The 108,472-nt window shown below is 41.3% G+C and overlaps 6 protein-coding genes and 2 non-coding genes across 19 annotated transcripts; 1 reads left to right on the top strand and 7 right to left on the bottom strand.

Moving 5' to 3' along the window:
• Positions 1-7,794: 7,794 nt before the first annotated feature.
• LOC138202958 (solute carrier family 12 member 9-like) lies at positions 7,795-17,945 on the bottom strand. The gene is given in 18 exon segments (XM_069157356.1): positions 7,795-10,074; positions 10,076-10,228; positions 10,362-10,503; positions 10,915-11,086; positions 11,262-11,454; positions 11,572-11,716; positions 12,800-12,886; positions 13,444-13,501; positions 13,504-13,569; positions 13,572-13,620; positions 13,855-13,966; positions 14,249-14,356; positions 14,617-14,818; positions 16,018-16,131; positions 16,377-16,541; positions 16,686-16,772; positions 16,933-17,057; positions 17,159-17,945. Coding segments are annotated over 18 exon segments (2,787 nt in total). The 5' UTR covers positions 17,172-17,945; the 3' UTR covers positions 7,795-9,278.
• Positions 17,946-18,012: 67 nt separating this feature from the next.
• Positions 18,013-63,982, top strand: LOC138202955 (chloride channel protein 2-like). 7 transcript variants are annotated; one of them, XM_069157349.1, is made up of 26 exons: positions 18,013-18,120; positions 18,412-19,047; positions 35,813-35,981; positions 41,905-42,036; positions 42,600-42,728; positions 43,087-43,220; positions 43,562-43,642; positions 45,913-45,936; positions 46,470-46,548; positions 49,135-49,260; positions 49,524-49,608; positions 50,088-50,189; positions 51,055-51,157; positions 53,412-53,567; positions 53,981-54,050; positions 54,146-54,256; positions 54,643-54,856; positions 55,034-55,167; positions 55,840-56,084; positions 56,530-56,641; positions 56,765-56,811; positions 58,673-58,741; positions 59,278-59,316; positions 59,406-59,510; positions 60,542-60,628; positions 60,738-63,982. In XM_069157349.1, exons 3-26 carry the CDS (start codon positions 35,813-35,815, stop codon positions 61,251-61,253), a joined length of 3,069 nt encoding a protein of 1,022 aa, XP_069013450.1. In that variant the 5' UTR covers positions 18,013-18,120; positions 18,412-19,047; the 3' UTR covers positions 61,254-63,982. The 7 variants fall into 7 exon arrangements, with proteins under 7 accessions (XP_069013450.1, XP_069013453.1, XP_069013454.1 ...); XM_069157352.1 differs by lacking the exon at positions 18,013-18,120 and adding an exon at positions 23,846-23,931 and having other exon boundaries at positions 18,473-19,047; XM_069157351.1 differs by lacking the exons at positions 18,013-18,120; positions 18,412-19,047 and adding exons at positions 22,888-23,199; positions 23,846-23,931.
• On the bottom strand, positions 32,444-35,332 carry LOC138202956 (zona pellucida sperm-binding protein 4-like). The gene is made up of 8 exons (XM_069157354.1): positions 35,062-35,332; positions 34,776-34,963; positions 34,360-34,457; positions 33,576-33,733; positions 33,319-33,490; positions 33,065-33,212; positions 32,897-32,972; positions 32,444-32,553 (listed from the first exon to the last, which is right to left on the bottom strand). The coding sequence occupies exons 1-8, from the start codon at positions 35,330-35,332 to the stop codon at positions 32,444-32,446; spliced, it is 1,221 nt and encodes a 406-aa protein (XP_069013455.1).
• A 54-nt stretch (positions 63,983-64,036) lies between the features above and the next one.
• On the bottom strand, positions 64,037-69,642 carry fam131aa (family with sequence similarity 131 member Aa). The gene is made up of 5 exons (XM_069157355.1): positions 69,362-69,642; positions 66,758-66,869; positions 66,485-66,667; positions 65,170-65,307; positions 64,037-65,020 (listed from the first exon to the last, which is right to left on the bottom strand). Exons 2-5 carry the CDS (start codon positions 66,846-66,848, stop codon positions 64,476-64,478), a joined length of 957 nt encoding a protein of 318 aa, XP_069013456.1. The 5' UTR covers positions 66,849-66,869; positions 69,362-69,642; the 3' UTR covers positions 64,037-64,475.
• An 891-nt stretch (positions 69,643-70,533) lies between these two features.
• On the bottom strand, positions 70,534-91,650 carry eif4g1a (eukaryotic translation initiation factor 4 gamma, 1a). Of its 6 annotated transcripts, XM_069157339.1 has the most exons (34): positions 91,179-91,650; positions 88,783-88,909; positions 88,606-88,692; positions 88,360-88,392; positions 87,529-87,567; positions 86,919-86,939; positions 86,416-86,595; positions 85,712-85,811; positions 84,659-84,769; positions 82,624-82,775; positions 82,286-82,378; positions 81,433-81,508; positions 80,246-81,343; positions 80,065-80,153; positions 79,704-79,887; positions 78,912-79,045; positions 78,618-78,737; positions 78,065-78,457; positions 77,674-77,820; positions 77,319-77,555; positions 77,002-77,106; positions 76,539-76,841; positions 76,256-76,373; positions 76,064-76,166; positions 75,213-75,538; positions 74,965-75,083; positions 74,697-74,869; positions 74,444-74,569; positions 73,624-73,705; positions 73,393-73,491; positions 73,074-73,217; positions 72,874-72,955; positions 72,522-72,662; positions 70,534-72,054 (listed from the first exon to the last, which is right to left on the bottom strand). In XM_069157339.1, exons 2-34 carry the CDS (start codon positions 88,855-88,857, stop codon positions 71,873-71,875), a joined length of 5,472 nt encoding a protein of 1,823 aa, XP_069013440.1. In that variant the 5' UTR covers positions 88,858-88,909; positions 91,179-91,650; the 3' UTR covers positions 70,534-71,872. The 6 variants fall into 6 exon arrangements, with proteins under 6 accessions (XP_069013440.1, XP_069013445.1, XP_069013442.1 ...); XM_069157344.1 differs by lacking the exon at positions 84,659-84,769; XM_069157341.1 differs by lacking the exon at positions 87,529-87,567.
• LOC138203302 (small nucleolar RNA SNORD66) lies at positions 77,195-77,254 on the bottom strand. Its single transcript, XR_011178707.1, has one exon. It is a non-coding gene; the product is annotated as a small nucleolar RNA SNORD66 (small nucleolar RNA).
• Positions 77,940-78,019, bottom strand: LOC138203301 (small nucleolar RNA SNORD66). Its single transcript, XR_011178706.1, has one exon. It is a non-coding gene; the product is annotated as a small nucleolar RNA SNORD66 (small nucleolar RNA).
• A 1,504-nt stretch (positions 91,651-93,154) lies between the features above and the next one.
• Positions 93,155-101,721, bottom strand: tfa (transferrin-a). Its single transcript, XM_069157338.1, has 17 exons — positions 101,620-101,721; positions 101,378-101,526; positions 100,474-100,579; positions 100,181-100,372; positions 99,455-99,584; positions 99,256-99,311; positions 97,982-98,145; positions 97,643-97,796; positions 97,385-97,539; positions 97,173-97,269; positions 97,054-97,074; positions 96,347-96,511; positions 95,890-96,040; positions 95,299-95,366; positions 95,017-95,198; positions 93,634-93,826; positions 93,155-93,506 (listed from the first exon to the last, which is right to left on the bottom strand). The coding sequence occupies exons 1-17, from the start codon at positions 101,660-101,662 to the stop codon at positions 93,463-93,465; spliced, it is 2,070 nt and encodes a 689-aa protein (XP_069013439.1). The 5' UTR covers positions 101,663-101,721; the 3' UTR covers positions 93,155-93,462.
• Between the last annotated feature and the right edge of the window lie 6,751 nt (positions 101,722-108,472).

Raw genomic sequence — 108,472 nt, 5'->3', positions numbered from 1 at the left:
CCATAGCCAACTATCTCTGGCAGAACGCCTTGTTCTGCTTGTGTCTTAAAATAGTTCTTTATGACTCTGGCTTCATGTGTGTCATTGTTAGAACTAATTTGGGAACAATCATGTACCTCCTGATGGTACTGAGTCATGGACACAAATCTAAATATCCACCAACAATGTGTAATTAAAGTTAAACTGCAAGCAGTGATATGCGGGCCCTCGCATGCTGCACGTTGGGGATCCAGCGGGTCGGGGCCGCCGGCTCCCCGACCTGCAGCACATGAGGGTCCGCATATCGATCTCGTTCCTTATTCTTCTTTAAAAAAAAAAAAAAAAGGGCCTTTTTTGGCGGCTTTAACATCTTCAAAAACTCATGAAAGTTGGTGCCTGACGCATGTGCAAAGTTTTGTAAGGTTTGGAGAATCGTTTGACCTTAAACATCAACTTCCTGTGTCATTGTGAAGCATCAAATTTAGCCGCTGGCTATTCAAAATACTATATACTATTTATGTTTTTTAATCACTTTTTGGATGCTACAGTATGGTTTTTTTTTATCACTGTTTGGAAAATGAACTTTTTCTGAACTGACTTGCATGCCTTAAGTGGGGATTGAACCCAGTTACTTCTCACTGAGGTAACTGCTCTAATCACTGCACCACTGTCATCCGAAATATGAAAAAAAGTCATACTTACATAATGGGATTTTGGGGGATATAGTTTGTGGTAGTTCAGACAGAAATCAAAGAAGATTTAGACACACCCTTTATTTTTTTTATTTTAGTTTTGTTTTAGGTTTTATTTTGTACTGTTGTTGACCTTTGGTATGACTGCGTTTACAACGCAAACCCACAACCGTGTGGCTCACCCTTAGGGGGACTAGCTATCCATGAACAGTATGGCTTACCCTTAAGGGGACTCACCCTCCGTGAACTGTTTGAATTACCTTGAGCAGGGCTCGAACCCGTGTCTCCATGAGGTTGTCTCTAGCTCTGAAGCGGCGTTGTAGACCGTTGAAGTCGCATTTGAAGGAATATTTGTGGATGGTGGAGTTATAGGTTGCAGTCACAATGCAGACTATGTCCTAGGAAGATTGGTGGTGCAGTGGATAGCACTGTTGCCTCTCAGCAAGAAGGTTTGGGGGTTTCGAGCACCCCCTTTGTAATATCTTTAAAAAAAAAAAAAAAATCACACTGTTGCAAAATGTGACCCAAAAGTCAGTTTTGGGTCACTTTTTGGACGACATGCTATATTATGACCTTTTTTTCACATTTTGGCCGCAACGCCACAGGCACACCGATCGACAAAAACAAATTCTTTTGATAACTTTTACCTTGTTAAACGTGCACAGACTAAATTTCAAGTCGGTCTGACAAAATCTGTAGGAGGAGTTCATTAAAGTACGTGTGAATCGCCAAAAATGGCGACTAAATTTGAAATGCCGGACTTCCTTTTGAGTTGACGTAATGGTGCATTGGAACATGTAGGTAAATGTAGCTGCCGGGGCATCTGTGTAGGGGGCGCTAGCGAGCCATTTGGCCACGCCCACTCGCGATTCCACTAAAATACGACATTTTTCGCCGGGAGAGACACGTGTACCAACTTTCATACATTTTTGAATATGATAAAGCCTCCAAAAATGCAGTTGTTTACGGAGAATAATAATAATGCGGAATAATAATTCCTTGAAGAACAATAGGACTTTCGCAACAATTTTATCATCACAGAAGCATGAGACATGTCTAAATTCTCTTCTGAGGAGTCAGCCAAAAGTCAAAGTGTCCCCCGAGTGGCTGGATTTGGACTCATGTCAGTGTTAAATGTACGTGTTAAATTTATGTCTTGCCTCTGGCCCTAAAGGTTTGGTGATCACTGCCACCACCCATTATCCCAATTACAGTCTGAGATTAATACATTTAACATAATTACATTTACCAGATTTTGTGGTTGTGTTTATACTTGCATTATGACATTATTTTCTCCTGTCCTATGTTTGTAGTAATGTAGAAAATGCTGCCTGGGGATCAGTGGCAAGTCTGAAAAGTGTGGCACTGGAGCATTTGCTGCGCAAAGCACATTATTTTGTTCTGATTGACATTAAGCGGTGTGTGTTCACTTAACTAAAGCCAAGAAACATTTTCACTTTGTAGCTTGCCACATATTAATTTGTGGGGGCTTGTTGACTTACTGAAAGCTGTTTGTTCACACTAACTCTGTATGTGGATGCCTAAAATGGAACAAATATAATATATAAATATATAACTTAATGATGCCTATTTATAACTTTTGCAGTGTGGATCTCTGTGTGATACTTATGTAAAATAACAATTCTAATAACAATATTAGTGCTTCATAAAACTGCTTCAATGCATTAAAGTAAAACCAGCAGATATCTTTCATCTTATCCATAATATTTTTCCAAACCCACTCATGCCGTTAAGAGTTGCGAGAAGCTGAAGCACACCACAATTCACCCTGGACAGGTTGCTGGTTGATCAAACACATACGACAGACCACCACATTACACTTACACCTACAGACAATTTGGATTCTCCAATTATCCTCTATTTCTGGACTGCGTGAGGAAACAGGAACAGCAGATGGAAACCCACACAGATGCAAGGAGCCATCAGAGAAGCCTGTCTGGCGAGCTGGCTTCAAATCAAGGAGCCACTGATAACCACTGAGCCACCATGTAGCCCTCCCTAATGTTCCTGTCATGATAAGAATAACAACATCATCCATCATCCACTCTGACAAACTAAAAATGTGACAAACATGTCTCACACACTATACGGACTTCTGATCTCAGATTTAGAGAGCTGCTGCGACACTGTTTTGCCATCTGCCCTCGGCAGAGACATCTTGTATCAACTAAATATCAAGAGGAAATGAGAAATGGAAAAGAATCAGCTGTAAGAAATTATCACTTCACAGTGATCACGAGATGCAAATTTTACTTCATTTGCACTGATCTGTAAATGTGATGAGTTCCCATGCAGCTACAACTGGAAAAAGTCATTGAGAAAGTTATGATATATAAACACTGATGGTTTCAAAATCGGTGAAAATGTATTGATTGGTGAACAAAACTTCAAATTAAAACAACATACTGTATCCATATGAAGTAATACTCTTGAAGTAGTGTGGTTCTTTATCGCTGAAAACAGTACTCATAGAAAATAAGCAAAACCAAATGGTTGTTGTTTTGATTCTCTAATAATTGAGTTCAACATTATTAGGCCCCACAGAGTTTAAGCTGTACTTGCACAGAAAAACAAATTTCCATCTAAGGAACAGAGCACCAGATGGCAGAAAGGACTAGTCAGTCTTGACTGGTGCAGGTTGCCTCATGCTCTGCGTCAGGCTGAACCGGTAAAAAGGAGAAGGTGAGAAAGCAGCGGAACATGCCAAACATGCGTAGCCCCAAAAACGAGACAGGTGCACGTATGTTTCACCTCCCACACGCGAGTCGCCTCCTCTTCCACTCCCACATTCATTTACGATGAATATAGATGGGGTCACTAAATTAACAAAACAAGATATATAGTGAGCCAGGGTTACAGGCAAGATGTATGGATCTATAAACAGATGTATGGATGTATAGAGAAATTGATTTTGCCATTGCTCTTAAACTAGGCTATACACTCAAAGTATTCCCATTTAACACATATAAACTACTGTTTCTGAAGTAAGGGAAAATATTCAGTGCCTCATTTAGATGTTTGTTTTCAAATGAAAGTGAGGTTGTGTCAATAGCATAGAGAAAAGGCATACCCATTTCAGTTTAATTAAATGACATTCATTAAAAGTGACATGCAGTGCGAAAGGTTGCTTTTGCTTCACATACTAAAGTATATCGACATTTTAATGGGGGTGATGAAATCTTATCGAACTAGAAATACTAAACACGCTGATGTATGAAAAAGGCTCCTTTTGGTGAGTACACCATTTGACACACGTAAACCTCAAGTAAACCATGTGATACTGTCAATAGAATACAAAAAAAAGTGCATTGTGTCAATACTCTGAAGTATTTTTTCCAACTACAATCAAAAGCCTGACCCAAAACCAGCCATCAGCCTTTAACAAAAACAAAACATGGAACAAATCAGTCAAAAACACTTGTTTCGAGAGCCACAGGAAACAAGCTGCAGAACTACAAAGCTACAGCCATTCAACACCTACACAGTCAGTGACGCAGACATCCCAATATGTCACTGGACTAGGATTAATAATATCCATCGATGGCTGACAAACATGATGAGACATCGTGATGCAATATAAGCATATTCCTTGTTTGGTGACAGTATAAGTGTGAGAGTGACGCAAATCCGCTGAGTATTCCATGTTGTTGTCAAGGCCTCCATGAAGAAAAGGGCATCCCCGGTGTGAGTGGGAGTGAAATAGTTACCATATATGAACATTACTCAGACAGCATGCTCAGGCCAATTCACAGACAGTCGATTGGGGTCATACAAATTGGACCGTGTCATAATCATGTGGTCAAATTGACAGACACAAAAGAGATTTAAAGGCTTTAAAAATATGGAAAACAATGTCAGACAATGAAGCTCAGTGAAGGTCCATGAGTCACATCAGTTGTAGCCGTGGAGGGTACTAAGCCTCAGGGTCATGCATGTTGAAAAATATATATGCGGTATTCTTCAATCAGTTGGCAGTTTATTTAAAACATTCAATTTCATTGAAACGTTCTGCTATTTACAGGACACACAAAAAAATGTCTTCCTAATCACCTAATTTCACGTGCATTTTTGAGAATAGAAGCAAAGTCACGTTTCGTTTTCCATGCAGAATATAAATTATATGTTGGGCACTGAAATCTTAAAATTGATTACATGGTTTGTGGTAAAAACGTGTTATGATTTTTTTCCACAAATATATCAAGGCTGAGCATGCGGTAGGAGAAAGACGCATACAATCCCCCAGGATAAAACAATCTGCAGTCCTCCTCCCACTCTGATGAAGTGATGCTATTTCCACAGTAACAGCAGTTTAAACTACGTCACAAGCACAGATCCAGGGAGCAGAGGCAGAAGATGTGGGATAACTTTCCTTCAGGTTACATTCAGAACTCAAGCAGTGCCATGGGATGGACTGCTGCCAGCTCCCACTCTTTCTATTTTTTGTTTCAATGGTCCTCACACTTGAGGAAGAAAGCAACTGACAGTTAATCAGAAACTGTCTTTTCAGAACTACAGAAAAGCTGACAGACAGAAGATTTGAGAAAGCGTATTGCTATTCAGTTTGATGGCACTAAAAAAAAAAAAATCATGATTAAAACAGTAAAGACAGAACAGAAAACTTTTGAATGTTAAAAACTCAGGAAATTGAGCCAACAGGGAGACTGACTATCTCAAATCCAAAACAACAGACTTCAGATGAGAAAATGTCAAAAGATCTCATCATCCCAGCAAAAACATATGAGCAGCTTTGAGTACGTTTTCCAACACGAATGTTACTTTCTACGATCTTCTTAGCGTTTCTGTAATTTTGATTTAGTTAAGTTTGTTTTTGTCATTTCATTTCATTTAAATTGAATTTCTCTGAAGACCGCGTCCAAGTGATCATAATATGCTTAGTTTGTCTAAATTTATTTGAAATATATTTTTTAGTGTAGATGCTGTGAATTAGAGGCCTGGAAAGACAAAAATGTATCTTGAATTTCAAAATAAAGTCTCAGGTTTGTGACAACCTGAAAATGTGTCCACATGTTTCAGGTGTCCGTTTTGCTTCCGACGTCTCTTCAAACAAATGTGACCAAACAGATGCGAAAGAGCTATAATGTGTGCAACACAATATTTCTGACATTTTAAATCCATCAGAGCAGCTGAAGCCTGTAGGATACATGGCACCACAGCTGCCTCTGAATGAGAACTGTCCATTTCATTGAGGATAAAAGAACATCAAGTGGACACTAATGCATCCCTCCACAAACTAACTGTCGACACTGTTTTGTAAAACGCACGGACAGTTTCTTTTTCTTTTTATGTTTTTTCTTTACACTTTTTAAATATCAGCAACCCAATCCAATCGGAAGTGATTCAGTTCCTTCATCCTGTGGGCATGGAGGAATCTCCCTTAAACCCGACTCCTATTTCTGCAGAGAAAACATGAGCAGATTTGTTTTGTGTTTACAAAACAAATTTGCTTCGTAGGAAGTATTTGGGACTGTATGTCGCATTCAGTCCAATACAGTTAAACAAGAGTAAGAGTTACTTTTTGGACAGTGAACATGGTAGCTAGCCCCTTATAGAGCTTGGAGCCCAGGCTGCCTCCGTCTGTGAACACACTCCCTCCCACATGCAGCTTGTCACTGTGTAGGCGGGTGTCGATACATTTATATAGAAAATATGGAATTCTATCGCAAGTGTGACGTTTCTCACAGATGGCACCGTCTCTCCGTCACAAGATGCATTCTAACTGTTTCCCAGCGCAACTAAATTTGCCTACCAATGAGAAGCATCAGCCAAACTAAACCAGGTGACAGCTGATACATCAGACTGTAAAAATGGACTGTGGAAGTATAAGAGCTGGTACGAGGAGTACAACTCGCCATCATTTTGTCAGTGACGGAGAGCGAGAAAATCCAAATCTGGGCAAAGGTGGTGGTTCTGGGTGGTGGTCACATGGTTGGATGGCAAATGAAAAACTACAACTGAAAGAGTCAGTATCAACACTGTGCCAAAAATTAGGAGTCGGTAAATTAGTAGCTGATACCTTGATCGTTTATTGGGAAATGTAAAGTGTAAAAGACATTCAGGAGAGAATCTGGGGATTTTCAGTTAATTATGACTAAAACCTAAAGCTGTATTTTAAGACATTTACACATTGGTTTCAAGAGGCAGCTCTGGTGGTTGCTGGTTGGCTAAGTTAAATATAAATAAAATATTCCTCTTTACATTACAAAGCACTTTTCTCAAATGAACGGTCAAGTTTAGAAATTCTGAAGATAAATGAGGAGATCTTTTGTGCAAAAGTGTGCTGAAAATAATGAGTCCTCCATCAAGGCTGTCTGATTTCCAAAACAATTTATACCTTAGAAAAGGTCACCAGTTCAGAACAGTATTTTATTATATTCTTAATCCGAGTGATGTTATGAGACCAAGCAGGAACATTTCCACTGTTCACATTCATTTTCTAAACCAGTGATGAGTTATCATTTTTTGTTATGCTTTTTTAGTCCCAAAAAAATTCCCCTCTGTGCTTCTTACAGGATCCTGCTCAGAGCCTGGCTTCTCAAAAGGTCACATTTCCTGCATGAGACTCATTCACATATGGTGGCAAGATAAATGACAGGATGCCTCCTTTCTGGCTCAGTTCCTCTCTTTGATCACTTCAGGCCAAGTAAAAATATTTCCATATCTACATCCTGTAAGGGATTCTACTCAAAATATGGTGGAAATTTAAGATATCAGTCAGCCGGCTACAATCACCACTTCACACCTTGAACTATTCAGCCCCTCTTCTGTTACAAAAAAGAATGCATGCGCACCATTTCTATGTACTTCTAAATGAAGTAGTATGGTGAATTAATGTCATCAAATGTTAAATTGAGTTTTTTTTTTTTTTTATTAGGTCTTAACAGCTGTTGAATGATTAATGATAAACTAAAGATAAATACACAGTTTCAATATATTTGATACGGCCAACAGTTTCCACCACATCTAAATTGATAGAGGAGGAAATTGTTTTCTTTGGCACATGGAAAACACTTTTTAGTCAGCTACATAGAGAGCTAAATTATATTCACAAGTTATTAGCTTGCTTTTTTTGAAAATGGACAAATGCAACCTGTATTTAGAAAGTAACTAACACAAGTACCAACGCAAAGGGCCAAAGTGTTTTTATTATTCACAGTTATGTTTTGCCTGCAGCAATTCCTGTTCTCGCCCATCAATCACAAACCAACCAGTCCTTCTATCTTTCCACTCGTGGGCTTGCACATAAGAGATGGATAACACTCAACACGCACCCAAACTATCAGAACAGTCACTATTGCTTCTTTGTGATTTTTAGATGTAATCTGTAGAAATGTGTAGAACAAAAAAACAAAAAAACAGACGCAGTCCCTTAAATCCTAGAGGCCCATGTTTCTTGGATGGAGCCAAATCTGCCCGCATCTGTATTTCCCTCCCACATGCCGTTTGCCAGTAATGTGTAGGCAGGTGTCAGCACTCCTCTGTACAAACTCATGGAATTTTCTCTGACCAAACATAACATATGCCCCGAATGGTGCCAACTCCTCATCAACAGGTATAGTCTCACAGTTACCACCTTTCCTGTGCCAGAAGATATTTTTGCATCATTCGGATACTTTTCACTGCATTATTACTAATAAGTTGCAATGATGCAACAGGTCAGAGATTTATCAAATGGAAAACCACGTTCTATTGTTCTTTTAAAACAATTTGTGGCATTCGCAGCTCACAAACACTTGTGAAACAATGAGCTTGTTCAGGTGTCCCTGGTGATCCGTTCTCAAGTGGACAGCTCTGAGTACAAGTAAGCAGATAAGTCTGCGCTATCCTACTTGTGCCCAAAGTACAGATTTAAATCCAATGCAGTTATTAATGCAGACAATACACCATGAGCCCTGTCGAGGCAAACTTTGTACAGCCACTACCACCATAACCATGATATCGGGGATATAGCGCCCTCTGCAGGTTCAACAAGCAACATTAAAGTTTACTTAAGCCTTGCTATAGATATACCAAACTGGATAGATGGATACAAGAATTACTTTATAAATTACAAGTGTCTGATGATTAGTTAGTTATCAGCAATAGGCCTTTGAGGTAGTACAACAATTAATACAGTTTTTGATGAACAAGTTAAAAAAAAAAAAAAGAACAAAGTGCAGAATATTCAAGAGGACAACTGTGATCACAGCACTTTTACAAATACATGACAAGTTAAGCAAGAGCACAGGCCAGATACTAATGAAGAGGAAACCGAGGAACTTTTTTCCTTTCACTCCACTAAATGTGCAAATGAAACATTGCATGTCACGATAGCCCGATCTCCACGTGATGACTCAACACCTTAAAAACACTCACTTTCCCAAAAGTCTTAATAAGAAAAACATGAACTGTGTAAACGCAAAGTTTGGGTTTAATTCAAGTATAAATCTGGGGTTTTGCAGTATCAGTGTTATACTGTGATTGACAGTTGAAAGGTTCGGTGAATAAATGGGTGGCAACGGGCACAGTTGCATTGATCAGCAATAATAGATTATGGTTGTTGATGGATTAGGAGGTAGGAGTAATATTTTAGAGGTCTGTAGTGACCACAGGAGTGACGCCATGAACGAGCAATGTCGGTCCAAGGTCTCGACTCAACAGTTCCACCTGATGCAGGTAGGCACGGTAACAGCTCGCGTCTGCTGGAGGGTGCGGCAAATACAGGAAACGCACAGCTGGCTGAGGGGCACCATGTCGGCAAATCAGCTTGTTGACAGCACAAATATATTCATCGGTCAGTTTAGAAGCATTATTGGGGAATGTTTGGATGCCATCTTCCTTCTCGTCTTCTCGTGTCCTCTTCTCCTCATTCTCTACAGACTCCACCAGATTTCCTCTCCCCCGGCCTCCTTGTCTCTGCCAGTGCAGCGTCACCACCTGGTCCCATGTCACCGTCCGCACCTGAGCTGAGATCCTCAGTTTCTTCAGCATCAACTGGAGCTGCTTCTTCTCCTCCTCCTCCTCCTCTTCCTGCAGACTGCAATCAGCCTCCACACACAGAAAGAGGCGGAGTCTCGTCTGGTTCCAGGCCCGGGTCTCTTGAACCACGCAGGCCAGCTGCAGCAGGAACAAAGAGCAGATGTCGACATAACCGCTGCTGTCTGGTTGAAGTAGATTCAGGGGCCACACCTCCACAAACGGCCCCGTCCCACTACCCTTGCAACCAATTTTTCTTCCTAACCCCAAGACTTCCTCCCGGTTAAACTGGTTGAAGTAACGAGCCAGTGTTACATTCTTTCCCATTTCCACAGCATCAGTTATAATGGACACATATTCCTCCTCTTGAAGGTCTTTTGGTACTTCAGCACCCCGCACACTGGGAAAGAAGGGGGGAAATTTCCTCCCTCAGGTCTTTGGTTGTCCCGAATGCATCCAAGCCATGGCTCCTAGACAGGAGAATTTGACCTTGGAGGTGGTCTTGAGGGGTGCAGTCATCATAGAAATCCAAGACAACTGTGTTTGGCCTCATTCCACCTAGATGCAAACGGATGCATGATGCGTCAGATTTGGATAAGAACAGCAATAAGAATTGTAAGATCTGTAACTGGGATTTGTTCAATGATAGAAAACTGATGTAATCGTGCAGCAATAAGGTAATCTTGCCTCCCAAAACCTGAGATGAAAAGCAGACTTTGAACTCCGTGTCTGACAGAGTCAGCCAGGGTAAGGTTGACGAATGCTTTAATTTTTAGATGATCCACTAAAGATAGCCAGGAGTCATAACAGCTCTGCAAAGGATCAAAGGGCAACTCATCTGCAGAATAACACACAGACACAGAAAGTTATGTGCGTAATAAGGGACATTAGACCTCCATTTGGAAATGAGAACCATCTCCTTCCTTCAGGGACCGCATGTGTTTGTTTCCAGTAACAAATGTAATTAGCAGGGTGCAGTGTTACTGGGTGTATTTTGGTACATTCACACACCCAACTAGGCATGAAAGAAACAGCCTTGTAAATATGCCTTAGCAGCCCTGCACACACCATGCATATTTTAGGCCTTGAAAAAAGTATATATATTTGAACTCAAACATACAATAGCTGCAGTTCTTGTCAACAGCTATAACTACCAAATTTTAAACATCCAACTCTTAATCCCTTAATGGCTGAGTATTTGATATCAAACTAAAAAAAAAAATCTGTGTCCTGCATGGACTTATCTTACCCAGCAAACCCAGCTTTACATGTCCCAGCACATAGAGGCCACTCTTCTTCAGATCATTAATGAAAGTCAGGAGACCTGTACAGCTGCGAGGGTTTGTAACCATCAATAGCACCTGGGGCCTCCAGAACTTCACATGGTCCTTACGCCCATCCAACATCAAGTACTTGCGCACCTGAGTGAATGAAAGATGAGGTGAATGAGATAAAAGTACTAAATATAATTCATGCACAGTTATGCCACATTGGTGACGTGTGTGTGTGTGTGTGTGTGTGTGTGTGTGTGTGTGTGTGTGTGTATGTGTGTGTGTGTGTGTGTGTGTGTGTGTGTGTGTGTGTGTGTGTGTGGACCTGGTGGAAGATGAGAGCCTGGCTGATGTAGCCCCAGTTGCTGATGGGGCCCAGGTAGTGGATAAGCATCAGAAGGAGAAGCATACAGGCAATGCTGGCAAAGACATGAATGGCACTGATCAAGAACATCATGACCAGGCAACCAAGGACGCCTAGAGTGCAAGTGTGCCATGTAAAATAACGGAATGAGGGTCTAAATAAAAAAAAATTAAAAAAAGAATAAAAAAGAGAACATAATGACGGAATATTGAAGGAAAATGACCTTTTCAATAATGATTGTTTGGATAAAATCAAAACAAGAAAGCTTAACTCACTGCCATGGCCTGCACTATATCTGAAATTTGGTGCAGAAGCCCATTCAAGAGCCAAGCAGGCCAAGTTCATGGCAGTATAGACCAACAAGAAGAAGATAGTTACAATACCAGCAATGGTGTTCAATTTACCAGCAAACAGCATCACCCAGTGGAAGAAATACAAAATAAAATGTAAGAGTAGCAGAATAATAAACTAGAAATTCTCAAACTGTGATATGCCAAATAAAACTTAGGAATACAGAAGAATTACAAATATATAAACACTTTACTGTAACTGAGAACAATGAATAAAAAAAAACAGAGCTCTCTCTAACCAGAGAGACCCTGGACCCTGACTGACCTTCAACACAAACCACAAGGATGAACACCTCATCAGGTTTAAATTACAGCTACACAATAAAGAATGTGCCCACGACTTTCACATTTGAAGAAATGTTAAATGTAATAAACATTGTTATCTAGCTAATATGCAGATGGTAAGTAACAGGACAATATTCTGCTCTCCCTGGAAAAACCTTTAAAGCTTTTAGTCCTCTTCATCTGACAGATTCTCAGACAATCTGAAGCTGAGCAAAATGATGCACTAAATACTTTGCATTGCCGGGTGGTGGGTGAAGGAGGAGTCGATCTAATATATTTACAAGGCCTGCAGCTAATTTATTGATCCGGGAGGTTTTGTTTTTCTTTACTTCAAGACACAACTGCATTCTTTCCCACCAAAAAAAAAAAATAAATAAACAGTGGCAATATACAGCGCAATGCCATTGGTGAATTGGTGACTTCAGCACTTTTGTCCACTTCATCTTTCTCTTTACCAACTGGACAACTGTTACCTTCACACGTTAGAGACAAATTGCCAAAGGGAAATGTAAAGATAAACTATTTGGGTATGCAAGGCTAGAGTTCTTCAGTTTTGTCGTTTAAAATTAGTTTGATGTTGTATTACTGCCCTTTACGGTTACATTTTCTTATTCTCAAAAGTGGTTACGATTAACTGTCAAGGTGCAATAATGACAAATATCTGTTTGACGGGTGGCTAAACAGTTGTTTTAGAACTGGGTCACTAATTTTACATGTGAAAGTACAATGCCAACAGGAAAGGGCTGACAGCAAGAGCAAGAGGAGTTACTTTGTTTTTGCGAAAAGATCAAGCAGAAACCTAAACTAAAGCTTAAACTTTACACACAGACACTCACAAACACTCTTTGTAAATATTAAAATATCCTACCTGTACAAGCAACCAAGAGACCAACACTGAGACCCAGGGGTTCCCACTCCGAGATGTTTTCCTCACCACAGCCAGGACACCACCTGTAGAGATTCATGACATTAACAAAACATAGTCTCTCTGTCTGTTATTGCTCATCATCCCATATTAGATAAACAACTGAGTCATCCTGCACTCATTAAGCCAAAACCACAATGAGAGGATCTTTTTCTTCAGAGAAAGTCAACATTGCAAGCCATCTGTTGTCAAAAGATCCTTTCCAGATTAACATGTCTCCACTAGGAAAATGAGACATGATGAAATTAATAACGAGTCCATTTTCTCACATTTGAGATGAAGGCCCATTTCAACAGATGGCTGATTATTAAACTGTTGACTCAACTTTAGAGGACCAGCTGTGTTGGATATGCTATCTTATACACTGGATCGACTATTTAGCCCTGATCATAACCTAAACAATCAAGATTGGTAATAAAATCCTTTTGCCTCCAGGAATGCTTCAAACTCACATCAATTAAAATCCCACTCTGGCAGTAAACAAACTGCTGCTCGTTGGTATGCAATTCTTAATGTTTGGGACTACAAATACTAATACAAATTACAAGCAGTTGACAGCAGGACAAACGCTGATGAATCTTACCAAATGGGCTGTCTTTGGACAGGGCATACAAGATCCTGGAGGCTCTGATAAGGTGATAAGGTTACTCATTGCAGCAGACATGGCAGAAGAGTAGATACCAAGTGTCACGAGGGGGGAGGGGGGGGGGGGCATATGTTGATGTCTCCCAGGAAATTGTAGTCTCTTTGGAGAAGGTAACTAGAGGTGATTGAGAAAATGTATGCATGAAATTAGTCCAAAAATAAAAAAGTAATTGCTTCACTTCAGCACAAACTGTTGAGTGTACAGTGACCTGTTTTTTTGCAGATTAAACTTTGAAACAAGTGACTGTCATAATCAAACTGTGGCACCTACAGATTTTTTTTTTTGCTTTTCATTTTAGCTTACTTGTAATATGTCAATATCTAAGTGTGTTTGTGTTGCGTTTCTAACCAGTCACAGGACAACGCAGCCATCAGGCTGAGCAGATTATACATGATGAAAGTTATAACAATAGCTCCAAGCGTTCCTCTTGGGATGGGAGAACTGGGGGTTTTCAGATCACCTGGAAAACACAAGTCAAAACTTCCCTCTTCAACAAAATCAAATATACTGACATCTTATTGAAGTCCTGTCAAACTGTGTCCTAAAATCAAGGGCTGAATCCAACAAAAATGTACATCTCTAGACATGCCTTTAAGGATCCACTTTCATAAGCTTCATGTTTTGAGCAAGTTATAAGATTTAGCCCCTGAATTAGAACAGTTATTGGTTTCTTGAAGTGGCACCTAGTTAGAAAAATGCCCAACTCTCTGCTCTTTAACAAATTTATTTAATTAAGTTATACCTGACATGTTGGAGCCGGCCATAATTCCAGTGCAGCCGTTGAACATGACAGCAAACACCTTGGTAAAACCCATCATGGAACCAGTAGTGTAGTCTACTGTGTAATTGGCTTGAGGGAGGAAGAGGAGGTTTGATCATTTATACAAGTCAAAGATCACAACAAGGGTGTTTGAAATGTTAGGTTAATAATTCTATTGTGTGTCTACTTCTTATGTAAACAGATCATAGTCCTGAATTAACAAATCAGATCTGTTACTACAATGATTTTTTTTTTCCCCCTATGGGTCACACTTTAATTATACAGGTTTAAGATTATCAAAGCCTTTGCAATGCTTGCAAATCACATCTGACAACACGCCCACCACTTACCGAATAGGTTGCCTTCCAATGTGCGGAGCCAGAATCCAGTATAATTGGCAGTATGCATGCTGGTATTGGTCAGTAGATAGGGATCTGGCAGACTCACAGCAATGGGCCCCACAAAGAAAAAACTAATGAAGATTGAAGCCAGGGCTGCCATAACTATGATGAAGATGATAAAGGCGGCTTTGGCATAGATGTGGGCTCCAACCTGTAATGAAAGGCCAGTAAAATGTAGTACTACTGCTGTCTGTCCACAGTATATATTTAAAACACACCTTTCCTTCAGCGTTTATTTTTACAATAACTGTGAAAACCCATTAATTAGAGTTGATTATATCCAACACTAACACTGTGCAGTCATCAATAAGCCTCTACAGGCTGCCAACAAGGCTTTAGACTTTTGATTCCTTTAAAAAAAAAAAAACAATAATAATAATAATATGTCTATGGGTAATACCAGTCTGTTAATTGAAAAAAAAATGACGTTGCTTCCTGTAATTGTTTTGTCCAATCAGGTACAGTTCACCGGGTAGTTTACTTAGTTTGCTAGTCAAACTAAAGGCACTCTTTGCCCAGCTGTGACTAGCAAACCAATTATATAAACAAGCAATCAAATAATGCGGGTAAAGACTCAGGCAGTTTATTGCATAGAAGCTATTGCATAAAGAAAAAGTTATATTTTACAGATTTATAAATTAAAGTAGTGTTTCATAAAATATCCTTTTAAATGCCAAATCTGGGCATTTACATACAGAAAATAAAGAAAAACTAATATAGTAGAATGCACACATCTAATAGGCCTACTTTTTAAAACAAAAATTTTAACAGAAATCATTTCTAAAAGCGCAGTGACAATAAACAAAATCTGCTCACAATTCACACCAGAAAGTTAGTGCAATATGTTGCAATTGTCTCCATTATTCTTTGTCTTTAACATAATGACTACTTTGCAATACCATTACCAGAAGCTGCCTGGAGGCTACATAAGAAAAGCTACATGCCTTTTGACAGATTGTAGGTGTTACAGCCCTACAATGACATTTAAAAAAAAAAAACCTACACTTCCATCTAGAATGATGCAGAAGATGCCTTACTTATATTTTTATTTATCTGTGACGCTCATCGTGGCAGACATATCGCTGTCTTTAATTTCCCTCTACTTTATCTATAGTTGAGTTGTATTTTTGCTTTTGTGTGAACCTATACATCACACTGTATAAAAGCCGACTTTCCACAAAGGAGAATTTTGAGGAAATATTTTAAGGAAATCTAGATCCATCCTGCTGTTTTGCTTTGATGGGCTTCTTCTTATATTGACCTGGGGCTCCAGTAGTGATGACCATAACCCCCCATTTGTGAATAATTGTTCTGTAGTCACTGGGAAGTGTATCTGTCTTCCAGGTTTACCATGAACCGCTCCAGTTTGACTGAGATCAGATGGTTGTAGCTCTGCAGGACAGTTCTCAGACTCTGGGTGCTGTGACTAACACAAGACAATAACGGAATCACCAGTGGCCCCTGCTGGTCCAAACAGAGAACACATGTTACATTAAGAATATGAAGTGAGAAAACAAAGCTGGAAATTTAACCACAAAGGAGGGTGACGTAAAACCTAACAAAAATATAAAAACTGGCAGAAATCAAAAAATTATACCACCAAATTTTATTAAATTATTACTCCATGACATCTTGCACTTGTGAATGTGTTGGCTGATAGTTTTTGTGAGCGTTCTTGAACAGAATTTCTCACTATGTCTGGTTCTTACACTAAGCTGGAGGCGTGTGAGTATAAGCAGGTAATTGTTGATGTTGCTCTCCAGTCGCTGCAGCAGCAACACTCCACATTCTGCCTGTTCTCGGGCCTTTACAACCTTCACACCCTCAATAAGAAGCCTCAATGATACAACTATCTCTCCTCTCTTCTCCTGGTCCTGCAGTACCACACACACACACACACATACAGAAAAAAAGGCAAGGTTTTAGATTACACACAAGACAAACTGTTTTAATAATTTAAATATGCAAGTAATAAATTCACTGTGGTAAAGGACGGATTCATACATGTGCCAACGTACTGATTTGTTTTCCCAAGATGCAACGTGAAGCTCCGTGCAGGGTAGCTGGACCGGTGCGGAGAGGGTTGTCAAGGCTGTACAGTGACTCTGCAAGGGGGAGGTCACGGAAAAGACAGGTGACAGAGAGGTGGACAACAAACAGACAGACTGATGAGTGACTACAGGTAACAGCAGACAGAAAGGAAGGTTAGATACAGCATCCCAGGAGGAGGTTCAGTGACAAAGAAATGTTTATCTCAGAGCTCACCAGTGCACTGTCCATCTCCGAGAAAATATTCAAAACCCTCCTGGCGGCTCTATTACACACAAACTCTATGGGTTTGGTCTCAGTATCCCACACCTCCGAGGCTACCATACAGAGAAGCAGGAGTCCTGGACAAAGCCATAAAGACACACTTGAAACTGAGGCTCCACGAGCCAGTTTATTAAAAGTCTATTACTCATCAGTGAAACAGGTTTGACTGAGTACTCACTGCTTAAAGCCATGCCCTGCTTGGCTGCTCCTGATGAATCCACATTTGTTCCATTAAGAGATGTGCCAGGTGGAAAATGCCCTGAGTCTACTGTAGTGTCTCATACAAAAGGAGCTGTGTGTCCTTTTTTGTCTTCTCACCACTTGATTTCCCACCTTCTCATTCAGTAGTGGGAAGTGCGAGTGTTATCGAGCCGGAGAGCAGGATGCGCTCCAACGCGCAGCATAACAAAATGTTATGGACTTAGAATGGCATTTCATTGATATTAGCTCAGGTTGGCTTTCGGAGGGAACAGAATGGTTGCTGACTGAAAGGTTAATGATTTATTATTGTGAAAGGATCCATTTGCACAGCTGGAATCACTTCTGCGAGAGGATATTTACTTTTTGTCATGGTTTGCGCTGCCCAAAAGAGGCAGCAGCTTGAGTTCATCACAAAATTGTCAGAGGGAGATATGCAGCCCAGCATGTGAGTGTGTGTAAGCACTGTGGGTGTGTAACCTGTGTGTGATGACTTATCTGTCTGACATAATGCACATATGTGACTGTTTATAGAATTTTAAACACCTACAATGCAAAGTTAAAGATTTATACTGTTTGAGAGGCGGATTGTTTCATATTAAGGTTTTTAAAAGCTTACAGAAATCGTCCAAAATAGCTTAGTTTTTTAGTTTTAACTTTTGTTGTAAGAATTGCACCTCACAAAGCTTTTATTCTAACAGTCATGTGGTCTTTACAGGTAGGACAAGGTGACATCACTGCCAACATGATTACCCATCCCCGGATCGTTTCAAGCCTTACATACATCACCCAGAGGGAGAAGAGAACAAACAGTCTTCAACCCGGATACATCCAATCATCCATCGGCTTGTAATGCCTGGGGGTCGCAGCTGGAAGACGGGACTCTTCAATTCAATTGCCATGTGGGGGGTTAAAGAGGTATAATAGCTGTCAAAGACCCGGGTAAGAGAAAACAAGAAAGGCACCATCCATCCTCATTTTCAGACACACGTGCTCATCACCTTCACCTATGTCTGGACAGTGATTGAGCTTCTGCCCTTTTCTTTTTGCGCGCATGCTGTGTTTGCGTGCCATGATTAAGACGCATGACGCCTGATATTAGATCTTAAAGTGGTTATGCGCGCGTGTGGTGTTACATACAAAGAAAGAGCGGGGGAGAGATGCGGAGATAGAGCATGAACACTCAACATATGTTCGGTTTTTTCCCCTCCAACCATCCTCGTATTTCTGCAGACAATCCAGACCGCTGTTAATTAAGACGAATGTGCGCTGCGGCTGTACGGATAATGACCGGAGCGTCTGGATTTCCGTACACAATGAGAAAACTGCGGGCCGTAGAACTGACGGTACCCGCATTGCATCACGGACACGACACCCGGTACCCCGCTGCCTCCCTCCCACCTCAACAGGAGCTGATGAGGAGACTGTAGAATCTTACCACAGAGTTTCTTTGACTCACAGGCTCATGCAGACGCGCTCTCGGACGGCTGCCTGTTGTCGCTCATGGTCTCCAAAGCCAGCGAACAGCTGCCTGCTCCACTGTGCGCTGCTCCGGAGGCGCAAAGCCGGTAATTACGCGCCGTGTTGACAACTTTGGCGCGGTGCTGTATGGATTGCGCATCAGCAACAGGCCAGTCTCTGGGATCTACTGAGATTTCCCTCCGGTGGAGTGAAGTGTGAATCTCTGGAGTCAACTGCTGCCAGATCGCATTATCGATTAAGTGAGCGCTGCAACCTGTAGCTTTGCGTCCCTTTATTTCTGTCAATATTCCGCCGAGGCGCAATGGAAGGACACAGCTGACGGTTTTGAATCCTTAGCCCGAGGAGGAGAGAAGAAAAAAGAGGAGGAAAGCAGCCCCAGAGGAAACCGTGAGTACACTGCATCCTGACACTTTGGATCACTGTCTCTTTTCTACTTTTCTCTCTGAAGTATCAAATTTATTCTTTCATCAGCCAAACTTTGTTCATATCTGGCTCAAGGGCAAATGCTAATTGAAGGTCTAGGTGGGTTATGGTGTATTTGGTTGTATTCTGGTTTCCTTTTGTGTTTCTTTTCTTTACAGTTTCTGTATTTGTTGCCAGTTAACAGGACTGACAGACAATTGAGACTCTCATCACAAAAAAGAAAGGGGCACAGGTGGTTGTACATCTCAGTGTTGTGCATGATTGACTTCATAGTGGTCAGTAAAATATATGTGAGGCTGTGTCAGATTCAGTTATTGTTAATTTCAGGTCCAGATAGAAAAAAACAACTTTCCCAACAATGGCACACTGTAAATTTAAACTTGCCCTGAACTAAACCAAGTCTTCACATAAATGTAATCACAACCACATCACGCTTTAAACCATTTTATACAATGGTGACCATTTCTCATGTTTTTCATATAGGGACCCTGGTCTTACTGAATTTTGTTTTTCCTCTGGTGCCACACTGGCCTCCATGCAGGTGGTACATTTCTAAAGAATCCTGCGGAGATGGAGAGATGTGGGTCAGTGTGCTGGTGCTCGGGGCTGCAGAGCACCCAGTTTCTCTGCTGTCGGGGCCACGATAGCTTACCTCTGACTGTCAGTGGCTGCCAGCTGCCTGATAAAATGAAGCCGGTGGCTCTCATTACCCTAGGTTGCGAGCGAGGGATATGATGTGAGGCCGAGTTGTTGGACCAAGGTGCATACGAAGGGCATAAATAATGGGATTTCTGATTGAAAGTGCGTGTTTGTGCGAATGTGTTTTGGGGTGAAATCACTCGGTGGTCTCTGAGGCCCTGGTTCATTCTGGTACCTGTGATCCAACGCTTTGAATTGGTTGCCTTGCCAACAGCCAATCAGCTGCAGCCTTGTGCAGGACTGTTTTGTCTGTCAGCCAGTTTAAAGGCCTTGACCCTCAGAGGAATTAAGTCTTTAAACCTGTAAAGGATCAGAGTTTGATATTCAAACACATGCTGGCCTGGCACCAGTTAGATCGTTTAATGTGAGGCCATTATTTTAAAGTGTGAATTCATCTGCGACGTGTTGTTGTGGTGCTATGGTTTCATAACAATGCAAGGAATAGGTTAGGTGAGACTATTTGCTGTGGCTTAAAAAAAGTTCTTAACATCTCAAAATTCAAACTTTCTGAATCTCCCATCAAACTGAAGGCATATTGGCAAACACTGAGGAATTTTGGCTCCTGACAAAGAAGCAGTGAATCCTTGGAACGGTAGTTATCTTTCAGGTGTGAGGTCCACTTGGCACCCCATCTTTCAGTGCACCAGATTTCACTGCCAGTATATAGCACCTCTGAAAGCCTTTAGTGAAAGTCCAGAGAGATAAGCTCTCACAGTATGATAATACATGTGTCATCTGAGAAAAGGAAATGATCTGAGCACCTAGTGAGCCTTCATGCGTGAGCTTTTAGTGTTGGATACAAGCCCTCCTGAGAAGTGCTTCTGCAAGTGCACACACATATATACACAAAGCAGTTTTATGACGCATGAGAGTGCGATGAAGAAGTAACACACTCTCAAAGGGGGATTGTTGTGGTGCCCATGAGCACAGCAAAGCTACTGCAAAAAGCTCCTAATGGGGTGGTTTAGCGACAACTAGTTGACAACTGGTTCTCTTTTGTAAAATTAATTTTAGGCAGTGCATAAATTCAGACTAATTCTGTGATGGTCATGTACACCCATACACACAAAACTCAGTGACCTACATGCCCTTTGGAAGGTGCCACTGCTAAAATGAATTACACCATTCAGGATTTTTGCTTTAATCTGTAACCTGTTCGTCCATATGCTTGTGAATTTTTATGCCTGTGCGCAGACAGCCGAGGCCAAGGGCATTATGTTTTTGGGTTGTCTATCCGTCTGTTCGTCTGTTTCATTCTTGTGAGCGTGATATCTCAAGAATGCCTGGAAGGAATTTCTTGCGCCTGATTGTGATTCATTACTCCCGTCAGGAGGTGGCAGTAATGTGACTAAAAGCTGTCTACCAGCTGCCATTAAACAATATAAGGAGAAGAAGAACGCTGTCCCGGTATTCATTCGTATTAATAAGTACCACAAAGCTTAATAAAGTAAGGTCAAATCTGTTTTATTTATACATCCCTATAAGTACCTTCAATACCGTTTTATTAAATTCCTTCAAAGTCTTTATTACATATATTATATGACTCTGGACAGGCATATATGTAAACAAGGGCTTGGCGGAGGCATATACCGCGAGACGGTAATTGTAATTTAATTTATTTTCCAACCTAATATCATTGCAAAGTGTGTAATAAACCTGCCAGTCCACGAGAGGGTAGAATTTCAGTGTCATGTGTTTGCTTCTTGGAGGCCTGAAAAACATTGTGGTTATGGTTCGAAAAAAAAAACATGTGGTTAGGATTACACACCAAAACTATTTTGCGATAAAGAAAACCACATCACCTTCTCCCTGACTCGAACTCTGCCACCCCTCCAGCCTCAAAGAATTCACCTCCTGTACTTCATCTAATCACCTCTGTTGCAGGACCTTTCTCAGGTAACGTCTTTCTTCTCAAGCCAGGTGTCACAAAGACACTCTGTCCTCGATGTCAGTCCATTAGAGGACAGTATTGGGGTCCTCTAATGGACTGATGTCAGTTCATTAGAGGACCCCAATACTGGATTCTATTTTCTGGATACATTTTGAAGAAATGCTGATGCTGTCGTCACTGCGAAAAGAATGAAAAAAAAAAAATCATAACAGGGAGAACGAAATTTGTTAACAGTGAAATATGAGACGTTTCCAGCCTTGACATTTCCTTCATTGTTGTAACAATCCATCATTCAATAATCATTTGTATTTTCCCCTTTGGGCTGTGTGTATTGCCATCATGCTTCAAAGAGTCAGCCAGTTACTGTCATTCTTGCTCAGATTGCATCAACAGGGAAGTTTTTAAAATTTTAAAGGGACTTTTGACTGACTTCACAAGTTCAGTTTAATTGTTATGGAGAGAGCTACACAGCCTCTGAAGACAGTTACATGCTTTGTGTGACTCCCACAGGAGCTTTCTAAAGCTTAAGAAAATAACTCAGAGGATGTCATCAGGGTTATCTTATGTTGGGCTTCAGATTTTTGACAGAACGGCTGCATCACAAACCGAGACTCTGAGGGCTCCTCACAGGATGAGATTTTGGAGCATGACTCACACTTGCTTTTCTTTAAATTATTTTAATTTAAATAATGTAGAAAGCTTTAGAAAGATTTGAAATGAAATCTAGAAATTATAAACTGATTGAATAAAACACTGGAGCCACCTTTAGTATCCAGTTACATGACAGTGAAGGGGGGATGAGGAATAAGAGCCATTATCACAAATTGTTTGAATTTAATGAAGAATAATGAAACACAGAGAAGATAAATGGCAGTTATATATTAGAAGAAAGCAACTATAAATCACAAAAGGATTCTGAAGCCTTTTTTGTAGATTGTAAGGATTTCTTTCTGACATTGATAAATTTAATCCCAGAAGTCAAACCAGATTAATCCAGTGAAGACTCATGCAGAGGGCAACTTGAGTCGTTCAAGAATATCACGCATGAAAAATATAGGCGTGTAAATTTACACCACACATCTCAAATTGTTCAAACATTCATTTAGTGCACCTGCAGACGCCCTCGCACAAAAGAACAACCCGCCGTGAAGTCCAGGAACTCCAGAGAGAGACAGCAGCAGAGTGAGAGTGGAGGAGGGAGGCGGTGTTTCGCAGTTAAACCGCACCAGCGCTGCTGCGAGGCTACAGCCGACTGGAGCTACTCTCATTTGGCACACACACACACACACACGCACGCACATGCACACACAGTGTGGCAGCGGTGCTTTGCATCATGCAGGAGGGCTTATGATAAGGAACCTGTTACATGTGTGATGGCGAGCGGCCGCGCCGAGTCCTCCTTCGCAGATTAATTAGCGGAAGATTTGCACTCCGGAGAGTCTCGGATTTGGGGTCTTAATGAGGATATTGCGGCAATGGTGAAGGACAAGGCCGAAAACCGGACGCTTCAGTATCAGCAAACTTTGGTGAGTTTCGGATGAGGTCGTAGATGAGATTTTCAGTCATGCGTCGCGCATGCAGGGCTCTTTGACTGGAGGATGCAGCTGCTGCCTTCTCATCTGTGTCCTGGAAGAGAACAGGACGAGGCGGTGCAGCTCTTGTGTTAACAAATCCAAAATAAAGACAGCTAGTGTGACAAGCAGGATCCCTCCCTGCTCTCCATTTATTCACCTTGATCCACAGGTGTCGCATTAGTCGCTGCCTCTCCCTGCACCCACCCACATAATTAATTCTTATCAATTTAGATTACACCAAACCATGTCAGAATAATTTGTTCAGCTCACAGAAATGCACGTATGGCTATCTCCAATCACTTTTTGTATGGCCTAATGGGTTGTTATTGAGATGTTAATATCCTTGAAATATAGATTAGAGCCCCATGCTGTTTACTGAGCCCTAATGTATTTCACTCACGTCCTGTATGTTCCTTATCGCCTCTGTTTCTCCTGCAGATTTTGTCCCTCCTCGTGCCCCCTCATCTATTCCTCTGTCATCTTCCCCTCTGCCCTTCCTGTTTGCAAGAGTGGCCCCTTCTACTTCTGAACTAAAAGTGGAGTGTTTCTGAATATGAATTGCCTCATGCACCATTTTTCCCCACTCCTGTCATTGCAGGACTGACAGTGATACCCTGGAGCACCTCACAGAGGGATATCTATATGCAGATAAAAGGACAGCAAGACAGATAGATAGGCAGTCAGGTAAACCGGTGGTTTAAAGAGTCACTCCACTGATTTCTGTGTACCTTTTTTTTTTTTTTTTTTTTTAAATTGTTGGTACATGCATGTCTTTTTGCAGCTGTGTTGGGCCCAAGCAGTTACAGAGGCGTTTTTCTGCTCTTGTTGGTGTGAAGATCAATGCCGTGCTGTGTGTCTCGGTGTAAAGATCAATAGTAATGTAAAATGGCAGTCTGAGTCTCTGAGGATTGGAACGTGCTGTCTGCCCCCATCTGCTCCTCCTGACCATAGCGCTCAGATCAATGACTTTATCATTCAGTCCCAGTGTACCGGTCAATTATCTTAAAATAGATGCATGTGTGTGTGTGTCTGTAGGTTTTTGGACATGCATGCGATGGTGCACTGTGTCCTGCTGCTTCCTCCTAAGTACAAAGTGGCAGCATCATTCATCAAATACCTTAGCTTGGGTGAAACGTGGCATCTGTGTTTTTTTTCTCCTGGAAAACTGAGTGACGTTTAGAGATAAATATGAACCAAAAAAAATCTGATAGGTGAAGGTTTCTAGTAGGTGTAGCTGCAATCTAAAATTGGATTCTAATGTTGACAAAAGGATCCTTTGTGGGTGTTTTGTTTGTTTGTTTGTTTGCCATCAGCAAGATTCAGAGGATTTTCAGTCATGTGTTTGCCTGGGTTTTGGCAGCGGAGAACCGCTGGTGCTGTAGCAGGACTGAGCAGATGACATGGAGCAGATAGAGAAATGTATAGATGTGTTAGATAACTTCTCCAGGAGGAAGACGCACAGAAATGTCACCTCTTCAGTCATGGCTATTGTACTTGAAAAATGCCATTTCCTTTCTGTATTTCCACATTTGAGGCAATAACCTTTTATTAGAACTCACAGCTGATGGACTATAGTGTTTACCAAGACAATGGAACAAAAATAACCTTTTTAATGTATGGCTCTATATGCTGGAGTATTGCTATGACTGAGCATTGCTTTGAAAACCCATTCAAATGAAATGTCGCAGGTATCACAAACTTCTCATTTAAACGAGACAAAGCACTGAATAATTGATATAATTAAGTTGCAAATTGCCATGTTATGGCCACATTTCCCATTAAAGCAACCCTAAAGAAAACAGTTTTCTGTTATGTAAATTACATCCATTCATATTTTGTGCACTGAAGCTGCACCAACTTGATTTCTTGGAAATTGCTTAGAAAGCATTTCACGATCCCCACTAACTTCTCCAAGCTCATTATCCAAGTTATTTATAACCATTGAAATATTCATGGAAAAAAAGTGTGAATGAAACTCGAGCCTTTTTTTTTTTTTTTGGCTGCAGCCATTGTTCTCTGTGTGGAGATGCAGAGAGGAACCGTAAACAGTGGCTGACAGTTTGAAAGCAACCAGCGTTTGGTGCACGGGTCACTGGCTTCTACAACTTGCAGATGTAGTGCATGCTGGGACAGCGGCTAGTGGCTGTCTGGCTCCCTGCTGTCTCATGGGATAGAGGAATGGAGCAGGTAAATTGAAGAAGAGGCAGGTCAGAGACTGAAAAGAAAAGGGACGGAGACAGATGGCGTTGTGGTGACTTGGTGTCGAAGTGTTGCTGAAGCCTTTTCAAAAGCCTTTTTTCAGAGGTGTGGGAGGTCTGGATGTGTCATAAGGTTTACGTGTTTGTGTTTTTTCTTTTCAGAAGTGGAATGCATATGCAGTTTTGTTTGTGAGCCTATCTATCTATCTATCTATCTATCTATCTATCTATCTATCTATCTATCTATCTATCTATCTATCTATCTATCTATCTATCTATCTATCTATCTATCTGTGTGTGTGTGTGTGTGTGTGTGTGTGTGTGTGTGTGTGTGTGAGGCTACGGAGTGCACCTACACATATGTACCTGCCTACACACACGCGCGCGCTCTTAAATGAGTGCGTGGGTCCGTCTCTGTCGGAGCAGATGTTAGTGACAGCATGTTCATGTCCTTCCAGCAGCAGGAGGCTTCAGGATTTGGCTGCTGCAGGGATCAAAGTCATGATCCACCTGAGAAGGAAAAGCCACCCCACCCCTCACCAAAGGGCACTGCAGCACCGCAGAACCGTACTCACACACATGCTGCTGGTCTCTCTGAATGTATGCGCGTGTATTTGTTTCTGAATACTGTTAGCATGCAATTTGCAGAAATCACACACAGATTGTCTCATGAACAGCACTCTGTCCACAGAAAACTGGACTCCTCAACAGTGTGAGATCTGTTGCCTCTCTTCCCCTTTTGTATTGTTGGTTGTAAAGTGTCACGGACCATTTGGGCTGGTAAATATGAACATGCTGCCTTCAGTTTACTGCTATCTCTTTGAAGGATTTCTGAGTCTTTGAATGAGCCATTGTTACCGAACCACTTATTGCTGTTTGTTAAAACCAGCACAATAAGAATCCTTGTGTTTTATGAAGTCAAACATATAAATAGGATTTGAATGCAGTATACTGGACATGTGTATACACTTCCTTTTCTGTTGCTGTTGTACACACGCACGCACGCACACGCACACACACACACACACACACACACACACACACACACACACGCACGCACACACACACACACACACATGCACACACGCACACATGCTTGAAAGCGCTGTCTCTTCAGGGGGGTCTAGTTTCTCATAGTCAGCATTCTGTCCGTTCTGCCACACAGAGGCTGGCTGGAGTCCATTTTAAGCCCCGTCACTTCCAAATAGTGCTGTTACCTGCACACCACTGAACGGCCCACTGCAGCGACTGCTGACAGAAAATATCTCATTTCATTTGACTTCCTAAAATAGACCCCACTCATTGTGCTGTGATCACAAGCCAAGCAATATTACTCTGACATTGTATAGTGGCCATTGAAAAATGTTCAAACACTTGTACACTCCATTATCAACCTCCCAGGAGAAAGCAGGTAATAATAGTTTGTAATCATAAACAGTTGGCGAACCAAAATGAAGTACTATTATGTAACAAACAGTGGAAGAGTAGAAGTAGCAATACTTATAACATTTAATATTAAGTAAAGTTATCAGCAAAATACACAGTAAAGGTACTATTACTGTGGAACAGAACTTTAAAGTTAGGAAAGAGTTGGATATTTTATGATTGTCATTTTGTAACTCGTGCCTATTAGTATTATTGATGAATGACCATTAAGTATTTTAAGGCTGTGGAGATAATTTCAACAACTTTATACACTGCTGGATAATTAATTCTATGACAGCATCATATTAAATAACATAACAATATGTCTTGTATATAAATTCTTAGAAAGTGGAGTAACCCTATGTGTTATTCGTTAATGCCCTCAGCAGTTAGACTCCTTGTCAGCAGGACATTTGCTGCATATTAGTCTCCTGCTTTCTTCCCCCACCATCTCTCTACTGCAAGTATCCATTAAAGGCAATATGACAAAATACATACAAATATAATCTTCTTAAGGAACTATAGCTGCAGCTATTATTTTAATCACCAATAATCTGTTAATTATTTTGCAGATTCCTTTGAAATAGAAGAGATCAAATTTGTGTGAAAATGAAATAGCAGAAAATGCTTCACACAACTTGCTTCTTTTGTCTAATCAACAGTTTGAAACCCAAAGATATTTACTATAATATAAAACAATGAAAAGCAGCATATTCTCATATTTGTAAGTGTGTGTCTGTGTGTTTATGCGTGTGTGTGAACAGATTAAACAAGAGGCACTGTGAATACATGGAATGCAATGGAGTACAGAAGTACTGAAATGTAACACAAAAGCACCACAAAGCTGTACTTCAGTAGTTAAAATTGGAGCACAGAAAACTTAAATTGCAAAACGTAATATCGTTATACTGCAGGAAAAAAATCAAATATATCTGGGCATCCTGTGTTTATGCTCACAAAACCCTAGACAGTGCTGTCAGTGTGTCTTATTGCCTGATAATGTTCATTTTAAACCTGTTGCAAATCTCTGCGGATGAGTGTCATAATACGCAAAACAACCAGCTCTCCCCCCTCATGTCTTTTGCTGACAAGATGTCACTCCCTCTGCTTGATGCTTCAGTCTCCCTGACATCACCTCCCCCCCTACCTCTCCTCCCCTACCACTCCCCTGTCCTTTGTGCTGCTTTCTACTAATGTGATCGTGTTGTGGTGTATTTTCAGTTGTCTGGGTTTGACATGCGTGCTCAGGTCTGTTTGTTTGCATGCTTATTTCACCACACGAGTGTGAGAGAGCGCCGTGACTCATAGGTAACTATTCTAAAAGCAGCCGCCATTACCTGTATTAATGCAAACGTGGACAACGGGATGAGTCAAAATTGTTCACTTCCTCCTCTAATTCAATTTTTAGCCGTGGCCCCGGAGGCTACAGGGTTGAGATTAGCTCGAGTGCTTTCGTCCTCCCGTTATTCCCCCGGTCTCATCAATACACACTCAGCACGTGCTTAAGTAATCACACTGCCACAACAGTATGTAGGAGTTTAAGGGTCTGAAGCATCCATCACTCTCCCTGCAATGAAGGATCCTTTCACTCTCTCACACTACAAAAAAGAAGAGATTAAAATCAGCTTATGAATATGGATTGACAAAAAGAAGCAAGGATACAAGTTTTAGATACTCAGGCCTTCATAGAGCATCAAATATTTGTCCTTGCTGTCTCCTCACTGTGAATATATTATCCTCCTGTGCTTTGGGAATTGCTGAATAATATAGAACTTTTTAGCTCGTCTGTTGTGCTAAGCTTGCACATGGTCAGACTCAGAATGGTTACGGAGTGAGTGATGTAGCAGTAAAGTGGGGGGGTCTTTGGCAGTAGTAAGTTGATGGACATGTGGCACTTTCTTCTTGTTACAAAGTCGATAGGTGATCCTGTGCAGTAAGTTGTTGTACGAAAGCTTTTAGTACATATTTTGGAATAATATATCAGCTGATTCTTTCAATATAAATAGGCTACATAAACAAACAATCAACTTTTCAGTGTTTGCTGGTAAACAAACTTATTTATAAATGTCTGCCTTTTTATCATGCAATTTATTGGCTGTTATTAACACTGATAATGATGTATCTGCAATAAACTCCCATCAGCGTTCAAGTTTCGGTGGGCAATATGGATAAAGTCCTCTGTTATGGTATTTAGCCACGGTGTTAACATGATATAGTCAATTTTCCTTTAAGAAACTATTTTTAGGTAAAACAGCTACAACAAAATGGCTATTATATACCAATCCTATGAGCTCAGTTTCTGCCAAATTACAGTATTACATTGCTGCAACAATGTTGTGAATCCAAATGTCATACACCTACTCATTTATTTGCCAGCACTCGCCTAATACATTCAGAGATATTAAAGTGGCTGAATTTGATCATTTTGTATGAAAGATTTACTAAATGACAACATGAAAACAATGAGACAATGTGAATGGGGTCATTTGCAGTGATGAACCGACTGAGAATTATCACTCGAATCTTCAGCTTCGCAGAGCGTTACAGTGAGTCAGGCCTGCAACTTTACTCCTCTGGTTCACTCCCAATACTCAGTGTTTTTTTTTGGCCCTAACAAAGAGTTGCATTCAGTGAAAAGCTCTGTAAACCAACTGTACAGTAGAACAGCACAAAACTGCAGACAGTTTCTGGTAGTGAAGCATTTAGCAGCTAAAGAGCTACACAGTAAACAGATTACTGTGATTCTCTCAACTGTGTTGAATTAATTTGTGTGGACGTTCACCATATAAATTTAAAAGATGGTGTGATATGTCAGTGTTGGGTTCACAACCTGACTCCTCTGCACACACAACAACCCTGTTATTCCAGGTTTAAATAGATAGCTGCTACAATATAAATAGTTAATCAAAAACGGAACAAATTCTCTATTTACTTTGGATCTGTCAAAATTACTATCAGTTGTATATGGTAGTCCACTGATAAATGTATTGTTCAATGTCTTATATTGAAGAGTAAATGTTTAAAAAGAGAGGATTGTGTGTTCATTGTGGGAAAAAAAGATTAGATGCATGCTAAAAGTAGTCATCTAAACACATCATTATTTTAATATTTCTGAACACATAAATTCAATGTAGGGGTAAATGTTGCATGTAGATACTACAGACTAACTTCACCAAATTAATGCATATTTGTCTGTTTTCTCAGTGAACAAAAGCTCCACCTCTCAGGAGTGTCAGGTTACTATTTTTTTCCACAATAAATTAGGTCTGAATTATTTCATTTCACCTCTTATATTGTTTCCATATTGTTCAAATTAGGAGAGTGTTTGATTGGCTGACAGGTGACGTGGCCTTTCACAGCCAGCCATGATAGCTGCTGCTTTCTGATCCCTCCTCGAATCAGGCTTCCTCCTCTTTTGACCAAATTATCCTTCAGTGTTTGACACCAATTCAGAATCTGTGAAAACCAAGTGAATACCAACCAGCGGGAGGCAGGAGCTGAACTGGTTTAAAGGGTTGTCGTGTGGGAGGTAAACTGACTGATGTAGATACAGAAGTCGGTCATGTGGGAGGTAAACTGGTTCCAGATAACAGCTCATTTAACCCACAGGGTCCCACCTGCTGCTCTCCCACAGGGCCTTGCTCCAGATGGCCAGAAACACTTTTGAAATACATGCCCCATTTGTACTCACAGTGGGAGTTTGTCTGGTGCTGGTGGTCGGTTTGTGAGTGCCTGTATTTTAACGTGTGGGTACATGAAAATGTGTTTGCCCACCCAAAGTTGAAATTAAGTGTAGTTGTGAATAGACTTTTATTTCCCTGTGCAGTGGTGGTGAAATGTAGACCAACCAACAGTGTCTGACACATTCCTCCATGCATTACTTCATTGGTCAAGATCTGTGGACGTTGACAGATATGGGTCGTTTAAATCAGGAAATACCAACACAGCTTTGATGACTCTTTTTGATGAAACTGGCCACTAAACTGTCATCATTTTATGGTTCTCGCACGTTATCTGGATTCTTTGTTAATTTTTTGCTGCACACTCTTTCTTAACATTCTGTCCTTAATACTTTAAGTAGAAGTGTTCGTCGGTACATGTACGAACAAATACTAAATCACTATCTTCACCAACCCAATCTGCGAGCTCCTCTGTAGTAACTCAGACCATCGTTGTCAGCTCAGCTCGGATTCACACAATGTTTCTTCCTTGTAGAGGCTCACTGAAGGGCCACAAAAGTCAAAGGAACAATTGTGGCCGCTCTGTTGCAACCTTTGGCTGCTTAAACGGGTGTCAGTTTTGCAGAATTGCTTTCCAATAAAGGCAAAATGACAAAATAATGTTTTTGAAGTTAGGCTGATGACTGCGGTGTGAAGTGTATACCTCATTTTATATATATTAAAGCTGGCATCATCTGGATTCGCAAATTTAGGACAAAAAGTAGTTTCATTCAACATGAATTGGCAAAATATTGGTTCAATCTGCAACTCAATTAGCATGTCACACACAAACTGTGCACTCTGCAAGGGCCAGTTTAATTGATAGCATTTTTAACCAGTGGTAAAACCCGTTTACACTTTCACTCCACTGATATTTATGAATGTCCACACAGCAGCTCTTGTTAGTGCTTGTCATCTCACCTATTTGCCAATCCCCCTGAGAATTTTGCAGTGTGGTTTATAGATGAGGCAGCACTGCCATCTGAGAATGATGCATAGCTGCATCTTGCTTTAATGCTTCCCAGCAGGTTGGAGGTTAAAGTGGAGGGAGATGAGCATCCTGACAGCATGGTCCCTCTCTTTGCTTGTCAGTCAGATGGAACCTATAATAGCAGCTCTGCTTTCCCTGTGCACCTCCTGTTCATGCGAGCAAAAAAGACCGAGTCTGGAGGAGTCGTGATGCCCATTTCAATGAGGAGGGGGAGGGGGGGGGGGGCGTGTGGAGGACATGGAGTGGGACAAAGAGGGAGGCGGTGCACAGAGCAGTGATGTTGCAAGTTGTAGCATACATGGAAACCTACAGGGACTGTTATCAAAAAATGAAGAGGAAGATGGGGAAAGCAGGAAGGAGACGAGTAGTGAGCCTGGAGGAGTCGTGAGGCTCATCTTAATATGCCTGTGGCATGCTGGAAAGATCCGGGTTTCAAAAGAGAAAAAAAAAAAAAAGAAGTAATGTTTGAATCATGCCAAAACACCAGTTCTGTAAAATTGATGTTTCTATTTAAGCACAACATTTCTCTAGTATGACGTTTCTCAGCCACAATCCCTGAAAATGTTTTCATAACCGGTAACTAGTCTAAAATATTTCAGTGCTTCACTGCTATATTCAGATTTTTTCCCCACATTTAAGTATAGACTTTCAGCAAAGTATGCAGTTGTAATGCAACCTTGTGATTTCTCAGCACAAATCAGGAAGACTGGTCACATTACTTGCTTGACTCCACTGCATGAAATCCACCTCAGCAAAAACCTAGTGACCTTCAAATAGTAATTCAGAAAAGACGCAAATCGTAAGCATGAGACTTAATGCGCTTTTATTAAAAGTGACAGCCAGACATGGCTGCCAATGAGTCTTCATTTCTTGGTGTTCAGAACAGATCCGGTCCTCAGCTCAGTCAGAATCACCTCACTGCTCGAGACTAGCGCTCTCTGGCTGGAGGGAACTTTCTTTCCTGCAGCTCTTCCTGCAAAAGAGGGAAGTTCTGGTGAGAACAGAAAAATGCTGAAAAGACACATCTGAGTATCAGCTTTGATATCTATCAAGTAATTTCTCAAGCTAGAATTCCAAACAGTCTGTTTCAGTGCTACTGTGAGGATTTGATGCGCAGGACTTCTGAGCCAATAACCAATTTTCACCCTCTCAAACATAAGCTTTTCTGTAAGACACACAGATTTCTACGGCACCACTAATTTCTTCCTTCCTACTGCAACATGATATTTTAAAAAACAGAATTTATTGACATAACCAATAGTTGGTCTCCAAAGGGATTTTAGACTCGTTGCAATAGTGTACAGTTAGATACTCACGTTTCCGATAACACGGCTGCTCACAAGCATTTGTACTGTCTGGGTAACACGCAGCTGCAGTGCAGTGGATGAACACCTGACAAAGGGGGAGAAAGCCTCATTTGTTCAAAGAAACTACAATTGAAAATATCTTTTAAATGTACCGGATATTTATGAGCTCAGCTTTACCATGTCTTTCTGATGAGTGAAGGAGCTTGGATCCACAAATGTAAACATCCTAATGATGAAGCGTTTGTAGTGGGTTGGGTACTCGAGCCCAGAGGAGCCATCTACAGGAACCAATGTAGTCAGGTATCGGTCATCATTGTAGGGACACCTGTAGCCAAGAAGAGTTCATCCTTTCTTCAACAATAAAAACTAAATCTACAGTTATTGAAAGAACGCATTTATGTTTCATATACCCATTAATCAGAAGGTCCCACTGCGGCAGGCTGTTGGGATGTGGGTCAGATGTGGCCCAGCAGTGCTCCAGGTTGAGGATGACATTTGAGTCAGACCCCTCCAGGAGATGCACCTCAACATAGACCGGCTCCCGCAACATTTTCGTGATTGGGTAGTCTGCTGGGCTGTAGTAGGAACTGAATGCTGCACTGTCTGCAATTAAAGTCGTGCAGTTTTAGAAAATATGCCAAAAGTTCAGCATTGTGTTGTTACAGTAGTAGATCCTCGTGCCACTTGCCCTCCACACAGCCGTTTGAGTAACACTGTCCATTTCCAAATCTGAGCTCCACTCTGAGGGGCCCTGCAGCAGCGACGGATACAGGGGGAGGAAGAGCATTCACCTCCAATGCGAGAGCCTCCACAGCTGTGCCAGAATACCTACACTGGAACAATAACCTGTAGGCAGAGCAGAGGACTTTATGGTTCCGGCCCAATACCCAGACTTGCAGTATTTGTGAGTAGTACCTACTTAACGGCCAGAGTGCCCATTAAGACTGCAAGTGTGTGGCTGCTTAGAGTTCACTGGGACACACTCGGGTCAATAAGGACATCTCATCAAATGTGTACAAATAGTGTACATGGCACAATTGACCTTAGATGATTTGTTGGAACAAATGACCAGGATCAAGTCAATTGGTATTACAGTTAATTATGTTGTCAGATGTGCAATAAGGTTACACACTCAAGAATTGAGTGGTGCATATGAAGATTCTGCTTAAACTTTTATATTCACATCAAGGCAACATGCCAATCTTCTATTGATTAGTATTGGTCTTTTAGAACAATTCTTTGGCACATAGTTGCCAGCAGGTTGACCAGTGTGAAGCTTGACCCTGGTGAATTGTGGTGTACAATTGGCAACGATTGCCAGTTGAAAAGGGGGTATCAAGAAAAGAGGGCATCAATTGCAGGTTAAGTGTGCTGCATGTTCAGTGTTAAGTGCTCAAGACTGAAGGACTACATCAAGAAACATCAGGACATCACAAAACCAATTTTTCTTTTCCACCACATAATGAACTCACTCAAAATGGCTGTCCCTGGTGATTGAGCCTTTTGGTCCAACTCCCACTTCATAGGAGGAGGACATGTGGTTTTCATAGACCACATAACCATCTTCCACCTGCAGAAAGAAACATTGATGCAAAAACAATTGACCAAATTTAAGTGACAGAAAATGGTCTGACATTTGATTAGTTGTCTCATAGTTCTGTGCTTCCATAACGTGGAAATGTTTCTGATCAGTTTTTACAAGATTTCCCATTTAGCTTTTGACCAGTTACAACAAAAATCAAATGCAGGGAGTTTGACTTGTGCAGGTTCCTGCTCAGTTTTCCATGCAACACCTTCAAAAGTGAGATTGTTTGTCCAAAAATAAAAAATAAACAAAAAGAATGTCCATTGAAAATCTAAAACATTAAAAGCTTTTGTTTCCACCCACCTTCATTGTCGTGCCACACGCTGTGACAGGGATCTGAAAGATGGCAAATGCAGAGGTGCCACCGACAGGGGTGCAGCCGGGCTCGTCTGATTGTATCAGGCTGATTGAGCTCACATCTATGGCTGGCAGAGTGGCATCTTTCGCCACAACTACCACAAACTGGCCATCCCTGGTACACTGCACAGTCACTGGGAGGGAAGACAATAGATGGATGAACGTCTCGGATGTTCTAAACTCACCGCAGAACATGCGAGGCAGCAGAAACCACATTAGAGAGCACAAATACCTGCTTTCCCATAGTAGCACTGCCCCCCATCAAAGCAGCAGCTCCTGGTTTCACACTGCTCAGCGGTGAGGTCAGGGGTTCCACACCGGATCTTCTCAGCTTCCTCCACCTGACATTTATCAAAGGTAGCTGCAGGTGGCGGGATGGTCGAGTGTTGCTGAGGCCATTGATAAGGAAGAGAAGATTGCTCCACAGGGATCGTCCAGTGAGACCGGGCAGCAATGTCACAAGACAAAAAAACAACACCAAATAGATACTTGAAAAGCTCCATTATGGTGTTAGTAACTAAACACTGGCCAAAGCTACACAAACACACTTTATTTCTCGGACACAACCTTTATATATGGTCGATTGTGTGTAGTTTGCTAAGCACTCCGCCTCTCATTTTTAGGAGTCAATTGTGTGCCAGCCGTGCAGAGTTAATCAGCTGGGAGCCGACAGGTGGAGCGTATTGTCTGCTCATCTGTCTGAAAATAAGTCATTACACAACTGCTGAGTCAAGGAGGAGTGTTTTTTTGGTGTGATTTCTGTGGAGTTTTGAGTAGCTGAAATTTCTAACACCTCATTCTGTTTACTCTGAGTCTGAACCTCAGCATGTTTACAGAATATCTCAGTGATTCAATATAGTGCTAGTTTCTTAAGTGGAAAACCTGCTGTATGACACTGACACTTCATTAACTGCTTCACACTTCTACTACCTGTATATAAAATATATAAATGCTTTTTTTTCCCCTGTCTGTTATATTCACAGATGTATGGGCGGTACACCCAGGAGCTGGGTGTCTATGCCAAGGAGGAGGCAGCCCGACTACGGGATGGAGGGGTGCGGGATGGTGGTGGGCTGCGGAGGAACACCAGTGTTCGTAGTCGTGCTGCAGACCTTCTGGGGAATGAGAAAGACCGTTGTGCAAAGTGCAAGTGTAAGTGATGATCACTTGAGTAGCCCTGAATCTTATTTGGATTTGGATTGTGCTTGCAGGTACAAAGTGTGCCAGTAGTGTAATGCTCAGACATGTCCTGAAGGTCAGACCAAAGTGGATCGTGTGTGTGTGTGTGTGTGTGTGTGTGTGTGTGTGTGTGTGTGTGTGTGTGTGTGTGTATATGTAAACACTGACTTCTTAAAGTACAGCACAGCGGCTACCTGACACAAGGGAGCAAGAGGGGATGTGAACACGATTAAATGTGACTGATCTGAGCAATGACCTCCAGCCAACAAGGGCTGTCTCAATGTCAGACAAAGACAGCACCCTCTGCCGGATGCCCACTGTGTGTGTGTGTGTGTGTGTGTGTGCGCGCGCGTTTGATTTGCTTCGTGGGTGTGTTTTTTCGTTTGTGTGAGCAGAGCTCTGATCTGAACTGTCGGTTTTCTAGTCTCCCCAGATGACTGCAGATAAGGGAGTGGCACCTCTTGACTGATGGACTCAACTATAATGGAGTGACAAATTGTGACTATGTGCGTGTAGCTGTGCTAGTGTGCCTATTTATGTGTGCACATCCTCCAAATGTGTTTGTATTCAACCACCAGGATGGTGTTTTTGGAAAGACGCATTGAATTTGTCGATGCTTTCAGCTCCACCAATGAAATTCTGCTAACCTGTATTGTATTGATTTGATGGAAAGAATGTGGATAGATAGATGGATATCTAAACCCTGACTCAATGATACCCAAGTTAACTGTATAATGAGTGACAAAATATGACAGAAACATATTGGATCAGTTAATCAAAAGAAAATTGTTTGCCAGCTATTTTGATGATATATCAGCCATCGATTTGGTAAAAATTTAACTTTTCCAGCTGCTTTAGAGTTGCTGATCCATGCGTTTGACTGTTGGTTGGATAAAATCAGCAGTGTGATTTTTTTCTTTTTTTTTCTTTTTTTTTTCCATTTCATGGATTAGATGCAATGGAAGTGTTTGCAGGTGGATACAGATGCTGCTTCTCAAAACAACTCCAAGTCAGCACCTGTAGTTTGCCTCGCTGATTTTGCTGGTTGCCAACACTGTCAGCAGTTGTCGCTGCAGCAGCGGCTGTCACGTACATCTCATAGATGCAGCAATGCTACTTTACAACCCTCGGTGTCAAACATATTACTCCATCTGGGACTCCAAAACTGGTCAAATCTGGACACAAAGACATGATGCACAATTCTATGTTCAGTTTGACTCATACTTTTTGAAAATATCATTATCTCTCAAACATCCACCCAGAAGTTTTAGGAAAAAAAACACTTTTTGTAGCTCCAGAACTGAGGATCTTAACATTTTTAAGTTTTCTTCAGTATCAAAGTAAATCCTTTACTCCATGGTTAAATTTTGTACAATTTCAATGGTGCCGGTTTAGCTAAATGTAAACAAATATAGTATTCAGTCCACTGGTGATACACTTCCTGTTGACATCCCCCAAATTATAAGAAAATAAAGTTGCAATTGCAGTTTTCCTGATTCTGTCTTTGGGTGGCTGCAGTGTACGTGTAAGACTATCTTATGGACCAAATTATCAATAAGTTAAATGAGAAAATAACTGACAGTCCAACTGATAATAAAAATAAGATAAAGACTTGGTTAAATTTACCCTTTTAAACAAAAAAAAATCCAAGTCTTAATGCAGATCATGTCTCTAAAATTAACACAAGGCAAAAGGAGGGGAGGGTAGTGTTTGTTTTGCACCAGCGAGCCAGAGTGGCTGGTTTCCAGGATCCATCTCTGCCTCTTTGCCCTCGTGGCTAGTGATCTGATTAAAGTGCGATAGATTGCACCATAGGTGAAAGCTACCCTATATCAGCCCCAGCCCCGCTCGCTTGCTTGTAATAGGAGCCATTTAAAACAATCACTCTCAGATCAGAAGGCAGTCAGAGTGATTTGTGTGCTCACCGTCTGCTGCGTGTGCTCGCAGATCGAGAGGTGTTTGTATTTTTAGATCCATCTTTAGAGAGGCGCTCAGGCTGGACCGGCTCTGCCGCTGCCTTCTTAGGTAATGTGTTCGGAGAGAGCCTTCAGATTAGGTGGGAGTAGGAGTTTTAGTGTTTTCCTCTCATGCATCTATGTGGTAACATCATCTCTGTGGGTGATGAACTACGAGTGTGTGCCTCTGAACGAGGCAGCCTACACACACAGTTAAAGGCTCTGCTGCCGGTCGTGACGGAGAGCTAAAAACACGCACTGCCTCAATGTGTTTATTTTGACTCATAGAGACAAATTTTCAGAGATTTTTATGGCAGATGTTACTCAGATCTCTGTCTAGCGGTTATTCCAAGATTCACCCTCAGTGTATTATGTGACATTATGTTTCACTGTGCATTCAATGGCTGTACATCTTTTAATATAGCCTACTATTTCCATGTGAAAGACCTGCTGTGTTTTCAGCATTATTCCTGATTTAAAGCTAGCTGGTGTCAGGTGATGCAATGCAGGGCCAGCAGAGGTGGCGGAAATGTCTAGCGTCGGGTGTGATTTTATTACGGGTTCAGGAGAAGACATCTGTGAACGCCACTGAGCCTGCGGATGTGAGCGCGAGCCAAGATGCACATGGAAGTATGTGGCTTTGCAGGTGCCAGAAAGGGTGTGTGTGTGTGTGTGTGTGTGTGTGTGTGTGTGTGTGTGTGTGTACTTGGACAAGTATCTTTGTGAGGACCAGTTTGAGTGTTAGACCATTCAGAGTGGGTAAATTTTGGCCTCACTTTCTCACGCTCTTTTAAAGGGCTGTTAATATCAGGTTAGGTCAGGGTGAGCGTTAAGAACTTAGTCATGATGGTTAAGGTTGTGTTCAGGGGCGAGGAAAGATATTATGTCAATGAATGTCCTCACAAAGGCAGCCGTGTGTGCGTGCGTGTGTGTGATGGCAATTTCCCCAGCTTCTCGTAAGGGAAAGTCCAGTGAACTGTGAAGTTATAGAATTGAACATCTAGAAACATGACAGTCTAATATGCTCACAGATTTATCTTTAGATATTTCTCTGAGGCATGTTCCGCCTTTTCTTTTTTTTTAACTCTATGTTTGTGACATGTCTGTCTGCACACGGGTGTTTGCATGTATCCGTTCTCTGTTGGGTGTCATGTACACAGTTGTGACCAGAGTCCTGCAACAGAGACAGCTGCAGTATTTTTTTTGTCATTTATGACATTGTTTGATGTTTTTTCCCAGTATCGTGTCATTAAAACAACAGGAAATATTTATGAACTTTAAGTTGTTTTTTTTCCGTAATTATAGGTACAAGCAACATAATCAAAAATGTCCCAAAGTATAGAAAAATAAATGCAGAATTATAAAATAGATATTGGCAGAACGTCATGACTGGTCAGGTAGCTGCATTTATTAAAGACAACCACAGCAAAATGGGGGATCATAATGTATCTGTCAGATGTTTGTCACATTTTGTAAAGTTCTTGAATTGTAGTTTGGACCCTTTTTTTCTTTTTTTTTAAAGCTTTTCGAAGCTTCATATAAGTAAGATAGACGAGTTGGAATTCAATTCAGTCTTAGAGGAGACGTCTGACAATATCATGTCAGACTTCTCTCTCTGAAAGCTTTGTGAATCTGTGTCTCAATATCAGGCCTGTTGGTTTGTACTGAGGACGTAAATCTTTATAAATAAGTTCAGAAAATGTGGTTTTATTTGAAAATGCGAAATCATTTAGTTCTTGGAAAATGTCACTCAAAAAGGAGAAAATTAATATTATTGGATACTATTTTCAGCTGCAGATTGATACACATTTGTTGAAGGTGTTTGTGGGGTCAGCACAAAATATAAATCAGTACCAATGTTCAGTGTCAGAGGAATATATCTCTCCTTGGAGCTGAAGCAAATAATCAGACAACCAATTAGATGATTGACTGGAAATGTTTATTTTTAATGCTAAAATGGCCCAAACAAATTCCAGGTATGACAGGTGGGAGTTTTGATCTTCTCATGCGATTTATTACGGGAAAAATATACAAAATTACCAACCTTTAGGCAGCACTAACCGTCTGATCCCCGTCCTTCTGTCTCTCTGAGCCTGTTTATCCACACATCGGTAACTCTGTGTTTCCTTATCTCTGACAGTTTTCTCCATAACGAACGTCACTTAATGAGTTCCAAGCAGGACATGTAAAAAAAAAAAAAAAGCAGGAGCTATCTCGTCTGTTGTGGATTCATGAAGTATGGATCTGGCAAATGTGTTAGTAGCACACTTTTTGATCCTCTTGGGACGGGCACATCTATGAATGCTCTGGATATTCAAGTGAATTCCAGGCTTTGGCAGTGTCTGCAGACAAGAGAGGAGAAATGAGTCCAGTGATGCTTCTTTTAGCTGACCTCGCTCAGAGTTATAGATTATAATGTAATGGTAGAATTTATAACCATGACCTAGCTTTGTTTAGTCTCTGTATTCTTATATTTGAAGTGGATGAAGTAAAGTGATGCTCTGTCTCTTGCATCAGAGTCACCACACAGTAACCTCCTTTAGTTTATTGTTCATTCACTGTAGATGATATCTCTGTTCACTCCACTCAGTGTTATTTTAATTCCCTTTTTTTATTTAGTTTTCAAGTCGAACTGGATTCTTTATTCACACCATTGGAGAATAACTGTTCTCATAAATAATCAGAGGATTAATGTCCAGTCATGATGCAGGAAAATGTATTTCAATGTGTGCCAGGTTGGACTAGTTTAGTTGTCTTTTTTCAGTTGAAACAAAGATGGAAAAAAAAAACTGTACACATCTAACTGCTCGTCAGAGCTCATCTCCGGCTTCTGGTGTGTTATAGATGTTTTTTTTTAAGATAAATTGCAGCTTTTTGCAAGCACCACAGAGCTGAAACACATCCAGAGGAGACTTCGAACACCTTTTAAATTCAGGTTGAAAGCATCTTCCTTCGACTAAAACCAGTGAAGAACAAAAGCGTTCATTATTTTTCACACACAGTAGAGATGGGTGATCACTGTATATGTACCGTAACAAATATCACAAAAATGACATATATTAGGGCTGCAACAAATGATTAATTTCATTGATTAATTTGCTGATCTTCCTGCGTATTTAATTATCTATAAAGTGTCAGAAAATTTTGAAAAGTTCAGTCACATTTTCCAGAGCCCATTAAGAGTTAACTCTCAAAGAAATTAGATTTTCAGTGATGTAGCAGAAAAAAGAAGCAATAATTCCTCATTTGAAAAACTTTAAACAGCAAATATTTGGCATGTTTGATTAAATAGTAACTCAAGCAAATAATCAGTTATTGACATTTTTACTATCTGATCAATCAAAATTGTTTCAGCTCTAAGATACAGTTCTCTGCAAAAGTGTTAAAGACACTAAAAGTAAAGTGATGATGCTTCCGAAAATAAAAATCTCTATCAGCTCAACTCATACGAAGTGCAGCAAACCTGAAATACAAAATCCCCAAATCAGATCAAATGTGATTGTATGTTCTAATTCTCACAGAAATATTCAAATATCACACACGAAATGCTAGATATTAAATAGACCGCTAACTGGACAAATTTATATCTTCATGTTGTTCAACCCAGTTTGTCAGTTGATAATTTTTTACGGTTTTAACCCTTCCAATTGAGTTTCAATGTTTTAATTCCCTCCAGTATCTAACATGCTTTGAATTGTTGTGTATGAAATGTGCGGTACAAATGAGCTTCTTTTGCCCTTCTTTGCATCCGTTTCCTTCTCCTCTGCCGACACCTGGGAGCTTCTCTCGTCTCTTTTCTCTCAGACACGGCTGGTTCTTTGAGTCACACACAGACAAGTATCTCTATGCAGACCTGTCACACCTCAAAGATAATTTTTTTTTTTTTTTAATAGATTTCACTGCTGCTTTCCTCCCTTTTCTTTCTGTCTCTGGTCCCTCAGCATGTGCATCTCGCTGCCAGAAGTTCCTGATCTCAAGGGTGGGGGAGGACTGGATCTTCCTCATTCTGCTGGGGCTGGTCATGGCTCTGGTCAGCTGGGTCATGGACTATGCCATTGCCTTCTGCCAAGAAGGTAGGAAAGAGACAGAGACAGAAAGGGAGAGGTAGAAGTATTATTATTATCATTAAGCAATAGGAAGTCAGGCTTCATAGTGAATGCTAAAAGACATTGTCAGGCATTATACAATGTAGAATAAAATATTAATACAAATTGACTTGTATGGCCCTTTTCTGTTATATTCATATTGATCTCGAACTGCAGCTAACGGAATTGCCTTCATTAATATTTACAGTATAGTTTTTTACTCCTGCATGAAAAGCACCAACCTTTACTTTGACAGTAGAATTAATTCACCAGGTGCGGAGATCTCCAATTTCCCAAATTTTCCTGAGATCCAAGTACATTTTCTTCCTGCTCTTCCTCTGTTTTTTTATAAGCTGGTAAACTTGCTAGTGAGAGAGCTGAATAATGAATGTGGAGGAGGCCAGACAAATCTCTGAATAAGGCAGAAGAAAGAGTGAGAGAAGGTCAAAGAGAGGAATCACAGCCGGTCAATAATAGATAATAGGTTGTTAAAAGGTTTAGTTTTCTACTGCGTTATACTGAGATAAAGTTGCTTCTGTGTGTATGTGCAGCACAGAAGTGGATGTATGGTGGACTGGACAGTAACATGCTTCTGCAGTACATTGCCTGGGTCACCTACCCTGTGGTACTCATCACTTTCTCAGCAGGATTCACGCAGATCCTGGCACCTCAGGCTGTGGGTAAGACACAGGCACACAATTTATAGATAAACATGTGTATTCATATTTCTAATTCATGGTCATATTTCTGTGTTTGAATAATGTAATTGGCTCTGTAGTGCGCCATAAGAGCTCCAAAGACATGGACATGTTTCTTAGTGATCTCATTTGCAGGAAATTTATAAAAATGTACCTCTGATGAGATGTGCATACTGAAAACTATATGAATATCAATCAGCTGTTCTCCTCACCCACCCATCCCCCCCTGCTCTCTCTTTATCTTCTCATCCCCTTCTCTGTAATTGCTTTCTTTCGACTCATCTTTTCTCTCCACTCCATCATCCCACCTGGCATCTGTCTCTCCTTTTTCATTTCTAAGGGTCGGGTATCCCTGAGATGAAGACGATACTTAGGGGGGTGGTCCTGAAGGAGTATCTGACTTTTAAGACCTTTGTGGCCAAAGTCATCGGTCTGACCTGCGCTCTGGGCAGCGGGATGCCTCTGGGGAAGGAGGTAGAGGCTTTGTGTTTACCCTCATCATTTCCCACCACAGTCTTTACAAATTACAAATGATGGATTCCTTGACAGTTTTTGAAGTTGCCTGGATGGAGGATTTAATAATCTTGCTTCCTCTGGTCTCGTTAAAGTCATAGCTGCAAAACTAAAACCAAGATTTACTTTTAATAGCAGTTGCATTTCCCATTCAGGGGGTAGGTAAAGTAGTTTGAATCCAAATCTGAGCAGGGTTTAATGGTGCAAAGGTTTTTGAATAATGACCCTGGACTTGAATGCAGCATGCTCCACTTGGTGTTTAAAAGTGCTTTCAGTACGTCTTTCTTCGTGTTCCCTCTCAGGGTCCCTTCGTTCATGTTGCCAGTCTGTGCGCCGCGCTGCTCAGCAAATTCATGGCTCCTCTGTTCGGCGGGATTTACATGGTGAGTATGGCAAACATATTTCACACTGATATCCTGTTGTCCCAGCAGATTGTACTACAGAACTGTATTGTAACTTGTTCTTACATCACTAAAGAGAGTCATCGTTAATATCCATCGATCTCTGTGGAGACAAAATGGAAAACAGAAAAACTGTAGGTCGAGGTACTCTGTTACTTTGAGATTAAAACATGTTTTTTTCAGGTCTTGTTGTAAACTTTATTTTAGTACTTGCTCTCAGGTTTGTTGTTCGTTTTTAGTGTAAAAGAAATTAAACTCTTCATTAACATAAAAAAAAAAATCCTTGGTGATGTTTGTTGCAGAGAACATTTTGTTGTTTGACGTTATATTCATCGTACTCTCACAGATAACTTGCCAAACATAGACAAAGGGATGTCATGTTGAGATACAGTTTTTTCATCTGAATCCCAATTTAACTCCACAAATGTTTTTAATGAGGCCTGAGCACCTGATTACATCGAAACAGCTATAGGAATTGCCTATAGTAATACAACTGTTATATAACTGTTAATTAATTAATTTAACTGCTGAATTGGCTTATTATTAAAAAGACAGTTTACAATTAAAAATCCTTCCATATGTAATGATAGAAACCAGAACTTTAAAATGTAAAAAAAAAATCATCAGTAAAAATCTCTCAAGGTCAACTGAAACTGTTATTTAGTCTCAGATCTCCTTCTGTCTGATTTTTGTCTGATAGTTGAGCGGTCCAGGCAGGTAACACACTGGCATGAATGTCCTGAGGAGCAGGTCACCGGTTTGACTCTGGGCCAGTCTGACCTTTACTACATGATGTTTCCTGTCTACCCCTGCTGTGACTGTCTAATAAAGGCAAAAAAAACATCTTGCTTTTAGTGCAACAGCCTTATTAAAATTCTCCAAGCAGGAACAGATATGCCAGATATGGCGATTGCCAGTTTCTTGAGTATGTTCGCTGTATGTCTCTTGTAGACAGGTACTCTCCCTTAATCAGGTTTATCTGCTCCCACTTTTTAGGACTTTAGTAGACAGTATGTACCTCTTGTATGACCTTCTAAATAAAAATCTGTTGATTTATATCCACCAAATTTTTTTGCAGCAGCCCAATCTTCTACTGCATATACTGTAGTAGCCTTATTGCACAGCAGCCTCCCAAAGGAGTGCTAATTTACAGAGATAAATTACATCACCTTCCCGCCAAATGGCCTGGAGAGTTACTGCAATGACATGCAGTAAAAGTCCAGCCTGTGGTGAAGTGTGACAGGCCAAGCATTAAACTGTAGTGATCTAGTCCAAAGGGCATTTACACCCACGTGTTACACAGCTAACCACTCAACTATTAAGTCATCAACTGTGACATAAAAATCCGAGAGCAGGAGCAGATATCAGAAGTTTAATAAGCAAACAGGAGCAACTTCAGTGCAAAGAGGAGGAGTTTTACAGTTTCACAGAAAATCTGCGCAAGCAGCAGTTTTCGTCAAAAGACAGAAACCTGCAGGGACTATGTGTGCACAAGAGCAGAGTTTGGAGGGAGAGCATTACAATATCTGAATGTGAAATCAAGTTATCCTGCCCTCAAACTGAAAGACCATTCTCTTGAATAAAAATAGTAATATACTGTACACCCATAGTTCACACCTGCAATCTGTAGCTCACTGTTGCCGTTTGCTAGTTGTTTCGCCTTGTTGCTGGTATTGTTGTTGACTGCAGGTAAGTGCAAATTAAAGAAAAATTAGGATTGGTGAAATTTACTCACTTTAGGAGATTATTTTCCATGTTTTTATTTTTATTTATTTTTTTGGTCCTCATAATCTTGAAGGAATAAACCACACACAACTTTGTTCTTCGAACAATCTTTGATGTTTCTTTGCCTTCCTCCATTCCCCAGGAAAAACTCTCACCTCCACTCATGTGAGACCTCACCCTCAGCTTCTGTCTATTTCTGCACTGGATACTGTGCTGTGCTTCTCCTCGCTGCACCAGCAGCCACATCAGTATGGAGGAAGATAGACTGCAGTGATGTGGAGGAAGAAAAACACGTGTCAGCACAGTTAGAGAGACTCAAATAAACCAGGGGTCAACCACACGGCCACTAAACCTAATAAGTCTGGGAAAATATTAATTCAGTCCGCGTTGGAATCGAGACCGTGTTTGCTGGAGCTCAATCGCATGTTTGATTTTGTATTGTTTGGATATCTTCCAGGAGGAGGATAAAGAAAGGTAACCTCTACTCTCACACATATTTCTGTCTTTTTTCACTTTTACTGCTAAAGGAAGAGCCCTTTGAGGGAAGCAAGGTACGAATGCACGAGTCAGATAGTTTCTTTATTGTCAATTCCATCCACATAAATAATCCATGCTGTCCATTTCAGAGGCCGAGATAGATTGATGTCCTTCCATTTGTCTGCGCTGTGTTTGATTCTGTTCAGTGAAGCGTCGCAGCGAGGCATCGATCTGTGTTGCCTTTGCTTCAATACAAACATCTCATTCCATGATTTCAACGCTCAATCCTGGTTTTTCAATCATGGCCTCACATGTACCTCCGCTCAAATCTCATGGAATGCAAACAGACGGAGCAGCTTCACAATAAAATGCTGCATTCGTGAACTGGCAGTGACTTTCGGTTTTTCACGAGAAATGCATTTCTTTTGTATTTGTGGCGTTTGCACGTACGCGTACACCTGTTGGGATTTTGAGTGTGCGCGTGTGCGTGCGTGTGTGTGTGCGCGTGTGTGCGCGCGTGTGCGTGTATGTGCGTGTGTGTATTTGCTTGAATGCACGGCCTTGTGTGTTTTTGTACGTGTGTGTATATCTGCCTCTCCCTGGACAGAACGAGCTGAGGAACACAGAGATGCTGTCGGCTGCCTGTGCAGTGGGTGTGGGCTGCTGCTTTGCTGCGCCTATTGGAGGTAAGACAATATGGCCACCGCCTCTGATTGAATTGGATTCTAATTATGGTAGATAATTACACGAGGTAATTGGATGAAGAGAATATTTACCCAGCTGGCAGCAGAGGGTGCCAGTCTTGGTCAGTACAGTATATCTATCTAACTCTTTGGTTGTGAGTAGCATACTCATTCTCAACAACTATTTGCCATTCAATTTTACATGAATTTTTATGTTTCCATTGTTTCAGGTAACCTTACGATGTATATTGCTACTCTGAGGTCAAACAATTTTCACTTGATTAACACTTCAGTAAAACTTTTTTTTTTTTTTATTTTTATAATAGGTGTGTGTCACTATAATAATATCACTCCGGATGTCTATATTTTTCCTGGTCTCCAACCCTTCGCATTTCCCAGCATGCCTTCTTCAACTTTTAAATAACAACTAACTTTTTAAAATACATCAACCAAATTAAAAGTGATTTGTAGAAATTATATCTATTTTGACTAAAATTTAGTTTTGGAGCATTTCAAAAAAGACAAATTAAGATGGGCTACATTAAATAGGGGGTGACTCAAAACTATAAGTGCACAAACTGGGAAGGTGGCATGTATACTGTTCCTATCCTATTCAAAGGATGTGTGAAGTACTTTTGAATAGACATTATGTAACTGAAACTGTTTGTGTTTTAAAAGACCTGTTCTACAATTATTAATGAATCCATGATGGGTTTGGGTTTATTCACTTATAAGGTGATATGTGTGTGTTTACAAATTTAGTGTTTTGTATTTGCTGCCTATAAGTGTAAATATTCTTGGTATCCAAAGGAAGAATCCTGATTATTTGACCTTTCCTCCTGCGTCTAGGTCAAAATCTTAAAGTATCTAGACTAAACTAATTTGCTGTGGGTGTTTATGTTATGAATCATATTGGGTCAGCTCAGTAGCTGCCTTCGATTTACAATCTGAGCAGATGGAATCGCCCACTTATGGAAAAGTAAAAATTTCCATTTTCTCTGAAGTTCAACCTTTGCTGAAATACCATTATTAAACCAAGTTTTCCTCTTGTAGTTCATTTTATCTGATTGTGTTAAATATTCTATCTTAATTGATATTCTATTGGTTTGGTTGTTCTGACATTTTTCATTTCCTGGTGTATATAAAACACTTTGAACAATCATTTTCTGTATGAATAAAGCTGCCTACTTTTTCTGGTGTGTTCAATAGAATAACAATGTCTTTACCAGCATTTTCCATCATCTATAGATGAAGACCATTAAAATGGAATTCAGCTAGGAAGAGGACCTTAAATTATATTATTTTTATAGATGACTTTACTTGTTTGCATTGTGTGAGTCAAATAGAACCGATGTTTGTGGCTGCTCAACAAGAGGTGCTGCTTTTAAGGACATGATTGACACTTTGTCTCATTCATTTAGAGCAACTAGACTAACTCATACTGGCATCGGTACAGTATGTAGTGCATGTTCGGTGATCAGACCAGATGCAGTCATCATGCATTTGTGTGGCATTTCCAAAACAATCAGCAACACAAATATGGGAGTTAGAAATGACTTATTTTATGGTGGGCTAAATGCTAATAATGGTTGTAGAAACCCCAAAAGATTAGAGCTTTAATGATTAGAGCCAAAATGTTTAATTGATTAATTGATGAACAGATGATTATATGGCAACTATCAAATATTTATCTTGTATATCTATACTTGTCATTTTTATTAAAAAAAATTTAAACAAAATGACCAACCACTTAATAAAAGAAATTGACAGATTAATTGATTATACAAATAATTGTTATAGCTGCAGTGCTATGATGGTTTTGATGCCTCCATGCTGCTAACAGCTGGGGCTGGAGGCATTATGTTGTCTGGTTGTCCGTCCGTTCCATTTTCTTGAACATGATTTCTAATGAATGCCTTGAGGGACTTTCTTCAAATTCACTTGGACTCAAGGATGAACTGATTAGATTTTGGTGGTCCAAAGATCGAGGTCACTGTGACATCACAAAACACCTTTGAGGCCACAACTGAAGAATTCATACACTAATTATGACAAACTTTCATAGAAATGTCCAATCAAGTAATATTATTAAGTGATGACATTTTATATCCAAAAGGTCAGCTTCACTGTGACATCAAAATGTTTTGCAAAAACACTTTTTTGTTCATTATTCAATGCCATTAGTCAGGAACAGAACGGGAGTTTGTGACCATATGTCACATTTGGTCCAATACCGAATTAGTGACACTGTGAAGATTGTATAGATCTTCTGTGCTGTTGGGTTGAAGATTTGTGTGGAAAAAGCCACGTCTCAATATTTGTAGCTTCTTTGCAGCAACATATTTGAAGCATTGTCTTCTGTCATGGCTACAACTTTGTGTCTAGCAGATAAAAAAAAACAATTCCGAATCAGCCAAATTCTTTCAAAGGCTTCACTACATATATTATATGAGTCTGAAAAGACATGGATGTAAACTACAACTTGACTGGACGGCAAAGGCATACAACCACAAGGAGATGATTCTAGTACAGGAATGTCATTAAAGGTGTGTGAATCACTCATTGTATCTGTGTGCTTGTGCATTGCAGGGGTGCTGTTCAGTATTGAGGTTACGTCAACGTTCTTTGCAGTGAGGAACTACTGGAGGGGCTTCTTCGCTGCCACCTTCAGTGCCTTCATATTCAGAGTGCTCGCCGTCTGGAACCAGGAAGAAGGTAAAGTACAAGAGAGGAAGTATTACTTTTCATGTTTGTTTATGTACTTTACCTGTGCTCTTGTAAATAAATATCTCAAAATCTGACACGGGTCAATTTTATTATAGAAAAAAAATTGGATTATGTATTAGTAAGCAGATATTTAAGAAGATGTACCTGTATGAACATTTATTTTGTATTTAAAGCTCCTATTTTAAAGTCTGTCGAATACATTTTCATTCATAAACACTGCTGTGTGATAATAACAGTCCTTCTTTCCTCAGAGACAATCACTGCTCTCTTCAAGACCCGCTTCCGTCTCGACTTCCCGTTTGACCTTCAGGAGCTGCCAGCGTTCGCCATCCTCGGGTGAGCGTTGTTTCCCTGGACCGACGCCACATTAAATGGTGCCCTAGTCCCAGAGCAGTTTGGCGCCCGAGGAGATGTGAGCTCTGAATTCAGCCCCTCTCTGAAGTCTCCTCCAAGTCACATTCACATGGCTGTTTGGGAGTCTGAACATTGATTTGAATTCGATGAATGGGGCATGAAATTAGCTTTTTACTCTGCTGATTACGAGCAGAGGCTGTATCCAGATCAGCGGGGGCTACATTTTAATGCTGAAATGAGAAACAGAAAGAGACAATAACATGACATTGGCTGGCTTCCTGTCGAAAAATGTCCGACAGTGACTGACAAAGAGTCACTGTTGGAAAGAGGCAAAACAAACCTGTAGCTGTATTTGAGTGGTGGTATTTCTTTTTAAGTGTAGCTGTTTTTGTTTTAGCCCAGGGTGTTTTTTCTGTTTCCCCTTCATCAAATCAAACCAAAATGTTTGTGTCTGTTTGCAGGATTTCCTGTGGTTTTGGTGGTGCTCTGTTTGTTTACCTGAATCGGCTGATTGTCGAATGCATGAGGAAGCAGAAGACTATTAACAAGTTCTTGCTGAGGAAGTGAGTATTTGATCCCAATCTCACATAAAGCCTTGACATCTGTAGATTCATAGACCCTCTTTTGCCTTTTTCCAGCTCAAAGGAACAGTTTGACAATTTGAGAAATACACAGATTAACTTCTGTGCGTTTATTGAAAAGATCAATACTGCTAGTGCCAGGAGATGGATAGCTACTGAAAACGGGGGGGAAACAGCGAGCCTGGGTTTGCCCAACGGTTACAAAATCAGCCAACCAGCTCCTCTAAAGCTCAGTAATATGTAACATTTTACATGACATGTTGTTCGTTTAAACCAAACATAACCCAAAGTTAAGGTGAGAATTTTAACCCAAAAAAATCACCACAAACCAAGAACGTTTTTCACACAACTTATCGTGAAACCGCAACTTCTCATGTTTACATTTTTATTTTTGTGCAAATGAGCCAAACAAGATACAGCCTGGGGCTTTAGGAGCCAGGCTAGCAGTTTCCGTCTGTTTCCAGTCTTTATGCTAAGGTAACATCTGCTGACTGTAACTTTATATTTAATGGACAAACATGATGGTATTAATCTTCTCATGTGACTCTGTAGCATAAAGCCAATTCATATATTTCCAAAATTGGCGCACATTAAAAATGCGACATGTTCGCCCGTTAAATTATAAATAAAGATGCCCGAACTGCTGCTCGTGTGCCCCTACACTCGTGTTTGAAATACGCTTCAGGCTCTACGTCACAATGTTAATGTAGCACTGGAAAGCCCTCCAATGAATTGGGTCAGTTTCACACACATTATAAGGAGCTATTCATAGAATCTCCATCCGCACTTCCAAGAAATAAAGTATACACATACAGTGTGACAAGCGCACCCATTAATGACCCTGCAGTCCATCTTTTCCTATCAGGCGCCTGGTGTATCCTGCACTCGTCACCCTGCTGGTCTCCACACTCACGTTCCCTCCGGGCTTTGGGCAGTTCATGGCCGGACAGGTGAGAAAATACTTTCGCACTCCTTTGACAGTATGAAGGGATGTCTTGACTGTAGGGAGATAATTGATGGTCATTTTAAATGAAGTGAGAACTGGTTACGGGTCATTTTGTACTCCTCATATTTGATAGTGCTTCAATAGCTGTCGCGTTTCCTCGTACAGCTGATGAATATTTTCATTAGACCTTCTGCTTATGCTTCTATATTGAGTTGTGAATAGTAAATATAAGAACAACCAAAAAAAGGTAAGGTTCTGGTTCTTGAGAAATTGATGCAGACACCACAAAATGAAATGTAGTTTAGATGCAAAGTACATTAGTTTTTGTGCCAGTGTTGCTGGTGCAGCTGTCACATTGCAGAATCATTCTGCATAACAAGCAGTTTAGGTTCATTTTGAGCCTTTCACATTCTCAAAACAAGAAAAAACATTTGCTAGCGGGTTTATAAAAATGTGTTTTCCAGTGGTGTTTTCAGACAGTGATGCTCGGAAAATTGCTGTAAAACAGAATTATACAGTTTGCTGCAATGGTGTCAAGAAAGTTGCAGTCGTATTCAAAAAAAGATTTGCAACAACTCCATGTTGCATTAGGAGCATCATCCTGATGACCTTTTTTTGGTCATGCTTGCAACGTAGTTCTAGGGATGTCAGTCTGTCAGTCCAACACTTTGGTTCAGACTGAAATATCTCTTTGATTGAATTACCCTAAGTTTTGATCTTACACCATCATAAGGTCAATATTTCAACGTGTCCAATACTTGTTGCCAAGTACTTTGGTCTATGACCAAATAGCTGCAAAAGCTAATTCTAAAGCTAACATTCAAGCCTCCGCTGTACTTTTTGTTCAGTGCTAATTAGAAAGCATCCTATCCTGTTCGCATCCTAACACGCCGTAGACTCTTAGTCTTGTTTTCACCTGCTACCTGAACTACTTTTGCGTCCCCTCGCGATAAGTTATGCCTCCTGCTTCATGTGAACAGTTGGTGTGTTGGTTCAGTCCAGTGTAGGGAAAGGCTCTGCAGTTACCACATAAAGGGGAGATGATGTGAAGCTTTACATGATGCATTTATAGCTCATTTAGTATACAGCCACGAGCTCCGAGCACAGCTGCAGCTGCTCTGCTTGACTTTGAAGCTGTGGCTGAATATAGTGACTGCTCCCACCTGAATTTGTGTTTAAAGCTATGGCACCATGTGTTTAGCTGGACTGGAAGTGCTCTTCACTGCTCCTATTAGCATTAGGACACAGGATTGGAACCTGCTGTGCTTCTATCAGATATGACAGATGTGTTCAGGGATACTGTGGTCTCACTACCACCATCAGCCCACACAAGCTGCAGCGCACACTCTCAACCGCCGCATGTAGTTAATGTTACACCCATCCATACACATTATCGACTAATTTGTCACAGCAAGAGTCAGAACAACCGAAGAACAGCTATTGCTGCAGCTATAATCTCAGTTATAGTCTGTCTCAATCAGCCTCCGCAGCAGTCGACAAGAAAGTTGGGTGAATTATCTTTTTATCTATCAGAGCTGCAGTGATTTATGCTGAGTAACACAGCTGAGGGTGCTCCCACCGTGGCTACAACCAGTGTGATCTACTACATAATACATGATATTATATTATAAAACAGCTCAACCTTTTTCTATGAATCAGAGGCAATACAACATTATTAAGATTCCCACTGCGTCAGTTAAGATTTACAGAAATGGAATCTTTGCAAATTAAATAAAATTCAATATGCTTTATTTGATCAGGATACTTCAGTCAGTGTCACTACTGCTGTCAAGGGAGTCCTGAGTAAATACATCAAACGCAAACAATAAAACTATTAAAATCCTTATCAAACATAGTCATTCAATAAACTGTTTTCAGATTCCATTTTTAAAGCTTGTCATGTAGTTTGTTCCCATGTAAACATACAGTTCAAATTGTAAGTGTTTGGATATTTCAACAGCTTATGTGTTTCAGTACATTCAATTTGAAATAGAATAATAGATACAACCTCAAAGTGCAAGACCTCAGCTTTAATTTGAGTACATTTAGATTTATGTAGAAAGAACTGGGTGGCAGATAAAGATCTTGGCAATGAAATGTTTCTTCTCCATGAGAATTAGATCCCCACAAAGTCTTACGGTAGTTGCTGGCCTTCTGAAACCATTAGGGCCTCCTCCACAGGTCTGTCAGACATTAGGGGACCTAAACAAACAAAATCATTCAGATTCAGATGACCTTTTTCGTGTCGACCTTTCCAGCTGACGCAGCACGAGTCTCTGGTCGCACTGTTCGACAACCGCACGTGGTGCCGTCAGGGTGTGGCGGAGGAGTTCGACTACATCAGCCACCACCATGCCTGGAAACACCCGCAGGTCAACGTCTTCATCACGCTCATCCTCTTCATCATCATGAAGGTAAGGCCTTGCATGCAACGCTGTGCTTTCAAAAATATGAACTTCATTCAAAGTGCAGTAAACAGAAATCAGCCGCAGTTCCCCTCAGTACACAGTTCCAGGCATCTTGAGGAACTTTCCACAGTTCTTCTGTGCATTCTGGGAAGTCTGAGATATTGGTTCTGTGCAGGTCACACAATCTGCTGCAGGACTCCTGAAAATAGTTTTCCTCTGGCTGTAGCCGTGTGTCACTGCAGAAGGAATTTGTGAATGATCAGATGCCTCCCTGGTCATATTGCACAATGGATAAGAATCTAAACAGTGCCTGAAATTTTTTTGCACAGCACTGTATCTCAATATTATGTACAGAACCTGATAACTTTTTTATGATTTCAAAAATGATTTCTTCTCACCAACACTTTTCTCTGTCTCAGTTCTGGATGTCCGCTGTGGCCACCACCATGCCTGTTCCATGTGGGGCCTTCATGCCAGTTTTTCTTATCGGTGAATAAAATCTACTGTGTTTTCTAATTATTTCCACTGCATTGGTAAAATTCACTTAAATATAACTTCTGACTGAGTCTGTGTGTGACTGACAGGCGCAGCATTCGGCAGACTAGTTGGAGAGATCATGGCAACCATGTTTCCTGATGGCATACATGCTGATGGCAGTGTGTATCCCATAGTTCCTGGCGGTTATGCTGTAGTGGGTGAGTTGATTTAAATATATTTTTTTTATATATATATATATATACTGTACTTTAATCAGGGTTTTATAACAAATTTTCCCGCCAATTCATTTTCCATCTGTACTATATGATTGAAATTGCAGCACGTAAAAGGTTACAGCCGTTTGTATCACTTCGTACAAAATTATAGAGAGCGACAGATGAAAATCGATTCCTCTTAAGGTGAACTTTACATTTTCGACCAAAGTAAAGTAGAAATCCTGCAGGAATCCTGTTTCGATCGGCTCTCTTGCAGCTGATTAATAGGATACATTTAGTTTTCACATTTAACATTTTATATTTAATAGTCTCATTTTAGATGTTCTCTTGATTGCATCACTGCTTTAATTCACATCCCCTCTCCACAGGTGCTGCAGCGCTGTCCGGAGCAGTTACCCACACTGTGTCCACAGCCGTCATAGTGTTTGAGCTGACCGGTCAGATCTCCCACATCTTGCCTGTGATGATCGCAGTCATCCTGGCCAACGCCGTGGCCCAGTCGCTCCAACCCTCGCTGTACGACTCCATCATTCGCATCAAGAAACTTCCTTATCTGCCCGAGTTGGGGATGGGGCATCACGAGTGAGTCTGGGATCCACTTTGCTCTTTTCAAGTGCCTCTGGTCCCTCATTTGTTTTTCATTTTCCTCCTCTTATTCTCTCCCCTGTCTTGCCTTTTATTTTCTTCCCCCTTGTTTCCACATCCCTATGCCCCCCTTCTTCTGGTTACTTAACCACTTTCTTCTCCGCTATGTTTTAGAAAGTATAATATCCGTGTGGAGGACATCATGGTCAGAGATGTGCGCTTCATCACGCTTAACTCTACCTATCGGGACCTGCAAGAGATGCTGCTGACCGGTCAGCTCAAAACACTGGCCCTGGTTGAATCCAGAGGTACGTGTGTACACTGTATTTGAATAAGGCTTTTGTTTATTATTTGAGTTTGGCCTATTGACAGTAGTTCTTCAGCATATATTTACATGTTCTCTCAAGTTTGTGCCAACATTTTGGGGAAGCTCTGACAGCGTCCGTGTGCATAAAGCCAGATTCATAAAGAAACAATTTGGTGTGGAAGAACTTGACTGGAATATTAGAGAGCCATAACCTGATGTAAACTCTGTCCAACACTTATGGGATGCACTGTTCTCTAATGTTCCTGAATGGGAGCCTGAAACCAGAGCAATGAAGGCTATTGTGACATCATGCTTATGCCAATGATATTGAAATTTGATTTTCAACAATCAAATATCATGTAGTTTTTGTCCACATACTTTTGGCCATGTTAAATACTTTTCATTGCATTTTAAAATGTACCAATTAGGTTCAACTTATGACAGAGTGCTCCCTTAATATTTCAAGGTGTCAGATGGAAAGATATTTTTTTGAAGAGAAACATGTTTAGATAGTTTTGTTAGCTGTACAAAAACTCATATTAACACTACAAGAGCAGTGAACAATTTAAGACAGTGCCCACCTCTACATGTAAGTCTTGTTAAAATATACGTTTATGCGGTTTTCACAATCTCCTGACTTTGACTTTTTTCTTTTATTTCCCTCCTTTCTCAGAGTCCATGATCCTGCTGGGCTCCATTGAGCGGCTGCAGCTCCAGTCTCTGTTCTCTCTTCAACTGAGCCGCCAGCGGAGGCTCGAGTACCTCTGCGAGCTGGCCCAGGACAACGGCACCCACGATCACCTGCCCAGTCTGACCACTGACAGCACCCCCAGCTCACCCTGCACCCACACCCACCTCAACGCCTCGACCAACACCAGCGCTCGCCAAGCGGTTCGCTTCCTGGTGAGCACCCAACAGGTGTGAGGCGTCCGGGGGCGCCAGGGTTGGGCTGGGGCCAAGTCTGGCTTGGGTTGGGTTGTAGCAGTAGACTAAAAGTGCATCAGGCACAGCATGTGTGAAGCATGTAGCATTAGGTAAAGGCACAGATGGAGTTTTTGGACCGCTGTTGTGGTAAGTGCACTAATTGGACAAATGTAATTTCTTTGTACTTTTACATTCACACATGTCTTTTGTGTCTGTGTCGTCTGTGCCATTACCTGTGCTGTCCTGTTTGTTTATGTGCATGTCCTCGTACTCGTCTTGTCTATATGTGCGTGTGCGCGTGTGCGTGTGTGCGTGTGCGTGTGTGCGTGTGTGCGTGCGTGTGTGTGTGCGTGTGTGTGTGTGTGTGTGTGTGTGTGTGTGTGCCCGCATGTGCATGTGCTTGTGTCTGGCTTCCTCTGTTAATATATTTTCCATGTAGATCTCCACAGAGGAGTCTTCCTCTTTCAGCCCAGTGGTTTCCAATGTTCAGCTTCCTCTGAAATCTGCATTGAAAACTGTGTCTGCCATCAGCGACTCAGAGACGCCAAACAGTATGTACTGTACACATCCACAAGAACACACACAGACAGTAGGACACACAGAGAAGCAAAGATGTGGGATAGCAGTAACAAACCAAAATTGAATAAAAACCTGTTTTTTATTTTCTCCCTGAGGCTCTCAGACCCTCTCCTGCGCTGACCAAGACAAAGAGCTGATGGAGGTGAGCGCAAGAGCAGAGATTTTCTATGTCTGTGTGAGTGAAAGTGTACAGTAAGGGTGTGACATGCACCATATGGGAGGGTGTGTGTGCTCCCTCTGAGTCCACGCATATACTGTACCGTCCACCTCGTCGTCCTCCTGCTGCTGACAGGCAGGATCCACCCACGGCCAGCAGGGCTTTCCTGTGTGATCTCATGCTGCGGTCGGAGCTTTTTGTCTTAAAACTTCTGTGAGTCATTGCACCCTCTCTGTGCAGCACATTCACTGCCAGTCAAACGCTTTTAAACATCCCACAGTTGAGCTTCTTTTTCTTACATTTTAAGCAGTGATGGTGTCATGCGGTGTGGTAAAAACTGGTTTTAGCTATCTTTAAAACCTTCAGCATCGCTTGATGCACCGCAGGGTCAGTCAGTATAAACACACGCTGCGCATTCAAACGTTGTTCAAACACAAAATTTGTTCAAAAGACTCTTGTGGAGATTAAAGAGGCTAAATCTGTCAGGCTTAGTTTATGGGAAAATGTGTGTAAAATAAAGCAAAAAACATCGAGAAAGTTTTAGTTTTGTAAAACAGTGCAGCTATAAAAAGCACAAAGTCTTGGCTTGGAATATTTCCATCAGTATATACATCATAGCACAAGATAAAGGTTAGGTGGTGAATTGAATATCTCTGCGTTTTGGATTGTTTTTTGGGCAAAGTTGAAGATGTCCTTTTTTCTATTTTACATTTTAAAGAATAAATGATTAATTGCTCGATCAAAACAATTATCAGTTTAATCAATAAAGAAAGTATTTGTTAGTCCCTGCCCTAATAAACCTTTTTCATGGCAGACTTTTTGACTTGTCATTGTCGTGTAGCGTCCCAGTAAGTTATGACAGTGAAGCAGCGTGCACGAAAGTAGACATCATTAATTCACCCGTGTTTCTCTTCACTGACAAGTCTAAATGTCTGCAGTGAAAAAGATCTGTTGCTACAAACTGGTAATAGCCTTGGGGGAAAATGTCTGATGAAGCAGCCAAGAACACAAACTGTGTTTCTTTGCACACATTTTTCTCATTCAGGCTTCTGTTGTGGAAATGAACTACCAGAATTTGTTGTCACGGTCAAAAACCCAGTGAGTCTTTTGTGTCCTCTGAGCTCAGGTGTTTGTGATATCATTAACGGTCACTCTGTTTGGATATGTTTAAGTGTTAAGTCCAAGGTCAAAGTGAACTTTACATTAAACTTTAGAACTTAAGAATATAATATTTAGTAACAGTGGAGCTCAGCTGTCTTGTGAAATCAGAGTGTTTTTGTTGACATCAGACTGCTTTTGTTCCCCGAATGAATCTGATTCGTACACTTTTCACAAAGCAGGAATTTTGACTTGTTGTAGCAGGAAAAGGTGAAACTAATAACATTATCAACAGATCTGTTCCAGCAGTTATTTCAATACAATGCAGCCGTTAGTGATGTTTCACAGGTCAAATATTAGGTTCACACGTTTAACTCTGGTCATGTGAAATGTGAGCTGGAACAAGCTGATTCAGCCATGTGTGTGTGTGTGTGTGTGTGTGTGTGTGTGTGTGTGTGTGTGTCAGCTGTTAAAAGGCACCAAGTACTTAGTAAAAATACTAGAATATAAGATGTTCAAGCCCCTTTTCGTGGCAGTGGATCTGTCATCCAGTTTGTGCTCTCACCTTTATCTGTGGAGTAGTAATTATACCCTTCCAGCAACATTGTGCTCTCATCATGGAGATTTCTCGCAGTCGAGGTCAAACTGGGATCCAATGTTGTAGTTGTTAAGGAGGTTAAACTGTCCACTTTCACTGATGCTGTGTTAATGTTGTGCTGTGTTGATGCCTTCTCTCCTCGTCTGGAAGAGCCCGGCTGGGCCGGCTCCTCCTGAAAAAAGAAAGCCTCAGCCCAAACGAGTGAGGATCTCCATGGCGGTAAGATTGTCTGCTGCCTAGAGACTGTTGCTTAGTAACTGTTGCCTTGCGACACGCAAGTAGTGAGTGCTGGATCAAAATATTTGTGGTGCGCAAACCAAATGTGTGTGTGTGTGTGTGTGTGTGTGTGTGTGTAAGAGAGAGAGGTGGGCAGGTTTAGATGTTGTTTAAACATTCGTGTTTAATGTTTAATCAGCTTTCACTCTAAACTGCTGTTCATGCTTCTCGTACATGTGATTGTGTGAGACTTTTTTTTTTTAAGGTGGTCTATTCTTTAATTATTTTTTTTGGTGTTGTAAGAACAGTTTTTTGGGTCCTAGCTGCACTGTGTGACCACTCAATCAAGCTCCTTTCAAACTGCAGTAGATTTAAGAAATTATGGTTTTATTGGTTTACAGTTTTCTGTTTCACATACTACACCTACACAAACAAGTAACCCCAGCAGATGGGCCCCTGTGTGATGTGTACACAGTCTTACTTTGTACAAAGCTTTGTGTATTATAGGAACAATGACTAACTTAATTTTTTCTTGTCAGGACGCAACTGAAGTGGAAGATTATATGACCCCCTCAGAGGTGAGACTGACACCAACAGAAGATATTCTTTTTTTTTCGTTTTATGGTTCAGAGTTTATACGTTCTTGTGTCCTTTTCCTTCACTGCAGATAGCAGAGTGGGAGGAGCAGCAGCTCGATGAGCCAGTGGATTTCAAGAACTGCAAGATTGATCCCGCCCCCTTCCAGCTGGTGGAGCAAACGTCTCTGCACAAGGTACAATATCAGCAAGAAGCCATTAACATGCTCTGAAATGAAACTGAGCTTCTCCTTGTTGTAAAATATAATAATCTGTGAATGAATGTGTGGCCCAAACGACAGGTCAGATTCTGAACTGTCGCTGTGTTCCTTTTGAACAAACGTCATGATATCAACTCGTATTTATTTTATTTATATAGTGCCAGATTACAACACAAGTTATCTCAAGGTACTTCACATACTGAAGTCCTTATAACATTAAAGAGAGGAATCAAAGAATTCAACGATTCCTACATGATCTACAGCTGGAAGGGAAAAAAAAAAAACCAGGAAGAAAACTTCTGAGAGAACCGGACTCACTGGTCGGCGGCCATCTGCCTCGACTGGTTGGGGTGAAGGGAGAGCCGAGGGAGAAAAGAACAGCAGAGAGATTCATGAGACAGTAAACTGATGGTCGGTCCACTGACCAGAAACTTGCAGCTCCAGGGATACCGGCAAAAAAACAAACTAGGAGAGAAATCGGTAGTTCAACTCAACAGATGTGGGACATTTGCTCCACTTACTTTGTGTGCTGCCTGGTTCATACTGCAAGCACTGGAACTGGAACGTTTTTGTCTTCTCTCGCTTCATTTGACTGCTTTAACATGTTCTGCTATATAGGAGTTGTAAACTTAACTGTAAACAGCAGCAAAGGAATGAAGAGGTCGTGAGCATGATACCAAATCAATCACAACCCCTGCCACCAAACACTGTTCTGCCTGGAAACTGTAATTGATTATTTGGTTATCAGGAGAAACGGTGACGTCCGTGGCTGCCTGGAAACTCTTCTGTGATCACCTGCGTACGTCACACAGGTCATCGAATATGTCAGTCCGAGTTTAAGACTCTAGGACCGCCTCGTCTGACACAGTGACCATCCTTAAAGGCAAAAATATGATCCAGTCTGATCCCAGTGTTTCAGTTTACATGACCCAGATTCACAATGCTAATGAACCCCCTGTGAGTCTGTATCCAGGCCATGACCCATCTCTCCTCCTCTACCTCCACAGACTCATACTATCTTCTCTCTGCTGGGTCTGGATCACGCCTATGTGACCAGCATGGGACGGCTGGGTGGAGTGGTCTCTCTCAAAGAGGTGAGCATGTCTTTCCTCTGAGTCGTTGAAGTCATGTCTCTTTCTCAACCTCTTTTTTGTTTTGTTTTTTACTCCCACCTGTCTGTCTTTTTGTCCCGCTTCTCTGCAGCTGCGTAAGGCCATCGAGGGGTCAGTGACCGCGACCGGAGTGAAAGTGCGCCCTCCCCTGGCCAGTTTCCGTGATAGTGGGAACAGCACAACTGTATCTGAGGTAACAGAGCTACACAAGCTCTGCATCCGCCACAGAGGGCTCTCGTTGCCACGGGAACCCAATCTTCCAGATGTGGAGGACCAGCCAGATCTCCCGTACAAAGAGATCCCCGTAAATTTTTCGGACCAAACCAATTTGCAGTTTGAAACCAGCCCTGGCGACGCCACAAACCAGTCATCGGAGCTGGTGCTGCAGGAAAGCCCCTCGTTCGCTGAGGACCAATCGGAGTTTACTTTTGACTGCAGCCCCTCCCATACTGAGGAATCAGAGCTGGCCTGTGACTATGACCCCCCTAGCCAAACGCCTGAGCCGGACGAAATGGAGCAAGAGGAGGGGAGTCCATCTCTGAACAAGGACCAGTCAGAACCTGAGGTTGAGGGTAGCAGCACCCACACTGAGGATCAATCAGAATGATTAGATCCATGTTGTCGCCTCATGAATGTTGACGTTTCTTACATTTGTAGAGGTCGCACTCGCCTCCAAGTCCAGCCTAGATGCCTGTGTTTCTAACGTTGTGGTGTGAGAGCGAGTGAGAGTGTGCATGAGAAAAGGTCCGTTGGAAGGATGACGCTGGTTTTATTTTAGATCTTGTTTTATCAGCAACAAATCCCCTGAAAAGACCAAAGTCAACAACACTTTCTGACTCTGTCTGTGGCTTTTTTTTTTTTTATTCCTGTCACAATAGACACGCAGTAAATATTTATCATCAAAAAATGTTCATATGTTTGAGGCAGTGTCACAGCATTTGTGAGGAATAAAAGGTATATACAACTTTTTGTTTCTCACATACGCAGCTTAGAAGACTGCAGGTTTGGAAATGTAAAAACCTAGAAGGAGTGAGGTTGAAGCTCCTCATCTTTGCTCGAGGCTGCATTAGCCTCTACTAGTGTAAAACACCCGAATCTCTCACTGAACTGTTGTTGGCCAAGTTGCATCGTGAGTAACGTAGGCAACAGGTTTTTAACGGTGAAGAAGAATGAAAAAGATGACATGTCTGGTTCTGCTCTATCACTTTTGACCATTTTTTATTTTATTTTATGTAAATTTGTGAGTCAAACAGTGTTGCAGAGGTGTAATTCTTAACTATTGGAGAACTCTGTTTTTGAGGTTTCGATCAGATCACATTATGTTCATCAGCAGGTAAAGTTCAAAGTTTCCCCTGTAGATAGTTGTTAATAAAATCTCCACTTGAATGAACACCTTTTTAAAATCAAAGATGGCTGAAAAGTGGAGTGGAAACTGTAGTTGTTGTCTTTTGTCAAAATAGCTGCTTAAAAAATAAGTGACGGGTAACTTCCTAAAACAGATGAACACTGTAGTTTGTAGCAAACAAGAATAAATAGCACATTTGTTTGGGACTATTTTCTGCTGAACATTAATAAATAAAATTCTCCCTCTTATGTGTATTATATAACCAGAACTTTGTGGGATATTATTGCTCATATTGATAAAGGAACATGTCACCCAGTGCAACAGTGGGGAGCACTGTAAGTTCCTAAGGCTGCACATTTTGAAGAATACTTGTTGCTTAAGATGTGGGATTTGATTCAAAAACAAACTGCACTGCTAGTGTTTATCATAATGGAGGAACATATGAATCAGGGAATAGTAATGGTGATGTCTATTATTACTATTACTATTAAAACTAGGCTCAGGCTTCAGCTACCAAGACAGCACTAGTCTGGTTGTTTCATGGGATTTGTTGGCAAAAAGAACATGCAGAACATCACCAGCTTTATCTTTTGTGTGTGTGTACGGGTGCGAGAGAGAGAGAGAAAGAGAGATTCTCCTTGCCATGATCAAATCTGGTTCAGACTCTGAAATTTACTTTGAGTCTTCACACCATAAGATAACATCCTGTAAACAAAACATTTCTAGGACAGAAAAGACAGTGAAAAATAAACAGAGCAAATAATAAAGAAAGCACAGATGAACAAATAAGTTATTCTAATGAGCACATGATGGTATGAAATTAAACTACCTACTCACTAGCACTGCACTTATCCATCAGAGGGCCAGAGTTATTGGCTCATAATATTAATTGGTGTTGGTTTATGTGTCGGCTGAAATGCAATAAATTACCATAAATAATGCAGTAGAGGTGAGGTTCAGACCACATTATTTACAAGCCTCTGCCATCTTGTGTTACTGCCTCATAATCAGTAGTTTTCTTTATTTTATTACCAAATATTGTTTTCCATATCTGCCCCCAAAAATCAGTTGGGATCTATTCACACGACGACACTAAAGGCAGCTTCCAAAGGTCCACCAAGCTTAGTACAGGGCTCTAAATTCCAGTGAAGCACATTGTAATTAGTAGTAGATCGTCAGTCTTGAGCTGCTTCTACACCTTCCTCTATGTTAACTCAGTGTTTCTAGCATGATAAAGAAACAATATTGGAGCGCCGAGTTACAGGAAGATACTGGCTGTTGTACAGAGCACACACACAGACACAAACACACACACACACACACACACACACACTTAGACGCACCCATGTACTGTCTGCGGCCTGTAGATATTTCCACCACAATATGTTACACGTATCTGTATGGCAGAGTACTTTTTAATCTAGCCTGACCTCCAATGCAACGTTTGAGAAATGTAACTAGTGTATGAAGAACCCGTTGAGTCCAAAGTCTGTTGTAGAGCAAAAGTGTGCGTGTGAGTCCTTGTTACGACCTCCAAATGGATTAGCTTCATGCAATGATTTTGAGCCATACTCCAATCTTCTGTGATGTTCTCATCGACACTTTTTTTGTCTGGGTAAAACATACGTGCAACGGATTTACGAACGTCTTTTGTTTGCATATAGAATGTGAAGTAGTGCTCGCCATATAAGATAATGTTTAAGGAATTAAATGTAGAGAGTGTATAAGCTACTTTGCAGCGTATCTAGTTAAGCAATAAGTCTGTAGTATCTCCCTTTATATGGCACTGGCCTGTATATGCTTTGTACATATGAAAATACACGGATGAGAGTTACGCATATGCTACTGTACATAGGAGAATTATGCATTTGAAATCAACAGCCATTGTTATTTTTCAGAGGACATGAAATTGTTTTTGTACATGAGTGAATGATTAAATTTAAAGAAAAACACCTTTAAAAGTTAGAGAAGAAATTGTGCTTCCTCCTTTTTGTGTGTTTAGTTTGTGTTTGTGGAGTAAAAAAAAACAACAACCATGAATCTTCTTTAAAAAAAAAAAAAACATATTTATATATGCAGGACATTCAGGTTTCAATATCAAACATAGCCCAACCCACATGACACAGCATGACCCCAAGAAAACAACACTACAAAGTATCCATAGAAAACCAATAGCAACACACGACTCCTCACAAAAATGTACAAAACTCAGTTGAAACAACAGCTTTACATTCTGGTTGAACTCACCAACATGTATACTGTTTACAATAGTGAGAAACGGTGGAGTGAGGTCGGTGTATGAAAGGCCCGGAGGATGAGAGACAGAAGGAAGAGAGCGGAGGAGAGAATGATCAGAGGATGAAGAGGAGGAAAAGGAGGAGGAGGAGGAGGAGGAGAGAGGTGGACAGTGTAAGCAGAATAGATTATCTCATATCCAGAATCAACACGGACTCAAAGAGACATAAAGATGGACAACACATCACATCAAATACTCTCTCTCTCCTCCTTCTTCTCCTCTACTTCTTCTCTCTCCTCTTCCTCATCGAATGACGCCACTCCAGAGGACGCCCGGTCGGAGAAGAAGCTCCTCGGGCTGCAGTGCCAGACCCGAACCTCGTGGAACACGCTTCCGTCCTCGTCCTCGTCCTCCTCATCTTCATCCTCCTCGCCGGGCGACTCGGAGTGAGAGGTGGAGTAGCAGGAGTCGAACCTGCTGCTCCGGCTTCGAGGCCTCCACTCCAGCTTGTTGTGGATGCAGAAATCACTGCGCTGCTCCTGCAAAGGAGCCAGCTGCTCCTCGAGACCATCCAGCCTCTCCTCCTCTTCCTCCAGGAAGGGACTCATGCAGTCGCTGGGTAAAGTAGGTGAGGTGGTCTGGGATGAATGTGGGTCACTGTGAGTCGCAGGCCTACCACAGAGCAGGCTGCTGCTGCTGCTGGAGCCTAGGGGGCTGTCGGAGGGCGGCCCCTCACCGCCGTCCACCTCAGGCTGGCGAAGCCCTCCACTGGTAGGATTGGCTGTGGCGGTGTCTGAGGGAGGAGCAGAGAATCAGAACACCTGGAGACAGACGGATTAGTGGAGGAAGGGGATGGAAAAGATGAGGCGCTTCGTTAGTGATGATGAAGAAATGAAAACGATAATGAGATGAAATGAGCCAAATGGTGGCGACGAATGATACCTGAGCTCTGGCTGGAGAAGGTGTGAATCTGTCTGTTGCTATGGGAGTCTTCGTCATTGGAATCTTCCTCGTCGTCATCGTCCATAGACGCCCAGGCACGCAGTTTAGCCTCAGCGATGGCAAACTGCTCAGCCACTCCTGGCAGGAACACAGACCCGATAAATGAATGCAGTGGGTTCCTGCTCATGACACCTTAAAAAAAAAAAAAGAAATGGCTGCACGTGGCTGCCTATGGGCAGTTCAACCGAATAATTATGTTTTTAATATGATTTGGGAAAAATGTATCATCCATCTTTTTTATGTTCTGCAAATAATCTCTTAATGCCTCAGATTGGATGGAAATCAGTGAGAGTGTCACCAGTTTATCTGATTGAGCTGGTGTCTTTGGCAATATGATACAAGTATCGAGTAATACTGATACCTCCTCTTTTTTTATTAATTTATTTCCACATCCCTCCATGACCGTGTGACATTGTCTTACCCCACATTTTTCTGACTGAGTCTGCCAGGAAGGGCCTCATAATTTGCTGATTATTTTCTCAACACATCACAGTTTGACATCATAGTTTCTTAAAAGGTTTTCAAGGTTCCACCTTTGAAATTGCTCATTTTGTCCAAAACAGAAAAAAATATTCAGTTTACAATGTCATCAAGTAAAGACAAGCTGAAAATACTCACATTTAGGAAACTGGTATCAGGAAATGTTTTGTGCTTTTACTTTAAAAGTGACAAAAACAATTAATCCATTAAAATAATTAAAATGATTTACCATAAATCAACTAACAGCTTCAGGTCAAAGGCTTTTTAAAAACGGTCACAGCAAGAAAGCTCTTTGTTGTTTTGATCAGTGTGTGGAGGAGAAAGACTTAATAATGTGCGTGCTCACTGTGTACCCTACTTCCTCCCTCTCATTCTCTCTCTTGATCAAACCACACCGATGTGACCGCCGCCAGAGAGGATGAGTCACAGCAGAAACAACAGGAGCTGCTGTGCCATTGGTGGGCAGTGGAGTGTTTTGGGAGAATGTCTAATAGGCCACCATCTGCTGCCAAGACAAGCTGCCACCCAAGAGACTGCGCGGTGGGCTCGGCCCACCGCTGACCTGCAGGGGTTTTAGGGGATTAGGTGTGTGACAGACGGTGGGAGCCGGCCAGGAGATGATGTGTTGTTAAACCAAGCTAAGTAAGAGGATGCACATACCCACACACAAGCGACAAACAAAAAAAAAGCAGCTGGTTACACTGCAGTTGTGTCCTGCGCAGCATTTTAAACTGTAGAAACTCGATACTAAGGGACAGTAAAGGTCACAGAATACCTGCAGCAAAGCGGGCCTCCTTCTCCCCTTCAGTCAGGTGGCAGTAGGAGCTGAACTGGGAGTGGGCCGCCGGTGGAAGACCTGCAGGTTTAGGCCAACCCTTCCACTCTATGAGGTGGGCGACCCGGCCCTGAGCCAGAGAGGTGGGCTTCGTCACATGGTCCCTCACAGCCTGAGAGATACCTGGACACGCAGCGGTGGAGGTCAGAGTGAGACACATTAGAGGTCATTTAATCACATGGTGTAAACACAAACAATTAATAAGGTCCTCACCGTTTAAGGAGGATCTGGCAAGCGCTGCAAACTCATGGATACCGACACTTTTCCGTGAGTCTGCTGGAGATTTTCCTGACTTTGGAATCATTTCACTCTCCTCAAATTTCACCTGCGAGAAAGATTAGACTTCAGCAATACTGGCCAATGCACAAAAACACACTCTGCTCTGTCTGCATTTATGTCATATCCTGTCAGCTTGTCCCTAAAACAGTAAATAATTACATTGCCAGTGGTCATGAGAGACAATCCAACAGCATCAAAACACTTACAAATCACAGGGAAAAACCCACAGCTTCATGTCAAAATAAATGCTTCATCCAAAGTAAACATTTTAAAAGTTCTCCTACCTCCTCCTCTCTTTGTCTCTCAATTCTCTCTCTACTCCTGGACCTCAGCTTCATTGTGGACATGCAGAGATGGTGTTGCAGCGCAGCAAACCAACACACAACTAAAACTCACAGCGTGGGTTTAGTGTTTTAAACCACCGGGCAGACAAGCAAACAGCCATGCCCTAATTTTGCTGCACAGATGCTAAAGCCATGGTAAGCCAGCGGAACCGGTTAGAATGGTCGGGTTGGAGGGAGGTGGTGACAAGTCTCCGTACAGCCAGACAAACATATGGCAGGTGACCAGCTTGGGTAAGCAGCTCCAGCCAGGCCCGCTCACCACAAAGCTGCTGATTAAAAGTGATAGTGCTACCTAAATAACCCCTTATCCAAAACAAACACACATGGCTGCACTGAGCAGACACAACGGGTCAGCTCAGTCAGTGTCTGTAGCAAAAGAGAGATTTGGAGTAGGTCTAGTTTCTTTTAGGACTTTTAACAAGCAGGAAAAATTTGGCCTGAACACAACTGTGAGCAAGTGCATGACTTGACAGATAGTCTTAAGCAGATTGGCTCACAAAGCAGCTAAGAAAGAAGAGTCTCCTGACAGCACTTAAAGGCTTACGTTAAAGTCAAACATGCCAGTGTATGTGTGTCAGAGGCAAACAGGCAGGTAGGGGAGTCTGGGAGGAAGCGATATGAAGGAACACACAGCTCTCCTACAGCACAGGTGACATCCAGCGCTCCTCAGAGGAGTGAGACGTCACTCGTGCTGAACGCCGATAAACACATGTTCAGCATGTCGAGCTCTGAACGGCCCCCTCCGGAGGTTCAGACGTACAGATTTCAGCACTGCGGACAGCTCCGCTCTGCAATCACGTAGACACAATAAGCCACAATCTGCTTTTACTGTAACCCAAATAACAACTGCAGCCACTGCACCCAATGTAGATTACATGAGGTCACGTGAAAATTAGCAACATCTGCACTGTATTCTAGTGGTTTCTCTCACAGCCATTGAAGATGAAGGACCATCACTTGTCCCACGTTGCATGTTGATTGTTTTACTTTTTAATTAATTTCGAGGAAATTGACAGAAAACTGCAAAGAAACGGACAAAAATTAACAGAAACATGTTGAAAAACATTTTGTTTTTCTTCTTTTCTATCCCATTAATCATGTGCCTGCCTCAGATTTATCTTATGACCCACTGGAGGGTTTGCAGGCCCCAGGTTTCGCGATATAATACTGCTATATAATATATGTAGGTCACATCTCTGTCAATTTGGTTTACACTTTGTGGGCTTTATTCATCATCGGTAGATGCAATTATCTGTTTCAAAATATCGGTCAGTTGACAAGTCAACAAAAGAAATTGTAATAATTTTGATTAGTGATTCAGATATTTAATAAGTAACACCACCAATAATCACTGGTTCAAACATATCTAATATGAGGATTTTCTGTGTTATTAAATATCTTCTGGGTTTTTGGCTGTTATAACATAGAATTTAGAGACATCGTTTTCACTCTTTTTCTTTTTTTTTTTAACAGGTGCACGCACCACCTGCACCTGATTTGGCCCCTCTGGAGATGTTAATTGCGTGATGTTGCTTTTAAAAACTCACACTTTAAACATGCTGAATGTCACCTCTCTTATTTGCATCTGACAAACGGCGCTGATCAACATTCATCCTAATAACCACCACACTGCGTTTGTTGCTTCAGGTCCTTTTCCACGAGGTGTTTGGATTATTTTGTCCCCTCCCTGCAGATACAGACAAGTGTGTGACTTCTTGACATTAAAATCACTATAAACATATGGGGTGACATCCTCTGACGCCTCCAAAAACAAATTGTGAATTATAGGGCCAACAAGTGGGATCGAGTTAAACCAGTTTGCCCGCATGCGGCCAAACATCTCCAGCTCCGTGTGGATGGAGGAAGCTGCAGTGCTGAGATGTGATGAGGTTTTTTTTTTTTTTTTTTCTGGAAATGGTGCATTCAAGCAACAGAAGCGACACGCTGGAGCCTGAATAACACATCACCCCGCCATCGACGAGCGCAAGTGTATGCTGCAATTATGGGGGAAATAACGCACGAGACTCGAGGCTTCAGCAGCGGATCCCCTGGAAACATCTGAAATCCTCATCTGCATACCAATGGCTCCATGCCCGCATCACATAAACACCGAGAGCCCCCTGGCCTTTCCGTGCACCCTCACAGCTCCGACGGAGCTCGTGTGGCTGGAATGATTTCCCCTCTCGGTACCTACCTGTAAATCGGACCGTGGCGGCTCATGACAATGCGCTTTAATTATCTCCAATCCGATCAACAGATGACACCGCGCGGTTCGTTCTCCCGCTGCAGGGTCTGCAGTAGAGCATTAACGCCACGCCGACGGCGAAAACATCCTCCTAACACCAGCCTTTGCTACATCTCCGGCACAGACGCACCATTTGTTGCTCGGTATGTGGGTTACATAGGCTGTCCAAATGTCTCCCGATGGCGAGCGTCATCAGCAGCGAGGCGGTGTCATCTCATCTCCTCCCTCCCAGTGCAGCCAAGAAGACACGGGCGACCTGCAGCTCCAGTCCTAGGAAGCACTGCAACAGATTTATTGTCCTTCATTTCCGAAGACACAACCGCAGTCATTTCAGCTCCAGCAGGACGCACGCAGGGTGAAGACATTTGTTGTGAAGCCTGTTGTCAACAAAACGCTGATAAGACACAGAAATTAAAAAATAAAAAAACAATGTAATGAAAAGACTGCTGTTGTGTAAATTTGACCTTATTTGTCGAACTTTTTGAAGATAAAACCGCGAGGTTCGGTGTTGGGGCCCCAGAAAGCATCGCATCCACTCATTTGACCATTTAGAAGTGTTATCTGAGCTTTTAATTAACGCTTTATAACATTAGTGCATTAGTCAGCAATTAGCCTCTAACCTTACTGAATTCCCCCTACGTGGGATTAATAAAGCCCAAGTCTAAAGTCGAACCTGTCCTGTGAAGACGCGCTTTATAGATGCGTTTTTATTGCAGTTCATGATCTGTTCAAATGTATCAAGCAAATATGCAGCTGGAGATGTTCTGGTTCCTCTTATGAAATGTGACGATTTGTTCCTTTTATCTAGTTTGTATTGTTTATTGAAAATCTTCCGTTGTTTTTTTTTTTTTTTTGCATAGAATCTGAAGTTGTCACCTCTGGTTAAAGTTGTGATGGACATTTTATACTAAACAATAAATGAAATTACAATGCAGCTATCATTTATTTTGTCAGCTGACTGACCTGTATGGGATTTAAGGCAGCTACAATTCACAGAAGGCGGGAGAGGCAGCGATGACCCGCAGCTTCTCTTTATCCAGACACACACGTGCACCAATGTGGATAATGAGGTCAGAGACCCCAGTACCACCGTAAAAATCATGCAACACGTTTCACACTGCTCAGCAACTTAATAAGTCCTTTATTTGCAATGTTCCGTGACCTCATCTTTCCAGTTTCCGATGCAAAAGAAGCAATAATTTCTTAAATAAAGAAAGCGACAAAAAAAAAAAAAAAGAAAAAAAAAAAAAAAGAAAAGAAAGAAAAAATATTTACAAAATTCCAATAAAACTAATAATCAATGGATTATCTAAAGCACCTCTCTGCATCTGGACAACTGTGGTTTCTGCTGTAAAAGGAGACACTGCAATTACATCAGCAATTTATTGTTTCTGAAAAATAAAACTGAAAAAAAAAAAAAAGGTTTTTTTTTTTTTTTTTTTTATTATTATCATTATTATTATATATTTACAGAACGCTCCTGAAATGAGTTTCCACTTAAAAGTAGAAAAGGCTTTCGGATCATTTCTGTGTCTTTTTTTTTCTTTTTCTTTTTCTTAACCTTTATATATTTTATCAAGTCAATTTTCTGTAGATTTCAAGTTTTAACGGTGATTGGGTCATTAAGTGTCCTCTAGCTCAGGTTGAAGTATAGAAGAGGTAAAGATGAAGAGTCAGTCAGTGTGGTTCTCTACCAGCGATGGGAGAGGATGGCTTAGAGGAAGCATTAAGACCACCCCCTAGTAGTCAAGGTCAAAGGTCAATACCAGTCCTCTGTGTTTCTGTCCTCTGCAAGTTCATGGTAGGAAACAGGAAAATAGACACGCTTTGCTTTTAAAAACTCAATTCATCAAATGAAGATTAGTTCATGTACATTTTGTCTACGAACGTTTTGTCCACTGTATCATTAATAGAAACACACTTCAGTCATGCTGCACACTCCAGTAAAGGACAAAGACATTGAGAGCTGTGTCTGGATTGAACACACACATCATGGCATGATGATACCCACGGATCAGGGAACCCACACGGCCTGCACTCTCTTCCTGCAGATCGGGAAGGATGTTGGGCATTAGAATTGTCTAGAACGAGGAAAAAGCAGCCCGTTGGTTTGTTTTACTGTGACCAAAAAAAAAAGAAGAAGGTTTCGTAGTGATGTGGGATACTTCACACCTCATCAAACCAGCAATCCTGCCGCATCGCTTTTCAAGTTCATTTAATGGAGGACACTTGCTGTGTAAAGCAGGTGGGGAAATAATGAGGAAGCAAGAGAGGGAGGGAAGAGAGAAATGATTGTTTTCTGAGTCCATCCCTCAAAGAAAAGAAAAAAAATAATAAAGATTTATCCTCATTGAGGATTGATTTGAGTCTTCCTCTCTGGCAATGTTGTCCATGACTCTCAACGGACGCCTGCAGTGCCCCCGCCTCGCCAAAGGGGGCTCCAGCTTTCAGTTCAGCTTCTTACTCCTTGTCAGACTCCTCCTCTGCCTCGCGGAGCCAGGTGAAGAAGGCGGTGACTGACTTCAACGCCACACCTTTGCCTGTTTGCTCTGCAGCGTCTTTGCTGGATTCCCATTTGTAGAAGGCCTCCTCTTTAATGACGTCCTCGTCGTAAAGGGCGTCGAAGAACATCCGCAGCAGGTCTGCAGAGAGCGAACAAGGAGGTCAGTGCTGAGCAAGCATCGACACCTCACCCACAGTTTGACAGAGGAAAAAAAAAAAAAAAAAACGTAACCGCATATTTGTTTAAAAAAAAAAAAAAATAAAAAAAATAAAAAGTAGCTTCGCGGGATAAATATCAATTAGTACCAAGTGTCAGCACTCAAGAGGTGTTGAGACATTATTACTAAGGATGCGTCTTTCTCTTCCAACCCTACAATCTCTCATGAAACACTTTTCCCAGAACAAACTGGCTTGATGCTTCACTGAAATCTGAGCTTCTGAAAAGCAGTCATGCAATTAAGTATAGAGAGAAAGAGAGAGAGAGAGAAAAAAAAAAAAAAAAACCTTACAGACTCCTAAAACCTTCTTTGGAAGCGGAAACGCGTATATTTTATCCACCTCTGTCTGTTCTACAATACTCAGGTTAAGTGATAAGCGGGACACTCACTTGCAGGCTGCTCCAAGCGCACCATCAGAGCCTGGAGGGCGTAAAGGGCCTGCAGTTCTTTCTGCTCGTCGCACAGGTATCTCTGCAGCAGACTGGCCCTCTCGTTGATCTGCGACGCGTCCATCTTGTAGGGGTTGTCGCCTGGAACGAGGAGTCAAGACACTCGTAAAGACAAACCATGAGCTTTGGATGAAACTTCTTCTGCCGTAACAGATTTACTGCCTGAGCTGCAAATTGAATCACGTGTTGTGTTTTGCGTTTGTATGAATAAGAGTGTTTGATGATGCAGGAGATGGAAGGACAATTTTAGAAGACGGCTCCAACTTGTACATGCTGTACTAGTCGTACTTACATATGATGGCACACTGACACACTGATGTCATCAGGGCTCGCACAAACTGGTTGGAAGCTGTCTGCTGCTCGTCCAAGTTAGCCTAGAAATAAATTTAAAAAAAAATAAGGATCATGCAGCCTTTATGCTGACAAAAAAAAAAAACCTGCGTTAGGTTAGTCCGAAGTCAAACCAGCTGCATGGCTCGGACTGTCACACACCTCAACCCAGTCTCTGATCCGCTGGTTGTCGGCCTTGTCCTGGAAGAGTCTGTCCAGCTTTTTGCCGAGCTCCTCTCCGCTGAGGATCTTCTTCTTATCGACTTCCTCTGACTCCGTCTCCTCTCCCGTGGTGAATTCCACTTTCTTCAAAAACACACATTAAGAAGCGTGAGGACACGCCCGAGCAGCTAATTACCAGTGGTTTTCTCCTCAACCTTAAAGCCTTCTAACGTTTTAAAAGAGTAAACGAACATAAAAGTGTCTGTTTTCAGTGGTCGTGAGAGCTTGAACGTCTAAAACCTGAACGTCTGTTTCTTACCTGATCAGTGACAAACTTGTTGACGTCGTCATCCTTGGGCAGGAAATCATCCCAACTGAGCCTAGCCTCTGTCCACAAAGCCCCGACCTTGTTAGAGGTCTGAGAAAGAAAAAGAAAACAAAACAAAAAAAAAGTTGTTTTTTTTGTTCTTTTGTTTTTTTAAATGTACAACATGATGTCATCAAATAGCTTGTAAAGTGTGCACTCAGCTGTTTTCAGAAATGTTCTTACCATTCCTTTGCAAAGCAACTTGAGGATCTGCACCAGCAGCACGCCGGCCTTCCCCAGAGGCACAAGAGGCTTCGAGATCTCCCTGAAGATACAAGCGCACTGCATGAAGCTTTCCGCTGTATTTCAACTATATTATTCAGCTGTTTATTTACTACCGCTGTTATTAAACCTGGTTTTAGAAGGAATTCTGTCAGTCACATTCAGGCATCTTTGTTACTGCAGTGAGGAGAGTGATTCTGTAACATTTGTGTCATCACATGTGTCCATACATTTTTCTCAGGAAGACCACGACAGTTAAAGAGACGACAGCAGAATGACAGACAAGAAAATCACGAGATGATGATGAAGGTGTCTGACATCAAGTCTGCTTTCAAAGAAATTGATGACGTGTCTTTTATGCTCGTCAGGCTTTACCTTCAATCTAAAGGACCTCAGCTTGAGTAGACTTCTTCAATTAAACTATTTTTGCTCACATCCTGATTACTTTCAGGTCACGGTTGTGGGTGATCGAGAATTTCCTTTTAGAGCCACGCCGCTAGCAAAACTCTCTACCTGCTGAACTCCCGACACATCAAGTCTCCACTGTCATTTAAAACACTTCCCAAAACTGTTCTGTTTTTGAAAGCTTTTGGAAATGTTTGATGTGTTTTTCATGTTCACTGCTTACCATTTTCATTTATTTGCTAATCTTATTTGTATTACTTTCCCCTGTGCTTACATCCTCCGGCCTTTATTCTCATTTTATCTGCCTTGCCTGATTCTATTTCCTTTTTGTCCACACTTTGTCTAAAAGTTATTATTGTTATCATCCAACACCCACCTGAAGAGCTGTCCCATAGGGATGCCTTCCTCATGGAGCATGGGGGTAATAAGTTCAGCCAGGTAGAGCCAGATGTGAGGTATATCTATGGCCATGTCTTCCGCTACCTCCAGGATCTCTTCTATCCTAAAACAGAACACAAACAAAACAGAACTCAGTCTCACTTTTAACATGTAGCCTTCGTTTCATTACTTCAAAAAATAAAAAATAAAAAATAAAGTCCCGGCAAAAGGTTTCCCTGTTAAACGCTCACCCTTTGTAGTACTGCTGTGCGGGCAACGTCCCTGCCTTCAAGAGCTGGTGCAGCAACAGGCCCATGTGCTCCCTGGCAATGGTGCTTCGCTCGAGTGTCGACTCCACGCCGTTCCGCACAAACACGTAGAGCAGAGAGGCACTGTTGAGCTCTGACACACACTGCAGCGCCTCCTACAGGAAGACAAAAGGAACGATGTTAGCGCTAATAAATCTGGTGATACATGTACATTGGTGCACGCGAGTGTGCATGACGCCGGTGTTCGTACCTTCAAGTCATTGATGTGGAGGTATTCTTCTATGATGGCTTTCGACTTCTTCTCCACCTCCTCCTCAGTCAAAGCAGGTTTAGGGAGAGAAGGAGGAGTGGAGGCGCTCTCACACTTGACTGCAGAGAAAAAAGGGGAAAATACAAGTTGAAGATTGTTCTTTCTTCCTGGGTTGTAATTTCATAAATATACATATAATTCTTTCAACAACTTCTGTCTTTTAAATCTTTACTTTTGCTCCTTTATACCTGTGAGATCTTTGCTTGGAACCCTGTCCCGGCTTCCTCGGTCCCGGCTTCCTCGGTCCCGGCTTCCTCGGTCCCGGCTTCCTCGGTCCCGGCTTCCTCGGTCTTTGCTTCCTCGGTCTTTGCTTCCTCGGTCACGATCGTCAGTCATGCTGGCGACACGACGCACGGGTTCGGTGGCGGCTCGGCTGTCTCCGCCCCTCCCACCGCGCTCCTGTGACTCTCTGCTGAAGCTCCTCTTGGTGATTTGGGTTCCTTCCCGTCCCTCGCTGCGATCGAACCTGTCAAAACGATCCCTGTCGCCCCCACGTTCACGGCTGGAACTCGACCTCAAGATAATAAGTGACACAAAAGAGGTTTATTTATCATACTGTGCAATAAAATCTGATCTCAAACTGATCACCGAATATATGCACATGCTCTTAATGTAATAAGTACATTTGAGTAGCAAGGAAGTGTCATAATCAGACGAGCGCTGGCAAAATGTTTACAGAGTGCATCCTGTGATCTTTTTGAAGGTTTTCCTGAATCAGTGATGCAAATTTAACTCCAAAACTCAAAATGTTGGCAAATTTCCTGGCTTTACCAATTTATATGAAAACAACATAAATCAAGAAGCTGTCTGGACTGCAGCTGCAAATTTAAAGCATGTATACATGCAGTGTCAATGGAAACATGTATAACAGGAGTATTTTTTATCATCTAAGGATGGATGAACATGTATATAAAAAAAAAAAAACAAAAAAAAAAAAACACATTTGCTAAAAAAAAAAAAAAAAGTGAAGCAGCACGGAAAAAAAAAAACAGCATTAAAGCAGAATGACAGTAAGAAAATATCCGCAGCTTGTGAATACCTCTGAGGAACTCTGCGATCAGAGTCTGATGTCGACAACAACGAACCAGACTGCTGCAGGGCTGAGAAGCGGTTGAGCGTGCTGGTCGCTGGACGCCCGGAGTCTGAAAAGACAAGCGAAGGGATAAGTTAGGAACCAAGCCACTGCAACAACCACTAAAGTCACACTGTCTTTCAGAAGAAGGTGTTTTACCCTGCTCTCCGCTCGCTGGTTTAGCTCCACTTCCTCCACTGCTGCCTTTTCCCCAGCTGCCCCACATGCCTTTGCCACCTGGAGCCAACAGCTGATTGTTGAAGTCCAGAGCGCCGGGCTTAAGGGAAACCAACACGGTACATACATCAACATCTGACATAATTTGGTTAAAAACAATTTAGTACTGAAGAGTCTTGGTCAGAATAAGTACGCGAGACTCAGACAATTACTTATTGTGCAACTAAAAAACACGGCAGAATTAAAAGCAACCAAATTCAAGTACCTTTGTAATCTTGCTGAGGCGGGTGGTGTCGATGGGTCTGTTCTTGGAGATGGGCACCGTGTTCCACCCCTCGTCCTGAGGCACGCTGATCCGGCTGCCTGGTGTGTGAGGGCCTCGGCCCCCCATGTTGCCTCCCATCCTGCCTCCGCCTCCTCCTCCTCCGCCGCCGCCGCCGCCTTCCTTCTTTGACAGGAGCTGCTGCTGGACTTTGATCTGTTCCCTGTGCTCCTCCATCTCTGCCTCCTTGTGGATCTGGTCAATCGTTTTCGGGCCCTGGTCTCCTCTACGAGGCACCCAGTTACACTGTGGATGGAAGACAATCCAAAACATTCCAGCACCAGTCGTTTCACAACAATATATAGGATTCTAATGTGACTGAATCCAGACACAATAAAAGGAATACTATATAAATGCTTGTCAGCTCATTATTGCTGCATACGGTTGTGGATGAAGTCATATTTACCCTTCTGAGGTCCAACACATCTTGCAGCATGAAGCGGATTCTGGATGAAGTCTTTTTCTCTTTGATGATCTTGTCCATCTGAGCGAAATACTGATCCATGCGAGGCTACAGAGAGAAGAAAGACTTTTATGAGCGATGACTATAAAATGATGAGGTGCACATGAATAATATTGTTTTACATAGAGATCTGTCACTCATCACTAATATTCAGTGGTCCAGACACGTGGCACAAAAATTAAAGTCATCACGGGAGACAATTTAATGTGCAGATGTTTATGAACATCATTGACTTCCATCTGTGTTAATGCTGTACTCACCTTGGCCTTCTCAAAGTCCAGGTCTTTGCCAATAGTGGAGAGCAGTCTGCAAAGACACTCGAGAGACTCTTCATCGTGATTCTTCAGCAGTTTCACGACACAGTCGTGCATGATGGCTTCTGTCAGCATCTTCAGCTTGAAGAGTTCACCGATGAACTTGATATTACCGAGCGAGCGGCGTCGAGCCTGATCTCTGCCGTCCACCAGCTCCACCCTCAAGCGCTCACGCTCTTCGTCCTGAGAACAGATGACAAAAAGGTGTTTGTGCTTAGTGTTGTATTCAAGGGGTCAGCTTAGTCTGAAGAGGAAGTGTTGGTTTTAATAGTAACAGAAGAAAACCCAAAACATATCTTACATCTTTGGAAGCCTCCAGCTCTTTCTGCTTTTTGTCAAACAACTCGTCATCGTCTTGGTCCTTCTCAAACTCTTTCTGGCAGCGGTTGAGCAGCAGTTTGCGGAAGTTCACAGTCAGTCCTGGTTTGTCTGTGGTGGGGACTTTCAACTGGAGGAGGACAACATTGAATATAATGGGGAATTTTAATGCAGGTCTTTCCCTCAGCAGTATTCATATGGAACAAGTACTTTATATTAAAAATATTTTCGTGATCATTTGAAAGTGGGCTCCTTCAGTTCCTCAATACCATCATGATATTTCAGTGGCCCAGACACGTGGCCAAAAAAATCATTGGTCATCATTGGAGCACATGAAAAAACCAACAAAATTCAGACATATTCACAGGACCTACCCCCAGAAGGCAGCGGCACATGTTGGCGTAGGCCACAGAGAAGTTGGGTTCTGAGATGGCCTTCTCGAAGATGAGGTCGATGGTTCCCTTCAGCCTCTCCTCCGTGTCTATCGTCAGCTCCGTCACCTGCTTCATCAGCTCCTGGAACTTCTGCGGTGTGAGCTTGTTGAGGATGCTGCGCAGACGCTTGAACAGCTCTTGAGTCTTGCCCTGCTCGGTGTCGTCTACTTCGACTTCCTCCGCGGCACGGCTGCGTGTGGACTTCTTCACAGAAGGCTTCCAGGCCTTCTCGGCCTTGTTGAGCTGCACGTCGTCGTTGAGGGACATGCTGCTGATGATGATTTTCCTGGGCTCTTTCCGCTGACCCTGCTGGGAGCGACGGGGGCCAGGGGGCTAAAAGGAGGGGGAAAGGTTTGCATATTTAGACAAATTAGAGGAAAGAAACAATTAACAAAAAGTTGAATTACGATTATTACATAACTCTGCTTATGAAAAAGGGACGAGAATTTCCTTTAATAAGAAACTACCCTAAAAAAGAGAGAAATTAATTTACCGGGCCTCGTGGTCCTCCCACTGATCTGCTCCCAAGATTCCCCAAATATGACGGAGTAAAATCAGGACCAACATTCATCAGTCGAGCCGGGTCAGCAGGCCGCAGTGGAGTCTTGTTCACCTGAAGTTTAAAAGGTAAAATGTGCTCACACAAAATTTTAAAACAATGCCATGAAAGCATGTTCCTCCATAAGCTGCATGATATATTCAAAAACGAATTATGAGGGCATTAAATTAAGTAAAGTAAGGCGCTTTTAAGTATTTCTTTTTTTTAGTGAAGCTAAAGAACACCCACCTTGTCCAAGACCACCTCACTGATGAGAGGCAGGCCCTCGGGTTTGTTCAGACTGGCGCTGATGAACTGGAAGCCCAGCAGGAAATCCCGGTCGTACTGCTTTTTATCCTCTGGGTTTATTGGCTTCCATTGTTCTGAGGAAGGTACGAGAGAGGTGTGAATGCAGGGGATTAAATGTACATCCTTAAAACTCAAGTTAGGACAGCTCTGTACCATGTATGATGACAGGGAAATTTGTCTTTAATTGGACGACAGGATGCTTGAAAATATTGATGGATGGATCTGCTCTATAATCTAAATAGCCCGTTATTCCACCCTGCAAAGCAGTTGTCTTTAAGCATTAACGATCTAAATCTCAAAGCCATCTATAGGTGAGCAAAGATTCAAAATTACGCTCATGTATAGTGAAACTGAATTTATCCATGATTTTACTAAGTAAATAACAAGGCACTACAATGGGTGTAGGCAGCATAAGTTGACCAAATACTTGATTCAGTCGATTAGAAAAGTGCATGAGTGTACCTTCACTCCATCTTAATTATTTTTAAGAAAATATCTCTAAGCTATAACAGAAAAAAAATGATTCATATTCACTGGAAAAAAAATAACAATGTTGGTCTGACGACAGTAAAGGTGTTAGGATTATTTAATAAAATGTTACATAGATTTAGTCTTAATATGACGAGTTGTATATGAACTTTGCATAATCATTACATCATCAACATACAGTGTCTACAGGTGAACAGCCCAATAACAACTGTTACAATGTAACGGCACAAAACCGTAACTTACCTTCTTTGTACTGGTATTTCTGCTCAGTTGGCTCAGTTGTGGCTTTAGGCCTGTCAGGCTTTGCATTCTGCTTGTCCTCTCTCTCCTCCCAGGTCTCATCTGCCACTTCAGCGGGAGGTTCAGCTGGAGCTGGGGGGTTGGCCGGAGTGGACGAGGGTTCAGAAACAGGCTTGGCACCCTGCTCCTGCAAACAGGAAGAGAAGCGTTATAATAATCTACACCCCAGAGAAAGTAACGTTTTGAGTCTAGACATCTTCACAAATATTGTTGATATAGCTGAAACTGCTCTTACACAGAGTCATTGCAGCACAGGGACTTTCCCTGTGCTACAATGACTCTTGTCATCTGAACTAATACACACCTCTGTGAAGGCATCCAGGAGGTCTCCAATGGCCTCCTTCTTGTTGAACTCTTTCATGTTCTTCCTCTTCTTTGGCACAGATGTAGCAGCTTCAATGGAAGGATAAAGAGTTCACATTAAAATCTCACGTAGAACCAACAGGACACGTGTTAAATGCAAGTAGGAAACATCTCCACCGTACCTTGCATAGTAGATTCCTCTGGGCAGCTAACAGAGGGAGGAGGGAGAGGGGCTTCCTCGGTTTTCTTCTTACAATCTTCCTCATTCTCCTCTTTCTCCTCCTCCTCCTCCTCCTCTTCCTCCTCCTCCTCTTCTTTCTCCTCCTCCTCCTCTTTCTCCTGCTCCTCTTGTTCCTCTTGTTCTTCTTGTTTCTCTTGCTTCTCTTGCACCTCCTCCTCTCGCACCTCCTCCTCTCGCACCTCCTCCTCTCGCTCCTCTTCCTCTCGCTCCTCTTCCTCTCGCTCCTCTTCCTCTTGCTCCTCCTCCTCCTCTTCCTCTTCCTCCTGGGCTGATGTTGCTGTTTTAGCCACCAGTTTGGATTCCTGAGATTGAGAAGCGTCTGGCTTGTCTTGCGGTGTAGTGTTTGAAAAAGTCATGTCCTCAGACAGTTCTTCAGTCTCCTGAGGAAGGCCATTGGAGAGAAGAGGCTCTGTGATTTCCACTTGTGTGGCTTCAGGTTCGGAGCTCAGCTCAGCATTCTGGGTCTGTGGAGCAGCAGGTTCTTGCACAGACAGTGGAGGCTGGGTGACTTCAGTTACTGTCTCTGTAGTCGTTTCTTCTTTTGCCACGTCAATAGGTATAAGTGGGGCTGCAACCTCAGCTGCAGGCTCCAACTTAGTGCTGGCCACCGGCTCTTCTTTTTCTAATTTCTTCACCTCCTCTGGTTTTGTTTCTTCCTTTTCTGGCGCCTTCACAGCTGGAGCTGGAGCAACCTCTGGTTCCTCCGTTTTCATAGGTGGCTTTGGTGCTGCTAATGACGCTGAAGGTCTGACAGGAGCATCTACAGTGTCGCCAACGTTAGCACTGACTTTATTTTCAGCCACAGCCGGAGTAGTGGATGTTGTTCCTGCAGGGAGGGAAGGAGGAGACTGCTGCAGGTCCTTCATCAACGGGGATGGCACCTCAGTAGCAGTTGTAGGGACTGCAGATTGTGCAGCCACCTCAATCGGCGGTGCCATTTGGCTGTCCATTTCCTGTTTGGCCTCCACCACAGGCTCTGCATTTGCTGGAGCAGGAAGTGGAGGGCTTTCAGCGCTAGAAGGGAGCTCCATGTTTTCATCTAGACAAAGAATCATACAATGAGGAAACTATGGAATACAGCCATCACGCATTTTTTTAACAGACCAAAAACTGAGAAAATGTGCTCACCTCTTCTTGTCACTGTAGTGACAGGCGGTACGACTTCACCATTGGTCTGTGCAGGACTTACATCTGTTATGGAGGCCTACAAACACACAGCATTGGTTAGGACTGTTGTATAGTCATTGATTAAAATGGAAAAACACCACATTGTCTGTTAATTAGAAACATCTACACACATTCCGGATGTAATGTGTACTGTTAACAAACTGTATTTAAAAAGTGTCTCTGATATTTTACTTGATTTTCTCGGCATCCAAAAATAACTAGCCTAAAATTGTAACCACAGCTCATAACATCAGTGCATATTTCTGGATATTTGCTTTGGCTTTGTATTGGGCTTGAAAGCATGCAATCACCTCTGTGAAAAATAAACAAGTCAGGACAATGGCATCTAAAGAAATCCAATGAGGTGCTTTGCTTGTTTTCCAACAATGTGTACTTGGTTCATACAAACCAACTCAAATGTTTACTTTCTTACAAAATGGATTTATGTTTTTTTCTCTAACATGTTATTCAACTGTACAAACTGACAACGGGTGAAGACAAAATAAATACCAGGAAAGCCTCATGAAATGTTTTACGACCTGAGTTTCACCAGTTTCTGTCCTTAACTGTGCTTTTAATTGACATTAACACATAAAGTACCATAACTCAGTACAGAACAGCTGACAGCACTTTAGATTTACAAGATAAGGAAAACTATATATTTAATCCTTGAGTAACACAATTATGTGGTATGATTACTTGTAATCAGTAAAACAATAAATGAGAAATATCTATACACGCAACCATTTTTGCTTAGAGACAGAGTTTAAATCAGTCAGTACAACCTCGTCATTCAGAAGTAACAAACCCTTACCTGTGGGGGGGTCGGTGTGGTGGTGGACCTTCCACCAGACATGATCTCCTCTGTGATATCACGGCCGCCCTGGTTGGGGTCTCGTATTCTTATCTATCGGAGAAAGGACAAATATTGGTCACGTTTCCTCAAAACATGTGTCCAACATTATAATACAAACAGTATGTAACTATCCTGTCAACTCTGATCTATAGCTGCCACCTATCATGACAAAAACTATTGTTATTTTCAGCTAAAAGGGAAAGTTCCACATTCAACACACAATACACTGTCTCTCCATTCAATTTTTTTTTGACCTCAGACAAGAGGTCCGCTGCCCTTTTGTTGGGACACACTACCGGTTTGCGTTCCCTCTTTGGTGGGCCTTGTGACTGTGCAGGTGGTTGCTGAGGGGGCGGGGCTTGTTGCTGTTGCTGGGCGGGGTTGATCATGACCTGTGCAGGCTGGACAGACGGAGAGTACTGTGGCTGAGCTGGATAGTACGCTCCTGCTGTAAAGTTAGAGTGAAAGGAAAAAGGAAAAAAAAAAAAACATGAACAAAAAGAAAATACCGAAGTGAAACACCAAAATAAAATTCAGTTTGGATTCCCAAGATTTTATTTTTCACATGGTTATAATCACAAATGCTGTATTTGCAATTTTTTTTCCCCCAAGAAAACCCTGAAAGGTAGTTTGTGGGATATGTGGATGTATTTGTTGTAAAAAGCATTTCAAGGTGCAACTTTAAAGATTTCCTTGCACACACACAAAAACCAAACACAGACCATGTCAGGACAAGTATAAACTTGTGGATGTAAAAATGTACATTACATACGAGGAGCAATCAAGAGGTGCAGAGACAGCTCATGTTGCGCGCGAGTAAGTATCCCAAGTCCGAGTGTTGTTGAGCAGGCGGGGCTGACATGCTAGAAATCCCAAGTGCCATTGCGCCACAGTTCAGGTTGTCTGCACTGAATATTTTCCCTCAGACGCCTCAGAACGTCACAATAGACCTCTGTGTTGACAGTCTGACCCTGGGGGATGAATTCACGGTGCACAACCCAGCGAAGATATCCCGCCTGGTCGCTCCTGACTTCACTCGTGTTTTTTCTGTCTTGGACAGTGAAATGCTGCCCCTTTTGAAATGTGAACGCCAATCAAAAGCCAGACTCAAGGCTTCATTGGAAAGGCGTTCTAAAGCATTTTTGAGTTTGACACAAAGTTTGATGTGCAGTCTCTGCTTAAGTCGCCAATGCACACACATCACTGCTCGCAAAAATGCATGTAACAGATGCTGATGTTGATCAAGTGATGCATCTTGGAGTACTTCTGAAAATTATTGCTTCCCCCTGCTCTCTGTGCATCTGTTCTGCGCTCTATTTGTGCGCCACAGGAGCAGTCTCTGAACTTTCTGATTGCCCCTCGTACATGAACTAATTTGCGGGTTTAATTATGTGTTGTGCTTTCCAGTGTCACCACTACGTCATGTCTGGTCATATCTCTGAGTCTGGGAAAGATTAGATATCTAAGGGTAAATTAACCTTTAAAAAGACAAGACTTTTTTTTCGGTGGATTTCAAATGAAATATATATATTTATTTTTTTTAAATTTTAAACATGTATCATCTGTGTGTTTTAATATATGTTGTTTCTGTATGTGGATTGTTACATTTATGTTAGCTTCCTTCTCTTGCTTTATCTTGTTTATATGGATTTATGTATCTGACTTTGTCATGATTAATGGACCTGAACCACTTTTGTTTTGCTGTCAGGCCGTAGGAGCAACAACCTTCACATCCAGACTGTGAAAGTCGAACAGAGGCAGCATGTTAAAGAGTCCTGTAGTAAATAGAGTCTGCCAACTTACTTCATGGTTCATGACTATAAATTGCGAAATGTATTATTTCATCACATTAAAAACAGAACTTAAAACAAATCTGAAACACGTGAAACATCAAAAGGTAGAAACATTTGGAGCCCAATAAGTGAAGGTTTGGTCATTTGCAGATGAAAAGACATCGAGCCATATATTAACACGTGACTAAATTCTATTTCAAATTTTTCATTACTTAGATTATTACCATGATTATACAACTTTTCTGATATTCTCCAGGGCATGTTTTCCATTATTCTGGTAAGGTTTCACTACTCTATTAAAAATATTTAAAGACATTTTTCTTTTCTGTGTGCGTCCTATGATTGTTTTTTTCAATTACAATTCAATTCCCATTATTTTACGTATGTGACCAACACACTGAGGACCATCCGAGCGTGAAATCGTACGCGCGTGTTGCCAAAACAAAAACATTTACAACACGATTAGAAACAGGAAGTGCCACCGAGATTGTTGCCACTGAAGCCTGCTGACCACCACACAAGCACACACACTACTCACCGGGGTAGCGCTGGGAGGTGAGAGAAGCACCGTGGAGAGAGAGACGGCCGTTCTCTCGCCCGCCCCCTCTCCCCCCACCACCCCGCCTCTCCCTCGCAGCAAGAGAGGGCTCTGAACCAACGCAGCAAAGGAGAGGAAGGGAGTGAGGGACGGGAGAGGGAGGAAAGAAGGAGAGAGGGCAGGAAGAGACAGATGCAGAATGAGTTAATGAGAGGATCCAGAGGAAGCAGGGTGTTAAGAAGGTCCCATGAAATGAACAATGCCTTTACAGCAATCTTACCTTGTGTTCCTGGCTGCAGTTCATTTTTACATGCCAATATATTGCAACTTTTGAATTGCCCAACTTCCTGGAAACGTATTAAGTTTTGTTCACTGAATTATCTTGCACTCGAGGGTGTGTATAAGCCAATCCAATATGATGTTTTAATTGCACCCACCAAGTCCATCATAAATTTAAAAAAAAATAAATAAATCCATATGACTACATTTGTCCTGAGGAAAAATAGCATTTGCAGCAGTAACACAGGCCAGAGGTGTGTTTGGGTGTCATTTAAAAAAAAAAAAAAAAAAAAAAAATTAAAATAAATTTCACCTAAAAAGTGCAGTGGTGGCCCAGCTTTTTGCTTTACATTTTCCTCTTTCCGTCCCTTCCTCTACCTGCTGTTAAAACTCATTTATGTTTATTAGTGATAACATTAAATTCCACCCAAGACTTGAAAAATGTGGTCTCAGAGCCATTTCATGGAACCTGTAAGGCAGTGTCAGGTGAGACTGCAGATAGAAAGAACACATGCCGAAGCAGAAACAAGCCAGACGACATGCAACTGGCAGTTCACCACGTACAACCGTGTTTTGACCCAGAGAGACATTATATGCACCAACCAGCCAAGCAAAACCACGACAGGCCCACCTTATGGACAAAGAGGTGAGCATATGGATTCAACTACAGCTCCAACTTAAAATCTCTTTGGGATTTTAGTGTTTCAGATTTCACCCATTTAGAGTGACATCATGTTTGTGGTTTTGCTTGGTGACTTGGGTGAAAACCCTTACCATAACCGGGGTATTCAGCAGGGCTCGTTCCTGGGTAGAAGCTTGCCGTTCCGCTGGTCACAGGATACTGCTGGGTAGGAGGCATGTAAGGGGCCCGGTACTGCAGAACCAAAATAAACAATAAACAATTGAAATGGCAAAGCTTGGCCACCATACTGGCCCTGATATAAGATGACCCTTTTCTACACAAAGTTATTGGCACATTTGTTTAGCTTGCCCAAACAGGTTTTTAAATTCTTCATCAGTCACATCCTCACTTATTTTTTGTCAGACTTTTAGAAGCAGTCAGAATGATTATTTATTTGATCTTGCCATAGTGATATTGTGAGAGAGCAGTAACGCTTCAATGCAGGAAAGATAATTCCGTTTCACTCTTTCAACAAGAATTTGTTGGCAACAAAGCATTTTACATGAGCCATCAGACAGCTTGGATGTCAAAGTGGGCTTCATAAAATTTGTTAAATCACATTATCTCTATAAAACAGCCCACAAAATGACATGTAGAAATTTGCGTGCCTTCCTTACAAACAATCTATAACTCACTGTAATAAACTCACTGTGTCAAAGCAGGTAGTAGCCTATTTAAAAGAGAATATCGGCAGTTGTTAAAACAAATGTCTTATACTGTCTTGTATTTGAGCCAGTATACACTCAGTACTATGTGAGCGGGTTGCTGGGTAGAGCAGTAATACATGTGCACCAACCTGTCCAGGGGGGATGAAGTAACCCTGAGGAGAGCCAGCGAAAGGCAGCTGCTGCTGGGAAATCATCATCATCTGGGAGCTGGGTGGGTAGACGTGAGTCGGTCCAACAGGCCGAGGGCCACTACTGGTCTGTACCCTCGGAGCACTGGTGGCCATGGTGGGTCGGTTCTGATAATAGTTCTGGAGAACAGATGAGGGGGAATGAAGGGAAAGAAGAATGTGTCATTAACAGGAGAAAACTCCGAGGGTGCACATAGTGTCTCAACTGTGGCAGTCCTAACCTACGTGTTAAAATGTTGCAGCATTTTTGCTTGTGTGCGTGCGTGCAGTTGAACACATTCCTACATCAGCTGGAAGCAATGCACTCTTAGCAACTGTTAATGTGTACAGAAAGTTCAGTTTCTGGGTAACATGGAGTCTAAACTGTACAGAAAGTCATGTCTACCTGCCACACTGAGGTTAGCCCAAGTTAGGAGGAGAGGGACGAAGAGAAAAGCTGTTACCTGTAGCGCTCTGTATCCACCCTTCAGCCGCGCAACACATAAGCAGAGAGCAAGAGAGGGAGTGAGATTAAGGTGAGAATGAGGACTAGAGACAATGAGGAAAGAGGAAATTACAAGGTGTAAGAAAGAAGTTATGAGAGGCAGAAGTCTATTTTGCAGCCATGAACATTGAGATCAAACAAGCATGGATGCACATGCAAATCTGTACAGGTCTGCACAGAACCAGGACCCCCTTCTACTTCTGCGGGTCCCACTTCTGAGTGGATAAAGAAGCAGTTTAAGGGCTGCAGGCGCATGCAGACACTGGTATTAAATGCTGCAGGTAACCAAAGATCAATTCACTTTAATATTCAGGTATTAAGCTGAACCCGTCAATGTCCCTTTTCAGTGTGCGTTTTTGGGCTGTCAGAGACGCAAGCTGACATGAGAGGAATGAGGTCAAATCTGTGATCATCAATAGAAATAGGGGGATAGATTGCACTGAGAGACACGCCCACAAAGAGCTAATTTGGAGCTTTGGTGACGAAAAATTGCCAGCAACAAAATTCACAGTGTAAGAGATTTAGGGCGAAATTCCTACAGTGTGACAATCACATGTCTACAAACCAACCAATAGGAAGACATCATGAACTGATGCAGAGTATAGTGGCTGGTGCATGTTGCACATAACATTTTTGAAAAAACACACAAACACAAAATGACGGAGACAAAAGGAAAAAAGTTTGTGTTACACTGGCAAATAAAAAACCTTGTTGTGTTGCATTTATGCAAAGAGCGCCGCAGATGGTTGACACAAACTGATGACACGCCTCTGCTCTCAACTTTTTCTTTTTTAACTTTTCATCGTAGCGATATGATTCACCAGACATTCATCTGACACGAGTCAGATTGATATCATGCAGTCTGACACAGACTGAAACCAAGATGGTATTAAACTCATCTTGCACAGTGTGACATGCAATGAAGTTAAGATTGTTCTCGTTGCAGGTAATGTATGTTAGGATAATTTGAGGTGGCAAAAAAGCCAATTCTCATTTTGATTTGAATGTAAAAAAATAAATGATCTTTGAATGAAACTACAGTGAATCTCAGTAATTTCTTCATATCACGCTGGTTTTGGGACAATGTCTTTTAAATGCAGCGAAGTATGGGGTAAAAAAGCTGCGGGCATGTAGGGATGAATAAAAAACAAATAAGTCCCAGATAAATTCAGCTTTTAAAAAATGGAGACTTATCAACTTGCAATGGCAACTTGCTATGGAGAAATACGCATTTCTGGAATGAGCTGGTGAGATTCAATATTAGTCAACCTCGGGAAAAGTTAACACTAATAAATCTACAGTGTTCTCATTTAATTCTACAACATTACAACATTAGATTTGAAAGCATGCATTAACCTATGGAGAGAGGGGATAAATGAAAAAGAGAGGGGTGTTAGTACCTGTTGGTGTAAGGTACGGGGCCCTGCAGCAAACTGGGAGGACATCAGAAGAGAGGAAAGAAGTCAAGATTGACGTTAAGGAGAAAGATGGCAAACAGGAGATAACACACATTTAGCCAAAGCCTCATAGCCGGAGAAGCCGTGTCAGAAAACTACAAGGGGGAAAGAAAGCGTTCTCATACATATCCCATACTAAGACACTGAAAGCAAAAACTGAGAGAAAACAAATCATGCTGTGAATAATACCTGTCTTGGCTGTGGTGCAGAGTTCATTTGTGGAGGTGGAGGGGTGGCAAAAACAAGAGAAGTGGGCTGTCCAGGGCCGTAGGCAGCCTTGAGAGAGGAGGAAATGGGAGGAAAACGGATGTTACCAAACTCCAAATCTACTAAAACGTAGAGTTGACGTTAGTCAGTGAGTCTCACCTGTGTCAATCCAGGGGAAGGGGCTGGGTTTGGGACAGAGGTGGGTCCCGTTATAGGCTGTGGTGGTTTGTTCATTTCACGTTCTGCTATGGGTCTGCATCAGGGTGGCGGTGTGTTGCCAGCCTTTCTGAGGAGGAGAGGAGCAACAAACGTCGAAATAACTGTAAGGAGCAAATTTACTAAAATATCTATTAAATACTTTGATTATTTGTTGATTACTACTTAGCAGAGAGAATGTCATCACCATGACAATCGTATTTATGTGTATTGTTATGTGTTAATTACACTCCGTTACTGCACATTTTCCACTATTAAGCTCATGCGACAGAGTATAAGGAAGAAGTAGGTTGGCTAGCGAGTTGGTATAAATAAGGAGTGGACAAAAAAAAAAAAAGGTTTTTAAATGTACAATCTAGAACAACAAAGACGGGCTGGATATTGTTTATGTTATCCTTAAGAGAGAAGCTCAGAAGGATGTACAAAATGGATGGAAACTGAAAACCCACATTTTAGAATACGTGGATATATTAACGGAAAACCCAGAACAGATCGAGCCTTTTCTTTTTGGACTCTGTTTATTGCAAAAAATATTGACTATTATAGTACACGTCAAAATGATAAACCTGTAAGCCAACTAAAGGAGTTCATAAATTAAGTTGTATTAGCACTACTTGCAATCAATTGCATTCAGCTAAAAATAGATTTTGAACACAAAACAATGTCATAGCACATCTTCTTTTTAAAAAAAATTATATAATTGCATCCCCACAGTTTTCATTATCACACAGCACTGCATGAAGACATGAACCTTTAGTGTGGCAACATCTAACCAAGCAGGGAGGGTGTGGTCTGTGGTTTCGCCTATGATAACACCACCTCCCAAAATCTTGCTCATATGGAACTGCTCATGCTTTAGGTCTTATGAACTCTTACTGTCATTATCCCACAAAGATCTGTTGCTCAAAACATTTTGTAATGGACTCATTATCCTCCGTCCAAAAAAATAACAACCCCTCTTTCATTTCAGTAGAATAATGTCTGTGATGGATATTAAAAAAAAAACAACCCTCCTACAAGCTTTAAACACGTGTGCCGCCAGATCACTCGGACTGGTCCGGTTTTTGAGTGAATTTAAGAAAATGGATACCTCAGGTCAAAGTTCATTCACTGTGTTAACACAGTGCAAATAACACATTCACACAGCGGTGTCCATTTCAGTGGAGTTGTCTCGCCGGGGGGGTTAAAAAAAAAAAAAAAAAAAAAAAAAAAGACTGTTGTGACCGTGATGGTGCAGAAACTAGTAAAAGGAACAAGCTGGAATTGATCAAGAAAAATAAAAAAACAACTAATAAACACTTCACGCAGACGTGTCACACAACATCCACCTGCTGACAGAGGAACTATCGTTAGCTGCTAGCTAGTGCCATGCTTCATTTAGACAGGGCACCGACGCACAATGCTGCCGTACGAGTAGCGACGGCTTACCGGCTTTACGGTCTGTGATTAAAACCACGACAGGTCCTCTGGGAGGGATGCGGTCAAAAGATACGAGACAAATAAAAATTTAAATAAAACATTTTTTTATCGGCCCGCTAGCGGGACAAGCGCCGAAGTGGGTTTAAACCGTTAGCCAACCGCCGGCTAACGTTACGTGTCCCGCTTATCGCAGGTATTTTGACTACGCGACGTGGCCGAAGAGGCCGCGGGTCACCTCCGCGCACACGGGGAGCCCCCCCCTCCCCCACGTCGGGCGGGTTCACAGGTTCACCGCGACGGCTGAAGCGCTGACGCCCGAACAACTAACAAGATCAGAAAACAGCCCGCTGCTCGGTGTCGAGGTGAAGTCACAGCGGAGCTAGCGGTGGTTAGCCGCGTCCTGCGCGAGGAGCTGGTACTTAATCACAGGCCCGGAGCTCCTCCCGACATCACAGCACACCCACCGGCCTCGGGATCCACCGCCGTCCCGGGGGGAGGGGGGAGGGGGGGGGGAGAACACCGGGCGAATAAGATCGGGTTTAAAGTCATGAAGGAGCGGGTCTCGGGTCTCGGACAAATCGCTTTTTTGAACCAGTTAGCCGAGTTAGCTCCCGTGCTAACAACCGTTACCTCGCGCAGCGCACCGATGAAAGGAGACCAAACGGTCGTCGGTCATCTCAGATAAACGACTCTTAAAGAAGGAACAAGCAGCCGCTGAACGGACATTAAACACTCACATCAAAATGGGGTTTGTTTGTTTGTTGGGGTTTTGTTTTTTTTACCCGTTTTCGTGCTCCGGGGAGGATTAAAGTGGACTAACAGCCGGCAGGGGCCTGCTAGCTGCTAGCCGCTAGCATGGATGCCTTTGACAAAAAAAAAAAAAAAAAAAAAAAAACCCGAAGCCAAGTTTTTATTCTTACCAGGAATCACGAGCGGCTGTGTTGTAAAAGGTGGAAACTCGGGGAGTCGAGCCTCTGATCAGTCCTCCGGGGGGTGTTGAAAGCAGCGGTGTTGTCGCTTCTTTTTTTTTTTTATTTTATTTTATTTTATTTTTTTACTCCAGCGAGGAAAAATAAAAAAAAAAAAAGTGATGCCCTTCTCGGCTAAAGCTCGTTAGCTTGAACCGGCAGTCGGAGCTCTGCAGCTGTCACTTCGGTTTAAATCCCCGCGGCGTGCACGAGTGACAGCGCTCACAAAATCAAATAATATCGTACTTCGGGAGTACTATTGACAACTCCGATGGCCCCGATAAAAGCCTCTGGACCGGGGGTCCATGATCAAGGCGTCGATGGTGACGGATTGCCGGTTTAGGTGTGTGCACAGCTGTCGTGTGAGGAGACTCAGCGCGAGGCCATAGTGCGATGTTTCTGCCGTGTGCAGCATACCGGTGCGCCTCGAAGTCGCATGGGTAACTTCCGGGGAAATTAAAACGCGATGCCATTTCCTTGGTCATGTGACACGGGAGGTAGCTGGTGGTGGTGGGGGGGAGGGGGGGGGGGGCTCGTTTGATCGGGGCACGGCCGTCGAATTTATCGAAGGTTTAGCTGTTCATTGGTGGAAGGTAATTTGGGGGTGTTTTATTTAAGAAAAAAAGGTACTTAGACAGTAAATTTAAAAAAAAAAAAAATTAAAAAATAAATAATTACAAGTTGTAATTGTTTGGTTAGTGTGACATCATTCGATTATTAATAGTGAAGCGTCAGTGTGTGAGCAGCATGTTACTCTTGTAGCTGCTGAATGTGGATGTAGTTTAAACTACTTTATATCCAGCTTATTTTTTTTATTTTTTTATGCCAACACAGAATATAAATCTGAGGGATGATTAGTGGTAAAGGAAAAAAGAAAAAGAGAAAAGTTCTCGTGCATAAATCAGTTTTCTTTTTTTTTTTCTTCTTCTTCTTCTCTAATCTTAGATTTTTGGTGAGATAGTGGATCATTTGAAAATGTTTTGAAAAGTTCAAGAAAATTCAGTTTGGTAGAGCTGTTAAAAGTTGACATGTGACCCCCAACTAACCACCCTAAATGCCAAACATTTGTTGGCATAAATGTCAGGATTTGATGCTTCTCATTACTAAACGGAGTATCTTTGGACTTTGTACTGTTGGCCAAGTAAAGGAGGCTACCAAAATCGGTCACCGTGGGCTGTGGAACATTTGAACAGGCAAGTTTTACTTGTAGATAAAATAGATCAATCGGAAATTTTCAGCAGAAAATTGTCATTAATTGCAGCCCTAAACAGAATAACAACTAAAATGATAAAAGTCTTGTCATTTGTGTCATCACATACATAATCCATATCTCTGAATAAATGAAAAAAAGAACCAAGTTACCACAAACAGTCCAATCCCAAAACTACTCTGAAAACTCTATAACATTTCAAGGTTGATAATACCACAGGATTTTGAAATAGTTGGAGCTTTTTTCTTTTTTCTTTTCAGAGTATCAAAACTATATTCTCCCATTTTATTTTTTCACTTGCATAGATTTCCCTAAAATATATTTATTGATTGTTTATTTCCCCTCTGAATCCTGAGGAGATGCTGGTCAGCTGTAGACTGAAGAGAGCTGCTGGAATGGTGCATTCAAGTGCAATCATACTAATTGGAAAAACTCTTATAGAATGAAGTTTGTGAAATATCTTTGCCCCTGTTTATTGTGGTGAGTATTAACTAATAATTATGATTTGCCTCTTATAATACAAATTATTGACAATTAGACTGCGACTGGTTTGTTTATCTAATGCACGAGAAATAAAATACACTTTGTATAAAATACACTCAGATTGCAGCCAATTATCCCAGGTTTTTAGTTTAAATACTTAAGATAGCAGATACAAGATATTTAAGGAAAACTGCTTGCAACCATATTAAAAACAAACCATACTGTCACCATGACAGAACATTAAAAAGTATTTATTTGAGAAAAGTCAGGCACATGTTAACAAAACCTAATTGATTCAATAACAAAAAGGCAGTGTAACATTTAGGTTCAACATGAGAATACCTCCATGTGGGTGGTATTGGTTGTGTATTTGTTGATTTGCAGGTTGGGGTATATCTCTATTGATTGCATTTCTAAAAACAGGTATACAACAAAATCAGTAAGAAAAGAAATAAGGCACTTTTCGTGTCGAATGTGGAAAGTGTAAGTTTGGTGGACGAATTGCTGAGAGCTGACTGAAGCACCGTGTGGTCCACGTCACCATTAGGCCTGCTGACAGGAATGGAAAGTGCAAGATTTCTCCAGATCTGTTGGAAAGACAAAAACAGTTTCAGCAGAATATTTCTTTTATTGTATATTTTATGCTGCAAGAACAATATTTCAGCACTAATATGTCCCATTTTTGTCCTGTCACTGTTGAATTAACCCACAAACCTGGAGTGTTGTCTTGGCATTGTCTGAGTGACTTCATGACAGCCATGTACTCCAATCCCAAAAAGTCTGCATACGTTTTGCCACGTTTAACCTCCTGGAGACACTTTGTGGAGTCCTTGAAGAGGAGGTTCTTTCCGCCTTCTGACGTGAACAGTCTGAATGAAGAATCGGTGCCACTGGGTCCAAACTTGGTCTATAAAGAATGAACATTATTTAGATTTAAAACAGTTCTCTCTATTTGGATTTTGCCCATTTATTATATGCCATGTCAATCAGGTTTTCTTTGCCTATTAAAAATATAACATTTTTGCATTTGATCCTAAATTTTATGTGTCAGTGGTACATACATAGTTTATATTGTATGTTGCGGTTTTATTCGAGCCAAATTACCGCTATCCAACAAAATGGCCACTGAAGAAACATCACGATTTTCCAAAAAATCAGGTCACAAAATGATTGAATCGATTAACCAATAATCAAATTTTTTTTGATACATTTTCTGTTCAATAATCAGCTCTCAAAATGATTAACACAGTGTTTAAGAGACAAACAGGGGGGCTCAAGGTCTCCACTTGGCTCCGTAATAATTTTTTGTCCAGTCCGTTAGTTTGTGATAATTTAATTAACAGCTGATTTGTTTGGAAATGAAAATTAATTAATTAATTAATTAATTGACTGTGAAAATGAATTGGCAACTATTTTGATAATTTATCATGTTTGTTGTGTTTCAAGCATGAACATTTACAATATAATATAATATATAATGTATCTTCTCAAACATACATGATAAATGACCTTCGACACGCGCCTTATCACCTTATCGGTCTCAAAGCGCTTTTTCACACTGTTTTTTTTTCATTTAACCATTCACACACACATTCACACACTAATGAGCTGCTGTGCAAGGTGCTCACCATTAGGAGTACATTCACACGCCATCAGGAGCAACTTGGGGTTCAGTGTCAAGGACACAGGGGCATGTGGACAGGAGGAGTCAGGGATCAAACCAACAACCTTCCGATTAGTGGGAAACCCGCTCTACCATCTGAGGCACAGCCTCCCCATAAGGATTTGATGCTTTGGGAGAATCTCAGTGTTTTGTACAGTGACAGTTGATTTAAAGGTGCTGTCGAAATATCAAATTTCAACACTAGAAAATGGGGGTTATGTTGATATTTGAAAAATGGCAATGCAAATATTCAGCAAATCTCCTAAAAATTGATTAAGTGGGATAAAAACATCCCTGTTTAAAATGTAACTACCAGTCCATGTTAGCCTGGTGTTACCAGATCCAAACTCCCTGCGTGATTATATGGGTCTGTGGACACCAGACTAAGTCCATGTAACCAAAACCTAAAAGTGACGTTCGAGTTTGTCACTGACCTGCTGGTCCTGCAGGACGCGGATCACGTCGCTGCGGATCTCTGGGCGAGTCACCACAGCGTGTGCTGGCACCTGGGCCAAGTGACAAGAGGCGTACTCAGAGATTGCCACCGGCTCCTTCTCAGGGCAGATCAGCTGATAGTCATCAGACTTCACAGTTTTAGCCCATTCTGGACCGATACCTTTGACAGGAGGAAGGGGGACAGAGTTTAGAAGAATGTTGTGGTTTCATAGGAAACAACACAGTAGAAAGATAAAGCAAATCAGTGCTCGCCCTCTTACCATCACTGTTTTCAGCAACGATTGTGTGTTTGATGAAGGCAACATCACCACCACCCTGAACCAGACATCTGTAATGACATGCCAAAACAGTATTACTCAATGTGAAGAGGAACTTTCCAACCTACAGTAAACAGGGGTCTCTGGAAGACTCATCAAAACAATAGTGTGAGAGTTAGAAGGCGTTTAGTTTAGCTTAGCTTATCAAAAAGGATCAAGCAAGGGGAAACAGCTAACTAGTTAAAAGATACACATACTAGTCTCTAACATTCACTAATCAATGCAGCACACAGTTAATCCCTACACACAGACAGAAGTGTAGCAATAAACATTTGTGGTTTTATGGAGGGGTAACATGTTCTAACTATTTCTTGGTAAACACATTTTTGTAAACAAATCAATCAAATAAGATTAAACATATTATTTTGTCAGTTTTGGAGTTGCTGATTGGATAGATCAGATGTTTCCCTCTGCTTCCCATCTCTATGCTAAGCTAACTACCTTCTGTCTCAAACTTTACACTTAATGCAGAAAATATTCTCAGAAACAATTTTATTTAGTCTTTTCACAACAAATCTGATGCAGACACTGTACCTAAAGGCTCCAGCATAACCGTAGTACTGCTCTTCAGCACTGGCTTTGCACTTGAAGACCTCTCCCACACTTTTTCCACTGCCGACACATTGAGTGCAGAATGTAGAGCTGGGGTCGGCGCCGGGGGCACAACTGCCACTGAAGAATTTAGCTGAGGGGAGTAAGACAGGCAGTCAGAGATCAACAAAGGGCAACTCCTTCTCCAAGAAATCAAATTTATAGAAGTAGAGCACATAAATACAACGAGGTGAAAGTTAGGGGAACATCATGGTTTTGGGTAAAAATGTATTGATCAAAATGTGCTTTTGGGTATAAATTTAGTTGATAACTAAGGCCACAGATTTCCCTAAATTGATCTAGTCCTGTGAGAGTCCTAAACATGTGAATGTACCACACTGTTGTTCTGGACAGCATTATATTTCTGTCTATAAAGAAGAAGAAACACACGATCACTTACTGAAGTCACAGTCATGAGTGCTATTGTGGATGAGACCCATGGGGACGTTCCAGCCGGCAGTTCTGCCGATGCCCGTGTGGCAAGACTTCTTGCCCCGCAGGGTTTCCCAGGTCAGCCCTGAAGCCTTCTTTACCACAGCAACAGCATAGTAAGAGAAGGCTGAGGCTGAGAGTGGAAGAACGGGAAGAGATGAATCAGAAAACTACCAGATTAGTGCTGGTTTATTTAATGTGATTCAACTTAGAGCCGCAAGATACGCATATATCATTTTAAAAGGCCAGATGACACTTTTATTTTACTGCTGCTTTTTTGAAAAATAATCTCCATTATGTTTCCAGGAAACATGTATTTTGGCATTCATTACAGGGAAAATAGTGTTCAGTTGAGACATAGCTGAACATGATGAGGCTTTCTTTTTCTTTCAAGAAACTTCCTGTTTTTTCTTACATAGAATTTCATCGTTTTTTTTCCAAGAAACCTACTCAGAAATTACTTGGAAATAATTGTCACATTAAGTGTTACTTACTAGATGTGTGGGATTTTGTCTATTATAATACTGACACAGGGTAAATGTGTTGTGGTCAGTGAGGCTGCATTATATTTAAACCATGCACTCTCTCAGCCTCTTTTAATGGTTCTGGATGAACAATACACTTTTTAAATTTGTCTATTTCAATAAAACTAGGAAACAAAGGAAGGTTTACTACCTTCAGAGGAGTTGCACTGAGCTGTTGAGAGAGACAAAGATGCAACTATTACTCATGGAAAAGGTGAAATAAAACACATGACTGTGTGGGATGGTTTCTGTGCTATTTAAGTACCATACCTGCATCATACTGCTCCACCATGGCAGGAACCAGACCACATTTCCCAGCTGTGAACACCTGTCCTCCATCCACAGCCATCGCATCAGCCTCATCACGCTACAGGACAATTCAAACAGCAGATAATCAGAGACAAATGCCACAGAATGGAGAGAAAAAAAAAAAAAAATATCCCAAATTAGTGACAGATTCTCCGTTTTCCATCAGGTTTTACCATAATCTTTATTAGGCACTCGTCAACTGTAGGGGCAGTCTGACATGCAATGGAGGCGCTGCTATCACCCAGGCTCCAGCTGTCACACTTGGCAGTCTCAATGTGGCCCACAGCGCACCATCTAATTGCACTGGATGTAGTGCCTGACATCGGCTCTGGAGGGTGAAGTAAAACATAACCATATAAGACAAGCTGACATCTGTTTAATTAATGCATTTTTCTGCTGGATTTATCTTCATCTGAGTGTCTTTTCAGTACCTTTCTTCAGAGAGCGGATGATGCTCATGTATTCAGCACCCAGATACAGGAAGGAGTCTGTGTTTGGGGAGACCTGCACCAGTTTCGTTGTTGAATCCTTGAACATCAGGTTCTTGGCAGGTTTGTAGGCTTCAGAGGAGAAGAGGCTAAAGTCCTGGAAACACAACATTGGAGCCAATTCATTATAAAAGTATCGGGCATAGTTCACTGAAACACAAGTTACATGTTCAAAATTGTTCCGTCAGATTTCAGATGTGGTTTAGTGAAATGTCCTCTCCCTCTTGTCAGACAGACACTACTACTCGATGTTTGCGCTACATAAATAATTCCTTATTTTACCTGTACTGTGCTGAGGCTTTGCCAGATTAAGTCAACCAGCTTAGCATCCTTGCGTGTGACCACAGCGTGAGCTGGCACTCTGGCCAGGTGGCAGCTTTTGTAGTCCTCTATAGGCGCTCTGGTGTTGTCCTTGCACAGCAGCTCGTACTTGGGCTTTTCGGAATCTGGAAGTGTGACATTAGCAGAAGTTTGAATTTTATTTCACTTTCAATCTCCTAATAATTTTTTTTTTCAGACCTCACATTACCACAATTTGTTAAAGGTAAGGCTACCAGTTAAGGACTGGGAATCTTAACTGTTTTTGAATCCTAGTGTAATTTAGCTGTCAAACCTGGCCTCATAATGGTGTCTGAGAAAGACTTAAACATGCAGGAACTTTTTTCTCCCCCTTCACCCAGGGAGAGTAGTTACGAAAAAACTGTCAACACATGCTTTCATCGTAGGCTCCACCGTAGCCTACTCCATCACGACTGTTGAGACTGTTAAATTGTCGATAAATTGTTTTGAGTGTCACAACCGCCAAAAAATTATTCTTTTCAATATCAGAATTTGATCCATTTGATTCCAAAATGTAGAAGAGACGCCTGATTGAATTACTTTATCCCCATTCAAGTTAGCATAAGGCTAAACTGGACCTTTTTCAGCTCAGCTCATGCACTGATCACTCAACACAGACAGTTTGCATTCATCCGGCCAGCGCGGGAATGTCTCACCAGACACCTGATTTAAAATCTCTCTAAATTGTCAACTACAAGGAGATTCATCTGGCAAGTCCCACACTATAGTTATAAGTAAAAGAGTAGTAGTATCTTCTGGAAGTATTCACTGCTGTAGCAAAAAAAGGTATTTTTGTAAATATTCAGGCACTCATACAGCTACAGAAGGTATTTAAAATCATCAATTAAAAAAAAAAAAATAGGAGCTAGTTTTCCTCTCCTCTCTTTCTCTCTGTAAACTTCTTAAGCAAATTATGTAGAACTAGTTGCTGTCCATAACATTCAGTGAGATAGATGTAATCGTGATAGAAGTTCTGTATTTTGTTGTGACTGATAAATATGTAAATATATGATCAAATATATATGTTTATAAAAAAAAATAAAAAAGCAAAACTAGGACAACTTTGCAAAAAGATCCACATGACATGACATTTAACTGAATTAAGGTCATTATATATTGTTTCATAATAGATATTTTAAACAACCGACAAGTTTACTTGGCTGACATCGAGTAAAAATTTCGTTGCACATTAGAATCAGTATTTGTGTGATACTGACCAGGTACAGTGAGATGCTTCACAAAAGCCACTTCTCCAGCGTCCTCCGCCAGGCACCTATGAAGCAGACCAATCAAATGATGTGAAAATGCCACAGCAGTACAGACTGAAGGAATAATAAGATAAGTTAAATGTGTAGAGGTTGATCAAGATAAGTAAAAGTCGCAACAGAGGAACGTCAAACGATGACAGATACTCACTGGAAGGCTCCGCCGTAATCATAGTAAGGCTCCGCGTGAGTCTTGGAGCAGTCTCCCTTGCACAGTTCACACAGCTTGGAGCCAGTTGCGGCCCCTGGGACACAGCTGGCCTGGAAGAAGCTGCTCACCGCTGCAAAACAAAAAACAGGGCTGTAAGTATCGATCAATGCTGCAACACAGCCCCCATCTATTTCAGCAGTGCTTTTTCTAACATGAAGGTCTAAATCTATTTTCAGACAACCTTAAATTTAAATGGAGAAATATTGAATCCTTAGTTTTTGGAGGTATTAAAGTGGACAATTTTAAATATACTGGGAGTGAAAATACTCAAATCAACCTACAAATCACACTTTATGATAATAAAAGTGAACTGAAATGTGAAAACATCACAAAAAATAATTCGTTTCAGCTGGAGTCTTTCCTGACTCGGTGCTGTAACCTCCTGTAAACCACAGCTTGTTCTTTTTTACGTCAGTTAGATCATCAAATAAAAGGTGCTATAGCTTTAAGAATGCTGGTAGGCAGATTTTATCATTCTGTGGACAGAGGCGGCTCCACCTACTTTGTTTCTATCTTTTTAACTACCTGCCTGGTGTCTAAAATATCTAATTCCTCATAAAAATGCTGGGTTATGTGTCCTAAATGGTAGTAACAGCTCCAATTGTAAGCACACGGAAACTGCCAAACATTATTGACCAACTTTAGTTTGAGGACACTGTAACTCACCCTCCTCCACAGGTTTATCTTCAATGCCTGTCCACTCAATTATCTTCATGGACACCAGAGTTCCTATGGGAATGTTCCAGCCTGCGGATTTCCCCAGACCAGTGTGGCATGTTTTCTTCCCCCTGAGTTCACTGATGCCAAATCCAGTGCCCTTCTTCACCACAGCTACAGCGTAGTAGCACGTGTCGGAAGCTGGATGCATGCAAAAGCAAATATAAACAGTTAGAATACGTTCATACAAAATGGTCAACATTTTTCTGTTTGCGTTTATTTCATTAGTAAAGACAGCTGACCGGTGGAGCCGTAGTCCTCAGCAATGATGGGCTGCAGGTTGTAGTTGTGCAGTCCAGCAGTGTAAATGTCTCCTCCATCCAGGGTAATGGCATCTGCTTCACCAGCCTGTTAGAAAACACACATTGTCACCAACCAGCAGCCGCATATTCAGTCTCTCTGACAAAAGCGTTTTGTGAAATCCTTTAGATATGTATTTTGTTAATAATTGAATGCAGTGATGATGAAATAGCCTGAAGTCAATAACCAGTGATCAGTAATCAATTTATATGATGCAGCTTTAAAGATTTATCTGTGCGTTGCCTAACAGTGAAGCAGTTTTAATTAAATCCACATATGATGCATCTTACATTATGCATTAATAATAAATATTTATCATTATTATATTGTATTATGACTACCTTACTGCTGATTCTTGACTAGTAAATAGATTATTTCCGAATATTTATGTCATATCTTTTTTAAATGCCATAAGTAATTCAGTACATTTTACTCAATCCTGCCCAATTCTGAGCAACTTTTAAACTCAAATATCGTAATTTTTACTCCACTACACTTTTTACACTTTAAAAAAAATGAGATACAGTTAATAGCCTCCATCTACTTTTAAAATCTGCGTTGTATTTTACTGGTAATATTTTTCTGCTTTTACTTTGAATGCAGGACAAGCTTGCAATGATTTTTGCATTGTGATATTGATACTTTTACTCAAGTAAAACCTTTGAAACCTTTCATCACTGGTTTATTTGTAAGTGCAACATTTATTTAAGCATTTTGCATTGTCATTTGATCAGCTATTTGTAAAAGCAAAAAGTTTCAACCAAACGAGTAAGTAATTTGGTAAATTGGGAGAATAGAGCAAGCACATGCCATTAATTGTGTTCCCTAAATAGTTTACTTCCCCACCTTAATTGCAATAATGCAGTCGATGATGGTTTGTTTCTTCACACAGGAGAAGGTTGGAGCTGCAGCTGCAAGATCCGCACATTTCCGATATTCTTGGTCCGACGTGACGCACCATTTCACCACGTCAGTAGGGGCCGTGAACACTTTGGCTGTAAATGCACATGGATATCAGTTTATAGATACATTTACTTGATTAGTCAGTTTGTGATTGAAAATAATCGTGCAAGATTAAAAGTATTTACCGAGGCATCCGAGCAGCGCCACGAGGAGGAGGACAGACTTCATGTTAGACTGCGGGTGTGTCCAGATCAGCAGAGTGTGAGGGAGGCAGCTCAGGCTTTTATAGCAAATGTGATCGAACCGGGACAAAAGATAAAATGCCCCAGTTTGCTCAGGTTTCCTAATGTGTGCATGGCATGTGTACTTTAGTGCACTGGTACACAGAAACACAAAGAGAGCATAGTAAAAACCGAAATTTCAACATGAGGGAAATTCACAGACGCTAATTTAAAACTATTTTAACTATTGTTGGCACTATTTAAAAACATCCAGTTACATACCAGGAGGGGCACATTTATCTATTCATTGCATTTGAACGTAGGCTATATTCTTTATATATATATATATATATATATATATGTATATTTTTTTTTTTGTATTGGTAGCTGGTGAGTTCGTGAGTATTTTTCTGTTTTTGTTTCATTGCCTCTATAGCTGCCCTTCGTGGACAGTTAAGTGATTGTTTAATTAACTCGTGTTAATCAGGGTATTTGGTCAGAGAGGGCAATACAATCAACAGCAAATAGTTTAAAGCACGAGAGAGTGTGGCAAAGAGTTTTTAGGAGTTTAAAATAATGCAGTTTTCTTAATGCAGTAAATCCCTAGCAGTGCATTTTAAGAAGTATCTTGAAGTATACCACAATGTAAAAATATTTCATTACAATATATAGCTACTCCAAGTGTCATAAGTGACTGGCCCCTCTTTGTATAATATATTTTATACTGGTTGTATTTATTCCTATTAACGTGTGAGCAGCCATTAACAATTGTGTTTGGTTCGTGAAACTAATCTTAATGTTATATGTTGTTGGGCAGTTTAAAAGAAAGATTTACATCACATTTTATAAATTGCATAATGATATTTCTGTGAATAAAATCATAATCAGCAAAATAACTAGTTGGCCTTCAGCTGTACTAACAGTACTTAAGCAATAGCTACTTAAAAATATAGTAATATTTGTAAAGAATGAATAGTAAAGACATTTGCGTTACATTACATTGCACTACAAAATAACAGACATTTTTTAAATATTGTGTTGCTGTTTTACATTTTTCTTATCCTGCAATTGCATGTTTGGTCAGTGAGGCCTGGTATTGCAACCACAAAGAGCCTGAAAAATACTCCGCTCTTTTTTAAAAGGACATTAAAACTGCAAGCAGTGATATGCGGGCCCTCGCATGCTGCACATCGAGGAGACAGCAGCTCGGGGGTGGACGCGGAGTTTAGAATGGCTGATGTACGTACCACGTTTCGTGAGGTTTCAAGCATCCTCTGACCTTAAACATCAACGTCTTGTGTCATGGCAATACATCAAAGCTCAATGTATCATGTGAAAGTATGAAAAATGTAATTTCCTTTTACCAGCAAAACTTTGCACATGCATCAGGCGTGGTAAACTCTGCGTCCACATCCACCCCAGGGCGAGGCCCCGCATATCACTGCTTGTTTGTATTTTTATTACATTGGAGTTGTGATTACACACTTTCACTGATTAAAACAATTCGAATGCAATATCTTTCTATCGCTTTCCCTTAAACCATCACGCCCGCGTCGTGGTTCAAAAGAGTTCAAAATACAAGTGATGCATTTTCTTAAATAAACATTTATGGACCAGATCACTTGTGACATGATACTTAATTTAGTAAAGAAGCTTTTCTGCAAACATAAAACATTTTCTCAGGGAGTAAGGCTAATTTGCTGGAAACACCCAGAAACAGGGAGAGTTTCATATCAGATTAAGCGTGGCTTTCCCAACATCTCTTCTAAATGACAGGGATTCATTTCAAGTCAAAATAATACACAAGCACAGAATATTTAGGTCAGAATGGCAGATTTGGCAGAGCTGTAGAGACTTTTGTGACCCGAGGACATTAAATACCAGATTTAATCAACTTCCCCAGAAAATCTGCAGAAAGCACTGAAGACAGTAAGGGTCATGCAGAATGCTTTCATCACAGCACTGAGGGTGCCTCAAGTTTCCTTTTTAACAAGAACAAGTGGGGGATACTCCTTACTCTAAAATTTCCCAACAGTGACTTGGCATAAAAGTTTCAAAAACAGTGTTGCCAAACACCAAAATACAATTTGTCCAAACATTTTTACACAATAATAGTAAGATGAATTTTAATTGAATTACATTTTGTCTGATGGTGAAAAAGCATCAAGAATCTGCAACAATTCATTAACATGTGGCTGATTGAGAAGTTCTTGCATTTTCGTCAAAGGGCGTTGGTATGGCGATGCAGCAAACTTTGATGTTTTGCCATGACACAGGAAGTTGATGTTTAAGGTCAAAGGATGTTTGAAACCTCACGAAAAAAATGACACAATCCATCTGGCGTGGCGAGTCGATGCATCTGATATACAGTATGTTTTGCGCATGGGTACGGCCAAATGGCTCGCTAGCGGCCCCTAAACTGCAGCACCGGCACCTACAGTAGTTTCACCTACATTTTCAAAATGTGTTGTATCTGAACAAACTCCTCCTACAGACTTTTGACGTACCGACCTGAAATTTTGTCTGTCCTATCTTAACACCTGGTAGATGAAAATAATTTGTTTTCGTCGAACGGTGTGCCCGTGGCGTGGCGGCCATTTCGAATGTCTCGCCATGAAACTACAAGTTGCTGTAACTTCTATGTACATATTCCGATCTTCCTCAAACATTACATCTTTGATAAAAGTCCCACCCTGTATGGTAATATTTGGTCATGGTCATAGCAAGGGTGCTGGCAGCAGGAAATGACATATTTCACACTTTCACGTGGTTCGCTGGTTGAGCACATAAACATCAAATCGGGTCAGAATAGCCTTTAGACATTGATGATGATATATTGAGAAGCCCGTCCTTTTTGTGAAAAGGCGCCGCCAGGGCGTTGCGGCAAAGTTTTGATGTTTCACCATGACACAGGCAGTTGATGTTTAAGATCAAAGGATGCTTGAAACCTCACTTTGCACATGCATCCGGCGTGGTTAACCCTGCGGCCGCATACACCCCTGACCCACTGGCTCTCCAATGTGCAGCATGCGAAGGCCCGCATATCACTGCTTGTTTGACATTAATCATCCTGTTTACTTTGAAAAGATGCAGTTTGTGTGACCCACATGCAAGTAATGTTTACTGAGTCAATATTACCCAACCCAAGGTTCATGTTGATTTGCAAATTAAACCAATAACCCTTCATTCTTTGTTCTCATTGGTCAAATATTGAAAAATCACTTTCACAACACATTTTATGTTAAAATTAACTTTGGTGGTGCAACTTGGGAAGATCCAAAATATGATTATGATTACTGTGGCTCCATAATTTCATCGTATCAGATAAGAATGATCTGTGTGGTATCAAGAAACCACTGGACTATTGATGGAATAAATAACCAATGTGTAATTTACAAGTCGCACTGAATTGAACCAAAATAACTGTTTTGTATTAATTAATCTTTTTATTACCTCTGCAAGTGGAGTTCACCATCCTGTATCCAAAGCCAAAGATGGTGAAAGTCAGCACATTATCAAGGTTTTTATGTTGTACATTATCTACTTGCTTTATTCTGTAATTTATTGTTAATTGAGTTTATTCATAGTTGTGATGCTTTTTTGTGTCATTTTGAAAAATCTTACCGCACTGGAGTACGTAAAGGTAAAACTAATCAATAACAAATAAATTAAAGTATGGATGAGATAAGGTAAATGATAAATTTAGCACAAATTACATTAATATACAGGATTTGCGACAGAGGCATTGATCAGCATGTACTGTACAGCTGAAGAGTCACCACTGGTAAGTACATCAGAGGAGGAAGTGCATAAAAGACAGCATTGTGCTATGTCATCTCTGTCTGCAGGTGTGATTTGGAAAATAAAATATGTAACTTGAAATGTCAAAGTAGCAAACCATTGACGAGCAAAATCGAAAAGACAAAAAAAAAGGGGAATCTGCAGATTACACAATACTTTGTTGTTTGATGTTCTCCCCATTCACCCGCCCTTTCTTTGCAGAATCATTGTAGACCACGTAACCCTAACCTTATCTTCACCCTGCTGTGACTATATCTTTATTTTTTTTTGGCAGTCCACTGAGCATATATAAACTCTTTGTACTGCACTGATAATATTAGTGACACACTGATAGAGTGACTGCAGTGCAAATTATACTCACAAATTGACAGAGTTTGTTTGATGACCTCTCAAATGCATGCATAGCCAAACTGCTAAAATACTAAACAACTGTTTAATTAAAAAAATAAATGCTGAATTTTGCAGACATTTACTGGCAACAATGATTTGCAAAATGCTGTCAAACCAAAAAGGTGATATTTTCACTTGTTTATCTGCTTCTGGTGTTAACTCCAGTTAATCCAGACCCTGTTACTCCTCAGCTGTCCACCAGTTGTCCCCAGTCTGTTTCTCTCTCCAAAGTCATCACTTGACCTACTTCACACCTATTTACAGGTATATCCATCTGAGCCAGGATATACAGCACACTCCCCAGCCATCAGTCCCGTCTTTGGTGACTAAACTTTCGAACCTAGGTATGTATCGATATGACCTCTTGGCTATTTTTGATATCTGTCAGTTTGCTTTAGTCACTGGCTTCTCTGCTGCCTTCAAAGTAACAACTATGTTATTGATCTTCGTCCACATGAAATAAGCTTTCGGCCCTCATCATCTGTCTTGTGAATCACAGTGGCAGTTTGCCCAGGACCGTTTCTATTCAAGTGAGTAGAATCTTTCTTTAGGCATCAGACAACAACAACGCCGGATAACTATAAACAATCAAAGTTTGAGAAAATCACAACCTTGCCGCAACCATGTAATTTAGTAACATTTTTAAATGATCTTTGGGACTTTGCAATCGAGAAATCAGGAATATAGGATTCTTGTGACAGATGGCAGGTCTGACTGTGATTATAGTCCACTCAGTCATTCTGACAGTGATAAATCAGAGCAGATAAGCTTATCATCCACGATTGTTATCCTGAAACATGCAGAGCAATGGGTTAACAACACATTGTAGGTCAGACATACACAAACATCTAAGTCTGCATAAAAGGGTGACCCTCAACCACAAATACTTGGGGAGCTTTACTTTTAGGATTCTGTGATGTCTCATAAGCACTATTACCCTTGAAATGTAAAAAAGAGTGCTGAACTCCATGTGTAAAATCAGCAAAGTGCTCCTTTAATCTCAGCCCTGAGATGGCTCATTGATCACACATTAACTTCCATTGATTCATTCTGAGAAACTGAAAGGTCCGCAGATGACTGGGGTCAACAGTCTTTTATGCAATAGCCAAACCAGGTGTGAGGGCTGCTGTCCCGTTACCTCATTAAAATTTCAGCACTGATTCATAGATTCAGCTTCAGTGTGAAATTAATGTAGGTCATCCCTGCTACAGTAAGTTGTAACACTTTATCTCCTTAAGATTCACCTTTCAAGAAAAAAACGAGTTTTCCTTTCTTCACTGAAGCCACCAGAAACACTGAAAAAAGTTGCATCACCTCTAATGACCTCCAAAACACCAAAACAAGTATAGCGTTTTCTTAATATCCAATATCTTAAGTTTTAAACACTTTGCTGATTTAAAGATGAGATATTAATTTGAATGTAAATTTCAGGTTTAAAAAAAAAAAAAAAAGCGTTTGAAATATTGTCATGTATGTGAACCACCTGAAGAGGATAATTATTTCTTTGATGGGGTAAATCGGTTTCTTTTATTCAGCTGTACATTTTCCCATCACCCACCCGGCGGTGAAGGAATGCACGTCACCTACTGTAACATTCACACAGTGAGGCCACCGAGTCAGCGTCCTCATCTGTTTGTACAGCTGTCAGACCTCTGCCTCGAACAAACTGTTTCTATTATCGGTTGGGACCCTTATTCAACGGGAAGTATTTAAAATCAATGTAAAATTTAAGATGCTGACCGAAGACTTTTTTTTGTTTTTTTTTAAATGGCTTGAAACTAAATCTCAGCAATGTACTGGTTGGATAATGGTGACATTTTCCAATTTTCCTATTTTATTCTTATCAAAATATACTGTACCAACCCAAGCAGGGTGTGAGAGAAAATATGTGAACCTATTTTTAAACTTAAAGTCAAAATAATATTTTCAAAACTATTGATGGGCATAGGTCACAGGTCACTCACATACTTCCCTTCACAAAAGGATTAATTCAATAATTCTGGTAATTATTGGCACCAACAGTATATTAACTGCCACAGTGGTTTTCTTATTCACAGTGAAAATGTTTTGACTCCTGGGGGCTGTTTCACAAAACCCAGATAAAGGATTTAGTCAGGATTTTCCAGCCACTGTTTGGTTTGCACCTTGTGAGCTACTGTAGAAACATGGTGTGCTCCGTGGAAGAGGACCCACTTCCTATGTAGATATGCAGGACTTATTCTGAGGTAATGAAAGCACAACAATTCTTAGTTTCAGCTGATTATACAGTGATGACAATAACTATAAATATTATATTCCACTGCTGCCAATGGATCCCCCCTATCCTGTACAATGAACCTTTAAATGAGCACTTGAACTCAAAAATGTGTTTAGTACACAATCCAAGTGGACATTTTAGCACCCGGCTTACTCTGATATGATTAAAGTAACTTGGCAGTGTGCATCCCCTCTGCTTCTCCAGGCCTCGAGAACTCAGCAGGAAACTTGAATACACAAAAATCTAAAAAAAAAAAAAAAAAAGGAAAAGAAGTGGCTCCGCAGACACAACAGATTAAAGGTTCACTGTAAAGTTTCCTCGTTTCCATGCCTATATTGTTCAACCCAAAACATATAAACCCTTAGAGAC

This window comes from Embiotoca jacksoni, unplaced genomic scaffold (genome assembly GCF_022577435.1).
Source record: "Embiotoca jacksoni isolate LCO1_2020_lvr unplaced genomic scaffold, fEmbJac1.0.p SCAF_22, whole genome shotgun sequence".
Lineage (NCBI taxonomy): Eukaryota > Metazoa > Chordata > Actinopteri > Embiotocidae > Embiotoca > Embiotoca jacksoni.
The sequence above is the reverse complement of the archived record's forward strand: the minus strand, read 5'-3'. Positions and strand labels throughout refer to the sequence as shown.

What these genes read in the sequence shown, in the direction of transcription:
- LOC138202955 (XM_069157346.1), top strand. Translation starts at nt 23,149, where the DNA reads ATGGTGAAGGACAAGGCCGAAAACCGGACGCTTCAGTATCAGCAAACT. An exon ending in CGACTCAGAGACGCCAAACA is followed by an intron (nt 56,642 to 56,764) that starts GTATGTACTGTA and finishes TTTCTCCCTGAG; the next exon opens with GCTCTCAGACCCTCTCCTGC. An exon ending in ATTATATGACCCCCTCAGAG is followed by an intron (nt 59,317 to 59,405) that starts GTGAGACTGACA and finishes CCTTCACTGCAG; the next exon opens with ATAGCAGAGTGGGAGGAGCA.
- eif4g1a (XM_069157339.1), bottom strand. Translation starts at nt 88,857, where the DNA reads ATGAACAAACCACCACAGCCTATAACGGGACCCACCTCTGTCCCAAAC. An exon ending in TGGGAGGACCACGAGGCCCG is followed by an intron (nt 78,458 to 78,617) that starts GTAAATTAATTT and finishes CCCTCCTTTTAG; the next exon opens with CCCCCTGGCCCCCGTCGCTC. An exon ending in GATCGCAGAGTTCCTCAGAG is followed by an intron (nt 75,539 to 76,063) that starts GTATTCACAAGC and finishes TATTATCTTGAG; the next exon opens with GTCGAGTTCCAGCCGTGAAC.
- fam131aa (XM_069157355.1), bottom strand. Translation starts at nt 66,848, where the DNA reads ATGATTCCAAAGTCAGGAAAATCTCCAGCAGACTCACGGAAAAGTGTC. An exon ending in TGCCAGATCCTCCTTAAACG is followed by an intron (nt 66,668 to 66,757) that starts GTGAGGACCTTA and finishes CTGCGTGTCCAG; the next exon opens with GTATCTCTCAGGCTGTGAGG. An exon ending in GGAGGCCCGCTTTGCTGCAG is followed by an intron (nt 65,308 to 66,484) that starts GTATTCTGTGAC and finishes TGTTCCTGCCAG; the next exon opens with GAGTGGCTGAGCAGTTTGCC.
- tfa (XM_069157338.1), bottom strand. Translation starts at nt 101,662, where the DNA reads ATGAAGTCTGTCCTCCTCCTCGTGGCGCTGCTCGGATGCCTCG. An exon ending in GAAGCATCTCACTGTACCTG is followed by an intron (nt 98,146 to 99,255) that starts GTCAGTATCACA and finishes TCACACTTCCAG; the next exon opens with ATTCCGAAAAGCCCAAGTAC. An exon ending in AAAGCCTCAGCACAGTACAG is followed by an intron (nt 97,797 to 97,981) that starts GTAAAATAAGGA and finishes TTGTGTTTCCAG; the next exon opens with GACTTTAGCCTCTTCTCCTC.
- LOC138202956 (XM_069157354.1), bottom strand. Translation starts at nt 35,332, where the DNA reads ATGGAGCTTTTCAAGTATCTATTTGGTGTTGTTTTTTTGTCTTGTGAC. An exon ending in CGTGTGGCACGACAATGAAG is followed by an intron (nt 34,458 to 34,775) that starts GTGGGTGGAAAC and finishes TTCTTTCTGCAG; the next exon opens with GTGGAAGATGGTTATGTGGT. An exon ending in GCAGCCGTGTTATCGGAAAC is followed by an intron (nt 32,554 to 32,896) that starts GTGAGTATCTAA and finishes CCTCTTTTGCAG; the next exon opens with GAAGAGCTGCAGGAAAGAAA.